Source organism: Hemibagrus wyckioides, linkage group LG15 (genome assembly GCF_019097595.1).
Source record: "Hemibagrus wyckioides isolate EC202008001 linkage group LG15, SWU_Hwy_1.0, whole genome shotgun sequence".
Classification (NCBI taxonomy): Eukaryota; Metazoa; Chordata; class Actinopteri; order Siluriformes; family Bagridae; genus Hemibagrus; species Hemibagrus wyckioides.
The window spans coordinates 9,440,017-9,584,195 of record NC_080724.1 but is presented as its reverse complement, the minus strand read 5'-3'; the positions used below and the strand labels follow the sequence as shown (position 1 = coordinate 9,584,195).

Here is a 144,179-nt window from a genome sequence, read left to right as displayed (position 1 = left end):
GCCTGGGATGATTTGCTGTCCATTACTACGCTTTATGACATGTCCCTGTGACCTGGTGCGGTGGTTTTCGAGAAGCATCTTAAAGGTCCACAAAAGGGTCACCAGGTCATTTCAAGGCTGCTCGAGCCAGCGGAGGGCGAGTCGCTACTTAGTGAAGTCATGTCTATATCTCTGGCAATGCTGACGGTAATAAGGGAAGATTCTTGATACTAATCACTGAAGCAATTAAGTCTTTGGCTCAGTTGGCTCGACTTAATGTCCTGTTGGAGCATCAACATTGACGTTCAGTACAGACGGTAGTTAATGAGGTGTACAGTACCGACATGATGGCTGGAAAGCTGGATAAATGAATGTACTGTAATGAGTGGCCTGGCTTTGGGATTGTAGAGAGCTTTATGGATCCTTTCTCTCTCTGATTTACAGTGTGTGTGGATGGGGAGCAATTACTGCAGTGTCTTCTTTATGATGAGTACAGTGACAGGACAGAAAGAACAGGGGGGCTGGGAAGGTTCTTACACACAACCTGACCAATTATCTAATGCAGCCGTGTGTCTGATGCGTACCTCAGCACTGTACAGTTTAACGTAACCTTATCCGAACCTGTTACGTTCTAATGTGTTCGTCACGTTTCTGTCTCCTAACTAATAGGAGGTATAGAGCCTCTTAGAGCTGGTTTGATGGACTGAATAGCCTAGGTCAGGGATGTCCCATTCTTCTACTGAGCAATACCTTTAGCTCAGTTCAGTTCTTTATTGTCCACCTGGGAAATTTGGCTTGAAGCACAGTTCAACAAGAACGGACGGTAGACAAGGGACTAAATAGAAGACAAACATTATAGACAAGTTGAAAACTTTTAAAAGTGTTCTAAGAAAACCAGGCCAACAGAATAGTTAACATTTTTTAAAGAACACTGCTTCTAAATGCTCGATTCTGATTGGTCACAAGGTTTATATATATTACGTGATGGCTATTATGTTTTATCATTTTTCTAGCAACAACTAACACAGGGATTTGTATAGTAGACACTCCACATAAACACACTTGAAGAAAATGTGTAAACGTTGCTATGGTGACAGTTTCTTTGAGGAGATGAATTTGATGATTATCAAATTTAACATTTAGGGAAGGAGTCTCCAGTGTCAAGATGGTGTAATTTCTTTCATTTTCACAACTCAGAGGGCTTTCCCATTTCTTGGTAAGTGGCATGTTGAAGTCTTTCAAACTTCATGAAAGAGAAAAACGAAGCAGTTGGTGAAGAAACTAATGTTTACGGCTGCTATAACTAAAGCAATGACGGGAACAGATTTGTTTTATGGATGTTTCACAACATTAAATGTAACTAGAAGCAAATGAAACGTTGCTCTTTCAATATTAAAATAATGTAATAGTTAGCAAATTGCTGTGGAATGTCATGAGGAATCAAATATTTTCAAGACAAACAACTACCATAGTAGTTAACAATAATTTCTATAGTTTTGACAATAGAAGGTTGAAAGTGATTTTGTGCTTCTTTCTGAAAATAAAAAAAAGACCTCAGACTCAGCACCTGGTCTTCTATTTTGTTCCTTAAAAAACTTACATTTCTTTTTTTGTAGCTATTAGTTAGACCTTGAATGTCCTAAGCCACGTGTAACTAATGTACAGCATGGCGCGTGCTCCAGCTAGCTAACCGGAAGTGAGTACATTTACCACGGTAGGAAGTGAAGGATGAGGTGATTGAGGAACAGTAAAACATAAACAAAGCTTTAATGGCTTCCTTCCCTGTCAGTTTTCCCACATACAGTACTTTAGTTTGTACTTGCTACTTTCGCATTCTCGCCATGAACAGGAACATTGGGTACGAATCTAGCCGCGTCGACAGACTGCGCGCGACCATCTGTCACTTTCCCGCCAGCGCGCGCTCGTGTTAATTATCGGAGGTGTTGCGCGCGCCAGCTATCCTCATTAAGATTTCACTCCCGCCCTCGCGTCTCAGGACACAGCTGCACACCAAGTACTAACGCAGTCGGGATCCACAATGATGAAAATGAAATATTAATAAAGCGTCTGCTTTTTCCTTCTGAATGCTCCGGGCTCGGCGTAACAAGTAAGCCGGTTCCATTTTTGGAGACGCTTCAAATTCATATTCCAATTAGCGGTGAATGTGTATGTCCACCCAAATTTCTCACTGTAGTAATTACACGAGAAAGGCAAAGGTTTTGCTTTGTTTCATGAATGAAAACTTTCTTAACTATCAGTTAAATTAATCAAAGTCATGCAGCCTGCTCCCAGGGAGGCCTCCAATTTCTTTATGAGTTCTCAGTCCTGGTCCAGGAAGCATATATTAAACGAAAAAGCTGCATTGATTTTGGTGCTTGGGATTTGATTTTTTTTTTTATGTCACTCAGATAGAAAACAATAAATACAGCAGAAGATTAATTAGCTGGCCCCAATTCTCTCTTGACCTGAATGAGTCCTGTCAACAACACAACATGGTACGCTGGGGAATGAAAAACAGATCCTGCAACCCACACGGAAGCTTATCCAAATAATTCATACATATTCATGCAAAATAAACAATTAAAACGCCTCAGTTTGCATCTGCACCGTTTTTTCCACTGACTGAGCCCTCACACGATGTAAAAAATAAACCTCTGAGATGATGAATGACACCCTCATTCTGTCATTTGTTAAAACATTTCCTGGTCTCCTTGCAAGAAATTTGATTGATTCAGCTAATATAAACGGTTCTTTGTGTTAATGTAACAACACATTTAGGCCATGAAATGAAACATATCTACATAAGCAGTGAGAATTTACATGGCTGGCTTAACACCGTGTTCGCTCGGCAGATTGTTTACATCATGCTCGAAATCTTCTCATAGAAACTTTTCCAGAAGGCCTTCTTGTTTCAAATCTTGTCCATCTGGATGGTTGTCTCGAGCTGTCTTTGGCCTCTCGGAGGTGGAAACCCGAAGCGTCAGGCTGACTCAAGCTGACCAGCGTCACATGGAAAAAGATTTATCTCACTCATGAGCCATCCACATTCTCTGTGACAGGACAAACACCCCGGCGCTCTGCCAACAGCGTAAAAATCACTTTCCGAAAGAGGCATTTAGCCTCGACAGATACATTAAAAGGCGGCAGTCCCGTGTCACCTCATCAATCTGCAGCTCGTTGGGGACCCGATGCAATACCAGGGCCGCACGAAGAACGCTGCACCCAGGCAGGCCCATTTCTCCCATGGGTTGTGTCCCAGTTTCTGCTCCGCTCCTTTCTACTAGGTCATGACATCTCATGTAAGCTGAAAGGGGGTCTTTGGATGTAATTTCCAAGGCCTTGCAGCAGACCACTCTAAGGACACCATGAAAAAGGTCATGACATGGTGTCGTGTGTGGGTGCAATGTCTTAAATGGAGAGGCATCATAAACATTTATGAGATTTATCAATCAACACTCAAATGGTGAATGAGAACTGATCCAGTGTTGGCGTTATTGTGTCTCATAGTCCAGCGTGTAACAGAAGGACCACAAAAAACTATGGAACACTTAATCGGTGTAAGAATGTATGGAAATCTCAAGCCTTTTTCAGGATCAGGTTTATGTTTTGACAAGTAAGAAGAATGTTAAGATGGAGTTTAATGGCAGCAAGTCATGAGAAACTGAAAGCACAATATATCACAGCGTTTCCTGTAACATTTCCTATCCTCTTTAGGACCTTTGAGATCACTGTAAAATTAAATTTATAGAGCTTTTTATTCCAGAACTTTACACTTAAGAAACACATTTTTTCCCCTTAAAATCCATTACTGACATGATTTATTGACTACTAGAGTTATTGAGGTTTGGATTTAACCCATTCAATTCAAGTGAGCAGTCAAACAAGTTACTAACCAGAAAATATATATGGTAAATAGAATAAGTTTGATAATTATTAGTTGTGATTTCCACCACTGCAACAAAATTTGGATCCCATGTGAGAAGTCAGTTATAGAGTATTTCATATGCCCATGCTTTTCCCAAACCTTCTGATACAAACAACAATGCAGTTTTCCCCCAAACATGTAAGTCTTGATAGTAATGAATATTACAGCACTTGCTTGACTAATTACTTTTCTTCTAAATTAAACACCATCCAAATTATACACTGGGCATTTTGTCTAAAATTGGGTGTGTGTCATGGGTTTAACAACATTATTAACCCAAGAATGATTTCAGGTCCCAAATTGTGAGCTGCTTATACGGTTGTTTTTCCTGGGACAGAGCCTAACTAATGAAACTAATTAAAGCAACAACAATTGAGGCCTCCCCAACCTTCTATAAGCACCTGGTGAGCAACAAATGCGCTCGTCGGTCTGCAGATTGTTTCCACAAAGCCTGATTTGTTTGGAAGAATGCGGCTCAGCGCGAGAGCAACGGCGCAATCTACCGCCGACGGAGAGAGACGCAGGGGCAGGGAGGTTCATGCGGTGACCTGGATCCTGATGCGTGTCTCTAGACGCTGTACAATTATTATTTTGACAAGGGGAAGGGCTTGGTATGACTTTTCCCCTTCTTTTTGACTCGCCTCTTTCGAACAGCAATTTTCCAGATGAGCAGGTCGAAGTGGAGAGCGTGCTGTGAATCCTTGGGGTTTGATGAAGAGCAGCGGCCTTGCTGTTTAGCCCGAGTCGTTTTGATGGGTCACAGCTGTGACAAGGGTTCACGCAGGTTGCCCGATGAGCTCTTGAGCGATGAGCTGTCAGCCGCGTGTGCTGATGGACAGATAAGAGCCCAGAGCAGGTAGGCTCCACCAGGCCCCACATGGACCCTAGGCCAAAGTGACTTTGGCAGTTTGCCTCTGCTGATCAGCTCAGCGATACGCTGATTTATAAGCAGCTGTTTGGATCGCTTTGAAGAGATATGAGGCATATGGTAGGGGCAATGCAAGGGCAAGAGGGATAAACAGCGGTTCTGGATCTGTGTTCATAAAAAAAAAAAAAAAAAAAAAAAAAGGAAAAAAAATCTCTCAGTAGGGGCACTAATCTGGGGATCAGGTTCTTCCTCAGTTTTATCTGGGATCTGAGGCACGTAAAGAGCTTCCAGATCGGCGCAGCTTCTCAAATGCTTTATGAATTCCAGGCCTGATGTATTTCGAAGATATGTTTTAGGATCACTTAATTTAAGGCTTCAGGGCTTTATCCCACACATCATGGATGCCTAGTGAACATCTAAGAGATGATAATAGATGAGAAAGAAATGGACTGGTGAGGCTCAACGTTTTGCTTAATTTTCAAAGATTCTGTCGAAAACGGTCATATTTCAAGTTAAATTGCGGTGCACTTACACACACACACACACACAAACTCCACTCTCTCTTCTCATACACACACACACACACACAGATAGAGAGCTCCAGTGAAGATTTATGTGACAGTCAACTAATTGCAGTTACAGTATGAACATGGCTTTACGAAAGGTTACAAATCTAGTTTAGGTGCTTTAGGTATTAGAAATGAAGGATAGTTGAACATATTGGCATTGAAAGCTGTAGTGTGTCGTTTGAGTGTTGGAATATCCCAATTATTATTTTTTCCGAATCAGCTAAATAGGCGTAAGTGAAAAAAAAAAAAAAAAAGTGCTTGGGGGGAAAAGATGATGATGGGGCAAAATAAGGTGTGTGTGATAAATGACATTCCTGTATCAAAGCATCATGGTATCAATCATAGTAAAGTACAACTAGAGTTGTGTCACCTGAGTCTTTTTATTAACATCTAGTGAACATTTATTGTTTTTTTTGTTTTTTTTTTATCTTTATGCTTTACCTATCTTTTTTTGTCACTGGCCTACTAGTGCCTTAAAAAACAATCACCATGCCGAGAAGAGAAGTCTGGACCGTCCCTCTATTTTATTTCTTTAGAAAATACTTCATACTTTATTATGTAGCTTCTATCACTTGCATTTTATGTTACTTTACTGTGTAGGGTAACGATCATATATTTGTTTCTTTTTTTTTTTTTTTTAGTAATATTGATTTGTGTTGTGTAGAAATACTGTAGCCTGACATAGTCTCAGTAAGTAACAATCACAGTGCATGAGAAAAGCTTTCTTTCTTTTAAATGCACTACAGCATTTGTACAAGTGACTTTTTATTTCATTTTGGTCCATGATCTCAGCAATCTACAACAGTTAACGTTTTTTATTTGTATCTATCACCTAACCATCATTAGCACAGCCCTGCTAGTGCATTAGGGAGGAATGATCGAGCAGGCAGGGGCAATAAACATTTAGCAGGGGGTTAAAAATGATTTTCTTGCTTGTCTTGCATTTTGTGTTGTGTAACTCTTCAGGCATAAATATATGTGGTTCTTATTATTATTAATAATATGATGTAGGTATATGGTTGTGTATCGTTTGCCAAAGGCAAATTTCCACTCTGCTGGACAGTAAACCCCTAAAGGCAGACATTTTGTGAACTTGCGTCAGCATGTCCACAGCATCCCGACATAAATCACACACGTGTATGCGTATGCCTATGTGTGGAGATGTGTTACGTTACGAACGGGGTGTACACCCAACCCTGAGCAGGACCTGAACTGGGAAGTCATTTTTCTGACCCTGACTGAACGTCTCGTGAAGACTGAACACATCCAGAGGTCTTTCCTGACCATTTTCCAAGAAGACAGGGAGTCCTGCATGATGTTTTCTTTGTTGGAAATAAGGGATGTTTTTTTCCAAAAGTAAATGTGCAAAAGTGCAGAGAAGCAAGAATGACTCCTGGTTTAAATCATCCAGCCACTCTCTTTTCTTTCTCCCCCACTAACTCCCCCTCCCTCCCTCCTTTGCCTCTCTCATTGCTTCTCTCATGAGATCAGGAATGTAGTGCACGCCCTGCACCTTCCCTCAGGGAGAAGGCTTTTTAACGATTGAAACCTGACACCATTTCTGCGTCCCATAAGCAACTGTGCTGTAACTCACATCAAAGGCACCCGCCGTCAAATCGCAGCGCAGCTGTAAATTCACCTGTCACTCGCCGACCAATCAGGAGCCAGCATTAAATCAGCCCTGTCACGCTGGCGGCCAATGGCAGAGCGACGGCAGTAAATCTGTCAGGCCAGGGTCTGTTAACGGGCACCGTGGTGCAGACGGGGGAATCCGCAGGGAGGAGGGGTAGCAGGAGTGAGAGAATATGAAAGAGAGAGAGAGAGAGAGGGAGGAAGGAGGGATGGGGGATGGGGAGAGAGAAAGATGGAGGAAGGTAGAAGGACAGAAAGAGGCTGTGAGGTGTGCCACCAGAATGCAACAGACTTCTTCTTTTCTCTGTACCTTTTAACCAACATGCATCTAAATCATAAGAAAAGCATGCACATGGGAAAAGGAGCACATGTCCGCCTCGGGCCACATTCTGAATAAATAGCAGCCTGTAAAAAAAAAAAGAGAAAAAAGTCATAAAGCTTTATTGCTACCACTGCTATCTGGTGTCGTATGTCTGCCATTATGGGAATGCTTCACATTAGACTTTCATCACTAAATTTGATCTGCATTCAGAGCTCGATATAGAGTAACTCACTAAGCTACTTGTTGCAAGAGCTGTTAATTCGATAGCAGTATGAATGATATGATAATTCCCATCTTTATTGGTTCTAAGGTCCTGGGCCAACAGCTTGCTGTTTAAAACTTGGAAACCAATCTGCACCCTGAACTCGCATGCTCAGAGCAAAGAGTGGCAACCAGATGTTCTCACACAAACAAGCAGACGCGGCTGAGGACAGCAGCATGTCTATGTAGCGCAGCAGGATAGTCTCTGGGATCTGAGGAGATCTCTGTTTCATCCTAAATCATACCAGCCATTTTTTTTTTTTTTTAAATAGGAGACTGCTTTCATCAGTGGTTAGCAGTTGGGAGCTCAACTTTGCGCCGCTGCCTGTTTTCAATACGGACGCAGTGCCAAAAAGCTGGCGACTAATAGTGCAAGCAGATTTGAAAAATAGAAATATCCAAACACACTTTTGGACATGTGCACCAGCCCGGCTGATGGATGTGGCATACCTTTGTTTTGGATTTATGTGTTTTTTTTCCCCCAAAAAAATCCCATTCTGTACATTCTCATGCTGAAATCCAGCCAGAGGAATAACATCTTATTCTTTTTTGGGGGGGATGATCTCAAAACCAACCGTTACGTGCTGTGGAGAAATATTGTGGAAGTAAAAAGCGGTTATAATGAAAAGTCTCCTGGAACATCATTTCTGATCCCTTATTTATTTTTTTTGTCAAATAGCAGAAAGGCATTTTCACAATTGAATTTCTGTCTGTCAGTTGTATAACTTTGTACAGTTTTGAATGTGTTAATCCACACACACACACACACAAAAAGTCTTCTATTGATTTTAATTGCCATCGGTATAAAAATGAAATAAAAATGAAGGTCGTTGTGTAGAGCGGAAAATGGCTTTGTGAGTTATAGGTGAGGCAGAGAAACGCAGCAGCACTGCTTGTTGTTTTTGGTCTCCTCAGCCTCCGAGCGAAATGATTTTTTTATTCGATAGGAATCCGTAAATGGGCCCAGTGAGGGTGTGTGCTGCCGTAAAGCATGTCAGGTTGTGCAAGGCCCGGCATCTGTGCATTTGTGTGTGTGTGTGTGTGTGTGTGGAGCTCAGCAGTGGGACTAGTGAAACAGCCTCTGGCATCTTATCTCATTCAGGCCTTGTGCACGTCCACAGCCTGACTTCCCTTTCAATCCAAGCCGTTCCTCATTATGACTTCTGATCTATTTCCTTGCACTAAATTTGCTTATAGCAAAGGCAGAATGCAATCTGCTGCCGTTTATCGCGGCAATGGTGTTTGCACAGCTTCTCCCACAGAATATATATATATATATATATATATATATATATATATATATATATATATATATGTGTGTGTGTGTGTGTGTGTGTGTGTGTGTGGCCTTGATTAGTCTGATCCATTGCAATTATGGTGATCTCTCATACAGCTTTACTTATGAGGTTCAGGATGTTCTCTGGCTTTGGCATACACACCTAAACACTGCTTTAAGCGTGCTCATAATTGTAATCTATTGACCATTACTCACTTATGTAGCCACTGGAAACACAACATGGGCAAACACACACACGCTCTGCGCATCTATCAATTTCAGGCCACGGGCCTACGTGTCCTTGACAACTTTATGGCGTGTTATGTATAATGTGTCAAGCTGCTGTGTTTTATTCTATTATGCCCGTTACTGTAGAATTAATCTAAATTGGCTTTTTGGCTTTTTTTTTATGGCACTGCCACTGTAATTAGGGGCTGAAAGCAAGTAGCTGAATGCCTGCAGGTGCCATCAGGTGCAACAACTAATCCTGCTGCTTGTTTCTCAACCAAGAATCAGCCTCTCTTCCCTAATTGTTGAGGCTCTATGCTGGGCTTTTATTTGGACAGACATGAATTCATTTGAGGCTACAAAACAAGAGGGAAATCAGTGCTTATTTAATAACTGGACAAAATTTGAATTAAACAAAAAAGCAGGGCTGGAGCTACTCTTATTATTTGAATAAACCTCAAATAAAATTACTGAGCGTTCTGTTATGCCTATGCAAATCATCAGATGTAATGAATCATATCCACCTCATAGTGACTCAAATCATAGTAATGATGTTATTTTAACCAAATCATTAAAAGATTCGAAACCACAGAGAACCGTTAAGCCGATTTCATTAGATAACCACGGAATAAATTCACCAAGGAATAAATCACCACATGTGCAAAATCTAACCTAGCTTTATACAGTTATTTAGGCCAACTCCTTCGTGTGCTCTTCCTCCCTCTAACTATAATAATCCTGGAATACTAGTATATCATATCATTATACCGCAGATGATGATTAATGCTCTGGAACAGCAGCTCTGACGGTAGTTCCAGCTGTAATTCAAAGCACATGCTTATATTAATGCAACTCTGTTGTAGGATCGTTTCTATAGCAACAAGGCGGACACGGGGACAAGGCGTACGGCTTATGTCATCTAATAAAGGCTAAAACTGAGTCTAGGAAACATGCATAATTATTGATATGCTGCTGCATGCTCTGTCTCTCTGTCTGTCTCTCTCTTTCTTTCTCTTAAATGTCTATGGAAGGAGTCTCCAGTGTCGGTGCTTTCTATTAAGTGACAGGTGTTTAATTTAATACTGCAGTGCTTTTAAATGAATTAAAAGTTCTAAACATTGTAGCAGTATAAGAGGAATAAACCATTTAACATGTGCCCTTATAGAAAAAGAATGACCTTCAGGGTGGGACTATTAACTCCACTTCACTTCTGCCTCCATCCCAGCCCCCTGTCATTGATTATTATTATTGATTAACCTTGTATTTCTTATGTATTATAGATTTGTTACAAAACTATATGATGGTCAGTGTTCGCACACCCAATACTCCAAGCTTGGCTTCAGCGTCCTGCTCATATCTGCAGCGACGGTGGCAGCGACTCACTCCAATCCAGCCGTAAATCACCTGCCTGTGAAGGAGCTACTCCACTTAATCGGTGGAGGAAATTCAGTGCTGAAGGCTCCATCCCGTTTGAAATAAAGCTCCATTTCCTCTGCAAAAACCTCACCATGCCTCAGGACTTCACTTCACCACCAGCCAAGATAAAGGTGTTCTGCACCTCTTTGATATGAATAGCAGGTAATTATTAATGAGAGGATGAGTGAAAGTGAAAGCAGGGGCCAAGAACAGAGACAGCATGTGCAAACATGCTTGGGACTAAAGATTTTCTCAGAAAAATCATCTAATAATCTGCTGTTTCCAGATCAGGCTGAACGCTCAAGGTTTCTGTATGAACAAGAGCTGGTCTGAGTGCACATGCTACAGATCGTCCCCCGGGCCGTTGTTTTAGGTATGTGCATGAGACCAGGCTGTTAATGGGGTTGAGTACATCAGCATGAGTGGTCTTATGTCACCTCCAATCCCCAGGTATACATCATCGCTGCATATCCCCGTCTTTGGCATTACTCCAGGGACAAGGTCTCATTTGCATAAGAAAAAAAAAAGGAAGAAGGGAGGGATGTGAAATTTTCAACCTTCACAGCTGGTGTTCAGTGACACTAACATGTAGAATGGATACCCACAAGGTTTCAACACAGAAGAAATAAATTAAACCGTCGCAGTGTGTGGGTTTTTTCCCCCTTCAAATCCTTAAATGCAAATATGTTCATATAGTCACATACATTTTACACCACATAACAGGAATTAAGAACAGAATTTCTGTTTAAACTAAAACTTAAAACGCATCTTATAGAAAAGGCTTTTAACATACAAGTCATCCTGAGCTTGTTTTTTCCTTTGTATGTACTATTGTTGCTGTCTCGGTTGGTGTTTTATTATTTTGATCTTTGAATTTTTGAACAGCACGATGGTCAACGATTGTTGTTTTATTGTGCTATATAAATAAACTAAACTAAACTAAACTAAACTAAGAAAACAGGCTACGTGATGATTTAAAGTACCTGTGAAAAGTCAAGCCTTAAAAAAACACTAGCACTATTAATAAATATTCTAAATATAACATGCCTTTGTTTTTGGGCTTAGTTTTCTCGGTGTCACTTCTAATGCTAAATATGTCTACAGCATTTGGCAGACAAACTATATATAGTTAAATAGATATATATAATTTATACAGCTGAGCAGTTTAGGGTTAAGGGCCTTGCTAAAGGGCCCAGCAGTGGCATCTGGGTGGTCCTGGGGTTTGAACTCACAACACCTTAACCACTGAAGGCATTGAATTGAAAAGATCCTGACTAGTCAAATTAAATCTAGTATTTCCTAATATAAAATCAATAAGCCAAATATATGATTACTAAATCAAAATGGGATTTTTTTTCTTCCTCTTTCTTTTACTAATGCCAAGCCTGTATTAAAATTTGAAGCGAACACTTCCAGAAAGAATGACCTGACAATAGAATGGAATCTTGGAAATGTGTAAATAACATTATATTTGATTTGTAGTAATCCCATAAGAAGACATATTACATCATTTTGTCCTCAAATCCGGCACATTTTTTTTGCAGCGTGATGAAACTAAAACCTAAAGATGTGCCTCTGACCTTTCACCAGAAGATGGAGCTCTTATCCAACTTGTGAGGTCTGCGTGTGTGAGGAGTAGTTTCAAATACATTAAGACTTAAGGGCAATGACATGAACAATATATTGTGAAAAATATATATATATTTTAACACAATACAAGGAATACAGTCCTGATGGTGGAACAGTCCTTTTTATTTAAATCATAACATGGATGTGAAAACAGCAAGAAGTCTTAATCACTGGAATGTACTTAAATCACACTTGTTTTTCACACACACACACACACACACACGCGCGCGCACACACACTGGAAACCACTCAATCGCTCTTGGTCTGGATCACTGAAAAAAGAAATGGTTTCTATATTCACGCTGTATCTGCATCACTGTCCAGAAGTCATCATAAATGGACCAGAGTTCATATTATAAAACTTTAGACCTCTGTTTGTTGCTCAGTCTTCTCTTAAGGTGTATACTGAGTATACATGTTTATACTATGTTTATAGTATGTTTAGAAGGTCCAAAAATTCACAGCAAAGAAAAACTGAAGGGAGAAAAAAAAAATGGAAAAAGGCAACAGTGATGAGAGGAGTGATGATGAATATATCGTTATCTTGGTGGAAGAGAAGGACGGCTGAGCTCTATCGTAGAAGAGACCATTTGATCTGCTCTTTGGCCGACTGCAACACCTAGAGAAAGAAAGGAAATCAAATCATTAAAAAAAAGCTGTTTAAATTCACAAAAAAGCAGCCACAGATAAGTCCATGTGTAAAAGAAAGTGTGACATCAGACCTTGGTCTAGTTCTAACATTCACGCTGCCCATTACAGGGGTCAGTGTGGGTACTCACAATGCAGCTCTGCAGCTACACAGCCTCATACACAACAAGCTGTGATGCGCTGTGTGTTCTGACACCTTTCTATCATAGCCTGCATGAAGTGTTGCAGTAATTTGTGCTACAGGAGCTCTTCTGTGTGTTCGGACCAGGTGGTCTAGCCTTCACTCCTCACAGGCATCAACAAGCCTCGTGCGCCCATGACACTGACGCTGGTTCTCCAGTTGTCCTCTACTTTCAGTAGGTAGCAACCATTGCACCACACAAAACCTGCTGTACTGGAGATGCTCTGACCCGGCCGTTTAGCCATCGCAATTTGGCCTTTGTCAAAGTTACTCAATTCCTTACTCTTGCCCATTTTTCCTGATTCAAACACATGAACTTGAGAAATGCCTCAATGTTATTCTTCAATTCACATGTAAGTGGTTTCAAGAGACACACACACACCTTAAGTAAGGTACAGCTACAATATATTTGTATATGTGTGTGTTTTTTATTTATGGTTATAGCTGCTGAATCACTTAATCCAAGCAATAAAAAGAAAACTATAACTTTAGAGCATGTGGAAAACACTACTACTGTAAGGCGAGGATGGGGAAAGGGGCGGGGCATGCCGACAGAGCAGTTCAAAGAGCATATCTATTGGCCGCCTTGTAGCGATGTAGCAGTGTAATCTGACATGATCTGAGGTTCAACAACTCGCTAATACGCTTCCAAAAGAAGCTAACTAGATTTGAAGCACAAATCTAAAATCAGCAGAATCAAGAAATCATCAATTATATAATATTAAGTGTGTCACATCCTCGCTGATAAAATCAGATCTCGGCCTTTCCTCTCTGGTGCCAGACTTAAATTACTAATTGATTCTCAACACCGCTGATTAAATATTGTGCAATTAAAACACTCTTTATATTTACAGAGTCATTATGTAATCATTCATCACCACCCTGGAGAGGGAAAAAAAAAAACATTCATGTGTGTCGTTAACACCTTTCTATGTCACCTCTGACCAAAACCTAAGCAGTTACTAAGTATAGAGCAGCCATTAAACACAAAGCTTGTAAAACACATCCTGCAGAAAGCAGACACTGTCTTGCACACGCCCACCACGAATTTAAGGGAAACCTGACTCCTGAGTAATGCGTGCGCAGGGAAATATCCAGGAATTAATTAATCATTTTAATTTGAGGAAAGGCGAGGCATAGCGTAACCATAAAGCAAAAGGATGAGGAGCTGCATTAATCAGAGGCGCGTGAGGGATGCTGGCAGTCTGTCACAGGCCTCTTAAATGAGACCATCAATCAGGCCACGGGAAGCCGCCGCTGCCAGACAGCCGCCAATAATTAGCCATCATGCTTTACATGTGGCAGAAGCGAGGGGAGCTCGAATGTTCCGAAGCCTCAGAGCGGCTAAACGGACCACCGCAGACCGATGTTATAAACGAGACACGTGTGGAGAGATTCAGAGCCATGGCAAATAACAGTTAGTCTAGGTTACAACTAGACAACAGGAGAGCAGAGATATCGAGAGAGAGAGAGAGAGAGAGAGAGAGAGAGAGAGAGAGAGAGAGAGTACAGGAGAGTGATGGACACAGAGATGCAGCGAGAGAGAGATGCACAAAAATAGAGATACTGGGGAGATACAGCAAAAGAGAAAGATACAGTGAGAAATACAGGGAGTGAGAGATACACATGAGAGATACAGGGGGGAGAGATACAGAAAAAGAGAGAGATACAGGGAGAAATACAGTGAATGATAGGTACAAATAAAGAGAGATACAGGGGGGGTTACAGAGAGTGAGAGAGAGATAAGGAGAAATAACAGATTCAGATGGGAAGAGAGAGAGAGAGATACAGTGAGAGATATGGGGGGGATATAGCGAGAGAGATACACAGAGAGAGAGAGAGATACAGGGGGAGATGCAGCAAGAGAGAGATACAGCGAGAGAAATTGGGGAGGGTATAGCGAGAGAGATACACAGAAAGAGAGAGATACAGCGAGAGATATGGGGGGGATATAGCGAGAGAGATACACAGAAAGAGAGATGCAGCAAGAGAGAGATACAGCGAGAGAAAGGGGGGGGGTATAGCGAGAGAGATACACAGAAAGAGAGAGATACAGGGGGAAATGCAGCGAGCGAGAGAGAGACAGCGAGAGATGGGGGGGATATAGCGAGAGAGATAGACAGAAAGAGAGAGAGATACAGGAGGAGATGCAGCAAGAGAGAGATACAGCGAGAGAGATGGCAAGAGATAGCACAAGAAAAATGAGATTCAGAGAGCAAGTGAAAGAGAGAGAGAGAGAGAGCATCACGGCTGAAGAGTCTCTTTACCTGAGTGACTGTCTGTTCTGTCAGAGGCACGTCTTCACCCTGGAGGTGGGGATAGAAAAACGAGTGATGATAAGCAGCATTCTTCAACACATCATCTATTTATCTATTTAATCTCTCATTACTGGACCTCAGTGCGCTAATAAGTCAGGTGCACCATCATAAGTGGGGTTTTTTTGCTCCAATTTAGTCACCTGCCATTTCTTAGCCAGCAAAGTGATCATATACAACGCATGTCCAGTATTACTAAAAACCTTTTACCATAAAATCAGCTAAATATGTGTATGGGTACCTGAATTTGATAATGAATTAATTAAGCAAGCACTAATTAATAAATAAAGCACTGAGGATTAATAAAGCTCTTCAGCTGCTATGGATGTCGCTAGTAACTAGATGCGTTTCGATGATATGATCCGGCATGATGATTTTTTTTTTGGCAAGATCTAGCAAATCTACACTGTAAAGGTGTGTGAGTGATGAATTATGAAGGTTTACCCTCAGGGCCACTCGGTGTACAACCTGCTGGGGGTCACTCTCCAGGATAACGCTGTGGAAACACAGTCGAGTTACAGCGCTCACAGGAACAGAACAGCAACCTGATCAAATACTCTTCTATTTCTATCTGTGCTATTAATACCCGAGAACTACTTGTACACTAGTTATAATCTATTTCCTAACACATCTATTAACACTTTTTATTTGAAAAAATCTAAATAAAGCACTTCCATAAAAGTATTTCAATGATTTCTTTTTAAATAAATGATTTCCTAACACACTGATGCTTCATAAACCTATATTATAAATGTTTTACATTTAAACAGCACGTTTATAATACTTAAAAAATGTAATATCATACTTTCCTTCTATTTAAAAAATATTTGCTAACAAAATACTTTAATACTGTTTATAAGACGCGTGCTAAAATAAAGCACTTCCGTAATAAAATAAATATTTGCTAAAGATATTTAATTTTTAGAGGACATTTACTAATAAAGCTATTCATATTTATCATATTTTAGTTTTCTTCTTTTTAATTTCTCCTTTTTTATTACAAATATTAAATGATAATATTAATGATAATATTAGTATTCAAAAAATAATAAAAAAAATAATAATAACATTAATAATAATAATTAAACATGGCCATGTAAAAAAAATTATATATATATATATATAATCATGTACTCTGTTAGTGATGATTCAATGTCATAGTTGGAGTTTTGAGAACCTGTGAGTGTGTTCAGCCCTTTGTGTACCTGTCTTTTTTTATTTTATAATTTAACAAACATAACATTTCTATCATAATCTCATCTATGGTACATATAATAAACCTGGTATTAAATTCAAATATTTACTTTTACTCCATCTGTCAGAGCATATCAGCTTTCAGCGTTTACCTATCACCGTAAACAATCACGTCACCCAACATGTTTAAGGGTTTAGCTTCCAAGTATTTTATTCTCTCTTTCTAATATTTCTCTTTCCTTTTTCTTAGTTGGCACGTACCCTCCATCTACAATCTCATCCACGGCTAAGAAAAGCCCCTCCATATTTTCAAGTAAGGCTCTCTTCTCCACATTTTTCCTAAAACCACAAGAAAAATAAAGCATTAAATGTAAGATACGTCAGGTTAATTTTCAAAAATGTGCTGAGAGCAGCTGGAGCTCATCATGACGTACCTGAGCATCTGACTGAGAGAGTCAAACAGACAGTTCAGTACGGACATAAGCATTAACTGCAAAGGAATAAACACAATTTAGTGGATGAATAGAGAAGTGGACAGAGAGGTGAGAGAATGGGAGAATCGACTTTCAGGACTTACCTCATTTTCATGTGAGCTGCCGATGACATAGAAATACAGATCTATGTTGCTCTTGTAAACAACAGTAAGACCTTCAAGCAAGGCGATTTCACCTGTTAAAGAACGGGAAACGTTACAGGGGAAGGCAAACAGAACAGAGAGCCTGGCACTGCATTATAGTCAGAAGTGATCCGCTGCTGAAGAACTCTTATCAAATCACTTACTGTCTGTTCTGTGTGTCTTGTTAAAGATGTTCTTCTCGAAAGCTTTCTGCTCTTTGACAGTAGGGTACGTGTCATCATAATACTGAAAAAGAGATCGACCAATCAGGTTAATAGACGACACACACATTTCTGAGATCAGATTCAGATCCTTCACAACCGTATCATATCATCAGTTCATAAATGTACAAGAAGGAAGAAAGCACCATTACTGGCCACTAAGTCTGTATTGTGAAGAAGTGCTGTACCGAGAAGAGCAAATGCTCTATGCTTGCAGTACACAACTGAGCACAGGCTAAGACTCCAACTTTTAGCTGGAAGAATTTTGGATGTGCTTCAGTGAAAAAAAGAAAAAGGGAAAAATAATCCCATCATCTCATGGAAATGAGTGTGAAGGTTGCTGAAAAGCAACGAGTGACACTCAAAAGAAAGAAAGAAAGAAAGAAAGAAAAATAGTGAACGTAATTCCTTGTTGCTCAGCATGTCACTTCCATCACTGTGTTGCAGTCGTGCCACACTGAATCGCAAGTATAGAATCACAGCCATAAGTCAAACTCAGGTTTGTTTGGGATTCTAAAGCATCATTTCCATGCTGCATGGTCGTTATGGTTCTGTTTATTTTTTTTTTAATACAGAACTGACCTGAGACTGATAGAATAAAGTATACGTACTGTCTCACTGGGGCTTATGTTACTGAATTTCTCACCTTGGCATAGAGTCTTTCTCCGTCGTTGTCCATAATCAAGACAGCTTTTACGGTGTACAGCGAGGGTTCCTATAACAGCAGCAGCAGGACACAGGTGTAAGAGTTAATCATTGAGTGTGTATATGATTAGAGCTACACTTACAGGGGAAAGGTTGAACTAATCACAAACACAGATGCCAACTCTCATTCTCTCACACTGAAAAGATGGAAGAAGACAAATTTAAATTTCTCTGGAACTGGATCAGACCACACGGGCCAGCCTTTGCTCCCCACGTGCATCAGTGAGCCTTGGCCACCCATGACCCTGTCCCTGGTTCACTACTGTTCCTTCCTTGGACCACTTTTGATAGATACTGACCACTGCAGACCGGGAACACCCCACAAGAGCTGCAGTTTTGGAGATGCTCTGATCCAGTGGTCTAGCCATCACAATTTGGCCCTTGTCAAACTCACTCAAAGCCTAACGCTTGTCCATTTTTCCTGCTTCTAACACATCAACTTTGAGGACAAAATGTTCACTTGATGATGAAATAATCAGTGTTATTCACTTCACCTGTCAGTGCTCATAATGTTATTCCTGATCAGTGTATCTATCTATCTATCTATCTATCTATACATCGAGGGTTCCTATAAGAGCAGCAGAAGGACACAGGTGTAAGAGTTAATCATAGAGTGTGTCTATAATATGAGCTAGAGCTACACTTACAGGGGAAAGCAAACCAAAAGGCAAAGGTTGAACAAATCACAAACATAGATGCCAAGTCTCATTCTCTCACACTGAAAAGCTGGGAGAAGAAGAACTAAAATTTCTCTGGAACTGACAAGATAAATGATTATATCCTGCATCGTCCTCATAGATGGAGGTACAGTACAAGTGGATTTCAGTCATCAGAAACACAGAATTAACAACAACAGGCCTTTTTCATCTAATCAATTTCACTTGATCTGTAATATGAACCATTTTGATCATTTGAAGGCTGATTATTTTACACTGAATTATTGATTTACACAAAAATGATACTTTAGAACACATTGCAATTCCCTCAATACTTTTATTAAAGAACTAAATATCAGGGAGAAGTTGTTTTTTTTTCCTTAATCAGTGTCCAGGCCAATTCCTGAAGGAGTGCCACAACATTAAAATGTCACTTTAGTAATCAAAAAATATCTAACAAACTCTAGTTAGATGGTGAAATGTATTATCTAGTTAGTTTTCGAAGCCGTGTAAATCTCCTAATTCATCAAAAACAGTTGTGCATTGTAGAACTGCTCGTTAGAAGTAAAGGCTGTATCCCAAAAGCGGCTCCTCGTATCTGTAGTGCACTAAATACAGCACGAGACCCATTATTCCCAGCTCTACGTAGTGCACCTAAACAGTGAGAACAGGGTCGATTGACATACGCCCATAGAAAACGAGCCAGCCAGCTGCTAGCACCGGATCTGAAACATCAAGCTAGCTAGCTAACTAGTCTTCATTTTGAGTCGATCGTTGCAAACTATACGTGTTACATCGAAGTGCTGTCACTCTCCAACCGCGATCCTGTAAATAACTGTCAATAAGATTAAGAAATATGCGTTACCAAAATTAGAGTGTCCATTCTTCCAGCAGTGGCTAACCGTCCTCCCGATGTTAGTTAGGGATTTACACTTCCGCCTGCATCATAGGGTGTAAGGTCAAATCGTAAGTGGGCGGTACTACCTGAACGTTCTTCATGACGTCAAAGCATTCCTCAGACTAGGATTAAAGTCACAGTAAACATGGCAAGTACAATATTCACAAAGAAAATGTACAGCAAAATGTCATTCTTCTTTACTAGAAATTGAGTCACGAAAATATCTATATAAACTTATTATTAACAAAAAAAAAGGAAACTCTATTAAATTGTATTTGAGAAAACGGAACATTTATTTATTTGTTTGTTTGTTTGTTTATTTATTTATATACACCGATCAGGCATAACATTATGACCACCTGCCTAATATTGTGTTGGTCCCCCTTTTGCTGCCAAAACAGCCCTGACCCGTCATGTACTGTGTATTCTGACACCTTTCTATCAGAATCAGCATTAACTTCTTCAGCAATTTGAGCAACAGTAGCTCGTCTGTTGGATCGGATCACACGGGCCAGCCTTCACTCCCCACATGCACCAATGAGCCTTGGCCCCCCATGACCCCGTCTCTGGTTCACCACTGTTCCTTCCTTGGACCACTTTTGATAGATACTCACCACAGCAGACCGGGAACACCCCACAAGAGCTGCAGTTTTGGAGATGCTCTGATCCAGTCGTCTAGCCATCATAATTTGGCTCTTTGTCAAACTTGCTCAGATCCTTACATTTGCCCATCTATCTATTCATCCCCAATATATTTAGTATGTTTCACTGTTCAAACATTAGCTTCAATATAAAATGTAATTTTAATAATAATAATAATAATAATAATTAAAAAAAAGTCACAATTACCTATAATGGTGTTGTTTATTTTTCTCTAAAAGCAGTTCTGACAATAGTTCTGTCTGTGGGGCACATTACAGGTTCACACTAAAGCACTCCTTATATGTTATTATGGTTGTATAGTAACAATTCTTTCATAAGGACTTGTATAGTGGATGCTTCACACAATCTATATCTATTAAGAAAAACAGATTTCAAAAAACAAACAAACACAAAAGCATGCAACTCAGCATAGACAAATGGCTAATACTTGATCTTTTAAAGTTGTTTGTAAGAAGAAGGAGTTTCTAGTAACAGCAGATTGTAACAGTCAGTATGTTTTCAGATGTCAGGGCAGGGCAGTGTCATTTTTGTCTTTTCAATTTAAACAAAGAGACAAAACAGGACAATATGAACTAACTTATCTTGTAGATTTTCCAAATCTGGATGTGCTGCTTTTAGAAAACCTCAGGGTAAAAGAAACTCTGATTCATGTCATACCACCTTCACCATTGATTATACGTTTCATTCGTCACTTGTTTAATCTGTGTGTCACTGTTTCTACAATTTCCTCTGACAATAATGCTATCTAATCTCCACACCACTGAATTCATATTTACCAAATCAAACCTACTGATATATAGCTTTAAATTTTAATAATTACTATTGTGCTTCCAGTTCTTGTAATGTGGTTTACCTTTCGGCATCATAAAAGACAACCCATACCTCACATTCCTCATAAATGTTTATCTAATTTCTGTTCACCTTATAAATTTTCTCCAAAGCTATCCCTAAAACCTGTGTGTGCTTATCTAGACCAGAGTTTCTGAAACTTTTTCCCAGCCATTAACTGTACAGAAAATCCTTCAGGACAGATGTACTGTATTTCATATCCTGTATTTTCTGAAAATGCCTCTTTCTGTTTAACCTGAGATCCTGATAATAAGCTGGTGAGCTTAAACAAGTGTTTAATATGAAGCTTCACTACAAAGTGTTTCTGTAAAATTGGACAGGTTGAGATGATTCCAAGGGTCCTGAGCAGACAGACAGTGAGTCTAGGACAGGCCCAAAATTTTACTGTCACCCCCTGGGCTTTAGGAATGGATCTGGTCATTTCCTGCTATATCCATAAAACAAATCCTTAGTTTAAAATGCAAAATAATTCAAGGCTGTCATTCTCAGAAGCACACATATCTGTGTCAGTCATGCTGATCTACAAATCTATAACAGATTTAGTTGCTTGCACATTGTGGACTGCTCATGTCCTGGGACCTTCCTGTCCCACTGTGTGGACAACTTAACCAGAGCTATTTGCTCATTCTATGCTGTCTTACCCCTATTGTATTTTTTCCATTGTGTCATTTTGGACTTAAAAACCAACAGGCCATGACAGAAATAACCCTACAGCCCTAAGTAAAGAACCAAACCACTTAGTTTTTACTGGAAGGTTTTTGCACAGACATTGGCACATGCGCTGAGGTCGGTAATGTAGACAAAATGATTTTTTGTGACTTGCCAGTTTTTAATTTGGACGCTGTCTCTTCTTGTCTTCACTCAACATATCTCCCAGTTGTAAAATTTGTAATAGTTGTCAGGGGTTAAATCAGGGCACTCAGAGAACTGGAGTTCCCCCACATTTAGTATGGAAATGGTGAGAAATCTATAATATCAGTCATGTTCACATTTTCCTCTAACGTAAATCTCAAGTTAACCAAAAAGATGAAAGTTTGTTCATGTCCTGTATCATCACACGTTCCTGTTTACTTTAAGAAATGTGGAAAGAACTTACAACTAAATATAAATACCCTTTGCATTAATGATTATACCTTAATGCTGTCTGAGTTTGACTTCTAGCTTTTGCCAGACTCTTATTACTTCAGAGTAATAAAGTGTCAAGAAAAATCATCACATGTTCCCCAAAATGGCATCATCCAATGTTCAAGGCAAGCCAAACAGCTTTTATTGACATTTCAACTATATACAGCTGGTGCAGTACACAGTGAATCCTCCAGGATTCTGGAGCTACATAAAACAACACAAAAATAAGTTGTCACTAAGTACATTAATACAGTTCAATATAAAGTACATGTGTACAAACGTGTACAAGACAGAAGAAAATACAGTGCAAAGCAATACAATACAATACAATACAATATAATAGTAGCACGGACCAGTACACAGCTGTAGTTGCGTAAAGAGCAGATAATGATGATACAGGTTTACATATCATTTAGCAGCCTTTTGTAGCAGCACTGAATAAAAGGAATGCGCAAATGAATGTCAATCATGTCTGTTTATTTTGGGATTGATTAAACACCAAGCATAGAACTGTATTAAATTGTATTACTACAAGACAGTAAAGTAGTTCCTGTTGTAATTCAAATGGCAGGTTTATATCATTCTTCTTCTTCTTCTTCTTAGTTATTAATAATAATAACTTGCACAGGGACCTGAAAGGCAGATGCTCCACACAGTTGGGTAAGAAGGAGTCTCCAGTGTCAGCATTCTGTGACAGACAATCACGTTGTATCCTGTATTGTATGAACATTTCTTTCACATTAATATTAAATTGTTCACCCTTTGCTGCTTCCATTCTTCCATTCCACGTCCAGATAGATAGATAGATAGATAGAATAGACAGACAGTAAGTCGATATCACCCCACCACACTGTTGATTCATTACTATAATTGTCATGTCTTGCTGACATGACAAATAAACCCACCGCAGGTCTGTAAACAGATCATGAGTGTAGTGTTTGTAACCCAAGCGTGAGTGTGAGAGCTAAAAGTGGGAGTGAAAGTGTGTCTTGTTGGTATTTGGTGTCTTAATAACAACAGCAGTACGCATGATGTAATTACAACAAATGTAACAGAATTTAGTTTGTAGGCCAAACTCTTTTAACAGCTCTCATGAGCTGTTAAAAGATTTCTAATTTCAAGTCATCATTAAGTGATTTGTGTGTGTGTGTGTGTGTGTGTGTTTTTTACCAATGATTCACAGGCCTCAATGACAAGGGTCCCATCCAGAATTACACATAATCTCATCTGTTTTTCTCCCATTTTAATTTAACACATCCTCCTACAGGCAGCTCTCATAATCGGGCTGGTCACGTCTTCTGGGAAGCACCACTGTGAAAACCAATCTCCAAAGGGATTTTCCCTGCATGCACTTCACATCTATTTACTACTCCAGCTCCACTGACATCAGAGCTCTTTCACTCTATGCTCAGCCCTTTTGGTTACAAACACCACACACAAGATCTGTTTACAGACCTGCGGTGGGTTTATTTCTCATATCAAGCAATCGCTGTTGAATCGTTCTTATGTGCTGGTTTGTTTTATCCATGTTTAAAAGAACTATACAGCAAAGCATTTGCAGGAACTTCATTTCCTATGCTATAAAGCCTCTTTTAACTCTTTAGGCTTTTGTATAGATTTTCTTCATGAAATTTTACTGGCAGCAGAAGAGTGGAAAGCCAAAACGTTTCGCAATATAGAGCTGGGTTTTCACAAGTTGACCGCAAAGTGTATTTCGAAATGATCCTTTGTGTTGGAGAGACTATAATATGAAATGCCATGATGTGTCTAGTGAAAAGATAAACTATATTTCATTAAAGGTCAGAGGGTCAAAAGCCAAAATGTTTGATTACTGTTTTTTTTTTTTTTTTTTGCGGCTTTGTGCCTCGATGCACGTTTATTCCAAAACGATTCTCTGCGTACGGAGTAAACAGAATCTCAGGCTAGAATAAACTGCAATTTGGAAATTCTTAATTGTACCTTGATATAAGTCAATTATAGATGTTAAAAAAAGAAAAAAAAAAAGAAATAAAACATTTTGCTGCAACTCATTAACTCATCATGGTTTTTTTCCCACATGAAAAGACTTTGCTGCTGCTACCACAGTGCTTTACAAACACTAACATTTTTTAATGAGTAAGAATGATGCTTGCTACTGAATGTGACTCTTATCACTGCTTTCTCGATGCTGAGCTGAATCCACATCTGCTAATGTTTTATTTATAAATCAATACATGGCCATTTTCTATACCTGCTTTATTCCTAATTAGGGTTACAGGCATCTGCTGGAGCCTATCCCAGCATACATTGGGCAAAAGGCAGGGGTACACCCTGGACAGGTCACCAGTCCATCACAGGGCCACATATAGACAGACAACCACACACACTCCTATGGGCAATATAGAATTATGAATCAACCTAATGTACTGTGGGTGGAAACCAGAGTAAACCCACACAGGCACAACATGCAAACTCCACATAGACAGGCCCCTGCCAGGATTCAAACCCAGGACCTTCTTGCTGTGAGGCAATAGTGGTAACCACTAAGCCACCATGCTGCCCATTTGTCACCCAGTATTTTTGTAAATTCCGAACATTACAATTATGTTCAAAGGATATTATTCGACATGTTCCACATGTGAGGGAAAGCGGCCTTGTCAGCTTATAGGAAAACTTACTGTGCTCCCTTTGCCTGTATATTACTACATATTTTTATTTATGTTTTGAAAATAAATACTTTTTAAGATGTAAATCGTCGTTGTGACTTTTGCTGATTTAATTTGCCAGATTTAATTTGAAACTCAATGAGTTTTTGTTGTCAGAACACATTCCTGTTATCGCTTGCGTTAGAGCAGCTATAAACTGTAATTCCATCTCTCTTTTCTTTCCTCTCTTGACATAAATAATTTACAGACAAACCAAAAACCGCTCCATCCAGACTATTCTTCCCTTCTATACAGCTTTACCTCTGAATGCTACAAAGCTCAGACACTGACGACACCTTCCACAAACACTACATAAACATCTCCTCATAGGGAAACGCACCATGTGGACAGTAATTTGTTTATGTGGCTTGTCCCTGTGTTTTTACTACAGAAATGATCGAGTGAAACCTGCGATACGCCTCGCCTTGCAGCTGCTTCTGGAGCTACTTCTGTTAACACCTTTTGACCAATCAGCTTCCAGAACTCAAGGGCTCTGCGGTATATAGTGTTCGTTATCACTCTGTGGCATGACCTATATGAAGTTTGTGAGTAATTAAGACAGTGACACATTTCTGTTCTCGAGCACAACAGATTCAAACTGAAACAATGACAGCGAGTTAAAGGGCACATTGGAGGTTTCAGTTTGAAGTCACGCAGTGTTCCTTATTAATGTTTCTTTCTAAAAAAATCTTTCGAAAGAATTTTTCTATGTTCACCTATTAATGTAAAAACGAATAACATAAGTATATACACCCTGTTTCTTTAACACACTGCGGTTGTTGCAGGTATCCGAGTTTCGCGATGCAGCTACATTTAATGAACGATGACTAAAATCTTGATGACAGGATTATGACATGACTAAAATGCAGAAAACAGTGAGAACAAAATACAGCATGGGATGACATTTTTTTAAAAATTGTGTAATATTCATATATTAATAAAATATAAATTATATATAATCTAAAAAAATAAAATAGGTTGATTTGAATTGAATTGAATAAAATTTTTTAATTGCATATGGCCTCAATTTTTTATTTGTGTTTATACACACATTATTGTCTAGGTTTTATATTTCAGGGCCTGTATAGTATTTGAAAGATTAAAAACAACAACAACAACAAATAGTCCAAATGGATTAGTTTTTGCTGTTTAAACCACATAAATGGTTCACTGATAAAAATAAAAAAAATCTGTTATTTTTATGTGATGTATTGTTTTCATTACTAAAAACTAAATAGTTGATTATGGCATTATGAGACTGAAACCTTTTTCTTTCTTTTTTTTTTTAGCTCTTCAAAAAACCTTCCACGCTGTGTTGTAAACATTAAATTCTTAGTTGATTTATTTTTGAAAGAAATACAATTCACTGCTCTTGCTTCACAACGTCGCAAAGACGCCGTTGGGATTCTGAGAAAGCTGCAGTTAAGTGAAATACATTTTCATAAGAATGGTTCTCACTGTAAAAATGTTGAACCTGCTAAGCCAAAGGAGGAACCTGCAGCCACAGATGCATTGCGTACAGTAGTGATGTCTCAATAAAAATGAAGATAAAATGAAGTGATAGTCGAAGACCTTTCGAAATGCCTCATCTTTATCTCTTCGTGCAGACCAGTGTGTGTCCAGTGAGACTTCTTCATACTATGGTGAAGTTATGAAGCTGCGGGCACTTGTACTGTGTGTGTGTGTGTGTGTGTGTTTAGCAGTAAAAGAACAGAACACAGAGGAAAGGGGGATGTTGGGTGGCGGAAGCTCTGTCGAGTGCTGATAAGAGCTTTACTAGGTGCTCTAGCTAACTGCTGTGGTTTCTGGCTTGAGAAGGGGGGGGGGAGCTGCCCATACTATCACTCGGCCACTCCGTCCATCCTAGCATGCACTGCTGTTGCACACTGATGTACACAATTCCATACAGTGTGTACGCAAACCCAAAGGCCCAGAGGCCCAAAGGTGGTAAGTAACCCAGTAAAATTACTGTACTGAAGTAAACTTACATTTCAGTAGAAATACAAAAAAAAATCATTTTTTATCATTCAACCTCAGCTGGTGGACAGCAGTCCAAACCAGTGACCGGCTCCAGTAGCAGATCCTCTGTAAGGTCTTAGACAATCACATGCATTTATAAATATGATTTAAATAAAGGCAGCTAATCATTTCAGAGGCTAGCTACAGGGTTAGTGGCATTCAACACTTCAAAAGCAGTGAGTTTTATATGTCTTGTCTGTCCATGAAGTGCCACTATGAAACAAATTTTAATTGACTTATTTTTCATCCATATGACTGAGGCATTAAAAGATCTTTTATTTAGTTCCAGTCATATTAGTTTCTTATCTGGACCTTCATGAGGAGCAAGGAACATTATATAGCTGGACAATTTTTTGCTGAGTATTCGTACACTGGACTGTCAGTTAGTGAGTAAGGATTTTTACAAATTATTGCTATTTTTTCAGATACAGCATTTGATTTTATCCCCTTTCAAGATGTTCTAGGGCAATCATGTGGCACTATAATAGGAAATAATAGGAATTGCACCAAGAGGCCCAAAGGGGACGGAATCACTGTCCCATGCTTGATTTAAGAACAGTTTCATTAGACAGAATGATTCATTACAAGGTTCCCAGACTGGGTTTGTTTAAAGGTCTATGATCTACACTATGATCTCTTTTTACAGGAAATAATTTTAGAATTTAATCTAATACATTTCTGCAAATAAAGGCAGGGCAATGTGATTGAGTCCATGAGGTAAAAAAAAAAACCCTTTATACTGTAAAATATATTGTAAGGATTGAGAGATGGAAAGAGGGATTAGGATAATGTTCATATACATCAGAAATGTATACACATCTAAGTGAAAAAAAAAAAGTCTTTGTAGTTGGGGTGGATATTTTGTTAAAACCTGGCAACCTCAGCTGAACAAAGGTACATCTAAAATTGGCTCAACATGAGCTGCTAGACTGTAGGCCAGATTTACTCTCAACTGCCTGTTATGGGATTACTTTATAAAAATTTCACTGGATATCTCCATTGACTCAACATTTTATTCGAGGCTGTTATGTTGTCATTAATGTCTTCCTGCCACATTGAAAAATGCACTAATTTACTGTTGGTAACGAAAATCAGCATGTGCTTTGAGGCATGTTTCCTTTTATTTATCTTTCATGTACTTTTATTTTCATAATTTCATCAAATTGATGAAATAATTTCAATGATTTTTCTTGACCTCTGCTCAAACCTAAACTGTACGTGGTTAGAGAATCACGGTAAAAACACAACATAGGCACAACTCATGCATGCTTTTCCATGAGAAATAAAGTACAGTAAGGATTAAAAAGGCAAGCCATGAAATATGGGTGATTGAATGTCAGTGGAAACGTCTTCGTATTGCACGTATTATCTTACACTCTGAATTATTATTGCCTAGGAAATAAATGAAATAAACTTGAACACACATGCACATATTTTCCATTTTTCCCAGCAGAAGGCTAAGATGAACTTTCCCAACATGACCACAAACCAAGGAAACAAATGCTCTCATTGTAATTAGCTCAGACGTTTTTTTCCATGCGTTCGAAAAAGCAGCACGTTCAATCACATCTATTTGTGAAATTCTCTCTCAGGCCGCACATATTTAGGTGCACACATTACAAACACCATTACACAACATACATAAAAATGTGGGATTGTTAATGCGAGTTGCACGGAGCGATGAGGAATGGTTTGGCGGGGTCACTGCGAGGGTGTGTGAATTCCCGTGGTCAGCGCTGGGTCGAGCAATATGATGGATAAGTGAAGCATGAGGCCACAGGGGTTCAGCAGGAGATGGCCATTTGCTGAGGAGAATCTAAACATACATATGGTACAATACATAAGTAAAAACTGTAGATGAGTGAAAAAAAAAGCCAGAGGCAGGATACCCTGTGACCTAAAGTAAGCCCGAGTGGGTGTTTAGCTTGGAATGAGCCGAATCCCAAACCACTGTGGTCGCTGTAATAGCGAGCTGGCTTTATGTGTGTGTTTGTAGGTGGGTGAATAGGGTGGGTGGGTGCTAGGAATCGGGCCTCGGGAAGTCCCATCTCTCTGATTACTGGCAGGCGCACTCCTGTGAACGATGTCAGCCACCTACAGCCATCAATGCGGTGCACTAAGGCCACAATAAGAGATTTGTAAAAGCTATTTCTGGTCTCAGATTTATGGTATCACATTTATACTCCCACCAATTCTCCAAGCTTACACATTTTAGAAACCTCATTTTCCAAAATAGTGGAGAATTTATTTGCAAACAGTGAAACCTACAGTTTATCCTTGCTTTATTATTATTTATTTTGTATTTATTCTTGTACCTTGATGTTGCCTTATGAAAACCGGCAAGAAATTCTGAAAGAAATGTCCTCTCATTACAATACTTGGGTACAAAATGCTTCTTTTATAGTAGAATTAGATAATTCAGAATTTTATAAAATGGGTGACATTTATTTTTGATCACCCTGACAAAAGACAATATGTACAAATTTTGAATTAATCCAATTTCCTTATTTGCAAATAGAGCAGTTTCCTGAGAAAAACCTTTAGGTGCCAAACTGCCTAGCAGCAATGTCTGAGACAGCGAAGACAGATGAGCAGCCCTGGTCTTATTAATCAGGTGTCATCAGTTTTAGGTACTTCAAAAGGAACAGGCTGTAAATCATCAGCAAACAATATGATCTAAAACCTGCGGAGAAATTAGCCTTTACCAGGTCAATGTCAAACATTTACAGATTAGCTAGCTGAGAGAGTTAGACGAGATAGCTAGATATTTTGATATTTTACAGCATGAAAGCTGTTTATTAAAAATAATAGTATCATTTAGCAAAGCACTAACATTTGGATAACACTCAGGAAATTGTGTTAAGAGCCTCTGTGATTGATAACTAGATTGATAATATAGCTATAGAGACATGTATAAAAAATATAAGCTAGCTAACAAACATATCAAGCTACTGGAACCTCACAGAATTAGGCTATGTGAGCTAGCCAGCTAATATTAGACTTCTTTATATATTACTGTTTTTTTTAGATGAGTGTCATTTGTAAAGTAGTCAAGTATTTTTCCACCAAATGACATTTATTTTTGAGTATTTTTGTGTTTTACCTCCTGGTTCATTACAGCATTAGCTCAGGGATAAGACTACAGATCTTTCTGCAACACTTTTCTCCATCTGTTTGTCTACACATTAACATGCTAAAGTCTAGACAGAATTGTTTTTGATGGTTTCTTCCTTTCAGTAGTGTCTTACTCCATATACAGTGTTTACTGTGTACTGTCCTGTGTATCTATCGTATATTTTTGCACTCATCTTGTACCGTGTACCTTGCTACAACATTTTACTCCAGTTATATAGAGGAATGGCAATAAGACCTCCTTTTTTGACTCCTGTTCCTCATGTAGTGACTTTAGTGTTTTAAACATTCTCAGCTGTGTTCTAAAGCATTAAATGTAATTATAAGTGAATAAAAGGTTTCAGGGTCACAGATAACCTGGAGCTTATAGCAGGGAGCACAAGGTGTGGGACACCCTGGATAATGTGCCAACCCATTGCATCACAATCTCACACCTATGCAGAATTCAGAGATGCCTTTCAGCCTACAATGTATGTCTTTTGACTCGGGGAGGAAACCGAAGTACCCAGAGGAAACCCCCGAAGAACGGGGAGAACAGGCTCACAATGGGTAGAGGCGGGAATCGAACCCCCAAACATGTAGGTGTGATGCAAACGTGTTAACCACCGTGCACCAGAATATGTTGTTTTATTGTAATGTAACATAAAAAGAAATCAGATGAGTCAAGAAATTGCTGTGATGTAAGGGGAATAAAAAAAAAACAACCGAAACACCGAGATGGGCTGTTGTAAGAAAATATTGATGTTATCAATAATCTTCCTGTAATAGCACAACCCCGGCGTGTTTTATTCCTCACTTCGTGACATGTCCTATACAACACCCATGAGTAATTAGCCAGTGAAACTAGCAGCACTCAGGATTCAAAATGAAACACCGAAGTTAAAAGTGAGTTAAAACACCGTTAAAGCTGTCAGTTTCAGTTTGAGGTCACGTAATGTCGTTTATTAGCATTTTTAATTATTAACAACTTTGTGTAGTTCTTCTTTTGAACATTTTATACTTTTCAGTCTCACAGCTTCCATGTTGATGTACTAAAAAAAAAACCCTGAGTGTAGAATTACATTTGAAGTCATTCTTTCTAAGACTTATTACAAGAATTTTGTTCTAAGAAGTCTTAATATTAATATCATAGACCCACTGTGAACTTGGACAGAGTTCCTGTTCAGAGCTTAGCGATCTCTAATGGCAGTGCAATGGCAGTGTTAGATGAAGTAACAAACCAATTGGCTGCTGCCTTTCTTACCCTATTTAAGTTCCACTTCAGCTACATGAGCAGTCTTTGGCATAAACAGACACCTTTGTGTGTAGCTAATGATTGCGGATGGCAGCACACCTGAATGCTCTTAAGTGGTGTAATACAGCTGTCTCTGTCCACAGTGTTATTGAGAGGTCTGTAACACGATAAGGCAAGCGGCTCAGTGGCACTGGTCAAATGAAATTTAGCCTTTCAGAAGAACGATCGCGAATCTCAAATCTCAGATCGCATACTAATCTACCGAGCTGTGATTTTTTTTTTTTTTTTTAGCGATACAATTAGTTCAAACTTGCGTACTTGGCACTGCGAGAAGAGGCCAAGGACTCAGACGGTCACCAGCTATGTAAAGACATGCTCCCCGTCCCTCCACCTCCGCTTTCTCTCCATCGTGGCTGCCAGATATAGGAACAATGTGGCCTTTCTTACCTGTCAGAGGTGTACATTCCATCCGTACTAAACCAAGTCAGAAAGCTGCCCCCCCACCCGCCTTTCCACCATCCCCTCCTTCTTCCTCCTCGCCTCCACTCCATCTTACCCCGTCTTCACACAGGTCCTCAAAGCAGCGCCAGATTTAGTTCCAGGTGCTTCAGCATGTGTTCTCCGTTCCATAACCACATCCCCACTTGGTGGCTTGGTGGCTTTTCTTCACAGCATTACTTTAGGTAAGCTTCATTTTTGATCCCCCTCCCTCTCCCCTCACCTCACCTCCAAGCACATGTAATATAGCTAAATATTTGGTGATCACATCAATTAATCATCATCATAAGGCATTTGATGCCCCAGAGTCTTTATTTTGGATAGGAAAATGTGATTGGGGGTGTGTGTGGGGGGGTGTAGGTTGGATGGGGGATGTTGGGATGCAGGGTGGCTAGCGAAGGGCTCTTGCATTCATGACATAACTGTTTGTGGTTGTTTTGTGGGAAACATAAATTTAGGAGGTCAAAGTGTTAGAGTTGCACTAAGGACACGAAGAGGGCAAAACTGTGTGGGAGCTTTACAGGAAAGCTGCTTACATCACCCACAGACCCATCCCATTTATGCAAGTAACAGCCAAAGCAGAAGAGAGAGAAAGAGAGTGAGAGTGAAACAGAGAGAGAGAGATAGAGAGAGAGAGAGAGAGAGAGAGAGAGAGAGAGAGAGAGAGAGAAAAGAGAGTAAGATAGAGAAAGAAAGAGACAGACAGACAGACACAGATCCCTCACACATCCTTCAGAGCTATCAGTTAAAAAATGAATACCAAACTATTAATGACCGATTTGTGAAGCTCTGAACTTCAGCTGAACTCCAGGTTCAACTTTTTGGCTCGCAGGATAATATGATAGCTCGAGATATTTTACCTGAACTCATGGGTCCAAAGAAATGCTACTAAGGTATGTTACCTCTTCACTCCAGTTTTAAATGATGTGCATACAGGCACCGTATTCTGTAGTGATGTATATGTTTTAATGAACTCTCTAAAGCACAGACACTTTTTAACCAGTGTGTGTTATGTCAAGTCTTACTGCTTTAAATTTCCCTTGCAAATAGCCATGTTCATCTTCTTAATCTGTACATATACCGTGCTCTACATTTACTTTGCTTGTGGGGATTTTTTTTTTTAGATGATTAATAGCACTTTACGTGTTATGTTACACTTTACAAACAATACTTAACAGTACGTTTTGGACAAAGTGAAATTGTGGGATTTTTGAACGCAATATGAACACAATTTGTGCCTAGGACTACGCTGGAAAATATTTGGAACGGAGATGTTCATCATACAGACGATATAATTTGCCCAAAAGGCGTATAATCTAGAAAATTGAATGAATTTGAATTAGAGATGGGGTTTTTTTTGGCGACCATAACCAAGATCATGACTTATAATGTACAATTTCGTCTGCTGAGACTTTTTTGAGGTTTATTAGGCAGTTTGTAGAGTTCAGTATGAGCTATTGTGTGTCACACCTGATGTAGAAACAGGGCTACTCTGTGACAGATGTACTCTCAAACTTAGGCGAACCAGCCAAAGGAAATGCTACAGACAAGGTGCTAAATGCAGGATGTAACACTTTCAGTTTTACTATACTCAACATTAAAGATTAAAGATCGTTGCATTTTGCTGAAACACCATCAGATACATCCCACAACAGTTTTTACAGTTAAGAGTATTACAGCGTGCTTTTGACGCTTCATTTTAAATTCTGACTTGATATTTGACCCCCCCCAAAAAATTTCAAAGATCTTCTGGAAACTCAGATATAATAATATTCCAAATTTCCATCAACATGCTTTGAAATAATTTTCCTGTAACTCTGTGGTTAGGCCCCATTGTAGCGTTTCTGTACAGCAGCCTGGTTCCCAAAAGATTGTCTTATCAGGTTTTGACATTAGTCCTCGAAAGCTCAGCTGATAGGCTGAATACAACCCAACGGAACTCTGCACGTTTTGACATTTAGAGAATGTGGGAAGAACCACTGACATATTCCTAATTTTGGAACTGAAATTAAATTTCCTATGTTTTGCAATAAAGTTGCTTTAGATTCGTCCCTGTTTCTGAGGTACAACATATTGATTACTGCATCCTGTCTTTTTCCCTAAAATTGTCTCAAACAAATGCTTTTTAATTAAATACTTCTTCAAAATGCTACACAGGGGGGAAACTGTTCTCTGTTATGTAATTTCCCTGAATTTTACTGCAAAACTTCTGAAACTTTATAATGAAGCTACCAATAAACACAATAATAATAAGCACTGAGTGAATGAAGCTTATAGTTACAGTAGTCACAAAAATAACTAAGCTTAAGTAATAATAATAATAATAATAATAATAATAACAACAACAACTAATACTTAAGCATTCATTGTTAAATATTTTTTTATTTAGAAAATCCAAAAAATAAAAAATGAGCCATGTATATACATATTAAAAATAATTTTAAATACATTTCAGTCAGTTTATTTTTTCATTTATTTTTTTAACAAATGCTCTAATGTTAGAGACAAAGTAGGAAAAAAATCTGCTGCCATTTCACAGCACACAGTTCCAAATGGTCAGAATACGGTTTAATGACAGCATGTAATCAGCCTTGACCACTAGGAAAGAAGTGTTTATCTAAAACTTTAAAGATTTCCTCAAGCATTTCTGTCACAAGGTTTATCATTCAGGGGGAAATGTGAAAAGTTTTAAGTAGAAGAAGAGAAGTTAAGATTCAAAAGATCCTTAAAAAGCTAAAAGGTTCTTATTATTGCGACATGCATTAATAAAAATATGTGTTGTTATTTTCCTGTACTCTTTGTATAGCTGAAACAGTTTGGGAACTTCTCTGAAAGAATTATACGCTGTGTAATGTTCTGCATGTGATATAAAGAAATCAGATCTAAAACATTAAGTATAGTAAGAAATTTGTAATGAATTTGGCAAAATGTTTATATTTTTTTTATCATATGTAGATTACATCTCTCAGGATTCTGAAAAAGGTTCCTTAATCAGTTGATAGTCAGCATCCAAAGAAAGCAGTGAAAGTTTCTTTTACTGTAATAATGTATGAGAAGTGTCTTTGATATGGTCCTTCGTCACACAGCATATATACAGCACTGAACACATTATATTATTACCCAGTTTCCTAGCTAATATTGTAGAACTATCTAATAATTGTTTTTTTTTTTTTGAAAGAGTGCATAAGCTTTAGATCGCTAGGTTCCTATTGCTTACTGGTACAGCATATACTTTGTGAAGACTGGGCTGAATATCATGCAGAATGAAGCAGAATATAAATAATATTTGTGATGTGCTTGAAGGAAAAATGGCTTCAAATAATGAGCCTAGAGATGCAACCAAGACTGCATTATTGTGCAAATAATACTGCATTTACCATTTACTTGTTTATTTTTTTGTGCTGCAGGACTTACTCTTAACAAAATTTAAAAAAAAAAAAAGAAAACCAATGAAATGTCATTGTTGGTTTTTGATGAATATACAATATTTTAAAATAGTATATACACTGTATGCTTATACAATAAATGAATATATAGCAATTTATTGCCAGGTTTCATATCTTTGTGTTAATCTCATTGCTTTGCACTCAGTTGACCTGTTACATGCTGGTTATATATTCCAGAGGACGACACAGCAGCTAGGGCCTTACCTGAATGTGTTCAACCATAAACAACACTCTTCCCTTTAGTTTCAGTTGTGAGGTGAGTCCATCTAATAATCAATCAGCCCTTAAATGGCAATAATATTTTGGAAAACAATTATCATGCTTATCACATTCACTGTTCAATGTAAATGTTGTAAGAGACCATGTTAAAACTCTTAGTGTGATGAAGTTTGAATGATCATGTGGTTTTTTTTTTTTTTTGTCCTTAGGGACCAGTAAACTCTAACAGACTTCATGGGGGAGTGTCGATGTCTAGCACTCACAGATTCAGTGCGAGTGGCAGGGTCTGGGCCAATTATTCTCCTCAACAATCAGAGATGGACTGGACCTGGCAGGAACTAATGGCAATCACAGACCTGCAGGTCAGTCTGAGGCATTAAATTTCTGTTTGGGTTTCATTTATTGGTTTTGAGAGAAAGGTCAAGGGGGGGGGGTACCAGGGACTGTTCACATCGATTGAAATGACGATTTTGTACCATTTCATGATAAAAGAACACTTCTTAATCCCATTAAAAAAAAAGATCTATCTTAATGAAAAATCAAGCCCTGTAACATTTAGCTAAAGCTGAATTCCTCCTAAATGCAGCGATTCCGTTAAGATGGGCAACAATAGGCCAATTGAGTGACGCAAGGATAAAGACAGATAGAACGAGGGTGAGTGCAGTAGGTTGCCAGCAGCCCCCTGCGCAGCACAATGGCCATCTGTTCCTATCTGAAACCTGAGCAGACCTAAGCGAGCCCTGCATAAGCTACGGGTGGCACGTTCATGCAGGTGGGCTGATGTGATCTGTAACCTGCAGGCGACTTCTGAAAAGGCCTCTTCGGTCTAAGCTGTCCTCAGTCTCGTCCACAGCGAAAAGCGGAATGACAACGATTTTTAAATGCAAATATAAATACAAGATACGATCAGAAGAATAAAGCTAATTGGGTCAAACTAAGGTTTAATGAGATTAAAAACTGTATTTTTAATTATTTTGTAGGAATTTGAGGTCCCCAATGAGAATCCATTTGAGGCTGGTCCGTATCACTCGATGGAGCCAATGGTGCATTATGGGAATTGTGGGATGAACCTGGTAGAACCTAACCCACCCACCTGTCAGCCAAGCCCTGCTGCTGCTTTTGAAGCCGGGTATGCTGATGCAATGTCCCCATATCAACGCTTGAACCCAAACATGGAGATGCACTATGGACACAGTGGGTGCCAGGTTGCCAGGTTGCCACCAAATGCACCGCCTCTTCAGCCCCCATTAATGAGCCTCTTGGATCCCATGAACATGGCAAATGCCAATCAGGGACAAGGAAAACACTGCAACGGAAACCCAGACGATCTAGAGTCAGACTCTGGGCTTTCTTTGGGCTCAAGCCCACCGCTTGCCTCACCTGAGAACGAAGTCCATGGGCCGATTACGTATCTACCCCGAGACGGCTATACCGATGGTGACGTAGACTCATGTCGCATGAGAGCAAACATAAACACCCCTGTGGATTATTCACAAACGTATGGCTCCTACTCTGGACATTCCTACTTCCCAGTCACAGCAAACCCACAACATGCCCCGCAGCATGTGCCTCATTTGCATCAGCATACAACATCCATGAAACCGCATCTTTTTCCTGCGACTCTGCACGAACCACTTGCAAACACACAGAGAGCAGTCTCATTCCAGTCACCGAACCCCAAAACAAAAGAGGGCACGTCTGGCCCTCTCACCAGGGACGAGCGGAGAGCAGTCGCACTTCAAATCCCTTTTCCTCTTGACAAGATAGTCAATCTGCCTGTAGATGACTTCAATGAGCTACTGAGCAGACATGCACTAAGTGATGCCCAGCTCACACTCGTGCGAGACATCCGCCGCCGTGGCAAGAATAAGGTGGCGGCACAGAACTGCCGCAAGAGGAAGCTGGAAAACATTGTGCACCTGGAGCATGAGCTGGGTCAGCTGAAGTCCCGCAGAGAACATCTAGCACGAGAGAGGCTAGAGTTCCAACAAAATCTCACCATGCTGAAGTGTCGTCTCTCTGAGCTTTACGCTAAACTATTCTCCCAGGTACGGGATGAGGAAGGACACCCATATTCTCTGGAGGACTATTCGCTCCAACAAAGTAATGATGGTAACCTTTACCTTCTGCAACGAAACAGTTCATTGGAAGGGGAATAAATGAGGGTCTTACCATGATTAAAAAACATTAGATGTGTGTCGATGTAGCAAACCCAAAACTCATCCTCAGGGCCACAGCCAAAGACTACACAGCATGTTGGCTACGTTCCTTAACAAAAACAATGTGGTCCAACCCTCATGATACTATGTACATAAAGCATTAACTCACAGGAATTATGCATTTCATCACTTTAAAAGCTTTATTTACATAGTAAAAACCAGTTAAAAGAGTTCATTCTCCACATCTCTTTGGTCCTAAAACAAAGACAAAAAAAAAAGAAGTCAGCAAGAAATTACCTACATCACCACAATTGAGGAAATGATAATTACCTTTAAGGTGCCTGAAGAAAACAGGCAAAAAGCATCCGTTTGGGATCATAAAAAGTTTTCCATCAAATTCCTAGAAGCAGAAAACAAAATTGGCAGTCAATCCACAGACAAGTCCACTGCATGCATTAATCTGAAGGGACAGACTCGAGTTACACTGTTAAGCAGTGTAGGTTTGTACCAGTTCGTTCTTCTCTCTGTAGTTACTTTCCTGTTTTTTTTTTTTTTTAATTAGGACACTGAATGCAAAGTTCAGAATACTGTACTGCATCTACAATGAATAAAATGAGTTGTGTCCAGTGGTAATGGAGAAGTCTGTTCTTACCTACTGGTGGCAAAAAAGCCATTCTGTTGCTCTCTCCTAGTCTTTCAGAGACGACCTGTACTCAAACGCTCCCTGATTCTTCTGATGGCGAAGGTCTTCCTACTCCTCCCTCAGCTTGCTTCCATGGCTAGTCATGGTAGTCATACAAGCTAACCTGCTCAGTCTTTGCCAATCTAACCAGCAGGTCGCCAGTGTTTGGCTTGGCAGAGATCTTGCATGTCAACACTGCAGCAAAACATTTCCCTTTTCAAATAGTCTTCCGCCTGGACTGTGTGTCAGAAGAATTCTGGCATGATGGCACAAGCACCACTTGAGATGTATAGCCAGCAAGTCTTCTCCACAATACTATGCCTGACTATACAACTCAAGCCCCCAATAATCCCAAGTAACTACAACAGCACACTTTAAAAAAAAAAACTGGATGTTGCTTTATTTCTGGATTTTGTGGATGTTACACATAATTAGACCCTGGGTTAAAGTAATTCTACACAAAGCTTCATATGGAATTCATTCCATTTCATAAAGAAAAATATAAAAAGCCTGACATCACAACCATTAAAAAACAAAAGACAAAAATCCCTCTCGTGAGAGCGCTACTGTACATCTCTTCTGAATGGCTGAGCAGATCTAGGTTGTAAACCTGCCGCTGCCCTGTCAGCCCTCTCGCTCTCCTGTCTCCTCTCCTAAGTACTGAGCCCTGTTGAATATGAACAACAATGTTAAGCTACACACTGCCTGTTAGGCTTCCACAGATTTTTGTACAAACATTTGTCATCCAGTAGAAGATACTTTACCTAAAAGGACATGTTAATATACAGTTACAATTTTAAAAACACTGAAAACACAAACCTTTACAGGACTTAATATCGTCTTCCACCATAGCCTCCGCCTCCTCCGGAGCTACCCCCATACCCACCTGAGCAATAGAAAACTGTTAACTCTACGCTGAGAACTTTGAAGACATTTCTCACATTTAGTTTCATACAAAACTCACCACCATATGGGCCGCTATTCCTGCCGCTGCTACTGCCGCCACCGCCGCCACCACCACCACCAAAGTGTCCTTTCATGGGGCCAAAATTTGACTGCTGGCTGTTATAATTTCCAAAGTCGTTGTAGTTGCCGCTACCACCGCCGTCTCCACCGAAATTACCTGTGCATAGGACAGGAAAATACAAATCAGTGAAACAGGACAGAACTGGATATTGTAATCAGGTTTTTTTTAAAAAAAAAAAAAAATAATAATTCCACCACACACACAACGTAAATACTGACCACCTCCAAAGTTTCCACCGCCATTGTTGTAGTTGTCATAGTTGCTACCACTGCCACCGTATCCACCACTGCCATATCCTCCACCACCACCATATCCTCCACTGCCGTTGTTACAGTAGCCAGGTCCTCCGCCACCATATCCTCCACCACGGTTGCCTCCGTAGCCAGGACCACCACCTCCATAGCCACCTGTGTAACAGATTTTGATTAACATTAAATATTCCTATAAATTAAAGTAGATTTTTCATGACCAGTAACCAATAAAATATTTGCAATTATTGTAATAAGTTTTGCTGGAACCTTTTTCAGATTACACTACTAATCAGTCACTTTGATGCTTCAATATATGTATTTGTACACACACCTTCCCCCCAGTGGCCAGGAAACAAACAAACAAACAAAAGTCACATACCATCTCCTCCAAATCCATTGTTGTACCCATCTCCATATCCTCCACTGCCACCTCTGCCTCCTGATTACACAGTAAAAGTATTTGGATTGGTCTAAATTGGGTTTACAGCCCATCACCAATATAGTATATGTAAATATGTTTACAAATATTGGTTTTCTCCCACAGACCTACAATTCAAGTAGGTCTGATAAGGTTTCATTTGCTTGTGCCAGGGTAAAATCATGCACCTCACTTTACAATGCAGCAAACACTGTGCAAAAATTAAATGAAGCACAATCACATTCTACAGTCAAGCACCAAAATAAACCGAAAGTACTGGTTGTATTTCTTTAGTTGTAACCTGTACCTCTGAATCCATCTCTGAAACCATCTCTGCCTCCTCCAAAGTCATCGTTGTCATACCGACCACCGAAGTTTCCACCACCACGTCCTATACAAATCCAAATAGAAAATTATTTCCTTTATTTAAATATGTGAATTGTGTATATAAAACAGAACCGAAGGCCAAGTCTTACCTCTCATGTTCATCGATGCATTCTGCATCTCTTGTTTAGACAGGGCCTTTCTTACTTCTGAATTATGGCCATTTATTGTGTGGTACTTTTGTACTAGGAAGGAAAACGCAAAATATCGCATTAAGCCAAAGCCTCAGCTACTCAGACCTGCAACAAACTAGGCTGTACACGAGACACTTACTGACAATACGATCCACAGCGTCGTGGTCATCGAACGTAACGAATGCAAAACCCCTTTTGTTGCCAGTCTTATGATCGATCATTATTTCAACCGCTTCAATCTTTCCAAATTCCTCGAAGTAGTCCCGTAGATGGCTCTCTTCAGTGTCTTCCTTAATGCCACCCACAAAGATCTTTTTCACTGTGGTGTGTGCAAAGGGTTTGTTGGAATCCTGGAACACAAGAGCAGATATGTTTAGAAATGGATCAAGCCACTATTTTCAATACAAACCACTTTTTGATTTTACTCTTGCAAGGAAAGTTCGGCATGCAAATGTATACCTCTCTTGACACGGCACGTTTGGGCTCTACGAGACGACCATCGACTTTGTGAGGACGTGCCTTCATGGCAGCATCGACTTCTTCCACACAGGAGTATGTGACGAAACCGAAGCCTCTGGAGCGCTTGGAGTTCGGGTCTCTCATAACCTTTATTAAAAAAAAACCCAAATAAGATAATGAGCACATGCACTCACACTGAAATATATAAACTGCAACATACATGGAGACTCACCACACAGTCTGTTAACGTGCCCCATTGCTCAAAATAAGAGCGCAGGCTGTCATCTGTGGTCTCGAAGCTGAGGCCTCCAATGAACAACTTCCGGAGCTGCTCCGGTTCTCGCGGCTGATCCTAGAAAACATTTGGGTTAGATTAGTAATATAAACGAAAGACACATCATGAAATAATCTGTTATTTTATTCTGGAAGCGAAGGTCAACAAACAAGGGACGCGTGAAAGAGCATTGAGACATAGACGTTAAACAACATGGCGGCCATGATGGCTACCGACGCGAGCGCTGGCTAACAAAAGAAGGCTAACAACCGAGATATCAAAACATTCTTAGATACAACCGGCTCAAATCCACAGCCATAAATGTGTTGCATAAAAAGCGTACAAAAATCTACTTCAATTATTTAGCTAGATACCCTTTCCTCGTGCTCCTGTGGCATAATAAATAACCACAAGATGGCCGTGAACTCGTAACTGAACAGATAGTCAAGAACGCTACATAAAGCATTACGGATTAAAACGCCACGCATATAAGACCATGTGAAACATACATTTGCCCTTGATCTAAGCATTAGCTTGTTGTGTATTTACCTCCTTCGGCATTCTGTGATTTTATTCTGTCTGCTATGTGTAACACAAGCGACTGAAACGTAAAAATTAGATTGCGACTGTACTTTAAACCACACACACACACAGAAAAACGCCTCCTGTAACGTTGGATTGGATATCGCTTTGCGCCATGGCTACTAGATGATTGGCTTATACCCCTGCCAATCACTAGGACGTCATATGCAATGCAAGCACACTTGGCCCCATCCCCACTCTATCGTAATACCTCAGTGACATAACTTAGCTGCTAAATTAATAGTTTTATGCGAAATCTATTTTCCTGTGATTAAATTTAGTTAATTTGCCACAGAATATGCAGCACCATGGTGGTGATACCTCGTTGGGCACCATAGAAGAGCATATATAGGATTAATGGGGGAAATCAGCTGAATACAGTCAATGTCCTCTCATGAACAAATTGACAAGGAGCCTACGAACCAGAAATAAAGCAAGCTGAAACCTGGATTTTGAGCTTTTGTTGTACACCTTCCACAATATTAGAGAAAGCCAAATTCATTGCCCGGTGTAGTCAGCAAAGATGACAGATTCTTTTGCCATTTGCAAGATCCACGTGTTGGTTTAGAGCAGGAATGTTCAATCTTATCCTCAACGGACCAGTGTGGGTGCAGATTTTCATACCCATAAAACTGAAGCTACACATGAGTCCATCAACTGATTACACAGGTGGAATCAGATGTGGCTTTGGTTTTATGGGCATGGAAACCTGCACCCACACCAGCCAATTGAGGGTAATGTTGGACACTCCTGCTCTAAACCAACACCCATAACAGCCCTTTCAAGATTGGACACCCCTGCTTTAGAGGAAGCAGTGGTCCTCATCTTTAGTCCCAATGAACTCCAGGGTTAATCTCTGGAGCATGGTACAGACTTTAATAAAAACAAAGCTGCATTTTACCCACTAGCTAGCAAGTAGTTAGGCCAGCTAACACTACATTCAAAAATGAACCTCTCCCAATTAAAAATTATGAATGAGATGCTCAGACAGTAAAAGCCCCATCTAAAACCATATTACTTTCACAGTTACTGAAAAACATATAGCAGTCACTGAATACAGTGCTTTAAGAAAAATAACTGAATAAAGGGTTATGCGAGATTAACACTAAAAACACCACTTGCCATCACCATGTTACTAGTGATTTGCTTAAACAATCATGAGCCTGATGCAGCTTAAAAAGCAAGTGGAGGTTAACGTTGAATTAATTATAAGAGTTACCTTAGACTGTAAGCATGCTGAACAGCTCCCTCTTTCAACTTCATTTTAATAAAACCACTTAAACGAACAATGGCATAATGACCACTTGAATGATTATATCTAGATTTTTTTTTTCTTCTAAGCAAAACACACCTATCATTTAGTCTCAGTGCTCAGATTGCTTTTAAGCAATCAACACCACAAGTTACAATACAAACAGATGTTTTTTTAAATGAATAAGGCACAAGACTCATTAAAAAAATAAAGCTTTTATTTTAGGCAGTAAAAACATTGTTTAAAAGTCCGCCACAACAGGTCTTTGGTCCTATAACAAATAAAAGGCATTTAAAAAAAAAAAAAAAAAAAAAAGGTATTCGAAGCATCAATGGAGCAAAAGTAACATTTATTACCTTTACACTGCCCATAAAACTGGCAAAAAATCTCCATTCTGGACGATTATATCCCATATATTCCTGAGGAGGAAAAAAAGCATCCAGTCAACAAAAGTAAAGCCATACAGGTTTCATGGTTATGTTAAAATGGCAAGTGAGCGATCAAGCAACATTGGTCTTAATGTTGTTTATACCAGTTCAAACTGCATCAATTACAGAAACATGACTGCAAAGTTCAGAATACTGTACTACATCTACAGAGAAAAATTAAGACTCAAAGGAATGAGTTGTGTCTGGTGGTAATGGAGAATTCTGTTCTTACCTACTAGTGGCAATAAAGCCATTCTGTTGCCCTCTCCTAGTCTTTCAGAGATGACCTGTACTCAAACGCTCCCTGATTCTTCTGATGGTGAAGGTCTTCCTACTCCTCCCTCAGCTTGCTTCCATGCCTATTCTTGGCAGTCATACAAGCTAAACTGCTTCATCTTAACCAGCAGGTTGCCAATCTTTAATCTACAAATGTTTCAGAAGATATTCCCCATAAAACCTCTGCAATTCTTTTAACTGTCTGGGATAGACCACCCCTCCCAAAAAAAAAAAAAAAAAACCTCCCCATCGATAACCCCAATGACTGAAAGAACAATTTTTTATTAAAAAACTGGAAGTCGCTTTATTTCAACTTGATTCCTTAGAGTTACACATAATTAGTATAGCGGAATAAAGTATTTCTACAAAACCTCATATGGAATGCATCCCATAAAAGAAAATAAAAATATAAAAAAACGACATCACAACCACACACGAAAACAAAAGTCCCGCTTGTGACAGCACTACTGTACAGCTCTTCTGAATGGCTGAGCAGATCTAGGTTGTAAACCTGCTGCTGCCCTGTCAGCCCTCTCGCTCTCCTGTCTCCTCTCCTAAGTACTGAGTCCTGTTGAATATGAACAACAATGTTAAGCTACACACTGCCTGTTAGGCTTTTATAGATTTTTGTAAAACACATCAGGGTTTAGTGTACTTTAATTAGGACTAACTAAATTAGGACTCAATTAAAAGGGGGGGGGGGAGATCAAACGCAAGATACAAACCTTAATAGGAATCAATATCGCCTGCCTCCAGAGTTTCCACCATATCCTCCACCTGAACTTCCACCTCCATAGCCTCCACCTCCCCCAGAGCTGCCCCCATAGCCACCTAAGGATACGGAATGTGGTTAAGTTATGGTCAACAATCGGGGGGGGGGGGGGGGGGTTTGTAGTTTGGCACAAGACTCACCACCATATGGGCCGCTATTCCTGCCACCTCTTCCAAAGCTTCCCTTCATGGGGCCAAAACCAGACTGCTGGCTGTTGTAGTCTCCAAAGTCATTGTAGCTGCTGCTCCCACCACCGCCACCAAAGTTTCCTGTGAATAGGACAACTCAATCAAGTAATCTGACTTTCTCAAAAGATTCACAAATTTCAGTAGAACTCAAAATATAAACTCACCACCCCCGAAGTTTCCATTGCCGTTGTTATAGCCATCATATCCACTGCCACTGCTGTATCCTCCACCACCATATCCTCCACCGCCATTTCCGTAGCCTTGTCCACCTCCACCATATCCCCCACCACGGCTGCCACCATAACCAGAGCCGCCGCCGCCGCCACCATAGCCACCTGTGTAACATTGTTATATTAGTGATAACATTTTTATAACTTAATGTATCCCATATAATCATCTCTCAGTATAAACATTAAACTTAGAACATTAAACTAAAGCAGTTTTTTCTGGGGGGCGGGGGGGGAACCCATCATCTAACAAACATATGAAAATGTCACGTACCATCACCTCCAAAGCCATTGTTGTAGCCATCTCCACCACCATATCCTCCACCTCTGCCTCCTGATTACACACATTAAATCTATATAAACAACTCATACAAGCAGCACATGGTGAGGACTAATATAGTGTTAGCTGTATGTATGGCTAGAATTGCAATAGCTACCTCTAAATCCATCTCTGAATCCATCTCTGTCCCCTCCAAAGTCATTGTTGCCGTATCGACCACCAAAGTTTCCGCCTCCACGTCCTGTAAAGAACACACGGCTTGCTTAATGCAAATAAAAAGCATGACACATACTTACAAGATGTGAAAGGAGTGTTCTTACCTCTCATGTTCATTGATGAACTCTGCATCTCTTGTTTAGACACTGCCTTTCTTACTTCTGAATTATGGCCATTTATTGTGTGGTACTTTTGAACTATGGAGGACAAAACACCCATTAAGCCACAATTTCTTAAAGCATTGAAAAACCAAGCCAAAAAACAAAAACAAAGAAAAACCCCACTTACTGACAATACGATCCACAGCGTCGTGGTCATCAAATGTAACGAATGCAAAGCCCCTTTTGTTGCCTGTCTTATGATCGATCATTATTTCAACCGCTTCGATCTTTCCAAATTCCTCAAAGTAGTCCCGTAGATGGCTCTCTTCAGTGTCTTCCTTAATGCCACCCACAAAGATCTTTTTCACTGTGGTGTGTGCAAAGGGTTTGTTGGAATCCTAGAACACGAGAGCAGATATGTTTAGAAATGGATCAAACATTTTGAGCAATGTTGTTGCTTAACAGCACTTACCTCTCTTGACACGGCACGTTTGGGCTCTACAAGACGACCATCGACTTTGTGAGGACGTGCCTTCATGGCAGCATCGACTTCTTCCACACAGGAGTATGTGACGAAACCGAAGCCTCTGGAGCGCTTGGAGTTCGGGTCTCTCATAACCTTTTTTTTTTTTAAAAAGAAAATATGAGCACATGCACTTACACTGAAATGTACCCTTTATCCATAAAAATTATAGATACACTTACAAACTGGAACATACATGAACCAAGAATACATCTGAGGGTTATTACATAAATGCATACATCATTTGAAATACATGGAGACTCACCACACAGTCTGTTAACGTGCCCCATTGCTCAAAATAAGAGCGCAGGCTGTCGTCTGTGGTCTCGAAGCTGAGGCCTCCAATGAACAACTTCCGGAGTTGCTCCGGTTCTCGTGGCTGACCCTAAAATGCAGCACGTTAAATTATATTTTATCTTAAATAACAAACATTTACAAATCATTCAACAACAGATTTAAGGCTAAGCTTTCCGGGCAGCGTGCTTAACCAACGCGTTGAAAACACATCCGCCATGTTGAATACCGGCACCCATAATAGCTAGCTAGCTAGCTACACACGATCAAGCATAAAAGACAGCAGTAAAACGGTAACATACCGACCGTAAAACATTTACAAACATAAACTGTGCAATTTACTCGACTTTACGAAGACGCTTCAACTAAACTATCAGAAATAATATTACCACTTTTACTCGGCTAGTCTGCTGGAGCCCATGCGGCCTAAGAAAACCAAGATGGCGGTCCTGCTAGCATCTGGCTAAGTATGTAAATAGCATCTCACAAACAATTGAACTTATCACTAATGTTTAGTGTAAATTGGAATCTTTATGCTTAAACCTATACAAAGCTGCAAGTCTAACACAGTCGTTATAAGCATAAGCCATATTAAGCTTTTGCTTGTGATTAAACTCACCTCTTTCGACATGGCGAACTGCACAAACCACTTAGTCGATAAAATCGCAAAAAAACGAAACGCGCGTGTACATTAAATGAACAACCTTAGCTCCACCTTCCACAGCCTTCGATTGGTACACAATTCGCGCTAAAACGCTACGTCAACGTTCCTTAGCATATGATTGGTCTACATTAACGTCATTCACTAGATTACAGGACATAGGCAGCACATGCAACCAAACTTTACTCTTTAACCCATCTGCAAAGGATCTGTATTGAATAAAGATATTTAATGTTCATTGCGTTTTTGTCGGAAATGCTCTCTGTCAAAGCATCTACATAATAATAATAACAGCAATAAAATACGTGTTGTGGTTTAAATAGGGTTACTATAATATGAAGACATAATCCCCTACGGAGCACATAAATCCAGTTATTATAAACATGTGCTTTTAAAGGTCTGATGAGATGTGCTTAATGTGTAAGGTTTAATCGAGGAATGCAAGTCAGAAAAAAAAGATTGCATCCCAAACTGCTTCATTTTGGGAAATTTGGTACACTACATGAATCGTATGAAGCGGTTTTTTTTTTCGATGTAGTGGACCTGTTCAGGAAACAGGGTGGGATTTGGCATGCAGCCTGAGTGCCTTGTGTGTCATTGTGTGTTTTTGGCGCGCTGAGGCCGGCAGTGTGTGTGTGTGTATGTGTGTATGTGTGTATGTGCTTGTGCGCATGTGTGTGTAGAGGGACTTGTGTGGAGGGTTGTTGCCTTTAAGAACGTCGAAGAAGACCTCTGTGTGAGTTAATTCTTATTTTTTTTATCCAACCAATTAAGCATTTTGCATGCAATGCAAGTTACGTGGACTGCAGCTGACTTGGGGATTGTTTACAGCTGGCTTTAGGTGATGCATCCGCCGTTACAGCGTGCATTTCGAAGCCGCTACTTAAAAGTGTTCAATGCTTAGGCCTATATTTTTTTATCAACAACTAGGAAAACCACTGTGTATTAGGAGTGAGATGGGACATGACTAGTGCATACAGTCTGACACCAGCTGTGAGATTTTTGGGGTCTGTAATACAAAAAAATCCAATACGTAGCATGAACGAGGCTGCACTTAGCATAGATATTTGCTATCACGCTAACTAATCAAGCTTAAATCACAGTTCCCTTAAGACGCATTGTGTTTACTCCATTACAGTAGCTTCAAAACATTATGCTCTGCAGATCACACAAGAATTCCCGAGTCAAGTCAAGTTTATTTGTTGATGTCTGTCCTTTTTATTGCTTACCAGTTGCTGGTTAGGGCAGAACTAGCTAACGCATCTACCATACCCTTACGGCGTGTTTCCAAGACGAATGTCTTAACATTTAGCTTGTTATAACGAACAGTATGTTACTCCAGTGTAAGTTACAACATTCAGTACGACACTACCTTAAAAAAATCACACACTTTTTAAAAACTAATACACGAACTAGTCCAGCTTGCTAGCTATGCTCCGACGCTATTGAAATCATGGCGGTTTCTATCAGCCTGCGCTAGCATGGCCATGCTAAGCCAGCACTTGAGCTGCAAGTTATGCTAGCCGACTAGCCAAATTTACACCACATGTGCTTTCTAAGTGAATATACTTGCAATTTCCCCCCTATCCAGACAGACCTTATTAAGAAAGTATTTAAAAAGAAACTTCTAGTCATTACTATTTTACTAAACGACACTGAATTGTGTAGCATCAAATAAAATACGAACACTAGCTAAGTTAGCTCCTTGCGGCCCAGCTGTATACTATGCTATAAAGTCGTATTTTCTTTCACTGAATAATAAACAAATTCTGATAAATATTGATATATATTTTTTGCTTGGATAACCTGAACTGAATATCTACTATCGTTCCACGATGGTTATAATTGAATAGCTTCGAGCTTGTGGTCATATGTAAACATATTTTATTTAATTGTCTGTAAGTTTTGTGTGAAATGTCTTTCTAATGAACAGTTTTCTTATTAACAGCCATGTGAGGCAGGGTTTTTGTGACAAAGTTTGGTCTAAATCACTTAAAATGCTCTAATGTAGCTGTAGGATATTGTTTGTTTAGGTGTTAAAGGTAGAAATCCAGCTGTTTTATTAGGTAAAAGATAAACAAGCATTCCTCACAAAGATAAAGCTGTTAAAGGAGCCTAAGGTGATAAAGTTTCTGTAATCCTTCTGTGTTCAACAACTATTGCGATTTAGAAATTGTACAAGAATTTTGGAGGGAAAATAGATGTTCACAACTGTAAACACACAAACAGAGCCATCATGGATCACAAAGCAAAATGAACATTGTTCAGCTCTAAATCATAAAGTAGGCTCATTAACATGTATTTTTTTCCTTTTCAGGGGTGACGTTTGTGCCACAGGTTTAAACATCAGTGATAACATCAGACCCAGTTGGCTTGCTTTGAAATAGGACCACAGGTAAGCACCGAAGGACATGATGCACTTCTCTGTTTAACAGTGAAGCTCAAACTCTAAAGCAGATTATCCATGTCCACGCTGAGCGTTGTCTCACTTTCCCTTTACCTACATCTGCTCATTGATGAAAGTTTCTCTGGAGGGCAGTGTTTACTTTATAGGCTTGAAATATTACTCTTATTTCCTTTAGAAAGTGAAAATGCTCATTTGATGTTAAAAGGTTTCTCTCATGTAGCAAAACAACTGAGCAAGCTTGAGCTTGTTGATGGCAACACACACACACACCCAAACACAGGTGTAAAAGGATTGAACGTTCTAAAAATACAAGAGTTTGTGGGAAAACATTATGCTTTATTTACTGAACCATTACTGAGGGCAGTGGGAAGGGTGTTGTAGTCTATTGTGTTATATGCTGTGTAGGGCAGAAAGGAAGTGAATTTGAGATTTACCTCCACTGGATTTTGGGTTGTTTTTTTTTAACACGGGGAAGGAATTTTGTTAAGAAAATAGGGGTAAGCAACTGGACAGAAATGATGCACCACTCCTAAACACAACTAGGATATACCACATGTATCTATATAGATTAAAAAAGCCAAATGTGCATACGTTTCATTTTTTACATATAAAAAAAAAACTTTTCAAAGTTGGTAATTATAAAAATGGTGTATAAAAGGTACCATGATATCTCATAATAGCATATTACGACACAATTTATCATAATGTTGAGTTGAATATCATCATATCTTATACATATTTTATAAATTGCTGTGCTTTTCAATCTGCCAGAAATTTAACATTTTGAAGAAAGAGAAAAAAAAAAGGTCAGTTAATACTGCTCCCAGAGATTTTTGTGCTGGTAAAGAAGCAATTCCAGTCAGAGATGTTAATCAGTTTAGTTCTGTGATGAGTGGGATTGGTGGTTTTGATCACTTCTCATGGTACTCGGGTGAGCTTGTGAAGTAATTTCAGCCAAGCTTCACACACAGTTTTCTGATAAGGAAGTGAATGTCCTTGTCTGGGAACATTGATACAAAAACAAGGTAATGGAATGAAGGTTGCTTTATATTTTGATGGTTTAGTATTTTCACAGTGAGTGGTTTCTAGTATGTGAAAATAGTTGAAAATGATTGATCTATTAATTAAAGTAGTTAATCTATCTATCTATATATAACGTACACACACTCACACATACCAATAATAGATTCTGGCTGTCATTGTTAATACTAATTAAGTGTAATTAAGTGGCTTGCCTTTAAACGCTTGTTTCTAAATATGCTCCCTTTGTATTGCAGAGGGATCCTTTCCCTTCCTCTCTCAGTCTTTGTTACTTGCGGGTGGAAAAGAAGGCGCGTTAAGAAGACATGGGAAAGAAGAATCAGAACCGTGAGGATGACGAGTCTGCGTCCACAGGCGAAGAAGAATATGTGGTGGAGAAGGTCTTGGACAGGAGGGTTGTAAAAGGCAGAGTGGAGTACTATCTTAAATGGAAAGGTTTTTCAGAGTAAGTCATTGTCTGTTTTCATTTTTAATCTGTATGCTCCCCACTGAGAGTATTGTGCTGGTATGTTTACATTTTATCTTTTATTTACAGAGATATGCGCTAATATTTGTTATTATAATGATTTTTTGTTCCTAGCAAACACAACACGTGGGAACCAGAGAAAAATCTTGACTGTCCAGATCTCATCTCTGAGTTTATGAAGACGTACAAAAAGGGCGGCAGCGGTACGAGCACTCCAAGTAGTGGGACCAAACCATCCAGTGCAACTCCCTCTCGCACCAAAGACCCTGGCAGCAAGAGGAGAAACTCGGACGAAGAAGAGGAGGGTGGCAGCAAGCAGAAGCGGAAAAAAGAGGTGACAGGGCATTTCATTTTGTTTAGCATACTTGCTGCTGTTTTGGGCCAGGGTGAGATTTTCAGAATGGTATGTCAAGGACAGTGGTCACAGAAGGAACAGTATAGAACTGCAACAAAATACAACAGCCAGTTTCTCATGAACTTTTTGTTTTGCCCCAATTAATGTTCTCTGCTCTGTTCAGGATGAGATCCTCGTCGCTAGAGGCTTCGAGAGAGGCCTGGAGCCAGAGAAGATCATTGGCGCGACTGACTCTTGTGGGGACCTTATGTTCTTAATGAAGTGGTGAGTGCCAGACAGTTTCATGAAGAAAGCACATCACACCTACAGAACCATCACATGACAATACAGAGTCAGTGTTTCCTCAGCAGGTCCCGGGAAGGACATTATCACCTTTTATTGAGTTAAATAGGTCACCAATTTACCTCTTATTGTGTTGCCTTTAGTGCAGTTTCTTTAAAGATTTCACTGGTCACCTGCTGATCCTTCACAGTAGTTAGAGGTGAAAATTACTCCTAGGTGTGGTGTTAAACACATTGTTGAACTGTACATTTATATTTATTTAGCTTAGATGCAGACCTACATATAGGAATAAGTTACTTGACCATAGTGTGCCTGTTCTTTTTATTTCCCAAATGTAATAAACAGCGGTATCAGACTCATTTGAAATAAATATGTTACCCGGTCACAGTATTAAAAAGCAACCAGTAGATAGTCATATTTTGGTCATGCTAAATTTAAAAGCCAAAAAAAAAAAAAACCATTGCCATGACCCATGCCAGGGTTTGGCATAATATTTACATAAACTCATTGTATTGTATATTTGTTGAATTTAATAACAGCGATTTGTTCTGCACTCTTACCCTGGCTTTTTTTTATTTTGGTTAAGAGACAGTAAATAAATACATGTGTGTGTGTATATATAAAATAGTAACTAGTGATGCGTGTTTCGGTCAATTAACTTTTCTGAGTTGTCACAGTATTATTTGAATATGCAAACTCCAAAATCAAATCCAGACAATTTTGTGTCTAAACCTGTTCACTGCGGTGTGTGCTGTGATGTGCAGTATACTAGGCAGTGTTCAGTACGGTCTAAATTCTCTAGCTGGCATGCCCCTTCCATGTTTAAACTTATTATTGTTATTATTATTTTCCACATTCACATTCCTCACAAAGCAGCAAGCTTAAACTAGCTAACTGTCTCTCACTGTAGCACAACATAGCTTGGTTTCTACATGTGACATGCAACAAACACAGATAAGCCATTTCCTTGCTCAATAAGGCACCACAGTGTAAGCTGGGACAAGAAGCATACACTTCAAGATAAAATCTTTGTTTTTCTGAACTGAAATAATTTCACTTCGGGCTAAAAAAAAAAAAAATACTGCATGACCGCATGTCTTAACGTTGTCTATTTAATTTAAAATAAAAGAGACAAAAGAGCAGCCAGAAAACTGAACTTCCTGTTTAATGGCTTTTCTCTTAATACCACATTCAACCGCCACCTGAATTTAAATGTATCTGTGGTGTGAAAATGACACATAATACATAACATAGCATCTTTCTACAGGTGAATGTAATGTATGCACTTGGAATAAGACTGGACTTGTGTCTAAAATAAATCTCGGTCTGTCTCCACAGGAAAGATTCGGACGAGGCAGACCTTGTGCTCGCGAAGGAGGCCAATCACAAGTGTCCCCAGATCGTCATCGCTTTCTATGAGGAGCGTCTCACTTGGCATGAGGATGGAGAGAAGAAGGAGAAGGGTGCTGCAGCTGTGTAAGCGTACAATCCCCTCCTAGAGACAGACACGAGTGCACTCACAATCCGTCCTTTGTTCTGGACCATTTTCAAACCACCACTGGCCTCCTGGCATTAGAGGTCTCTTCCCACCTTCTTTAGTCTCCTTTCATCTCCCATATAAATGGCAACTCTTTATCAAACAATGTCTCAAGTATTGAGGGATGAGCGAGTAATTGAGAACTATGCCAAGAGCTTGGGGAATGGAGATGTTAGACTGATGGAATCACATGGATAGTGTTTTTACCCTGTTATTCTTGCAGAACACTCTTGTTTTCATGATTTTAAGTATTTGTGTCCTTTTTTTTTTGTCTTTCTCTCCCCTCTGTGTGTATGTCTGTTGACTTGATAGTATAGATTCCTTTCAGCAGTTGGTAAAATGTATTGAGACAGCTGATATTTTTCAAGTGTTTTATCAGAGATTGTTGTTAAGTATCTGCAGTGCTGGATTAGTCACACCATTTTTTTGTTTTTCTTTTTCTTTTTCCCTCCGAAATTTGATGTCCTTTCTGGTGTATTTCTCACATCCACAATCGGTCTCTCTCTCTCTCTCTCTCTCCCTCCCTCCCTCAAAGCATGTCTGGAGACTTTAGGACTACCTTGACTATAAATTTCAAAAATCTCAAGCTTATTACCTAGACACAATGCATTGAGTCCATTTTTTTTTTCTCCACAAATCAAATTTCTTCCCAAATAGTTATAGATAGAAATCTGAACATGCCCAGGTTTTAAAAATCATCCTTATCACAACTGCTCGTTCTCAGAACAGCGTATGGGATCTTGTTTGTTGATGCTGGTTTTCCGCATTGACTTTGCTAGGACCTGCATCCAAAACGTTCATAACTAAGTGCTCCACCTTGTGGTCATTTGTTGAGTATTTACTTTTATTTTTTTTTACCAGGCCACCAGTTTTAATTCCAGATAGATAGAAGTCACAGCTAGTGGTCACTTAAAGACCAAGTGAAATCATGTCTCTGTGGTCTGTTTGATGTGAAAAACCTGCAGCCACAGCAGGCTTTTGTAGATAAAATTGAAAGATTCCCCTAACCTAAGCTGTGACCAGGTCAGTGTTTGACACTTCTGTCCCCATCATTGTTCAGGTCTCAGATTTTAAACAGGAAGTGAATCAAAGCTGAACCTGTGTTTAACAGGGTTATGAGCTCAGGTGTGGAATTCTGTGTTTGTAGAGCCACTGGACAAATAAATTGAACCCAATAAAATGTCCTGACTTTCATTGACACGACAGAGCTACTGATTCTGCTTTAAAGAAAAAAGTTGAGCCATATGCCATGGCGAATGTAGTCAGAAGAAAAGAACTGACACTTGATTTTGTTTTCAATTTTTTTTTTCCCCTTAACTTTTGTCTCTTTTGTCTCTCTTTAAACCTCACTCACAGGTTATGTTTAGACAGAAAGGTGAAATGTTGTGAACAGACTTCCATCAGATGTGCTCTGGACTGCTATGATTTAGATACTGTAATGAATGTGTGTGTGTGTGGTTTCAATCCCAGTTAGAGGTCTTTTTCTTCGGTTTTCTGGAGGGAAATAACTGTTTCCACCTTGTCATTTCATTTGTCTGTATATCTCACTATCAAATGTACGGCCTGACTCTTTTTGTTGTCTCATGTTAGAAGTTTTCTCCCATTTCTGATCATTTCATCAGATACTCATGTTTTCAAAGTAAGATTTTGATGTCTTTTACCTATAGATTTTTTTAAATGTCTTGTATCAAATTGTAGTAAACCTAGTTTTCCACACGAATTTGATAGTTTTTCATTTGAAATCCACAATACTGCCATGTTTTGATTTGATAGTTTAAAGACAGACGTTAAAAAGTGAAACGTTTGCATCAATACAGGTGAATTTCAGTTTCAGAACACAGGATTAACCTTTCCAGCAGATGGTGCTATTCGGCTACACGCTTATGTACAGACCAAATCTCAATGCAGTCCATAGTATCATACCAAACTGTGCTGGTGTTGGATGTTATATGTTGAATTGATTACTTGTCTTGGTGAAGAGAACTGTAAATTTTCCTATAAAAACTAAAATCACTGAACAGAATAAAAAACACTTTTAGAGTATGTACATGCAAGGACCAAAAAAGGAAGCTTGGAAGTTTTTTATTTTCTGTTTTAATTTTTTAATATATTTTTTTTTAAGTATTACTTTTGTGGAGTTCCATGAATGCTTTGCTTTGAATTGTTTTAGACGCTCTTCACACTAGCGATACACCATGACCTAGCAGTACACCGTTTGATTTTGGTCTTAATATATTCCTCATGGTGGCGATCATTGATCTTTTTTGGAGAGGCATTTTATAAATTAGCCCACACACTCTGCTTACATGTGAAATATCTTTCTCCCAGCTGTGTTTGTAAGTGTAGAATGTTGCTGCGGACATTCAGTCAAAACTGTCAAATCAAAATAAAGAAATTATAAATAAGACCGATTTGCTGTTACAAACAGATTTGAGATTCAGAATAATGGACCTCATCCTTAATTTCAGGCAGAACAAATGCATTTGTTTTATTTGTTGAATTTCTATATTACATGATTAATTCAATTTTATTATTTTTTTTAAATTAAAATGATTAATTTATTTCAAAATACATTTTAATTATTTATTTGTTCATATATAAAATGTACTTAAACATGAACTGATTTTTTACTATACTAATTATTGTATAATTATTTCTTTTAGTTTAAAATCAATATATTTTTATATTTATTGTTTTTTTTATTTTGCATTTTATTTTTTTATTTTGGAATTTTTGTTTTGAATTTTATATTTTGAGTTTTCATGTTTTGTGAGTTTTATTTGTACATTCTAAAATTTATTTGTGTTTTGAATTGCTATTTATTTATTTATTTATTTGCTTTCCTAAAAGATTGAACCACGTGGAAATAGGAGTCAAAAATCGGTAATGAAAAATGCTCATGAATTTATTTTGAAGCACAGCCAAAGAAATATGAACTAAAAAACAATATGAACTAAAACGTATCATAAAGTGAGCTATGTAATACAGGTTTCGGCTAAGACGTGAGTTGGAGCTGTCCTAATATGGAATGACTCTATCAGCTTAACATGTGTTTGGGAGGCCTGTTGCTCCTCTCACCTCTGCACAGCTCAGAGCACTAAAGACAAGCAATCTTTCAGTCTACCCATTTTTCCCTCCAGCTCTTATGCATAGATGGTTGCCTTTCTGCCTACCTCAGTGGCAGTGGAATTTTCCAAAGTGAAAGGAGGGGGAAGGAGAGAGAGAGAGAGAGAGAAGCTGGATCGCTCCAAATGGAATGCAAAGGTCACCAGTAAATTTGCAGCCATGGGGAGCGGAGGGAGTGCAAGGCAGCATGCTTTATGGAGAGCTGGGCCTCTTCGGACGCACCGACATCTCCACCTGGAGGAGAAGCTCTCAGGCAGGCTGGATCTGCAGAAAGAGAGAGAGAAACAAGGGTGGAGAGCCAACCGATTTGGAGTTTGGAAAGAAAAGCAGACATAATGGAGAGAGAGTGTGTGTGTGTTTCCATGGACCAAATGTTCCCACATGATTGAAAACCAAAAATGCATTAGGAATGAAAAGAGAAATTAAGTTTTGATTTAACTGTAGATATATAAAGCATTTATCTACACTGCACTATTACATGGTACAAATCCATGCAAAATATTTGGTGAATATGATTAGGTTTATTTCATTATGAAAACTTCTGTGCAGCTGGATTTGACCTAGCACACTGTGATGAAAAACTGAACTCAACCTGAATTTTCATGTGCTTATTTACTACGGTCTTAATAGCCTCACACGACAGCATAAAGCAAGACTGAGTGTTTGGATTTCAGGATGTTTATCGTCAAATTAGTTTGAGCTCCTCTACAAATCCACCCGGCTAAAATGGGAGCACGGATTACTAGGTGTTTATGAGCATTTCGTCAAGAGCCAGCACGAGTCAAAGCGGGGATGCACAAGGAAACGGTTTGTCTCTGCAACCTTTCGACCAAATGAGCTCCTTTGGGTTTTGCTGGGCTTCGGTGCCACAGCACATTAGCCAAATGGATGAGTGTCGAGGGGGCTGGCAAGCAGCTGTGGCGGGGGGCTCGAGTCCAGCGAAAGGGCTGCTGCAGAGGGCCGCATTAACACTGCAGCTCTTTATTTCTACACACACCCCCTCTCCACACAGTGCTTGGGTTCCAGTACTTCACTGTTTACTGATGTGAGAAGCAAAAAAAAATCTGTTTCCTCTCAGATCCCTTAAATATAATGTATCGTCTTTTTGACCTTGAAGGTAACTTTTTACTGTGAGCACAATTTGCACTCTTTGCTCGGTGCTACGATGCTGTCTCTTGCTAGTACGAGGTCGTCCATCCATGCTGCTGCTTCTTCTTCTTGCACCTCGTTCTTGCTCGCTCCCTGATCCGTGCACAATGGTGCAGCGCCGCTGCAATTTGGGTGCCAGCCGTGTTCAAAGTGCAGCAAAGCATCGAGACAAAAGCCCTCGTGCTCACACAAACCCCTCCCCGCCAGCCCTTCTTCTCCTCCTGCGGCTGAGGGAGCAGGAGAGTTATGGCAGTCATAAAAGGCAGATAATGCATTGTTAACTAATTCTGTCTGCTCCAAGCTGATGTATCAAGCACTCTAAATCTCCACGGCTCCAATAAAATGCAAATGCTAATGCCTGCCGTGCGTGAGCTGATACGGTTTGGGGTGCAAATGCTGCGAGAGGGATGGCGTAGAGGGGCCCAAGCACTGGTAGCACAACCTGCTTGATAGGCTGAACTGGTATCGAATGCATAGGAAGGCAGTGTAGCTTGAATAATACTGTGTGTGTGAGAGAGAGAGAGTATGTGAGCAAGCACCACTTTACCGCTAGTACATATCCGCAAGTACTAGTAAAAAAAAATTTCTGGTAGTCTAAACTATGAAGAAATGTGTAGGAAGGCTGTATAGCTTAATTAATTAAGTCTCTGTGTGTGATATTATCTACTCCTGGATTGGGGAATACTACAAAACAGACATCAGAGAGTGGCACAACATAGCCTGATCGCTAGGCTGATCTGGGACCGAATGCATAGAAAGACACTATTGCTAAAGACAGGTGTCTTCAATCTTCTCCACAAAGGGCCAGCGTGCTGCAGGCTTTTATTCCAGCCAAATTGCAGGCACACTTCAGAGTTGATTGGAGACTAAGATGAACATTTAAACAAGTGAAATCAGGTGTGGATTCTGCTTGTTTGGAATGAACACCTGCAGACACACAGGTCCTTTGTGGGGAAGATTGAAGACTCCTGGCTTAAATAATAGTGTGTGCGCAAGTGTGTGAAAGAGAACTCTACTTTAGGTATGTGTGTGTGAGAGAGAGAAAGAGAGAGAACACTACTTTAGGTTTGTATGTGTGTGAGTGAGAGAGAAAACGCTACTTATTTTCTCTCACTAATTACATATTCCTGGTTCAGTGTGTAAAAGCTGCGAGAAGAAGTGCACAGCCTGAGCTGGAATGTGTAGGGAGGCTGTGTAGCTTAAATAACTGTGTGTGTGTGTGTGTGTGAGAGAGAGAGAGAGAGAGAGAGAGAAAGAAATTACCCACCCAGTAAATTCTACAAACAGGGATATCATAGATGTCACAGTTAGCACAGGGCCTGTTTGGTACATTGAGCTGGGACTGAATGGGTAGGAAGGTGTTCTAGCTTAGTAATACTGTCTATGTGTGTGTGTGTGTGTGTGTGAGAGAGAGAGAGAGAGAGAAAGAGAAACCACTGTTTCACTGCCCATGTTCCAAGTAGTAAATACTGGAAAAGGGCATCACAGCAGAGTCCAAGCCCTGCACACCAGTTCACTAGGCTGAGCCTGGACTGAACACATCGAAAGTCTCATCAGCTTAAAAAACAGTGTGTGAGTGTGTTCTACTTCAGCGGTGTTACATACCCACGCTTCTGAGCCCACACCTCATGCTGCCTCCATGGACAATGGAATGATGGGAGAATAAATGTCAGCGTGTAATGCCCTGCCCACTGATTCATGGGCTGTTTCAAACAAGCTCAGGGCAAATCATTGCACTGCTTTCTATGTATTATTTACAACATTTCGCACAAGGGGTTTCAATGTAGAAATATTAATCGTGTTTGCCTCCAGGTCAGTGTAATTATCAAAATGTTGAGTGCTAAATTGCAATCGTTCATCTCAAGGGTTCAGGCGAGCTTTACTGGAAATGATAAGACATCACACGGGTTAGATTTGTAAATATATCCATTCAATTACAGTAAGAGATATATTAATGATTTCTTAATAACTTCTGTCTAATTTGTATTCCCCAACATTGATTTGATGGAAAATGGCAGATCTTGTTTGTTTTTTTTCTGTTTTGTATATGACAAGGTGAGTATAAAAAAGCATTTTCTTGTAACACCTCCTGTAACATGCTGAGGTCTCTAACGTCCGTTCAGATCTATATTTTAATTAAGAAGCAATCCTGAACCATCACGTAATGATGATTTGTGCTAATTCAAACGCAGGGCTGTAAAAGCTAAATTAATTTATAGATGTGTTTGTGAGAGAAAACAAAAGAAAAAAATGAAATGTATATTGACCATGACAGCTGGAATTGTGTAATGCATGTATGTTAATGCTTATTCTGAAAGCATCTGAGAGGCATGTGATGACCTTGTGATGTTTTGGTCTGTAAGCACAATTTTCTAGATTCCACTGCCTACATACAGCTCACTAGAGCAAACTGCATTAAGGCTAAATAGACTTGAGTTGAGAGGAACACTAGAGTGGCATGGCATACATGGGTTGTTTTTAAGAATCCAGGAAATCAAAGAATTTTAGGTGGAGGTTAGATGATCGATAGTTTCTTTGCGCCTTTTGCTAATCACACACACATACACAAGTGTATCCACAAAGTGTTTTTTTTTTCTTCTCATCCCCAAGTGAAAAACTGCTGGGTTGTTTTGGTCAGCATGGCTTACTAAATTTATGATGTCGACTTTTCGGCGCCCGTTCCTGTGTTAAAAATCTTCTCGAGTTTCCCGACTCGTGGCTGAGAAGTGCATTAATTCTGCTCATAGCAGACACTTCCGGTCTTAGGTCAGAGCCTCATGGGGCTTGAGACATGGCTTAAGACAGCTTTGAGTTTCTCAAGGCTATACCGACCCTTCTTTTTTTAAAAAATAAATTTCGTAAGGTTTACCCTTGATCGTTTCCATTTCCTTTTCCTTGTTTACTTCTATTGACTTCACTAGTTCACACATAGAATGCTATTTACTTTATAATTGGCATTAAAGAGACTAAATGTAGTTAGTGTTGTGTTTTTTTTCCCCTCTCGCAAAAATCCTAGCTCCCTCCTTTTTCCATGGTGCTAGCCTACTATTTTTTTATGCTAACGGTCTGCGTGGGCATCCGCCAAAGCAAATTTCTCATGTGTGAAAATGTGTTTAGCTAATAGAAGTTTCTGATTCTTTTGATTCTCAGGCAGAGCCGATGGCACATCTGTCTAATGGAAAACCCGGCGGCCCGTCACATGCGTCTCGTAAAAGTGTCAGAAAATGACTGATATTACTTTCAAGCAGAGATGCACCATGAATGGGGGATTATTCTATCGAGTGTCCGTGAAATCCCTTGGCTTATCGATGCAGGCATGAGCTGTGATTGAAATTCCCGTGCTTGAAAAGTTGTCACTGAAAAAAAGTACCATGCATATGCAACACGTGGGAAAGGGTCCATTTCAGATGCATGAAAAGGTTTTTTTTTTCTTTTATTTAATATACACCTCAAAAATGTTTCATTTCAAAGCACTCCTTTGCAAAACTATATCATGCCGTTAAACTGGTTTGCAATAAATATAATGCGATTTACCCACAGACATTGTTCAATGGTGTGGATATATTAGGATATCGTATGGTGCTGATATGTGCCAAGCCCACAGGATCAGAGGGCGAACCACACAGTAATAGCACATGATATGCCTCATGGTTACGATCATCTTCATCATCCTCAGACTTCATCAAAGCTGTCACACTCTCAGTGGGGTGAAATACAGGCAGGGCAGCCTCGCAGGAATCCTGAAACGTGAGAGAATTTGGAAAGGAAACAGATGGCACTTTCCAGCAGACACATACCCGTTTAAGTCTGCGGTTCTCTTTGGTTCCTTTTTCCCTCCCTCTCCTTTTTTTCTCACTTCTCTTATTGCTCTCTTTCGATTTGATCACTTTTTTTTGTCTCCATTCCCACTCTGGAGCTCTCATCGTCCCATTCCCTTGCTTCCCATTTCCTCCTGAAACTCCCTCCTCTAATATTTGGGCTCCGAAGTGTTCCGTAGCATTTTCCAGACATTTAAATCTATCCACATGTAGCACAGTGATGGGAGTTAAATAGCTGCATCGCTAATTCCCTAAACTGCCATGTTTTTTTTAATTTTTTTATTTTTTGCTTGATAGTCCAATAGCAGCACAACGAGCCCTATATACTAAACTACAAATGCATCCTTCCACTTCTGCTCTTTTGACCATTAACCAAATTTCCATACGTTCTATAATAGATCCATAAGCGGATACACGTTTTTGTGGACGGTTTGTGGTTCGAGATGAACAGAAAACCTACTTTTCTCTGCAACTCATTTCAGGCTGACATAACGTTTTGGTTGCACATCAGTTGACTCAAGTCAGCCATTTGGGCAGCCCCTAATAATGAAGCCCTTAGTGTGGTGAACGACATCATATTTTGAGAATGTCTGTTCTGATTTAGACCAAAAATTGTACTTTGGGAGCACTCAAAAAGCATCTATTTTTTTTAAAAAAGACTATGATCCAGGAGCTTACTCTGGCTGCCTTTAAAAGTCACAGCAAACTATGTGAAAATGTATGGCAGATGTGTTGCTGTGGTGACGGCAAGGTTGCCAGAGGCCATGGCGTAAAGACTTCGAGCTCATCTGGTTCCTATAGTAGGCGCCTGCTGTGGTGTCGTTGAAAGCTGCCCTGTTACACTGATCTCAGACCTGTAGTGTCAATACCTCCTGTAAAGGTTAATAGACGTGAGTAGGAGGCAGCTTGTCTTGGACCTGCATCAAGGTGCAGCTGCGGCCAGACATGGATGAGGAGGATAAAACGGAGGTAGGAAATGATTGTGCTACCACCCGGGTCCACTTACTACCCACTGCCAAACCGCGGCTTCTGAAAATTCCAGCACCTGCTGTGTATGGGTTCTCCAGTTTCTAAAGTCAATGCTCGGATCAGAACCGTACAGTGTATCAGCAGACATACATTGCGTGGGATCAGGCCTGGCTCACTGTACCCACAGAAATCACGCTGGGCACTGAACTAATTAACAACTTGTCCACTTGTTTTCTTAAGACGGATTCTTCAACAAAATAAAAAAAACATTTTCTCATTTTATTCAAGAGCAGGCTTTAAATTAAGAAGACTTCTCATTTTGTTTTGTCAATCACGGTAACTGACGAAAGAATCAATCACAATCCAAATGATTCATGATAATGTGATGTGAACACTAGACCAGAGCTTATTCAAGCACTTTGTTAGCCTTGGTTGCAACACTGCCAGGTCGATAGAATTCACGCCAACTACAACTGTCTCTGTTTTTACAATCTGCCATTGAAAAATGGCTCCTGCTTGTTTAGGAGGTGGGGCCCAACCTGACCGTTCCTTCTGCCTGTACTGCTTCCTGCTGGTGCACACTGGAAAAGCAGCTTTGTTTCAATGACAGTGGCATCGCAGAGATTGTTCAAAGCATTTTAGTATATTTCATTCGTTCGTCCATTCCTTCATTTGTTCATCTCCAGGATCTGCTTTGTCCTGGTCAGGGTTGCGCTGGATCTGCTGGGCAAACTCTACAGAAGTTATTTTGTAGCTATAAAGTGGTTGAAAGTATGGGTTATTGCTATGCATCAGTTGTCCCTCACTGGACCACCAGATATGATTTGGGTAGTGGACGTTCTCATCACAGCAGTGACACTGATGTGGAAGCAGTACGAGCCCCAATAACACTGCTGGTTTGAGCATCATGATCATGTGGTGTGAAACTTGTACTAATAAAGTGCAGAGAACGATGAACATGAATTATGCTTGAAAAAAAAGATAAGCTACAGTCTCTAAGTGAACATCTACATCTCCAGCAACGAGCTAGTTGTGTCTAAAAATGCAGACAGGAAGTGTAGACAGTGTTCAAAACCTCCAACGTGCTGGGCTGTATGTTAGTGTAACTGCTGTTCTGAGAATTATCCACCACCCAAATAATATTAGTGATGGTCCTAGGGTGCTCCCTTTCCGTTATTAGTCAGCAGAGAGGGAGACGGTACATTGTGCAACAGTAATTGAATATTCTTACAAAAATAGTATAGATATGAGTAATGACTGTGTAATAATATAATAGAGACTTGTACATGCTTCCCCCATGTCTGTGTGGGTTTCTCCTGGGTTTCCTTTTACTGCCAAGAACATGCAGGTAGGTGAACTATTCTAAATTACCCATAAGTGTGAATATGTGTGTGTCTGTGCATGTGTGTGACTGAATTCTGAAAAAATATAATATAATATAATATAATATAATATAATATAATATAATATAATATAATATAATATAATATAATATAATATAATATAATATAATATAATATAATATAATGTACTGTTTTGGCCTTTTGCAGACATGCAATGCATTAATAATAATAATAATAATAATAATAATTAATAATAATAATTATTATTATTATTAATTTAATGTTATACAAAATATATAATTATCATTATTTGTTTTACTGACATTTTATTGTAGTAACTATATGTAACTATATAACAATAGTATAATACTTAAAAAATATTATTATTATTATTATTATTATTATTATTATTATTATTATTGTTGTTGTTGTTGTTGTTGTTGTTTATATTATTATGAATCTACTAAAATGTTAACAATAACAACAAAAATTTGTATTATTCTTGTTACTATTAACGTTTTTTAGAAGTCATTATGAAAGATGTAAGAATCGGTAAAAGTTTAACTAAAACATTATTTATTATTATTATTATTATTATTATTATTATTATTATTATTATTATTATTGCAAAAGTACATGAGCATACGTCAATTAAATATCTGCTCATTCCCTCGGTCTTGAAGAAAAAGAAAAACGCTGGACTTGTCTCCACTCCTCACTGCTGCATCGCGCGCTGCTGTAAAGGGCAGCAGCACACGGGAGGGCGCGCGCGCGACTCCACACCGACTCACGAGCTCCCGGTGAAGACAAACGAGCCGCTACGCTGTAAAGAATTCCCACAAGGATAAATATGGAATATATCCGGATATTCGGGAGCGTTTGGCTTCACATTTATTTGGGAGGTTTATTTTTTATTTTTTTACCCAGGCGCACTTTATTGTTGAGAAAATGAGCTCTCTGGGAGTATGAGCTTCTCAACTGGTATTAATAAACTACACTCAGCTTGGATTATTATGTAGGCTGTAAGTATAAAAAAATTAAATGGGGCTATATACTAATCCAGTACGATATTTATTCTGGTAGTAAGAAACCTATATCGCTAACAGTTGGTTAGATTAAAAATAAATGAATAAAATAAACAATAATAATAACAATGATAACGCGGACACTTTTGTCGCAGTTTTCGGCCGCCAGATGGCGCTCCCAACGAAATCACAGTTAAGACAGTTAACAAAAAAAGAAAGAAAGAAAGAAAGAAAGAAAGAAAGAAAGAAAGAAAGAAAAAGAAAACACAAATTCAGAAAACGTCGGCGTGTTTTAAAAGGCAAGCAGATCACATTCCCCTTGAAGATATTTCAAGCCAACATACCAAATGAAAACCTAAATTATCTATTTATTATCGCAGATTTCTAAAAAAGCAATATACAAATTATAGAGGTACTTAAAAAACCCGCAATTATGTCAGACACACACACATGCGCGCGCGCACACACACACACACACACACACCCAGAGTGAGTGAGTGAGAGAGAGAGTGAGAGAGAGAGAGAGAGCGCATTTCCTCTCATCCTTCAACTCATCAGTCTGGAACTTGAGTAGCTGTCGTAACGTGCTACATGAGATTTTATGATCATCCTCTCCCACACCAAATCAACACCCCATCATTTAACAATGAATCACATTTTTCAAATTCCTCTAGCTCTACACCTACTGCACTGGACCTATACACGCGCCATTTTTATTTATTACACCAGCAACCTGGATGAAATTCTGTAAAATATTATTGCACTATATAACATTTATATTTGTAAAAAATACATTTATTTCGGATCCTAAAAATATTTATATGTGTTTTTAATATTTATATGTGAAATCTATCAAAGGTATCATATAGTATACTGACCACCAGATGGCGCTCCAGTGCACTAGATTTTCTATGTAAAGTGTGTGTGGCGCAGTAAATCTTGATTCTTTCCTTATCCCCATGTTCTGTTTTTTTCCATAATTCAACAGACTAACATATTTTCAAATCGAAACGTGTAAAACTGTAAGAATCCAAAATAAATGCACAGAGCTATAAAGCTCACGAACTCTAAGCGGAAGTGACGACATAAATCTGGTTGTTGAGTTGTGGGCTGCGTCCCAGCAGTTCTGCAGGATAAGTTAGCATTGATACAGCAGGTGGAGGTGTTGTATTATTATTAACTGCTCTCGCCTAGGCGACAACAGCCATTAAAAATAAATAAATAAATGATGAGTCGTAAAAGAGATCGTAAATCCCGTAAATCTTTAATGGATCAGTGCATTCAGGAAGTAAATAGCCGTTTGGAGTTCAGCCTTTGTTATTTTTTTGTTAGGGTGTTTTTTTTATTTCTTTTTAAAATAAATGAATTTTTCATATTTATATACATTTATTAAGCAGTGTTTTTTTATGTTAATATTTATTTCTTTAGGAATCTTTAGGTCTAAACATAAATCAGCTGTTATATCATAATAAAAACATGTGAAAATGGTCCACAGGACAGGTCTGGGTCACTGGCAGTGCAGCTGATGAAAGATCTTCGATGGCACAAGTTATTTTATGTCCAGTGATGCTGGATCAAGTCTCTCCTTCTGACTCGGAACTTAATCTTGGGAAACATTTTAGTTCTGCGTTGGCTTCCACAATGATAAAATGGGCATTTGGCAAAGCAAAGCTCCCGGCTCATGTTACTGAAGGTTTAAATCTGTATAGAAAGCTATGTTATTTGTGGAACTTGCCCAAATGTTTCTGGGCGTAATCCTCCAACATATCCTGCTGTGATTCAGACGGGAGAGATTTTGGATGGAACTGGTCGGTTATCTGGCTCGTGTCGCAATTTCTTAGACTTGAGACCTCACTGATGAGGCCTAATGTTTTCTTATGTGCTAATGAGGATATTTAGTCGAGCGAATAGCCGTGTGGTTCAATCTCGGTAGAGCTGCTCTGATCTTACTGGCTTTGTTATGGTGTGTATGCTGGTAATGCAGCAGGTTCAAGGACTGTTGGTAAGTTTTGTTTTATTTCTCTCGAAACTCAAGATTTCAAATGACTGAGGCCTTTTAAGAAACAAATCCCCAGCTGCATATGCATAATTTGCGTAGGATTTAGCTTGAGAACATGTGTTGATACTTCTGTATAATCCAAAATAAGTGTTCAGTGGTCTCCCTTAACAGATTGTTTTTTTGTTTTTTTTATTCTAAAATTTTAAAGTATTCTGGACCATGTGTGCATGTGTCTCAAAGCCACTATTAGATAATTCACAAGTCTAATTAATATGAATTATTATCTAATTATTAATTATTATATAATACTATATTATAACTTTATTAAGGTCAGTGGTATGTCTGTGGGGTCTGTGCAATTATTTGTGTAACAGTTCTTGTTCCATATTACACAAAGTTTATTAGTCCATGTGCATCCATTTTTCTAAATGTTTAGCTTTTCAAAACATATGCGCATGGATTATTTTAAAATAGAAAGTCTGACTATTCTTCTTCTTATTCTTCTTCTTCTTCTTCTTCTTCTTCTTCTTCTTCTTCTTCTTCTTCTTCTTCTTCCTCTTCCTCTTCTTGGCTCATTGTAGATTCTGCTGAAAACAGATCTGTTTCGAGTCTTTCCACTTATCACGCCTAAACAACACAAAAGTGGCTGAACCAGTGATGATTAAATATAATTAATTATGACATATAATGAATAACATGTTGGCAGTGAGGACACTAATTACATATATTTATTTCCTTTATTTAACAGCAGCTGTTGTTCACTGCAATTTTCCTCAAAATAAACACATTATTATTATTTATCATTATTATTACTATTATTATTATTATCATCATCATCATCCCAGGTGTTTCATTACATCATATTATTTTCTGAACCGTGTGTGTGTGTGTGTGTGTCTAAGCTTTGTTTTCATAGTTCATTTTGGCAGGATATGTCAGTTAGAAGTGGAGCTCCAGTTGAAGCACACATTTGTTATGTCTTGTTTAGGAAATCTCAGACCTTAAAAGGATCCGTCCCAAATCGAATGTGTTGGTATAGTGTTCTGTCAAGCTTTGATAAACTAAGTGTGAGGAGTCAGAGTGTATTGTGTGTTGTTTGAAATGATACAAACACAGACATTTGACCTGATGTGTTTCTGATAGTACTGGGTACGATGTGTAAGAGATATTTGAATGAGGTGTGTATTGTTTAAGGTTCTACGTTGTGAGTACATTTCCTAGACATTGGCAGTGGAGCTTAACCCTGGATCTTTAGTTCTAAACCATAAAACCCTCAAACCTTGTGCTTGCATTATATTTTCCATCTTGTACATTGCTGTAAATGACACTATAGCGCTGCATTATGCGCTGTATTCTGTAATACTACCTTTGGCCACTAGAGGGATCATTGATCTCAATTGATGATTCCTTACACCATGGATTCTTCAGGTCATGTGCCTGATTTGATGTATTTCGATGCACGTTTTAAGCACTGTAGTAGGTGTAATTTCGTTTTTGCTCTTTTTCAAGGTCTAAATACTTTAGTTTAAAGTCACCGGTAAAACTCAGTCCCAGACAATCCCGTCTCCTTAAATCTGAATCCTAGTGCTATCGCCCCCATGACTGAAGTGAGTATCCTTGTTCTCAGTATTGGATTAGCCAATCCTTTCAATGGCCTCTAAATAAATCACGGTTATGGGACAAAAATGTGTTTTTGAGAATGAGAGTGAAAAAGCAATGAGCCCTAGAGGATTTATGATGGGAGATGTGAAGCCTTGATGTTTCACTGATGCGGGCTGTGGCCATGGCTCAGGCCCGAGGGCTCTGCCACACTGAGGTAAGATAAGCCTTCTGTGGATCTGTTTGGAGCCGGCCAGGCCGTTCCCCTCTGAAGCACGTCCGCTCTTCAGCTTTTGAAGTCCATTCGAGTCTTCTCTTTCTTAGCCTGACATGCATGCTCAACAGCCGTCCCGCTCGTTCATCTTTCCAGGGCTCGGGCTCAGGCTGTGGTGATGAAATATAGTGCCGAGACCTGTTACATGTTAGTTTAAGAGATAGTGCAGGTGTAAATTACGCAGGAGATGCAAGCTGGTCTTATTTATGAGAGCCCTGTCAGGTGTTTAGGTGTTGGAGCGAAGTGGTGTAAATCAGAGTATGCTGGATGTGTGTGTATACACATGGAATTGGCTGTGTTTGGCTGAATGTTATGCTTTAAAGAAAGTTTACGATTGGCTGTGTTGAAAAAATAAAAAATCTAAGCACACAAGGCCACCAGCATAGACGAGCCCATGCAGTTGACCCGCTCACATTGTCACCAGCACGTTGGTTATTTTAATGTAGTCATTTGCCTGAAATATATCCCTCGCAAAGTGTTCTTACTACTGTATTAAATATACACATTATTGTCACATTAAAATGTTATTGCTGCTTTATAGTGTGCTGGGCTAAATCATAACACGCTGTAATTCAGCCTTGCGGTCCTGCAAGCTGATCCAGTGCAGCCTGCAGTATTATGAGGAATGTTCCATGAATACTTGATGAAAAATAAAATAAAATAAAATAAAATAAAAAAAAGTATAACTGATGCTGAAGAATGTGGAGAACGTTCCCCTGGCCTCGACCGAGCAACACCTGCCGAGCAGCCTTTCAATAGAGCAGCTCGAGTGATCGAGTGATGAATGGACGCGAGATGGCGAATAGGATGTCCGAACACATTGTAAATGGGTCATTGAAACAGTAAACCCCGCTGGAGCACTTTGCTTGGTCCAGAGGGGACCGGTGCTGTGAACAGTGTTGATTTTATACCTGTGGGCGTTTACGAGCCTCCCTCTATTCTTTCCCAGAGTGCTCAGGAAGTCGAGCTGGGAGGGAGAAAGCCTTTTGGCGTGCGCTCGGATATGTTACGATACGACACGACAAGACTCACTCTCTTTCTGCACTATGATTGATTCATGGGGTTTGTTGGACGGTAATCTAAATCATCTAGTCCCAGACCGCGTCGCCTCGTATTCCTTTTCAGCGTATAAACTCTAAGATGTATGCAATCATTCACTGTCTGATGTTTTTATTTAAAATTCTTTAAATGTTCCTGGAACATCTTTATACACTCATTTCATTGCTCATGTACATTCTGCAACTATTTAAATCAGCCAACCAGTGCAGTGCAAACAGTCATACAGATACAGGTCAAGTGTTTGAGATCATCAGAAATCAGAAAGGAAAAAAATCTAAGAGACTTTGACCCTGATTGGAGGTGGAGAATTTCAGAAAGTGACAATCTCCTGGGATTCTCCTGGGATTTTCACTAAATAAATAAATAAAAATAAACTGAGCAGCAGTTTGGTGGGAGGAAACGCCTGGCTGATCAAAGAGATAAGACAAGAAAAGCCATATTGGTTCAGAAATGCTGCAGTGACTCAAATCAGCACTCGCTACAACCGTAACCGATGAGCAGAAAAGCATCTCAGAATACACACAACATCAAAACTCCAGGTGGATTAGCTACAGCGGCAGACGAGCTCATCAAGTTACTCTTCTGTCAGCCAAGAATGGGAGTATGAGGCTACGGTGGGCAAAAACAGTTGAAAATTGGACCTGGTCTGATGAATGTCATTCTCTGGTGTGATACACACATAGGATAGTTAGAGTATAGCAGCAACAGCATAGACATCTAAATATGATGTTCCTAATAAAATAGCCATCTGTGTGTGTGCATTTACTTTCAGTAAAATGTCTTTATCTGTTAATATGAAAAAAAAAAATCAGTTAAATAAAAGTCCCCCCCCAAATTATTACTTATTACTTACTTATTACTTATTTCTTATTTTCCCACATTAATACATTTAAAAATAATATTTATTTATTTATTTATGTATGTATGTATGTATGTATGTATTCATTCATTCATTCATTCGTCCATTCACTCAATTATTTTTTACTATGAGATATATGAGACCCTACATTATTCACATGCTGTCATGATTACTTTGGGGTACTACATTGTAAAACTCACACTCCTGTGTTTTTATGGTAGTAAGTTTATGGGTCACAGACAGGCTAATATAGTTACTAAAATTGCCTGCTGATAGTTAACTGTTGGCATTTAGGCCCGAGTGTGATTCTAATATACGAGTTTTGAATTGTTTACCATTTATTGATCAGTATCACACCTGAGAAAGAAAAGGCACCATATTTTAGTGTTTTCTGCCTACTCTTGTCTAAGATAAGGCACCATTGCAATGAAATCTGTATAGAATTTATTTAGCATTTAGTAACTCAAGCAGTGTTCCAACAGTGTTTATATTTTAGCATAATCATTCTGGGATGCTTCACTTCCTTGTTAGAAACCATCGATCGGCAGACATGGCAAACAATATATATATATATTAGAATATATTAGAAATATATTACTTTGTGTTCAAATATAAATGCATGAAAGGAAATAGGGATGTTAATTTCACTGGAAGCACCTTTAACAGAAATATAAAAATCATTTTGAGTTAGGTAGCCAAAGTGCTACAAACAAGCGTATCTATTTCCGTTAGCGGAGCAAAATTAAACAACAATTGGCTATATTGTGTTCAAAATGTCACCTCATGTTCTTTCATACAACACAATCCCTGTGGGAATCATTCCCTGTGGGAATCACAACTATTTAGTAGCACTGCTTTTGATTTTGGTTAAATAACTAGCATTAGCTTAGCAGTTTGTGAGCTAGCTTGTGAGCAATTTGTGAGCTATCTTAACATGCATGTACTGTGGCTAATTTCCAGGTAGCTCAATAGCCTCTAAGAATTTGCAGGTTGAATGTGACAGGATCGTTAAACTTTTTTGTTTTGTGATATAGTTTATGCTCAGTGGAGCAGATTTAATTTTAATGAACATTATGTACATTTCAAGCAAATATTTTATGGTCCTATATAATCAGGTAGATGATCAAAATTATGATTTTGAGTTTTTTAAATAATGTTTAATTAAATAAAACGTTCTGTCTGTCCTGCTGTAGTTGGTACTGAAAATCTGCGTCCTTGCACACAAGCTGATTTATGGCAGTGTGTGTTTGTGTGTGCATGCCTTAGTAACCCCCCTTCTCTTTTTTCTGAATCTTTCTGTTTTCTTTCTTTCTTTTTTTCTCTTTTTCCGATTTTGGTGTTCTCTGCCTACTCTTGTCTCTCAGACTTTCTTCTTCAACAAGCGCTTTCTTTGTCACACTGCTTTCTGCTCTGGGCTATAAAGCATTCTAGAGGGGGGCAAGGATGTAAATAACAGCCCTGTCTCTCTTTTTTTGGCCGAGTTCCTGGGGCCCTGCACACCAGACTCAACAAAGCCCAAGCCAGAGAGAGAAAAGAGAAAAAGGTTGCGTGTGAAAGGGGACAGAATGAGGCAGAGAGCTGTGAAAGCAGAGACAAAATCTAGACTCATGTTCGATCCTTCCAGAGACTTGAAGTACGAGGTCTGAGCAACTGGCTGCACTGAGCAAAAACACACTCGCGTCTGTGTTTTTGTTGCAATTGTTTTTCCCTGTCTGTGTGTACCATCGTTAGCTTCGCTGTTTGGGTCCAAGAGGGCACTGACCCCCCTGCCCTCTGTTCACTCTTAAGTAGCTGTCCAGACGTGTTTTGCCAACCTCTCTCCCCTCCACCTACACTCTTCCTCTCCCCTGCTTTTCCTGCTGTCTGCTTTATTGCACTTGATTCTAAGAGCGCTCATTCCTGAGATGGCTTAGAGAGCAGCTGCAACTGAATTGCCCGCCATAAAGCATGTGCAGTCCAGTCGAGGGTCTGGCACTGATGGTGGAGGCGGTGGTGGTGGTGGTAGTGGATGTGGGGGGTGAAAAGTTCTCCCGTGATCACCTCCACAGCAAACCCAACACACTTACACACTCATTAACACACTTAAACTTTCACAAGTTACACCTTTATCTGCTATGATGCTGTTTCAGGACCTCTACATTTGTTTATGATTCAATAGATGTGTAAAGATTTGTAAAAAGATATTGTAAAGTTATTTTGCATTTTTATAAATTGAGGTTCCACCTTCTCAGATGGAATTTGGCTAAAGTAGCTGCATTATTATTATTATTATTATTATTATTATTATTATTATTATTATTATTATTATTATATGTTTTTTTATTTAAAATAATATTTTAAAATGTACTTAATACTGGTACTGGTCCATATATAATTAATAATATTTAAAAAAAAAAAATATATATATATATATAAATAATTTTTAATTGTATTAATGTATTTTTACTGCTCACTCGAATTAACTAAAAAATAATGAGTACATTTCATACATTCATCCTAGACCAATAATGTGGTGGAAATGCCTGCACTAAAAACCCTTCAGGTTACAATAAACAACAAAATATGATTGTACGCATTTAAATAATGAGCCTTTTTTTTCAATATGTGGAAATGAAGATCACATATATAATCCATGGACATTATAACTTTGTTTAGGTGTTGTATAAGCATGATCCTAAGGACCTGTAATTATTATCCGGTTCACAGTGTTTTGAGTGTCCACTTCTCCCGATACCCCCACCTTTCCTTTCTGGAGCTGTAAAATGTTCCATTTGTTGTAGATTATTGACCACCACCACCTTTAAGGGTGCCAACATTTTGTTACATGTTTTTGCCAGCTGTCAAGAACTTTATAGCTCCAAGATCGTTTACACGATTGGCTTTACTTTTTAAAATATTTATTCAATACAAAATATGAAACTCATTGTTTTGACATCACATATGCGTGAAAAAGGGATGGGTGAGTGAACAAGATCAACATAACAAGGTGTGGTCAGTTATTATTATTATTATTATTATAGGACACTGCCTCCGACATGGGTGGTCATTGGCATGTGAGGCAGCAGTACAGCTGAGCAGCTGCAGGGGGCAGTGTTTGTCAAAGGAGAACTTTGACAGCTCCATGACGTGTCCCACAAGACACAGGAATGAATGTGGAAGTGGTGTGAAGCGATGATGCAAGACTAGGTGTGGAGTGTGAGGTCTGTGTGTCATCAGAGGGCGGAGAGAGCATGCTGCCTTGCAGGGACAACCGACTTTGTGACAGATGAACCCGGTGACAGTGGGATGCAACACCCTGCAATTGCACCAGCTCGTGCGATCCGTCAAAGTCCTCCGCTGCTGCTGCCTGCACACGCAAACCACACTGACCTGTGCCGGCATGCATGTGAAATGAGAACTTTTATGCACTGGCATACAACAATATCACACACGCATGCACACAACCGTTCACATGCACACAGGAATTAGCTGTAGGACAAACCTAATTGAAGCTTGCTCACCTCACACGAAGAGGGTGTACTAGGAATGTCATAAACACAATCATATTGAAATACCAGCCATGAGCTTTTTTAAATACTTGTGAGAATTCCTCAGTTTGTTTTTGACTTTCAGAACTATTTCCAAGCTTGGTGGCTCGAATCCACTTTACTCTAGATATCATCTGCTGTAAATGTCACATATGTCGTTCTCTGACTGGTCACTAGGTGGCGCCTTGGCCTCAACATGCAACACTGAAGTTCAGTTCCAGGCCAGTGTGAGCAGGCCTGATGTATCATGGCCCAATGAAAAGGAGGAAATGAGAAAGGGCCATAAATGTGTTTGGTGCATGCAGAGCCTAATGGAGTCTGCCTTTGCCAGTACATTAGCAGGAGAATGGAGGCCCGCGGACGCGCACCTCCACCACGCATCACAAGAGAAAGGAAATGGAGATGGGAGGGAAATACCCAAGTTGGTGCACTTTAATTGCAGGGTGATGAATTTATTCTCACTTAAATTACTCTGGATTTTTTTCCCCCCAACACTGTATTTATTGCCCTTTCATAACATGATACATTGTGCATACAATAATGTACTTGGGGGGGGGGGAATTGTTTAAAGAAAGAATAAATAAGTCTTCTAGTAATAAACGGAACAGTAGGAAGGAATAACTATAATGTAAGACAGTGAAAGAAACAAACAAACAAGTAAAAAAATAATGCAACAATGATAAAACTGTTTATTGTGACACTGGCATGTTTATTGAGCTTTTATGGAGAATAATGGAGGAGATCTACTTTCAAGGCAAGTGAGTCCGACACAGCTTGGTGAACTTTTTCCGTGTTCAATTTTTCCTCATCAGGAAATGACCACGGTTTAGTAGGAAAATCTACAATTTGTCTTTGCCTTATTATAGTCAGGGACTCCTTTAACTGTAAAATAAATTCCATTGACACTTTCAGTACAGAATGATTTCACGAATATTATTCAAATGTGAACAAGATTATTTATAGAGCTTTTTAGACCTGAACACTTGAACACTTATTTTTAATATTGTTATTGAGATTCCTGTTCAGTTCAAGTGAGCTGTCAAGAACACTCATATCTATAAAAATTTATAAGGATTTATAACGATTCTACGATACACAATGTATATCTTAATATACAGTGTTGCTAAGAAACTGTTTTTTTTAAATCAATACAACTTTTAATTAATATACACAAATAAAACATAATTCTGTAAGATGACTCATGATGAACCGTGTTATAATTTAACACCATATCGCCAAGTTCCTGTCATATCACCCAGCCCTAATGCCTGGTCGTGAGTGACAGCTTAAGTAACACCACGAATGTCCAGCACTTGGTCTGCGTAATTCAGAAAGCAATGTGCAATTTCAACTAATGTGATTTTGAATAGGATAGTCTAAATTTGACCCCAAAATATCACCATTAAACCAGTGCAACAAAATCGATTTATTCCTTGTCATGCAACTTTCAATTATCCACAGAAGAAATATGTCATGGAAGAACTAACATTAATCATTCCTTCTTTGAGGTCTCACTATTCTGTTTTTTTTTATATAATAATCCCATATTAGGAGCTATCTGGGAGATATCTGATATGTAATAATATCTAATAATCCTCTACTAGTAGCTTGATGTCTTGATGTTAGTGTGATGGTGACTTCATCTCTCTAAAGAGCAGCAGCAGCATTCATACCGGTTCATAACCTCCTGAAACTGTCTCATGTGACCACCCGGCTGCGGTCACTCCTTTGACACTGTGTCACAGCAAGAATCAAATTCAAGCTGCTTGTCCTGGCATTTCAAGCCTCAAAGGGCTCAGAACCAGATTATCTACATTATCTCAGGCCTTCAAAGTCACAGCTCCTCAGCAGTGCAATGAGTTTCTTCAAACAATAACTAGGATAATACTTTCTTTTCTATTGCTCTTCCTTTTATACGGCGTGGAGTTCTACAGAGTGAGTAAACATTCATGCAACTCTATATCTGGTTTTGTTAAAGCAGTTTGCCTCAGTGTGTTTCTACACATGGCTGAAAAAGGATTTTATTTAAAGAGGACACTTTTGCGTATTGCTAATTGGCCCAGCTTTCGACTTGGCGGGGTTTTGTTTGCCAGTTAAATATTTATCTAATATTTAAATATTAGTTTTTGCTATATGTGTCCTCAAACATATTGTTGTGATTTCCAAGCTTTTATTTTTGCCAGACGCTCTGGCTGTGCTCTTGGCCATGTGCATTTTTTCCGCCTTCTTCCTCCTTTTATAGGCCAAAAGAATGCGACTGATTTATGATCTATGCTTGTGCTGAACCCACATATTTTGCGTATGTGCACACACACACATACACACACACTGCTAATACGGAAGATTCCACAGGGTCGAGGCCATGAAATGTAATCACGCATTCATTTAGAGCCTTACAGCCTGGTGTCCCTGTAATATTCATTTATACACATGCATGTTCAGAAATGGTAACCCCTAGGAATGCTGACAGTACATACTAGCACACACAAACATGCACACACACACACACAAAAACACACACATGCATGCAGCCAAGAGCAGCAGCTTGTTGTTTCCATGTTGCCTCTGTGCTTTGGCTTGTGGGGCTGTCGGCGACGCTGATCGATGCGCCTTTATTGCTTCCCCTGGATTATCAGTCGAGTTCAACGGGAGGGGAAGGTGATTCATCAGCACAGGAGAGAGAGAGAGAGAGTGTTTGTGTGTGTGTGAGAGAGAGAGAGAGAGAGAGAGAGAGAGAGAGCAGGCAAAACAGGGAGAAGGAAAGCGAGGGAAAGAGTGAAGCAGAAGAAGAGAATTAGAAATGGAGATTTGAGATAAAAGGGAGAGAGAGAGAAAGAGAGAGAGAGAGAGAGAGAGAGAGAGAGAGAGAAAGAGAGAGAGATAGAGAGAGAGAGAGAGAGAGAGATGGACCAGCTAAAAATGAATTTAAGTGGGTGGGATATGAAGAAGATGGTATGCAGATGTAGCACAAAAAGTGCCAAATATATGCAGAAGGGAAACGAAAAAACCTGAAATGTGTGTTCTGTGTGTGTGAGAGAGAAAAGATTCAACACATCCTTATTGCAGACAAATTACAGCTACTGATCCCCAAGACGCCGCTTCCTAATTAAAACAGATAGCGATAGAAAGACAGAGAAGCAGGAGAGGAGGCGGGGAAGACAAAGAGTGGCAGCACAACCCAGGTATGACCCAGACTCTGTGACATGCCCTGCATATCAGAGTGTTTCCTATCACGCCCCATTTTCTTAACCATACTGGACATACAGCTAAGACTTAATAACCCAAACAAGATACAGAGAGAGGATGAGAGAGCGAAAGAGGCAGAGAAACACGACAACGGACACTGAGATGGAGGACGAGAGACAGACGGTGAGAGAGCCACAGAGACACTAGCACACCTGTTTCATCTCTACTCCATCCATCAGATGGTCCATCGCTGCTGCACGCTCTCCCCGGACTCCTCTCGGCGTATGTGTTCCCAATTTACCACAGGTGCTTTTCACGCCAGCCGTGACCCGCTCGACACACTGTGCCAGCCTGCGAGGCTAGGCCTGCAATATGTTAGTGTGTTCTGGCACGACGTGAAGGCAGGTTTGTTTGCTCTGGCTCGGCCTCGTGACTTTGCCGCATCAACGTTGTCATCATTGGCTCAGTGATTCTCCTTCTATTTGCTGCTCTTCTCAATGCCTCCATTGTCTATTGTAGTGTCTAATTGAGTATAAGATGAAGGCGTGTGCAGTCCCCAAAGCCCAAAAACATGAACCGAATACAAATACAGCAATAAATGCAGTGGATAAATGTGACACAACATCTGGTCATGTAGAGAAGTTTCAAACTTTGGTTCAGCGGAGATGTTCTTCTTCGAAGCAAAAATACCATTAGCCACATTCAGTCAGATGATTACACAGAAAGTAGACACACATCAGCTAGTAGCTCATGTCATGTTGTCAAGATGTTATTGGGAAAAAAATTCTTACACATACAAAATGCATACACAGTCTAATTATGTAAGGAACAAAACAACTGGGTGGTGTGATGCAGCATAGAGATTTGCCAAGACTAGTGATTTAAGACTTATAATAAATCTTACTTCGTACTTTTTATCCAGCTATGGTTACATTTAATGCTGTAAAATGTCCAATCAACATGGTAATTCCTGTTACGGTAGCTAGAAAAGCCTATTTTTTTCTCTCTTGTAGTAAATAAGACAAAAAAAACCCCAAAACACTGGTTGTTGTGTTATTAGGAAAGGCTTTTTAACCATTTATAGTTACATTTAATGTTGAGGAATGTCTGTTGCGACAAGAGTTACGTTACAACAGCAATAAACAGACATATTCCACACCAGCCTCGCTTATTTGTCTCTTGAAATTAATAAGACAAAAAAGCAAAAACAAACTAACAAACAAAAATTTCACTTGTCATGCTGCCAAGAAACTATAAAGTGCAAAATCTGTTGGGAAAACTTACTGACTGATACAAAGCACTAACCTACAAACAAAATTGTATTCATGTTATTATTAGCCTTAGATTATGTGGCGCTTCTGATATCCAAGAATGAGATGTTACTATAGTACAGACTCATTAATATAAACCTGTGATTTGATTGACAGGAGGCATTAAGTCAGAATTAAGACTTCAACATTCAACATCAACACAAGGAGTCTGCTCCTAAATGATGACACATATCTGGCACATGTCTGGATTAAATAAATACATCTATACTAATAAATAAAAGGTTGTACAAACAAAAAAAATCCATAATTTTGTAATAAGTAATAATGGGGTTCATGTTGCAAGTCATGGCCTGCTACAGAGCTGAGTGTGGGATGTGCAAAAATGGTGCTCTTCGCTGATACGCTGCAAGCTACCTGCAATGCAAAGTAAGCTATTATAGCTCATATAATGTGCAAATACGCTGTTATGGAAAGCTAATTCATCTTCCTGGTCTTTTAATTCAACTCCCTGCAGATGATTTGGGCTTTATAATTGTGTTATTTCTTCCTAACAACAAAATTACCAGGAGAAAAAAAGACATGCTAATGGTTTTAGCTGATTATGTTATAATGTAAACTTTTGCAGCTTAGCATTTCTCTTACATGACTTCATAAGAGCAGCGTTTAGTTTAGTCGGTGATGAATACAGCTAATCCAGTTTTGTGCCAAGCCCCTGTTTGCTAAGAGGTACCTGCAGCGAAGGACTCTGCACACGTGTCTTCCCAAAGTACCTGCATGCCTGACTCCTTAAATGTCTCGCATAGCCGTTTACCTTCGCCGCTGCCTACATTACTTTGTCTTCATATCCCATGTAATCTTTTGCTGCCTCTCTCTGGAGATTTGTGCCTGTGTCTGTCCCTGAGATTGTCTTTGCCTTCACCTTTCTTTATGCCACTTTGCTTTTCACTTTTCGTGCCCCCTGTCTTCCCTCCGTGCACCCCCTCCCCATCACCCCCACCCCCCACCCCCCACCTCTCAGATGATGGATGGACAGCTTGCGTATTTCCAATCTGCCATCTCTCCTGATGCGGTTAGGGGCTTGGATGCTGCTGCAGGCGGGAGAGCGAGAAGAGGGATGAAGGGAGGGGTGGAGAGAGAGGAGAGGAGAGGAGTGGAGAGGAACGAGGCGAGGACGGGGTGATGCAGAGGACACGGTATCTGGAAAACAAGCAAATGAAAAAGAATGCGACAACGGTGGCGGTGTTGCGAGGGCTCCAGAGCACGTGCTGCAGAATCCAACATGTACGTGTACACGTGCTGGTGCAGCTGGTGTGGATCATACCATCTTGGCTGTAACGTGAAAGTCAGGTGTTTTTTTGGGGGGTTGGTGGTGGTGGTGTTTGTGTCATTATGGATGCCAAAAGTTTTGCATTTAATCTTCTGGAAGTGATGGGTAGCTTTTAGAAGCAGGCTTCAGTACAGTATGATTTGGATTCACAAGGCAATGATTTGATATTTAACAGTACAGCAATACAATACCTGATATGATATCATACTAAATGATACGATTTGATTTTGATTCATAAGGCAACAATATTTCGATATTTCATGATACCACTGGATCCGATCAGATCCAATACCATATGATACGATCTGATTTTGAATCATAAGACAACAATCCAATATTTGATGACACCCCTCAATCTGATCCGATAAAATACAATAGAGTCTGATTTTGATTTATAAAACAACAATTCGATATTGGACAATGCTGATTCTGACATGGTACAGTACAATACCATATGATACAATTCAATTTTGATTCCCAAGACAACGATTCAGTATATATGACAATACCACTGAAACTGCAAAGATATGATGTGATAAAATACTGATTCATAATCCAATGATTCAATATTTGCCAATACATCTGAATCTGTTATATATAATATGATACGATTTTGATTCATAAGGCAGTGATTCGATATTTACTGATACCAGCATGAGTGAATCTGCTTAGAAACAATAAAATCTAAACAAAATGGGACCAGCTTTGTTCAGAATCTGAGGTTGGTCTACCATTCATCTGAATGATGATGAATGCAATGATGGTAAATCAGACCTAAATTGTTTTTTTACACTTCAGTTGTTTGTCCCCCCTTTTTTAATAATGATCTATTTCTAATCAATTATAATCTATAATAATTAATTTATGGTTGCTTCATAGATTCATTTCAGTCATTGCCTTTTTTAAATTGATGCATTGATACAAATTGTTGTATAGTGACACACCTAGTGATCTAGCGCTCATAAATACTTGATTTTGATTTGCCAGAAGATGATAAATTACCTGTAACAACAGCCAAATTAGGGGTTTATTTTAATGCTCTTGTCCTAACATGTTATAGTTTCTTACACAAGACATTGCTCAACATAAACCGATATAAATTGTTCATAAATACTAATATGGTGAACCTATATGTTTATTTTGCAATTATGGAAGGAGTCTCTTGTGTCAGAGTCTCTGAAGCTGTAAGGGTTTCAGATATGTGAGTCTTCAGCAGAAAAAAAGAGGATGATGAAGAAACTGCTTTTAGGAACTGTTTACAGTTGTTTCAAAGTGATAATGTACCACAGCGTTAAATGCAACTGTGAATTAAAATGATTCATGGTAATAAATAATAAAATAAAACAAAATAAAAGAAATATTAAATAAAATAAATGAACTGTAATTTGTAAATAAATAATTTATTTATCTGTTTCGTAGTCAATAAAAAAACAAACATCATACAGATAGATAGAGCCCATCATGCTGTTATGTTACAGTGTTTATTTATTTATTTGTTTATTTGCTCCTCCTCTGCTTGTGATCAGTGCCAGTTTCTGATCACAGCACTGCTTTTCTTGGATGTTTTTGTTTGGAGGTCTGACCTTAACCCTGTAGCAAATATAATTAGCACCAGTAGATGGAGCCAGTTTGACCTGAGTCTCTGGATTGACCTGAGCAACTGAGTGTCCATTAGACCCAATGAGGTATTAACTGACTGGTGTGTTTAATATTCCATCAACTGGGAGGACAATATATGCTGTGGAAAATTAGAGTATTTTGCTGTCCGATTCGATATACTGCTATTTATCAGGACTGCAGCGCCTACAGTACTGTTTTGCACCATTCCTTTGATTTCTCAGGTGAGAAGATGATGTGCGATGCTACATGTATGACACTGACCTTATCTGTTTTGACCCCTGAAAGGGCCACTGAAAGGTCAAGCTGCTTGACCTCTATGTTCATATCTTTGCCAACAAAAACTTTTGAAGAAAGACAGACAAAAACTTTCACACACACATCACACGTGTGTGTATGTGTGTGTGTGTGTGTGAGACATGATCAATATCAAGTACAGACATCAATTGACGCATGGGAGTAATCTTTCCTTCACAGCTTCAGGCAAGACAGCGTTTTTAATTTGGCCAGTAGGATACGATTCAGAGTTATATTCATTTTGCTTTAATTCCACACAGGCTGCAGTCCATTGTTTTGGTCTTTTTCCTCTTTTTCTGTGGTGAAGACCCCTTCATTGATTGTAATTAAATTTGCTCTTGTCTCTTGTTTTTTTCCTGCTCTCTCTTCTTCCCATCTGTGTGGTGCGACTGGCTCTTTCTCATTCTGAGCCGGTGTCATCCCTCACTGTCACTCTTTCGCTCTGAGGCATCGACCTCTGCCTCGAGCCCCGGTTCAGCGGCAGGTCACTCGAGGGAGGGGGGTCGCCTGTTATTGGGGGGTGCCAGCTTCCTTCCCTTGCCACGGATATACTGCTGCCATGGCAACTGTGCAAGACTGTCGAGTGGCCCTGACTTTTTGTGGGGATCATCTGAACCCAACATGATCCATATTTTCTTTTAGATCATGCTGCAGATAGGAGTAACTCTTCTCTAAGATCAGACTGCTATTCCATTTTCTCTATAAAGCCTATGTTTTAGATTACAGCTAATAATCTGATCTCTCATACAGCGCTTGTAGATTGTACAGATGCAAACTGACCAGATCAGACTCAACAACTAAGATCTTTAATAACCAACCACAAATGCATCTGTTTCTTTAGATCATACATCATATCCAGTCTCAGTTTACAGCTAGATTAATTTCAGAGGACACCACAGATGCAGTCTTTTCTCATTTCCCAGATGAAATTTTTCTTCCACATCAGACCAACCATCAGTGTTTATTTCGATCACATCATGATGCACCTATACACTGGAAGCCCTTATACCAGTTGGCTACGTTCGATTCATATCACTGTTGTCGAAAAACCTGGAGTTGAAATTAAAAGTGAAAAAACCTACATCTTTATTAAATACTGCCAAAACCAGTTTTCAAATCCAGGAATTGAATAAGAGCCCAAATATTGACACTGGGTGGTGTAATAATTCAGGGGAAATCCTGAAAGGAAATCCAACAGCAATTTGCCAGTCCTGTAGCTGGCTTTGTTCTTTATTATGTTGTATTTATACAAGGGACGTTTTCATATATCAAAATTTGATGAATGATTTTTAACGGTGACACTAGAAAACTGGGGTGGAAAAAAAGGTCGAATGAAGGAGACAGAGAAAGCGCTGCGAGCTCTTCTGCCATTTTCTCTGCGTGTTTTGGTACTGAACAGACTTGCCGAGTGCCTCAGGCCACCACGTTCAAACCAGGTGGAGTTTCTAAAAAAATGCAACTCACTATTAATTATGTCTTACAGAACCCACTTTGTTTCTTTGTTTTTTTTTTCTTTCTCTCTTTTTATCTTCTTCTATCTTGTCAAACAGATATGATGGATTGGGTTATCAGTGTCCTACAGAAGCATGAGCTCCTGTCAGGTGCCTTTTGATGTTCGACAGCTCGAATCTCCTTCGCCGTGCTTTGATGATCCACTCTAAATCCAGATGAATCAACATGGCACGGTGCGTCACACTGTATGCAGCACAGGAGGCCATTAAACACACTCCACTTAAGATTAAATGTACCCTTTCTTCCTTTGATAGAAAGTTAAGATTCACTTTCACCATTTTTATAGCTCACAATTCCCTCCCCTCCCCCACACAGACAATGCATATGTATTGAAAGTATTGTTCTCTTTTTCTACCAGTCCATAAAGTGACATAGTGCTTCCCTACCCTTATAAAAACACACGATCCTCATATCAGGATATCCCATTTTCTCCCAACTACTTTGCTTATTTATCCTTGTAAGACGCTCATATGAAGGCAGCTGGGTATTACTTCCCGCCCCCCCCAAACTTCTTCCTGTTTAGAGCCATTGATCAATTCTCATAGATGTCGGTTGCTAATAAACAGAAATAGTGCAGCAATTACAAGACACACAATTATACTTTGGGTCTCTAGAGGTTATACAAGCACCCAGTCTGTTCTACACTTCCAAATAATGAGCTGTCAGGAATTTCACTTGCTGTGTCACCAAGACCCAGTAGGTGGAGCTGTGTACACAAAACACGCAAGATCTACATCTCAAACTAAACATTGCTTTAAAGTAATACCCAAACAGATCAGACCCACTATTTAGTGTGGTAGAATGTGGTTTAGGACGTTGCCATAGAGAAAGGTGGCAGAATGACAGAAAGCTGGGTAGGGATGATTGGTGGCACAGCAGGTGCCAAGTGAAAACAAATAGGCTTGTCTTATTTTCCAGTTCCATGTAGCACAGCTTTTTTAATGTTTAATTTTGAATGTAGTTCCTAGATAACTACTATTGTTAGAGAAACAGGTGTCCCATTTATAGTTGTGAATAATGAGGCCTGTGGCTTGTGGAATAATTTCTGTTGCCGTTTTAGTGTAAATAGTCCAATAATTCTCATGTTGCTCTCTTCAGAAGGTCCTTTTCAGTTGTGATAAAGAAACATTTTGCAGTGAGTCATTTGTTTATCTGAAATTTAGGTCTTGGATTTTTTATCATCAAGCTTAGTGTTTTTAGGTTAATAGATGTGACTAATAATATAATGCAAAACAGAATAGAATAATACAATATAATAATATACATCTGCTGTGGTCAGATATCCTTGCCTGTTTAAGACTGATGACTTATCCTCGATCGGTCTAGATGAGACAGATGTTATCTGATTTGAACTGCATCAGCTTCGGTCTCAATTGTTCATCTGGAGGACGCTGTACAGGTAAAATTGACTTATTTGACCAAATGCTTTTTGAAATATTTAAAGAATTAATTATCTGATATTTACTGATCATTTAGCAAATACAAATTCAGGGTAGTGTAGTGGTGCAAGGTTGTTTCCTGCTCTGTTAATGATTATGTGTGATTAAACTCCTCCTGTACTGTGAGGTGGTCTTAAACAAACAATTTCCTTCGTTTTTAATCAGGGAAGTGGGAGTGCTGCATGCTGAAATTAAAGAGTGTGTTTAAGATAATGAGGAGCACTTAACGCCCCGCTACTGTTCTCCACGTCCTTCAAAGTGAGGTGACTTTAAGTGCCTCGGAGCTGTTCCTGATTAGCTTGTCCACTGCGAGACCTAGTAACTGTTAACACCATTGAGAGTGAGGGTGAACATGGCTGACAAAATAAATCCAGCCTCTTTCACTCAACTGCTCAAGGCTGGAGGAGACCTCGACATCAGGAAGCAGAAACTCACCCAAAAGGAGCATGTGACAAGAGACAGGAAGTCATTAGCACAATACAAATGTTACTCTGGTTAGGGTCGTGGATCAAAGGCCTGGAACACTCCACGGCATGCTGAACTGGGGAAGCTTAAAGCACTTTTGGAGTCTTTCAGAGTTCAGGGTTGGGGTTGTCTCAGAAGCTAATGCTGTTTTAGGATCAGGGGCCGCATTTGTCTCTTTTGAGTTCGCCAGTGCAATAAACTTTCAGTTTACAGAATCTAAAAAAATTTACTCCATTGGAGCGAAGCTGCAACTCTGAGGCGGTTAGTAAATGCATTTCCAATGAGGCTTTGCAGCTTGCCAGGCTGTCTGTTGCCAGGAGCTTCTAGTAAATGAAGCTTTTTGTTAACTGCAGCCTGCTCCTTCTTGCACTGGGTCTGTCTGTCTCTTTTCCTTATTCTCATGTCTGATATTGTCCCAATCTTTCTGTATTTGCTTTTTTTTTTTGTCTCTGTCTCTCGTTTTAAAGCATATGATGCAAAGTATAGTGCAGCTGGGTTCCAAACAAAGTCAGATGTGGGAAGTTCCTACTTGATATTCCCGTGCTCAGATCACAAAGCGTTCCAGTGCTCAGAGCTCAAAAGGATGATGTATAAACAATGAAAATGGCTTGCCTCAGCCAAAAACCAGATTTATCTCCCCATCTGTGTAGACTGCAAACTGGAGCGAATAACAATTACACCACATTCAGTCTAAATTGATATGCACAGTTGAAAGGTCTATACATTATTAGAGAATCACAAAGCAATATTGTTGTATGTTGAACAGCTAACTAAGCATATGCTTGGTGGTGTCTCTGCAAGCGTAGCAGCTTATAATATCAGTAGCGTTCACTCAAATATGCATTTTAATACCTTAAAATTGTCTTAAAAAGAAGATCATTTTATCATTAACTCTGTAACTCTGCCTGTATGCTTCCATGTGAAGATGAGTAGGTGAAATACAACATCATCCTATTCCTGCCATTTGTACACAAAATCACGCCTCCTGGATCTACTCCCACTGGCGGAGTTCAATTACATGCATGATGGTGTTAGATTTTTACCCTGACTCGTGTCTCTGCCTAATCAGCTGCTAAATAGCGAAGTTATAACACTATAAACACATACGAAGCAGCACATACCGAGCCTTCTCTATCATGTTTTACTGTGTAATGTAAGTTGTTGAGCAGCGGGTTCATCCAATGTGTCCATCCAAAGCAGTACATTATCTCAGTTTCTAAAAATTTATTTCTTATGTAAAGCTGGCTATTCAAATATTTACCGCATATACACCTTTTTTCTTTCTTTATTTGAGTCTTACTACATTTATTGTTATTACGTTTTTCGGAAGCATGGCATGCTTTTTTCTCCCTGTGTAAGTATCTGGCTGTCTTGGGCATCATGCTTGTTTTGTTTTCAACAGACTGAGATGGAGGCGGAGTAAATGGGTGTTGGTGAACGTCTGTAAAAAGATTGACAGGAAATCACAAACAAACGAGTGGAAACACAAACCTGTTTTCCAAAATGTACTCTCAGCCACACAATATTTAATTTGACAATATGACAATTATTTCTTAGGTTATTTGTATCATTGGACCTCTCCCACCTTTTTTATTTTTGCTCCTTTAATTCATGTTTGCATTTTGAAAATCTGACAAATCTGTGGCTTTCCTAGTTTCCTTTGAACTTAGTAAGAAGTTCCCACTTTCCGACTTGAAATGAAATGCAGCACAACAAATCACCATCATTAGAGCTGTTTCCAAAATGAATAGCATGTCAAAACAGTGTGCTGCAGTTTCCTTCACAGAGCGAATGTACTGTATAGTGTGCTGGTAGGTGGTATGGGACACTGAGTCAGTTTTTCACCAAATTATACAGAACAGCAATCTTGACTGTTAAAGTTTGATAACGTTTTTATGGAGTACAGAGGATTAACCAGAAAGCTCATTTTATTTCACTCAAAATCAAATGTTGAGTAGAAAGATAAATCTGACACTGAAGCTCTCATTTTTTTCTCCTGTTGCAAGTTAGTGTTTACTGTTAACATTTGCGGTGTTCGGAGAATGACATCCTCTGTAGAACTCCTTGTACTTTATGAGCACTGTTATGTAAGCGGAAAAAAAAAAACAACAGCCAGGGTACAAATAGTTCTGGATTACAATTATTAACTGTATCATACCATGCTGCAGTGTCATAAAAAATCTCTCAGAGTAAAGTCTGCATTACATCAACATTGCAAAACTGCACATTCCACACAATGGTGTCATGTCATGTCATCTCACAGGACATGGCCTAATGTGAAATAAACCAAGTGCACACTAACTTATCACTCACTTTCGCTTCAGATAGAGGTTCAGAGGTGGTTAGATCAGCAAAACAAATAAGTCGATGCCGAGGATCAGGAATCCTCCCCAGAGAGGCATCCATCTGAGCAGTGACTGACAGCTCTGTCAATGAGCGAGAGGGTCGTAATGCACTGGCATTTGGAGAGTAAGAGGAAGTGTTTGTGTGTATGTGTGTGTATGAGTCTTATAGTTGCTAATGGAAATTGCGCTAGACCTGCTAATGATTTCCTCATCACTATTAATGAAAGTTGAGAGGAAAGGCTGTCTGTTTCCCATACTAACTGCAAAGGGAGAACACTATTTGCACAAGTTTCAAAGAACCACACAGAACGATTCCATGTGTGGCAAAAAATGCCTGAGCCATTACAACCACCCTATCGTCTCCTTGTATTGGATCAGGTCCCGGTTTCTCCATAGCCTGGTGCTGAGGACATCAATTAGGGAGAGTAATATTATTCATAGTGCTTCTCTTGTTTTTTTTTTTTGTTTTTTTTTGAAAGCTCATCCCGGACCGTCTTTATGACAGGATGAGGATGTTGTAAGTGTATGATTATTATCTCAGGGGCTCGGGGTCATATTGAGGTAATATAACGATTACTCAGTTTGCCTTGATATAGAATTGTGCAAGTTTTATTTGTATGCGTGCATGCATGTGTGTGGGTTGGTGGGTGTAAATGTGATCCCAGATCCACATCTGTAACCACGTATCAGAATTGATTCCAGATCCAGTGTGTGTATTTGTGTATCTGTAAGTATCCACGTCCATCTATTTGATACATCAGAGCATAGAAGTTGCTGTCTTTCTCAGTGCTTTGGCCACACTTCACTCCATAGCCTTGCTGGTGTTGTGCTGGTCCCTAGGGTGGTGGCGCCGATTGGTGAATAATCTGCCCGCTAGCTTGCCTGTGTTCCATCGATTCTGTCTCAGTTCCCAGTTATTCCAATTAGTTTCACTGCTGCCTGTTAGTAGCCCGGCTGTCAGGGGAGAGAGAGCAGATCTGGCCTGTCCTCTCACAGTGCTTTGTTTACACTACTAATTGCTGCTCTTGTTTCCTTTCATTAGCAAGAGCTGCCTATTACACTAAGTGCTTGCTCGCTCTGTACGTTCGTCTCGCTCACTCTCTTTTTCACTCTCTCTCTCTGGCTATCAGTCTCTGTGTCTGTCTGTCTGCCTCTCAGACTGCCCATTTTTCTCTGTCTGTCTTCTATCATGTCTGGCTTGTTTTTCTGTCTATATTCCTGCATAAATAATGTGATAGAATCAACTCAAGCTAGAATGAGTCAAGCATTTTTAATCTTGCTGTTGTAGTCTTAGAGGACCAGAGTTTGATGATTTACCTGCTTAAAGAAAAATCAACCCCTAATGACTTGCATATTAATCAAGCGTGCATATGACATCCTGGATTTATTTTGTAAATGAAATTCTTAGTTGACTCTTTTCATATTCTGGCTTTGGTTCATGTATCCACGTTACCCACAAGGTTGTTTGTCTGCTGATAGTGGTGCTGTGGGATTTAGCCTTCCTTTAATCTCTACCTAGTGAGTGATGCAGCAGGGCTTTAGTTTTTAGTCTGTTCTGCTTTGTTGCACTCGTCATTTCTAACTAGATAACTATGATTTTGTTGTATTCAGGAATTTTGAAATATTACTTAAGCCAACACTTATGTTAGAGGTCATTAAAAATTTTACTCCTATAAAGGAGTAAAATTTTTAAAAATGCAACCAAAAGCCCTCATATGTGATGTATCAAAGATTTGCCTTGCTAGTTACAATGGAAGAGCAGCTAATAATGATTTGCAGGTCTCAATACCCAGAGCTATTTAACCTGATGTAACCCTAAAGATACACCATGACCATTCAGAGAAAAACTGCAGTGGAGAAACAAGAACACCAGATGTGTGATATGTCAGAGGCATGCTAGTATTTCATCAACATCGCGTTAATAATATGAAATCCTTTGTACATTTTTACTATTTGTGATCGTGAATAGAAGTCTGTAAATTACTAAAACTACTTAGGGGTACTAATAGCCAGTTACGGCCATGACAACTACCCAACCAAGGTATGGAAAGCTTTTGATTAGGATTAAATAATGCTGTGAGTGTTTAAACCAAGGCCAATGGCATAATAACACACCTTTTAATACCCCTGCAAGGACCTTGAGTACTTGTACTCCAAATTGTGACACTAACGGTTTCCAATCTGCTAACAAGGACAGCCATTAAAAAAAAAAATTAAAATTCACCCTTTAACGCATGTATACATCTTGGTTGGATCGCTGAGCACGTGCGCTTCATGTTTGTGTTGCGAGTTGTATTTTTTTTCCCCCTCACTTGTAGTGAATTATGCCTTAGAGGCTTGTGTGCTGAAGCAAAACTCTGCATCTGCAGTCTTTTCCCCCCACCTTCCCCCAGAAGCCCCGGTGTAGGCTGTAGGAGGAAAAGAGAGAAGAGGAGGGAGTGGAGTAGAGTGCAGCCGCGCCTTCTTAATGACTCCCATCCCTCTCTGTGCCACGTTATTAATTAGCTCAATGATCCTTGCCGATGGGACTTGGGCGGCGGATTAAAGACCTCGGCGGGTGTAGGAGTGTCTGCCTCAGTCGGAGAGGTGAGGCGGGACAGCACCGTGCTCTCTGGAGGTCCGCAGGAACAGCAGCTAGTATCTCTCTAAGCCCTGGGGGAGTGTATGTGTGTTGTGTGTGCGTGTTTGTTTATATATATATATATATATATACATATATATATATATATATATATAATATATATATATATATATATATAACTGAGAGAGAGAGAGAGAGAGAGCGTATTATGCTATGATTATTGCTTAAAAAATCTAATAATCTAGTACCTGAAAGAGTGTCTATTAGATTTCTGTGATAGTAGAATTTGCGACGCAGGATGCAATTCTGTATGACTGGATTTTAAAAGACCAATCATATACAACTGCTTGTCTTTGTTGGTAAAGGTATAAAAGCAAAGCTCTACAACCCTGGCTTTTAATATAAAAGAGCAACATCACTGATACCACTATTTTACCATTAACAGTCCAAAGAAGAGGACATAAGACTCCCGAGGCAGGAAACAGAAATAGCCATGAGAGGTCAGTGGGTTGAGAACAAAGTACTTCTAGTAAAGTCTGTCCACTTGGCGGCCATCTTGGCAATGCTCCCGGGCAGTTAATTCAGTCATACCAAGACCAGGTTTCTATGTGCTTGAATGGGGAGAGACCCATATACCAGAAATGGATTGACAAAAATGACTTTTGAAAAAGCTGCAGCAATAAAAATAACATATTTTTTCCCAGGGTGCTCCAGCTAATACACATGCACATTTCTTCATAACTGACAGAGCAAAGTGCCCTAAATCTGTGCAGGTGCAGTTGAGTGTACAGCATGTACTGTGGGGTAAAAGCTTGTTAGGTTGCTATTAAATTTCTGCAAATTTCAACTAGAGGCATATGATACTGTATGTAAGGAAAAAAACACACACAACACCATATCACAGACTGTTTTATTTCTCTTTCAAAACATCACAATGTTCTTTTTAATGATTTAGAGTTACATTTATGTCGATATCCATGAGTTTCTGTTTTTTTCCACATTATAAAGCAGCTATAAACAATCATTCCATCAGAAGCCTTATTTATTTATTTATTTATTTATTGCTTTTTTCCTTTCTTTTTGAAGTTAATTAAGCAAAAAAAAAAAACACAAGCTGTCATGTTAAAGAGAAACTGCAAAGCACAACATCCTGAAGATTTTCCAGAGTCTTAGGAACTTCCCAGAAAAGCATATTGTGTTCATATTTTTGAGACTGAGATTGATATCATATTGTGATAAGCAATTAATCTTGTTTCTTGCCTTCAAGCTGGAGTTTGCTCATGTTGTCTTGTCAGCATAGGTGTATCTTATACTTATATGGCCAAAAGTATTGGGACACCTGACCAAAGAGTCTGCTTTACCTTCCCAGATATTGGAATGTGGCTGTCGGGATTTTCCCATTCAGCCATGAGAGCATTAGTGATATCAGTGTTCCAGTTCATCCCAAAGGTGTTCAGTAGCGATAAGGTCAGGGCTCTGTGCAGGACACTTGAATTTTGTCTACACCATCATTGGCATACTATGTCTTCATGGAGCTTGCTTTGTGTACAAGAGCATTGTCATGCTGGAACAGGTTTGGGCCCCGTATTTCCACTTATGGGAAATTGTTATGCTACAGTATACAAGGAAACTCTAGCCAATTGTGTGCTTCCAAATTTGTGGCAACAGTTTGGTAGAAGAACCACATATGGGTGTGATAGTCAGGTGTCACTTAATTTATTTTTTATTTTTAAATATGCATGCTTGGGTTCAAATAGTTTTGAAAGTATGGTCTTTTAAAAAAAATCCAGTATAATCTGTATAATATAAATGGGTTTAGGGCTTCATGTTGTCAGTGTGGCCTCTGTAATAAAAATTTCTCATCCCTGATAAAGCTTTCACATCCAAAAGCTATAAATTTGTACAGCACCAGCATATTTGGACTATCTGGACAGTTGTATCCTACATGGCACTGAATTGTGGACTTATTTACAGAAAACTACTGTACACTCCTAATATTGTATCATTTCCAGATATAGAATCTGAGGCTTTATATTGGCTGTAGCTGTAAATTTCTTTTTGTTTTGCCTTCAGTGAATGACTATATGGTTTTCAGTATATTACCCACATTGTGTGTGGGTGTTTAAGTTTATAAGACTTGCAGAGCATTTGTCATTCTGTGATTGCTGACTCTTTTTTATGAGACAGGCTTAATACAGATACGTTTCTAATTGGTCATGCAAGGTTTTCTGATTTTTGCCCCGCGGTTATTCTGTCCCAAGCACTTTTCAAAAGCCATACTTGTCAAATTTGAAACCATATACAAATGCAGCTTCAATTCAATTGGGGAAGTTAGATTTCATGAATTTTTGCCATTCAGAGTACAGAAAATCTTTCTTGCTTAAATGTGACATGCTGAAAAATCAGATTTGAGCTTGTCTGAACACAGTGGAAGAACCATTTTTTGTAGTAGATTAGGTCAGTGGCCTAACAATTTCACTCACAACCTCTCATCTGACAAAGCTTCCTTGGGCTTCTGCTGCACATGGGACCATAGAGGCGAGCGTCACTTTATCCTCCCGTCCATTCTGTTTGTTTGTCTAAAGCCCAGTCCCCTTGGCATGTCCATTTGCATCAGTGTGATTGTCACACTAGAGAAATAATAGAACAAGAGGGGGGATCCAGCCTCTCCAGATGCCTGACGATGGCATGGAGCAAATGAACATAAATGTCACTGTCAGGACAGGAATGAGGAAAAAGCATTACACATGAGCAGGCTGCATAACTGTCTGAAGACAAGGGAACTCATCAAGCCTGTGAAAGACAATCAAAGGACATTACAGTACAATGATTGGGCTTCAGGTTATGGAGGTGTGGTCAAGCATAAAGCTATTGTTATTCACATGGATGTTATTGAATATTCTCTTCTATTGTTTTTTTAGACTGCTTCAAAATCAAGGTGCTCTGCCATCTAGACTTGTGTACAGAGATATAAAGGCAAAAGATGTGACTCACATAAGTGATAAATGTGGAACATCCACAAGACAAGTAAGTTCCTGTTCACATTTATGTTTTAGCAGCTATTAACAGCCATCCTACACCAACTATCTATTTTTTTCTCTTAAAACAAAAAATATACCTTGTTATGTTACTGGAGAACCAGAAAGCATACACTCATCTATTCTGTAAACATTCCTGAGAAGGAAAACATCACCGACACTGTAGACTCCGTCCATAAATGTTAAATAAACATTTAGCCCAACCACATCAATGTTTAACCATTTTTCTTTTTAGAAAAAAAAAGTTTTTTTTTAAAAATCTGTTTATTATAAGCCTTAAATTATGTAGCATGCCTTCCTGTGAATGAGTGGTTGCTATAGAAACGCAAACCTGTGATTCGTCCTACTGTCAGACCTGCTGCTATAGAAACTTAATCAACAACCCTATGACCAATCAGTATCGATTATTCAACAGTACTGTGGTACAACTGATATTAGTAGACAGTCTCAGGTTTGAAAATAATTAAGAGCAAAAGCATCAGATCAAATGTAAGCATATCTCAGGAGTAGGATAAGAAGTATCGCTGCTGCCATGTACACCCACACATATACGCTGATCTCTCTTAGGTTTTGATATTGGCATTTAGGCTCACCCATGAACCTTAGGCTTTGTGATGATACTGACATCTTTGTGTTAGTGCTTGCTCAGACATTTCATGTCCTTACATATCGTACATCTCTATACAGGTCTGCGCAACTTCGAAGTGTGTGACCCATGTGATTATTGACTACGTGACCTCTGGATGACCCCACTGGTGCACGAGTAAAGGGCAGGGTGTTAGCGCATGCCGCACTGTCTGTCACGCATGTCAATAAGGTGATGAATGGGGCTGGTGGTTATTAAAGCAGAATTAGAGCAGGGAAAGGGAGGGGGGGGCAACGATAAATGATGGCGCAAATGGCTCTGCAGTTGAGGGCTTGGGAGCCGGATGGCACAGCATCAGTGTCATCAGTCTTTATTATCCTCCAGGGATAGGACTGAGGAGTGAGGGAGAGAGTGAAGAGAAAGAGAAAGAGAGAATAAGGTGGTGAAATGGTCAGAGCTCATTACAGAGCATCTCCATGAGTGCCTTAAATCCACCTGATGGACAGTCACTACCTGCCTTTTTTTTAAAACCTGTCTCACTAATCAAGCCTGTCTGTCTCTATCTTTCAGTCTCTCTCTGTCTTTGTCTTTCTCTCATGCATGCTCTCCTGTATCTCTCTTGCTTTTCTTTCTTTAACTTCCTTCTCATTCTCTCTTTGCATGTGTAGCTGGCTTCTCTCTCTGAGGCATCGTTTTTTCCATTTCTGCCTCATTCTCCTTCTCCCCTCCATTTTCTCCAGCACAGAGGGAGGGGAAGACCCCCAACTGCTATTAATCATGGTGAAGTCTCAAAGCCTGGCGGCATACACACACACATATATATACACACACACACACTCAGGCGACGAGGCAGTACTGGGTTCACTGCACAGTCACAGAGCGGAGGCAGGGCAGCTGATTGGTGGAGCCTCGGTTAGCCCGGCCCCTCAGCCACATGTCGTCATGACTGCAGATGGGAGTGCATGATGCTGCCATTGGTATTCTGTCCCCGCACGGCACCAAACCGCTGATCCTTTTTTTTAATTAGTACTTTATTTATTGATACCCACGTTAATGTCTCTCCTAATTTTGGGATGCTTCTGTCTAAATTACGCACAGCGTCATTCACTGCTGTGACTCGAGAGGATAGACAGAGCAGACGTCGAGTTCACCTTGCTCCCTTTTTCACTGGCAGATAACAGATCTTAGAAATCAAGTTACCGCTTTCCCTCTTCATACAAGCCTAATATTTCTAACATCAATGAGGATACTCAATTATAACTATAAATATATAAATATACCTTGGATTAGGGCAACATACTTAATCATATACTAATTGAACCATGGTTTTGGCCTCTGCTATGACAGTGATGTATTCATTCATCATTGCCAATGTTTACCCAGTAAACACAATTATAGATGCAGGACCTTGATCCTAGAGTTACAGCACTATTAAACCAAAGGGTTACATGATTTTTTTTTTTTTGTTGTTGCAAGTGTTGCAAGTGAATAGCCCTGTCTAAATTTCATTCCTGTGAGCAGCACTATCATAAATCACAGACATTCTGGCAGGGATTCATAATGATTGAATATTAAATGCTATAAAAATGCTCTAATTGCAATTAGTAATCTCATTTATAATCTCAGTCAATAACGATCTCAGTTGTATTTTTTATTTTTGTAATCATTTAACCTTACCTACAGTCTTTTTTTTTGTGAGTCTGAGATTATCATTAAAAGATGAACCACCCAGACGCAGGTCCATATCTATTTATATTCACTTCTTGTGAAAAAAAAATGTTCCACAACTCAGCTGGTTTTGCTCAGTTATTCCTTTCTCATAACCTCAAATTTTGCTTGCTCAACCCTTCTTGAAAAATTACCGCTGTATCTGAAGGGAGTGACAGAAAACATTACTGTATTGACTTTATTTCATTATCTCTGGATGTTGTAAACCGCTATTTACATCTGCTACAGTACCAAACTGCTATTTCAAACCTTTGAACAGGAAGCTTTTCCTCTCCTTCCAGAACATAACAATTCACAGCACTCTAATATGCCATATACCTTTCAGCACATGCTCCCTTGTATAAAGATCCAAGTTCTTCCTTTTTAGCTTTATCTATATTTGGCAACTACATGAATCTGTAAATGATGCCCAAATTAACATCGCTAGTTTGTTCTAAAAAAGATGATCATCCAAACGGGTCAAATGAGCCCTGGCTTGAGAGTGGACGACGGAAGCAATGGGTTAAATAATTACTACATTAGTAGCTGCTCAGTGCAGGTGATCTGTCAGTGCTAAGATATTTCAGTCCCATCACCCTAAACGCTATCTCTTACAAACACCTGCAGCTGTGCAGCCCGTTGACTCTCTTCTCCTCTCTTTCTCCTTGTCCCTCCTCTTCATACTCCTTTCCTCCTCTCTTCTCTTCTCTCCTCTCCTCTTTCTTTTTTCCAGGCCCAACAGAACAGGCTTCACCCACCGCATCAATCTGAGCTCCATGTTTATATTTATGTATGGTGGAAAGGCGAGAGAAGCGACGGCACTCTGCGCTTTATTGACTAAGCATTAAGGGGACATTATCAGGCGATAGCAGAGTTATTTATGAGGATGGGGGAGAGGTGCGCCGTCTGAGTTATGTGAGAACCAGCGCACGGATGAAAGCTGCTCATACAGTCAGAGCTGATAGCAGACCCTCAGTGCACCGATCCAAAAAAGAGCCTCAGATTTATGTTGAGCGAGTTTATGCTGCTGTGTAGGTCAGCCACAACCTGCTTATCTGGTCCTCACTGGCACGACCGTGGCTGCAGAGCTTTGACAGTATGCAGAGCAGTTGCAAATGTTGCTGAACAAACATGGCAAGTGTTAGAGTTGAGAAATGATGTATAATGTAGGTTCAGGCGCAGACGGTGAGGAAGATTTGTTTGGACCCCTGACCTTTATGCTAAGCTAGCGGACATTAGTAGAGGAGCACTTGAGAGGGATGGACATGAAAGGCCTGCTGATGAATTATGCATCTTTAAATGTATATTGTGTAAATTTGCAATTTTATGCATTTGATGTGAGAAGGGAAGAAGATTTCCTTCCTGAACCAGAACTCTAATCAATTGTTATGGATTTGAAGATCAGAATGTTACTGAGACCCCGCCAAATGACATGGGCGTAGTTCAAAACTCCTAATACATCTGTGCAACCTAATTATGCTACGATGCACCGCCTGTGAGAATGTAAACAAAGCTTGAAGATTCGGCTTATCGTCGACTGATTCATGTGCAACCAAATTCACTATTTGTTTAGAGCAGTGTAAATAGCCAAAGTGCTTCCTGACGAAAAATAAAAGCCTGTTCTAAGATAAATGTATGATCGAAGTGGAGAGGAGCCTTATTTGTTGAAATCTGTTTATTTCACATTACTTATTACAATCACATCTGCTCATTCAGAAACTTTATTCTAGATTTATTCACATCCCCAGGTTTACATCTCAGTTGCCAGTGAATCACATAAAAATGAGGAATGATCAAAAGCACTTTGCAAACGAAAATAAAATTCCTCCCCACACACAGTAAGAAAACGTCTCTCTGGCTTTAAAGGTTCAAGAATGCTCAGTTTTCCCTCTGCAGGATTGTATGAGTGGTCAGATAGATCAGCAGATGCACAAGCATGCCCTCACTCACCTTAACCCTGTGGCACTTTCACTTGAAAACACACATATTCATGCACTTCACCTAGCCAAAGCTATTCCTTTTCCACAGCAAACCAGGTCAACAAACAAAAAGCAATTATGTTGGGCAGCTGCCGCCTGGGAGTGGGTAATTACAGTGTGGTGTGGACAGCTTCATTCTAAACAGGTACTAAAAGCATCATCAATCATCTGCATGGTGACGCCTCGTGACTCACGTGACTGCTCGCCGCAGGGAGATGCTTATATCTGATTGGCCAGCAGAAGAAGTACTCACAGAGGTCAGTCAGTCAGCTGAGCTGACCTGCCAATGACCTTGTATCACTTGACCTCTGCAGGCCTAGAGGTCAGGACTTGATATCAGTTGGAGAGTGGGTCACAGAGAGAGGGAGGGAGAAGACAAATGATACGGAGTACAATTGCAGAGGAATGAATAAGAGGAAAAAGAGAGAGAGAGGGGGAAAAAAATGAAGGGGAACGAAGATGAAAAATAAAACCCTGCCTTGGTGGAACACCTGGGTCCTCCCTTACACGCTGCCTGTCCAGTGGAAATGAAGAATATTATTAGCCGAGCTGTCCTGCATACACACTTAGAAAAAGAAGTATTAAACTGTTCCATTCCTTCTTGCCCTCATAGGAAGTGTTTTAACACATTTCTTTCCTTAAATTGTTTTTAAAGGTACACTCTATCCAGGTGAAAGACACATATTAAAAGCACCAAAGGGTGTATATAGGCGCATGTAGGGCCAGAAATGTCTCACAGGCGACAATTTTTCATTCCTCCTGTGATGTCAGTCAGAGAACTGCTTTAGTACGGTGTGAGAGTTTACTAAATGATTTCATTTGCTATCGTATTCAGTGATCACTATGCGATATTTTCAGAGTATGGTTGGTAAAGTAAAACAAAAGGGCATGTTTTTTGGTAACCTTTTTGTAACAATTACAATCCAACTTTATTAAACTGTATTACAGTTTCACATTTACATTATTGAGTTCTTGCAGTTATTAGCCCATTTAAACCAACCCCATCAGAAAATCCAAAGCTTGTAATAAATGAAATGAAATTTACATGCTCAGAAAAACAGGGTAATTTTCTAGTCACTGGGTTAGTATTTCCAAAGATATACCTTTTATGATTATATTAAAGGTACAACATGTACAGCACCACAGAAATAAATAAAATAAAAAATAAAAAAATATATAAAAAAATATAAAATAAAAACTAATGTGTATATTAAATTTAAGTAATAGAAACAGGGTCATCTTGCGCCTTTAAAGATACTGGAGAAGTGGTGACTCAATGGGTTACTAATTAGAAGATCAGGGGTTCAAGCCTCAATGCTACCGAAGTGCTGCTGTTTGGAGCTTGATCCTCTCAGCTCCAGGGGTGCTGTACCATCTCTGACCCTAGATTCCTAACAAGCTGGGATATGGGATATTTCTGTAATGTGTATATGACAAATAAAGATTTCTTCATCTTCTTCTTATAAAATAAGAGTCCATAGAATTTTCCAGCTTGTAGAACCTTAGAGAAAAACTGCTCTGCTACGTGAGTGGTTTAGGAGCTCAGGTTTGAAATGATTGATGATTTTGGTGTATTTAGAAAAAAACAGCATAGATCAGCTTTTAAAAATCCCAGAAAAAATAGTTTATAGTTATTTCGTATAGGCTTTCAGACATTCCATTGCCCGTAAGAACTGCCCATTTTAAGCCATAACATGAGCATTTCTAAGCCAGTTTGTACGCTGAGGTTGGAAATGATGATGGTGTGGGTGCAGCCGTCTTCTCCGCAGTGGGAAAGATGGAAGATGTGTTCGCACTAATGGCTGTGCAGAGACATGTTTCGATTAGAGAAAGTTCATGAACTGGGTTTCCATTGAGAACAGAGGCAAGATAGACGAACAGAGCACAATGGCTTATCTGAAAAGACAGAGGAGAATCTTGACACACCACCTGCCTGTTCCTCTCCCCTCCCTTCTTCTCCTTCTCTGTCATTCCCTCTCCTCTCTTCTCTTCTCCTCTCCGCTCCTCTCCTCTCCACCCTTCTCTCGTCTCCCCTCTCCATATGTCTGTGAACGCATTGCTATGGCAACGACACCCAGGGCAGCTTGGGTGGAGATCGGGGGATCGCAGCGATGACTTCAGACAAATAAGCTCAGTTGCTCAGACTTTCAGTGGAAACCCGAAGCCGAAAAACCGTCAGTGTGTGCTTGTTTGTGCTTGTTTATGCTTGTTTACACTCCTTTATTTCCAGTACTCATGCATGCCATGTCTAAGGAAAAGAAAAAAAAGCACAAATGCCACAAAAATGTGTTGAATCAGCCTGAAAAGCAACCCAATAGACAGAATTTTCACGCTATGCCAAGAAACATCATTTTGTGTGGGCTCTGTCATTCCTGACTAAATTAGCATTGTATAGTTCAGTTAATGCTTTATGTTTCAGAGAGACGCTGAGGAAGAAAAGGCAAAATGTGCTTGTGTGTGCTTATTCGCAGTCTTTTATTTACAGTATTTAGACATATCATATCAAAGCAAAAAATAAATAAATAAATAAATAAATAAAAACACGTAGTAAAACACACCCCTGGGAAAAAAAGCAGAGAGCTGCAAAAATGTGTTGCCAGAAAGAATCTAAATATACAGACATCTTCCACTGTAAAATTCAAACAATATTTTGGATGGGCTTTATCACTCTGTATTTTTTTGCTCACAGTTGCTAATGAAGGATGACCAAATTTATATTCTCAATATTTTCTCTTGATGCTTTTTATAACAAAGGCACTATCATACACACTGAAGTGAAACTTAAGGACAGGCTGATGATTCTGCTTATAAAGATTTGCTAACAGTAAACAATCATAAGTAAAAAAGACTTGACAAATGACTACAAAATCATGGGATGAATATGTAGTAAGCATACCATAACCCTCACAATCACTAATTATTTTAACAGAAGGGATGGTGTACAATTTTGTGAAAGTGTTCCTTTCATCAGATCATGCAATATTTTTGTGAGATATTTTTGTGTTCATTATAGTGAAGTGCATATTTGCAAATATTGTATTGTAGTGCCTGTAATGTATTTTAATTTTTCTGACATATGATCTGTGTGTCCCTCTGTGTGTGTGTGTTTCTGAGGACTGCATATGAAGTGTTTGTGTAATTTTTTTCTTGTTTTTATAGTAGCACTGACTTTGCAGATATGATGCTTTTTGCTACTAATTTTATGATCTGGTGTGTAGTTCTAATGATTCGGTGCATGCAATTGGTGCTTCAAATTGACCTTTCTCATATTTCAGGATTAATGTTTTTTCCCCCATTAGCCACATTTTGCTTGGGTACAACTTTCCAGAGGACAGTTTAAACCGCAAGAGTCGGCAGAAGTGTGCCGTGGAGGTCAGTGCTGCTTCCTGAATCCAACAGAAGGCCGTCTTCAGTTTGGGCTGTGATGGAGAACAATAAACGAGCTCACCACAGACAGCGTAGTACACACTAACCCAATATCTTTAGTCCCTCATTTGAATGGTAGAACCTCATATATTGTAACCTTGACACAGTTTCTACCTCTCTGACACAGTTTCCCCTCCATAATAATCTCCTTCTCCTTTCTTGCCTCCTTCCCTCCTCCCAAACGTCCACATTCCCAGAGCCCAGAAGTGCTGAGTGCTGTTGTTTGCTCTACACACAGATTTTTTTTTTTTGCTGAGCGTGTAAGCTGTCCCCAAACATCTGTTCCCGAGAGTCATGTAAAGCAGAGGAGAAACAAGGGCTCTGAGACACACATGTACATGCTCATCCCATCATGGGTGTTGCATCTACTTCTTTGTGCAGCCATTGACAACAAACAAGTGAGTCTTTATTTTAGAATGCAGAGAAAGAGATAAAGCATCAGGATGAAAACAAGAGTGATAAAGAGATAGCGAGAGTGTTGGGGAACACTGTGCCGCTTAGCAATAAGCCTTTATTTGGGGAAGCATCCATTACATTTAGGTACTGCAGTGAAATACGGAAAGGCTGTTATAGAAGCAGTGGCATATCCCTAGCTCATGTTGATATTACTTTTAATTTACATGAAAACATCTTATCTAATGCTACCAGATACAATTTTGTTCAAGAAGAAAACAGACAGAAATGTTTGATTTGGGAAACTTCCCTCCTCACAAGTGCACTGAAAGGTTTGACACTAAAACAAAATACATAAATAGAAAATATCTAAATACAATTTTATATATATATATATATATATATATATATATATATATATATATATATATATATATATATATGCAGTATTACACATTCATATATATATGAATGTGAACTATTTAAAAGATTAGACCTTATGTATAAAAACAACCTCAAACCAAAGCTCTAATAAATATGCATCTGCACTTGTTGTGTTTTATTGTAGTTCTGACATACTGTAGTACCTAGGTTCATATAGGTTTCATTTATTTGCTTTTTTTATAGTAATTTATAGTATTTACAGTAGTTTTAGGAACATAGACTGTAGTATTAATTGCTCTGCCCTTTGTTTATTGCTGGAGTTTGACAATGTATATTTTATGCAGGCAAAATTTAACCACATTAATCCACTCTGTACTGTTTTATGTGTACACAGGCTCAAAGTTCTGGACAGTGACCTTAATCTTAATTGCTCCAGCTGGATAATGAACTTTCCTTTCCTTCTTGGTGAAAAATTATATGCATATTCCTTAAATATATAAAGATATGAACAAGGCATATTAGATTATAGTGAATTGAGAATTGACTAAGAATTAGTGCACCTATAATCTTTTATATGCATAATAATATTGATGTAGTAGGCGATGGTGAAATTGAGACATTTTTTATAGGAAATGACATTACAAAGTTGTGAATGGCTTTAATATTGTACTTCTAATCTTTTAACATAGATTTGGATTGAGCTGGATTGCAAACTTAAAAAAACTAAACGATTAAACAATATTGTGTATTCTGTTATTAAGCTGCTTAATAACAATGAGCTATTATTATTATTATTATTATTATTATTATTATTATTATTATTATTATTATTATTGTTGTTGTTGTTTTTGTATTGTTGTTGGTGTTGCTACTTTTTATTATCATCACAATTGTTTGTGTGTGTGTTTGGATAAAATTAAATATATTATGATTGGTGATTAGTGTATTTTTATATAATAATATATAAACCACATATTATTATTATTATTATTATTAGTAGTAGTAGTAGTAGTAGTAGTAGTATCAGCATTATAAAGTTTTATTACTATTAGGTTTTATTAAGTTACATTCAAAATTTACTTTCTTTATTACTTAATTACTTAATAAAGATAATAATAAATGAAGTTCACAACTTCTGCATTATAATGAGAAGTGTGTGTGTGTGTGTGTGGCGGGGGTGAGTGTGTTCCCGAGTACAGTGTAGCAGTGCGGTGAGGTTGCACGAGGCACGACGCTGTCACGTGATCCATTCAAAAAACGCGCCTATGTAAAGAAAATAACCTTCATTTACACATATTTTTATTGTTTTTACGTCACACGTGCTTAAATAATCACACACACATAGGTAAAGAACAGAAGCCGTCTCTACTGAGCTTACTATCTTCAATTTATATATATTCTGACATGCAGAAAGTACTATATTGTGAAATTTTGCGCCTAGTCCATATCTTTTATGTACGAAATATATTCATATTTAGGCTGTTTTTCAGCGAGCAGAGGAGTAAAATAGTAACGTTTATCGACTGAAATACAAACTTACCATGCTAATGCTACTGTTTGTATAGGCCTCTCTGGGCATAAGTACTGTACACAAATACAAACAGCGGCCATTATTTTGGTAATTTTGTATTTACCTTTAAAAATACAACTGAATATTTCATACAAACTTGCTACTTGCCCGTAAAAAAATACATTTGAAATTTCATGCTGGTCCCTGATGTTTTGTCCTGGCAAATGCTTGTCTGCTGTTTATTCGTAAATTGGACTTATTTGTTATTTTGCACCAGCATCCATTTTCATGCATTTTGAAAAAAGTTTACATTAAAAAAAGTATATTTTATATATTTATAGTGATATCTATCTATCTATCTATCTATCTATCTATCTATCTATCTATCTATCTATCTATCTATAATAATAATAATAATAATAATAATAATAATAATAATCATCATTTAATACCTTTAACTTTAATTTGGCAATTTTAAAAACCAATTCAATAAATTATTATTATTATTATTAGTAGTAGTAGTAGTAGTAGTAGTAGTAGTATTATTACGTATAAGAGTTTTATCAGGTAGTTTGTCTTGTGTCGCAGAGTGGACTACTCCAAGGATACGGAAATTTGCAAAACTGAATAACACACGGGCTTCAATAAGTTAGCCACTGACCGGGTCACTGCTGTCCTGAAGCCAAACAGGGGTCAAGAGGTGAAAGGTTGACTAGAGAGTAAGTGCATACATTAGCAGCCGGGGCGGTCGAGTTGAGCTTTAGTTGGACTAATATGACAAAAAAGAGCCAAAAACAAAGGCGTCTCGATACTACCGAACAAAAACGAATTTGTCTGAAATTTGTTTGAAAGGGATAAAATTATACAAATGAATTATGCAGCGAAATTTTAGCCTTGTATTTATTCGCATGTTCGCATGTAAAGTCTTGATTATTTGCTCTCAAATCTTTTTTAAACTTGATTTATCCAAACAATTCTAAACATCACGCATTGACCGTTCGGTTGTTTGTATTTATTTAGAAATATTTTATCATATTTAAATAGCCAATTTTCTATCAACATTTCTTATTTAACTGAGAAAGATTTTTGTTTTTTCAAAAAAGAAATACTATCCCCTATAAAGTGTTAATAGGCTATAAGAATCTTTAATATTATTTTTATATATCCGTGTAAAGCTGAGTAACGTTTAAGGAAAAAGATTTATAGTCTCATAAAACGAACAGACAATACAAAAAAAGCTTTTAATGTCAGACGCATCACCAAACATAAACGGTCGTTTCCTTTCTTAAAATATTTATGATCAATCTTGTTTCAGTCTTCTGTTTTCAACTTCTCGTGTTTTATTACAAAGGCAAGCATCCTGTCCGATCAATGTCAAATCAATTAAAAGCCAATAAACCCAGTGGTCAATAAATCTATCAGCAATAATGATCTCTAAGCCACATGTAGCTAGACTTGAATATAATCCAAGCGATAATTTGAAGCTTAAAATCTCGTTGAAAAATAAACAAAGAGAGAATGTAGAGCGAAGCTCAAAGTGTAATATTTTACAATATGGACATTGTTTATAGTGTGTGGTGTTTTTTGAAGGACTAATGTGGAAGGCTTAAAGTAGCCTTTAACTCTTCTCTCTTTTCTGAAAGTGCACAGACATGCTCCATGTCATCTAGATGAAAAGTTAGTATGGGGCGGTTCAGTTCAGCTTATGGCCCTCGATTTAACCCATTCTCTGAATAAATGGCTGGAAATACGCGACTTTAAGTGGAGGCACTTGGTACGTTGACAGCGTTTAGCCATTATTTAGAAAGACGAGGAGCACTGACTTGCAGCGCTCTTTATTTTGCAGATAAAAGCACTGGCACCATGAACATGACACGTACAGCGTGTAGGCCTACAGGCGAAGACAGTACAGGAAATAACCTGGTGTGGACTCTGTGTGTGTGTGTGTGTGTGTGTGTGTGTGTGACTTTAGCGTTAAAAGTCTCTCCATCGACATAAAAGTTTAGTTTACTTATAAATGTAAGATATTTGAGTTGTTATATAAACCTTCTAGGATTTTTTTTATTTGCTAAGAAGCCATTTTATTGCATTATTATTATTATTATTATTATTATTATTATTATTATTATTATTTTACATGTATCTTTAAAAGTTTTATTGCATTCTAACCTAACATCGAAGATAAAACCAAGAACGATACATTTTCTTGTCACCCTTTAATATGTAGCCTGTAAATATGAACATTATATATATATATATATATATATATATATATATATATATATATATATATATATATATATATATATCATATATATATAATTTCCATTATTATATATATATATATATATATATATATATATATATATATATATATATATATATTATCATCATCGTCATTATTAGTGATGGTGTTATTGTTATTATTATAATTAGTAGTAGTAGTAGTAGTAGTAGTAAATGTCGTATTTAAAATAATAAAGTGCAGTTGTGAGGGAAGACTTCAACAGGTGAGGGAGGTAAGCAGACATGCTCGCTGGGTTGGAGAATACTTACAGTGGATTTTCATTTTCATAACCATAATCTTATCTAAAATGTTCCTTTTTTCCCCCAACTTAGCGATCCTTTATCCATCATTTGCCCTTTCATAATGTCGGCGCTTAATGCGCGCAGGAGGGGGCAAGGCGTATAGCTCCCGAATATTGCTAACAGCAATGAAATGAATACTAACTCTTCTCTGAAAGCGCACACGTGTCCGCTGTGCTCGAGTGTAATTCCAGACAGCTTCCTAGTCCTGGAGGTGTGTGCAGGAGCCGCTGCGTTTTCTTCTGTTTCATTCGCCTGTTTTGGAACCACACTTTGACCTGAGCCTCACGGAGTTGAAGCGCGTTCGCGATCTCCACCCGCCGCGCGCGCGTAAGGTACCTGCTGTAGTGGAACTCCTTCTCCAGCTCAGTGAGCTGCTTTGTGTTAAAGCTGCTCCGGGACACTGGATGTGGACTGTCCTCGCTTTCATTCCGTCCAATGTCCGCTTTCATAGATTGGAGGAAATTCTGTGCTCCGGTTAGATGGGCTTTCCCTGCAGTATAAAATAAGAGACATTTTATTTGTTTGTTTGTTTGTTTGTTTATTTATTTTTGGCGTCAGGAATTTTCGATGTCCATAATCATGCAGCCAAATATTCCACTGAGAAAATACTGATGTTAGAGTTACTCAGAACTTGAACTCCGAGTCCTCTGTATGGACTTGGCGTGCATCGTGTACGAATGTTCTGTCTAGGCGTGAAGGCGATACATTTAAGAAAATGGTCACAAAATAATCATCCTAATTTATAGTACATCTGAATAATTTATTTGGGATTTGGCTTGTTTACAAAATGATCAGGGTAGGACTTGGCTAGCTCGAACAGATGGCAGGAGAATTAAAGCAGGTCTCTAATTGAAGATCAGGTCATCATCCTGCCTTATGGTGAGGATCAACCACACATATTCAAACCATCATGTACATCCACAATTTTCTGTTATTGTTTAGAACTACTCATATATGCCACACTCAAAATGCAAAAAACATACGGACAAACATTTCACCAACAAATGCAACAGATATAATGAATTAAATTATTGGAACATTTAACTTTGAATGTATGAGACACACCAACTGTCCTGCTTCTGTAACAAAATGAACTAAGAACTAATGGAGTGAACCCTCTATGACTTGTTTCTACATTTATTTTATCAATAGACAACATAGCTTTTATTATTTTTCTTTATTAACCTTTATAAAATCATCCAAATTAATGATGTCATTTGATGATCCATTTACTGATTAGTTTCCTTACTTAAATCCTGAAATAAAACATGATCTTATTTAAGTAAAATATAGCTCATTTTTCCAGGCTAAAAATGCCATGCTAATTCTTTGTAAGCCAATTGCAGTATACGTAATTTGCATCACATTTTTTCTTTTGCATCTGTAGCTTACATATTGAGGCCAGGTTTTAAAAAGAACCACAGTTCATTGTGAGACATTTTGCCATATTAGCCACTTGCCATAGACTTGTTATTTTCAAATACTGCATTTATGACTGTTACTGTTGGTATGAGATTTTTTTTATTTGACCAGTCAACTGTATTTATGAACTATTCAATTTTGTCATTTGAAGCCTAGTCATTTTCATATTCAGGGAGTCTGTAGGTACTGTATGACTTAAGACACATGGTGTCTTAAGATTCATGGTGTTTTTCCCCTAAGTGTTCCAATTACTGTGAAAAAAAATATTGGTGTACGTATACACAGAGACGAAGTAATGCTACTGATTTTGACCTCTTCAAGAAGAAAGGTCAGAGCCACGTGTTCATCAGCATTCTGTTTGGTGGGTCTTTTGGGTGTAACTACCTCAAAGAAACTTACCTTGAATAGGGATTCAAAGCTTTATTGTCAGAAGATTTAAGCAAATTTGGCTTGCACTTAGGGCCCTTTATGGTTTTTTAGTTTATCCAGTTTCAACCTGTTAACAATTTGTGACTCTACAAAATAAGCAACATAATAAAAAAAGTTATTTGATTTTTCCCCTGTTATTTTGGTGGCTGTTAAAACTATAAGCAACAGAGAAAATAAATGCTGATTCTGTACCCGAGAGTGATTTCATCAGTTCTTATAGCCAAATGAGTGCATTTGCATACACTATTGCAATAACCCATGGGCTTGAATCAACATATAAAGCAAGTGACATCAGTTCTGGTGAAGTTAAAACAGTTTTCTTGTCTAACTAGCAAGCCAAATACAAAGCTTAAAAAATAGCTGAAAAGAACCTCTCCATAACAATGGATTAGCTTAATCAATTACTGAAGTTCACTAAACTTTTTTATCAGCCAAAATTTAGACTAATAAGCAATATCCAGCTGAAATGTAGAATAATTTATGTTGCTAACAAATATTCACCAGATAGCACAAAAGACCTCAGGTATATAGGTAGACAGTCTGTTACATCAGCTAGTCTGTTACATTTACTTAATGTGAAACATATGTATTGAGTTATAAGTATAAATTGTATATAAGCTAAGCTTTAATTTTCTTGGACTGCTAAAGCCACACTTTAGCCTGTGGTTTGATCTGTGTCTACAGCTGGATTTTCCTCAGAAGACTAAACATCTTCTCCCTGTCCAGCTATGTAGCAGTTCAAACAAGCTAACAACTGATCAACTAACAACTATAGATAACAGAAAGACTAATTATACATTTAAAATAATTTTCTTTCTTTGTTGTTTTAAACTTGTACCCCAAAGGATAGTCTATATTACTTATGACAGTTGTAGCCATTAAGGTTTTGACCGCTAGTTAATATATTTAGCTAGTGCATTATAATTGAGCTTTTGGTGGCTACCATCGAATTTGATGCAGGATATTTGGATAATCATGTTGGATATGACTTTTTTTAAAATATAGGATACTGTAAATATACCAGTTAGAAACAAATTTGTATGTAGATAATTTACATTGTAGCCGATGACTAGTTAACTGAATGGGTTGATGACACCTGAATAGCCACAAAATATGTAAGCATGCACAAACTAGGCAGTAAAACAAAGCCATTTTGTGGAATCATTTTAGGAATGTAGCAAGTGATGAAATAACAGTTAATTATAATTCTGTTATTATTGCTTATGTAGACTAGGTGCAAATCCAGGCAGCTAATATGCTGCTGAACACTCATTCCAGTCTGACATCTTTTGGGTCGAATTTTCAGTTCACAGTCATTTAAAGTGTGCATCACCTTTTAAGACCCATCTTCAACTGTGCCAGAATGTAGACATTAAAAGTGTAGATTAATTAGATTAAAACCCTGCTTGTGGAATTTTGTGTCAAAGCTTAGATCTAGAAAATAGAGCTTGAGAAAGGTTTTGATTAAACCTCTGAGGTCATTTGATTTGTTTGTTGAGTCATTAGAAAAATGATCACGATACCACTTAACTGGCAGCTGATGGTAGAATTAAATAAGGTTTTTCCTCAAATACCTTCAGGCAACCTTTACAGCTGCAAAAAAAAAAACATGCCTGCCCCCCCAACAAACACATACAGACACACACAGACACACACTACACACACACTCACTCTCTCTCTCTCTCTCTCTCTCTCTAACACAAACACACACTTGGCCCTTTCTGAAACAGCACTGTAGTGAAATATGGATTGTCTATGACAGCTCTTGGCACTGTTGAAGGGTCTTTGTCATTTCAGCTAAAACAACTAAAATCAAACTGTGTAAATAAATAATTTATGAACAAAGATGGGATTAAGGTCACCTCTAACTGTCAGGAACACTGAAACATTCGCTTTTGTTAAAAAGGGTTCTTTTAAAAGTTGCTTGTATAGTTTAAAAAATAAAAAAAGAATTTGTCTGTAACTAATTACAACAGAAAAATGTAAAACCCTTAAGAAGGAGCCCTTAATGGTTCAATTTCTATCTGCTGAAATCTAAAAAAAAAACATTTCACATTTAAATATTAAGAATTTCCTTCTGAAAGGAAAAGCTTAAAGAAATCAAACTAGGATTGATTTGGAGAGGCTCATTTGGAGATGTGGGATAGTGATGCCGACTAACCCCGGGTGACCGGAGAAGAGAAAGCAGCAGAGATCGATCCAGATTGCCTTAGTCATCTGGACATCCAACCCACTGTAATTCAGGTGCTGTCAGACCGTAATTGAAGGATGGTGTTGTGGGAATATGTACAAAATGCTGAAGGATTCTGTTACACAGTGTTGAGGCAGGCTTTTTGCTGATCCACAGAAATAATTTCTATGCACACACACTTATTAGCCACTTTAATAGAAACACCCTATACCCCTGCTCATTCATCAATTATCCAATCGTAAGGAAAATACATAAAATCATGCAAATACTCTTCAAGAGCTTCAGTAAAACTTTACATTAAACAACAGAATGAGAGAAAATGTTAACTCAGTGATTTTACTGTGACATGGTTGGTGGTACAGATAAGCTGGTTTGAGTATTTCAGAAACTGCTGATCTGGGATTTTCACGCACCAATTTTTACATACAGTCTCAAGAGTTTACAGAGAATGGTGCAGAAAACAAAAACAACATCCATTTAGTGGAAAATCGACAAGTGGAAATACTTACTAATAAGAAAGTTCATAATCATTAGAGTTGACAATAATGTTATAGTAACTTAAAAAACAACAACCACCAAACACCACGGCAAGCAGAAAAAAATCCCAGAACACACAACATGCCAACCCCTGAGGCGGATGAGCTACAACAACACAACAAATCTGTCAGCCAAAAACCTCACAAAAAATGGACAGTCAAACTTTGGAAAACCATTACTACATCACTATATATAAGCGTACAAAAGTTTCCAATATATTTTGGTTTAAAATATGGTGCTGCAAGACAATAGTCATCAGGAATTGCTCCCTATCATGTAATGTGCTTATGAGGCATTGTGTTTCTTTAAAAACACTGAGCATTTTTTTGGCCTAGCATGCAGACAATTTGTAAAACAAATATATACAATTTAGTACAAGATATAGTACCATTTATATTGCTTTGGTTCAACAAAGAATGTGCCGTATTTTTAAATAGGGCAAAAAAATCAACTGCAAATGAAAGGGCTACTCAGGGAATGGCAACAGGACATTTATTATACCAATTTCTATAAGCTCTAATGCATTAGATACTTAAATATTTCACCCCAGTAAGTATGTGTTGACAGAGTTGCAATCATACAACTAGACATAAACCACATTCTTTCTCTCTCTCTCTCTCTCTCTCTCTCTCTCTCTCCCTGTGAGGAATGCAGTTACAGACAAAACATACCTGGAATTCTCACCACTTTTGCGGTTTTCGTAAGGTAGATCAAAATGACAAGTACCAGATGTTCCTGCACATCAAGCTAATCACAGGCTTTTGGCCTTGCCTCCCATCCCAATTTCCCTGCCCATTTTCCTGACCATAATCTCGGGGCCACACAGCTGCACAAGACCTTTGGTCTGATAGATCTGTCTGTGAGCTAGTTAACATCATCTGGGTGGCCTAGGAGAGCATACTTCATCTTGGGATATGGAGATCACGTACATTGTATAATTACTAATAAATGTAAAATACATTTGACAGATCATGTGTCATTGCATGGGACATTTCACAGAGGGAAAAGAAAACAAAGGTAACTCAAACCACAATGCAGGTGGATGTATTTAATATTTCTCTACAGTAAAGGCTAGGGTTGCATTTTGGAAAGAGATCTTTGAGAATGATGTCCTTTTGGAGTTTTTAGAACAGAAAATTGATTGTTAACAGTGGTTTTGTATTAAGCACTGGGATTAGGAAAGTTCCTCTGGACTTTGTTTGGCCCTTAACAGACATGGAGCTAGGGGGAGCTGGACTCCCTTAAATAGGCTCTTAGCAATTTAAAGGGATATACTATGAAATGTAGTTGAGGGGAAGCAGACCCACTAGAGGGTATGAGTGCATTATAGATCATAATGTCTTTTTTTCCTTAAACTTTCCAATAAAGGTTTTCATCACTTGTTTTTGTTGATGCGACATCTAATCTGGAAAGTAATGACTCAAACATTGCCAAGTGTGTAGATCTCGAGTTTGGCCTTAGGTAGTCTAGCACTCACCACTTCCTCTTGTTGGATCAGTAGAGTTGTAGTTCACTCTAGGTTTTAATCTTTGTATATGTGGCAAAGCCATTCCATGTGGGGAAAAAACTGTTTATGTCTATATTACTGATACTGATTCATTTCCACATAGAACTATATACTTATTATTCAGGTTTTTCAACTTGACTGATTCAGAACTTTTTCTTTTTAAATCAAATAACATGCTAAAAGTTTTTAAGGGTGCTGAGTTAGAATTCAAGATAAAGATGTGGTACATACACTGAATCACAGGCCTAAAGTTTTTTTTACACTCCAACTTAAACTCACAATCTCTGTATAGGTTTCTTGTTAGGGAATTAGAGAGGTCTGCACTGAATGTCTGCAGTGTTGCAGGTTATGGTGTACAACCAACAATTTTATCCATTCTTACAGTTCACAAAAACTTACCAGTGATTGCTTGGTTGCGCTTCACCTTCATCCATTCGAAGATTTTTTCTGTCAGCCTGGCCTCGTGAAAGTTGGTAGAACCAGCATGTTTGGTGTTACTGGTATCCATTAAAGTGAGATGATTTCTTGGGTCATCACAAGAGTTCATGTTAAATACGCGCGCGTTGATTGGGTCGAGCTCGCAACACTCTCTTGTGAAAGTGTGTAAAGAGGGAGAGAACACTGCTCCGGAATCGGCCCATTCAGTCCGTAAGGGTGGATCAGAGCTGGAATAGTTTTGATCTAGAGGTCTCATGTCCGGAGACTAGAGCGAGCGTTTCGCGCACGCACCAGTGCCAGTTTCTGACTGGAACGCCGACAGGAAATGTTCTTTTAGCTTGATTTGAGTTTGCTTGTGTCCGATTCCTGACGCGCTGTCTTGTTTGCCCAGTTGCCTTTGGTGAACCCTGTGTCTCTATCACATGTAAACTCTTGGTAAGTAGTCATGACTGCATTCCCCTTGCACATGCTTCCTTCGACCGCCGAGCCTAAATCCGATAGTAACCCTATCTACTTTGGAAACACGCGCCGCGTGCACCGAGCCCACACACACACACACATACACACACACACGTTCGATCAGTGATTGATGGGTATGACGTGCCCTCTAACTCGTGGCCAATAGACGGACATCTCCTTCGTCTGAATATTTACTAGCCGAAGCAAGCAAGTTTCGACCACCTGGGAAGGTCATTTCCGAATCAGAATTCAGAAGTTGATCGAGTTAACCTTTTTTTGAAATAACCATGCTTAAACTTTTCAAGGGTCATGAGTTAGGATTTAACTAAAAGTTTTGGAAGGTGTACAACCAGTAAAATTTACAGGCCCAAAAGCATCAACTGTTATCAACTTTCACTCCTCATGTATCACCACATGTTGTTTACTGGAAGAAATGTAACGTTTCTTGGAAAAACTTGAAGGATTTTACATGTCTGAAGAGAATACAAACTTTAACAGAATACAAATTTATGTTGTTAAGATTCTTCATTATGTACACATTAACTTGAGAAAAGCTCAAGAATATGCTCTTGTGATTTTCCGTTAAAATATTTTAAACCATACACACACACACACACCACACACATGCAAAAGTTAGTAAAAGTTAAGCAAAGTACAGAAAATTACTACAGAAACAGGGTGTGTTTATGTATTAATAAGCATACCATTTTAAGGCCCTCACAAGGATAATAAGGTGTGTGTTTGTGTGTGTGTGTCATTTATTAAGCAAAGTGATATGTATATGTGTACATACTTTTGTCCATTAGTACTTAGTAAGGCTTGTAATCCAAATAAAAACAGATGTTTGCTTTGAGATGTCAAATAATTTAAAGTCAAGGATTAAAGTCTTTAGCCTAGGTCAAACTCATGAAATAAATATCAGTAGTCACAGATTTGGTTCTTATTTATGATAATTCTGTTTTTTATAGCCCATATGAGTTAGATTTCTGTTCATGATAATAATTTATAATTGAGTAATTGAAGCCAGGTAGCTACACTATGCAGCCATAACCGATCATCAAACTCTATATTACATCTTCTCAGAAGTATATATTAGAGATTTTTATCTGAAATAAAAGTGTAAAATCACAAATGACCTTCACTTTAACTGACTGATTTTAAGGTTCAAGGTTGCTCATCATTTTTTATTTTTCCCTTTCTGTCTTTTAAATAAGCTAAACATGTTGCCCACTTGATTATGGTGTGTGATGCTGTGAGCCATAAGCAGCTGCTGCTCGGAGGTCATGTACCGGTCAAATGATAATTAGCAGCTGCCTCCCATATCAGAAGGAAGAGCTGCTTTTCTTATTAAATAAAAAAAAATGAAGAGTTGACAGATGATAAAGAAGGCATTTTGTGCTTTGTTTAAATTTATACAAGTACGTTGAATTGAACACTTTACTTGAAGAAAGTTACATTAAATGAAAGTCACAATGGGAAAGAAGTGCAGAAAGCATTGCTGTAGGGATCTTATAAAAAGAATTTAGTTTTTACTGAATATAAATGACTACACCTATTGTCCAATCTTACAGATAAAGAAAGAGCCATCAGTGATTTTTTAATCCAGAGAAAAGTCAATTTCTATAATACAATATTTTTTATATATAGTGATTTTAATCTATGATGTACATGATGTACTATGACTTTTTATGTAAAAATCTAACTAAAATAAGACAATGACAAATAAATATAATTTAGTGCTGGAAAACAAACTTGAAAAGAAAAGAAAAACAGATAACAGTGCTCACTGTGGCTATGCAAGTTCAAGTGCAAGGTTTTTTTTTTTGTTTGTTTTTTTAAAAAATTTTTTTTTATTATTGTTAGTACTATAATTCATGAATGTAACTCCATTAGTTATCTGTATCAGTTTACAATTACATTATCCCATAATTTATGCATATTCTTGTAATTTGCAAATGTGTAGATTATGAAATTATTCTTTTTGCAACTCTCATTAGTCATTATCCCATTATAGCAAATATCGCAAATGATGCAATATTATAAAACTTTCAACAATCTTATCATCTCCCCCTTGTATTGATGGCAAAAACTTTATTAGTACAGACACAAATCAGAGAACTGCAAAGATGATTTTCTCTCCGGCATAAATCTTTGTCCATATATTAACACTGAAATGGGAAGCCGTAATCCTATTTTAATAAACTCTGCTTTGACTCACTCTAGAATAGCCTGCTAGTCTCTACAAGAGCTGGCTATCAGCTTAATAATGTATGCAGCCCTTCAGCAAATTAAAGGGGGGGATGAAAATCACACACATACATGGACACTCACAGTAATATCTAATATCTATTTGCAAATACACATACCTTCAGCAATATGCAAACAAGAAAACCTGTTTAGGGTTCCCTTTTATTTTGCATTTTGTATATCTGCTTCATTTGCTCACCATAGAAGATGTATTTTGGTAATTGTCAATAACAGTTATAGTGCACAATTTAATTAATAAATAAATTAATTAATTAAAAACCAAATATATTTCAATAATTAAATTAATTTTCATTTATAGATTAGCATCATTTATGATTTATACAGTACACCATCTATATGAACTGCTTTATTGAGCACAAGAGGAAACATCCACTTATATATTTAAAAAAAAAAAAAAACCTTACTATTGCCAGGCAGTGATTAAAAAACTATTGAAAATAATCATCAGTGTATAGCAGTGCTCGTACAAGCCCAGAGATATGGTCGCAGCTGGAGGAGTTAATGGAATTCTACAGGCAGCTGAATGACTGAGTGCAATATATCCCTTCCCTCCGTACATTTGCATGGTATACTTATCCATCTTTATGTCAGCTCTGGGGTTACCCAAGGTTCACGCGCTAGCTTGTTTCTCTCCTCTCCGCTCAATAAATAAATCTCTGCAGCTCTCTGTTTACGAGCTGAATATAAATTTGTTTGCAGTCGATTGCAGACCTGTGTGAAGGCATTAGAAATTGTATTTCTGTAATGGCTTTCAGCAGACAGTGTGTGTGTGTGTGTGTGCGTGGGATGGGTGTGTGTGTGTGTGTGTGCTGAGCTGTGCTGGGGAGGCAGAAGTGCTTTGCTGGAGGATGAGAAAAAAACAGGTGTGCATATGCTAGTCTGTTTTTCTTTTGTGGCAAGAAAGTGAGAAATTCCCTTGTTGCTCATTTAAATTATTCTATTAGTATAGTGAAAAGACACAGAATTCATTGTGGTAGAATTAGAATGTGCCTCATCATGGGAGAGTCATGAAATGTGCACTGTGTGATTTCTTGGTGACTTGTCGATATGTCATAGATAACGTCCCATCACTGTGACCTGAAGCATCATATCCAGATCATTTCACTACCTACTTTTGGCACCTGATCTCTAAGGACTGAGTCAACCAGCATAGCCCTGTACTGACCTCGTCACTCTAATTATTTCTCCTCTTGGGGCAGCAGAGAAGGCCAATAGAGAGGCGCTGCTGACAGATGACTGTCAGCGCAGGCAAAAAGGTCACCGCCGTTAATGTAGTGTGGGCTTGTCGCAGATGATTGGTTAATGCTGGGCAATTTTAGGCGCCTGCACCCTCCTCCTCAACAGAGACAGAGGCTTAGGGAATATCACTGTTCCGTACAGGGAGGGAAAAGGGAAGAGACTGAGGGAAGCCTCCAATGCATTCTGATAGCATCAATAGCGCTAAGTAATGAGAGTCATCATAAAACCGGATCTTTGTTTCTGTGTGATTTAGCCTGATGCCAATTAAGACTGATGTCTCTGACAACACAAAGTAAATGATTTCAGGATTGGTGGTCACATCCAGAAACTTAATCAGGATGTGTTGTGAATAATGTACTGTATATTTAGCAATGTATTATCTGTTTCACTGTAGCTCTGTCTTTTCCCACACAATACACAATACATTGTTATGAATGTAAGGTTGATTTTATTGTGTCTAAAAAATAAAAATGAAAACCTTTCATTGCCTTGTCTGTTAAATTTTGTGCTTTTTATATGTATCTCTTACCTGGAAATGTAAATAGTATAGTATAATATAAAAGTACATTCTATGCACGTTAAACACACCGATGGTATAGGTGTACGCTTGTGGGATCACTTCAGCAACAAGGAATAGTACTGCTTAGCACTGTCTTTTTTCTCAGAGTGTATACCTCACATATTATGACTCTTCTAAGGATATGAATGCTTGGATTTCTTACTTCCTGCTTGAGCTCAGCAGGTCGTAACCCAAACACAGTGACAATAGGCCATCCGTCATATCAGCACACTCTGCGCTGTGTTTCCGGAGATCCTAACCATAGGATATTAACAGGGTTAAACATGTGCTGGGAAGCAAAGATCTTGTCCTCACACAGCCATATGCTTCTCCGGCATATTTGAAAGCAAACTGTGAGGCATTTTTTCCATTTGTGTGAGCAGTAATTTTATTAACTGTCTCTTTCTTTACAGTGGTGATTTGGTTGTGCAGTGCTTACGGTGCACAATGTAGTTCATTTAAAATATTTTTTGTATTATGTTCATTATGAAAGGAATGATCTGCTCAATTAGTGTAATAAAATAAATGTTATTGTATCCCTCACTGTAGAAATCATGGGCTATATTAGGGACAACTGAGCAACAGTCATCAGTATGGCTCGTAGTTCATCACCGGCAATCACCTTTAACTGAAGCACTTTTAAAAACTCATTGATCTTTATAATGCGGCGCTTTAATATGACAGTAACAGTTGTACGTGATGCAGGAAGTCAAATTGTCGAGATTGATGAGTGCTAGCAGGTGAGTTATAACCCATCTACCTGAGTGATGCTTGTGCCGCGTTCCACACCAGCAAGCAGACAAATAAATAAAAGCCATAAAGGTGACACTGGGAATTGATACTTAACAGTCCCTCTGAGCAACAAGCACTGAAAGCTGTTTGGCGAGTGGTAGAGTGAGAGTGAGAGAGACGAGGAAGACAGAAAAAATGAAACGGGGTTAACGGAAATGAATTGAATGGATTGGCCTACACTCACCTTGTTTATTATAATTCAAAGGGTCATGTGCAATGTTTGTTATGTCTGATTGCTTTTGATTACACAATGCAGACACACTGTAAGTCTTTTCCTGTACAGTTAATAGTGCAGGTATTAAGAGACCTACTAGATGAACCTTAATAGCAATTTAAACAAGAATAGCTCAGCCACATGGGTTGATCTCCACTTCTTCTAATTGGTACCTCGAAAGGTATTTCATTATAATTCATTCCATTTTATACTCCAATTTTCAAAAGTGTAGTCAGCCAGGAGATATCTGAGGACAAAATGTGAATTTTAATGCCTGGTGGACCATCTGTTATGCTAATTGACTGTAGAATGAATTGATTAGATCTAATTTCCAGATCCTTAACTAGATTGTGGGATTACTAACTAAATCTGGATTGTGATGTATTGGTGATGTCTTATTGGTCCTATGGTGCAGGCCACGATGAAGTTGTTGCTCCAATTACTCAAAAAAAAAAAAAAAAAAAAAAATTCCACTGAGACCTTATAAAGAGAGTGCTCTGTAATTTCATTTCATTCTTGGTCCAGTAAGTCCCAGAAGTTCCTTTATGTGGAATGGAATCGTTTTTTGGGGTCTCTTCAGGGGCTGGGATGCTCAAAATGTAGTCTTCCAATCTCTGTAGCTGTGGGTATTAGCTCAGTCTGTGACATTTATTGCTTCTAAAATAACATAGTAATAAAACAGTCTAGGAGTTCACATCATTAGCTGAGAAAAAGTGAAAACCTAAATACATAAAAGGAAGTGGCATAAGATATGGCTGGAAAGAAACTATTAACCAATTAGTTATCTAAAATGAATAGGTGAATGTAAGTAATTGCTTTATGTCAATAAATATTGTATATAGCAAATAGAAACTGATTATCCCTTTCACAAAATTGCTTCTGATATTCTACTGTAGCTGTTTATTGGAGCTGGGGATTATTGTGCGTCTCTCTCTCTCTCTCTCTCTCACTCTCTCTCTCTCTTTGTGTGTTTATGCATGTGACACACACACACACACACACACACCAAAAAGACACACACAAATTTCCATGTGGTTGTGTGCCTCTCTGCAGAATTTTTTTCTAATATGCAGATATTGTTAGTACATTACTGTGCATACTAAGTGAAAAATCTCTTTGCAGCTGCTTTTAGAATAACATGAGTTATTATGTGCAATGAATTCATAGATCATAGTAATCAAAAAACAATATTTTAAGAGAACATTGTACATTGATTGCTCTCAGGGCCATTAATATATTTTAAAGAATTGTGCAGGCTTGTGGCGTGCTATAATTCGGTTTTCCCACATGTATTGCAGTGTGAAGAAATAAGCTGCATAACATAATGCAGGCCTGCTGTAGCTGTGTGCACTGCAGAGATCTAGTGGAGTTTATGCTTTGTAGATCTGAATGTCCAAAAGTAGGACTGTTATATTGGGTAAGCAGCCATCATGATATCCTTTCTGATCTTTGTCCAGAGATCATGTAATGCCATTTAATGCATCTATAAATCAACTGCGATCAGTCATCGTGCACAAGAATGTAAAGGATTCAATGTGGCTTCCATATGTTTTAGCCCTTTTGTTCAAAGATCTAGTTTGTAGTTAAGCATTGTCCCTGGATACTTTTTGATACTCTCTCTCTCTCTCTCTCTCTCTCTCTCTCTTTCTCTCTCTCACTCCAGCTGATTCTCTTAGAATTTATTATCCTGGATTGAACGATTGATTTAGGCATGCAGTGGCCCTATTATGCTGCTCTCCTATCTGAAACACCTAATTGATGCCGTGATATATCCGAATTAGGCCTCCAGTTCCTAACAGTCAGACTTCCCAAATACTGTGATTAAACAGAATGTCAGATAAAACCTCCAGGCTTGTTGTTGGTCAGTTGCTGGCTGTGAAGTTAGAGATGGCGCCCTGGGATTCTGCCCAGATGTGTATTAAATACATAAACCCACAGTTCTAATATGCAATGTGAGTCAGTGTGGTGTTTTTCTGAATTCAGAATCGCATAAATTCAGTGCAAAAAAGCTGTACATTTATATGTACCTATGTTTCCAATCCATCTAAACATTCTATAAAGTGTTCACTCCTTTTAGTCACGCAAAGAGGCCACCGGGAGGCCAGCTCCTGTTTTGCATAAGGAACACTGCTGTGTGGTGATGGATGGTAGGGATACGATACAGCAGGGACGTGCACACTCTACCCTCTATTCTCTAGCAGGCATCAGACCAGAGATGTAATTAATGCTTATTTTTAACGCAAGCATTAAATAAACCTAAACAGTGAAGTACAGGATTTAATCAAGTGCTATTATTTACCAAACCTTTGAAGTAAATTAACTGCAAATTACCCATAAAAGTGAGAATCCTCATCATCTATGTGAAAAAATCGAATATCATATGTTGACCAGGCTGATTCAAATCACTGAGGTCAATTAAGCTCGAATCAGAAAATGATTTATGGCCGAGCATAAAAGAGGACTAAAGGTAATATTTCGAATGAGTAGATGTTTTTGCTATTCCTTGATTAGTTTTATAAAAATGACTCACGATGACACCTTAATTAAACACAATTAATCAAAATGAGCTATGGCCCACGCAAACCCCAGTGCAGCGCCCACTAGCGTGTCCCTCTTAACACTAATGTTGAAATGTATGTGAGAGAGTATATTGGAAAAAACTGAATATAAATTTCTTCTTCTTCTTTTTAATCTGGTAGTGTGTCACTTCACTTATTGAAGAAGAGCTGGATTGGAATTGGGATTGGGAGGGGAGAGAGGGGAGGGTGCAAAAGGGGAGGGGGTAAGCTGGCAGCGATGATGCCCAGCGGGTTCGCCACTTGGGCGGCTGCAGCAGTGGAGAGGGAATGAGAAGCCTTGTCTGGATGATTAATGTTAGTAGAGTGAGAGGTGGGGGCGGGGGAGGGCACGCTTATGTAGATTGTTTTACAGAATACAAAAAGCACTGCTGCTGGATGCTGAAAAACTTGAAAGTTCACTTTGGGCAAATACACAACCCTGTGTGCACCATATGATGTCACTCAATCTCATCAAGATCATTTAAAGGATGTCTCCATATTTATGTGCAGCACAACCACAACGTCTATAGATTTTGTATACATGCATTTTTTCAGTTTATTAAAGTGCAATTATCACAAAACAAACAATAAACACAGAATAAAAAATGCATGATTAAAATCTACAAGGGCAAAAAACAACAACTGAAAGAACACATTCCTTCCATTCTGACCTGTACTGCATGCTCGAGGGAATTCCTTTTTAGATATTTCATCATGATTTTTATAAAATATGTTTAATGGCTACTGATAACGAGACTAACTTTGTAATTACCAAGTTATTACAGCACATAGAATAGAAAAAACAGGAATAAACACAGAATGTTTCACTGTATCTAGATGTGTGCCTTCGTCATCAAATGTCTATTTAGCATGGTTTGACCTGCTGATATTTCACATTAAAGTTTAAAACAGCAAATGTTCTTGTTAATGTTTGGAGGATCCTTGTGCCCCCCCCCAACCTATTTGAGCTTGGTAGATAAATTCTCAGAAGTGGGCTCATGTCCATGTTTAATAAATCTCTTTACTTTCCACAGAGCCTGCTACAACTTATCCACAGAGGAAACCCTCCCAGCTTTACTGCATACTGGCTGATAACGTAATGTAATTCTCCCCTGGCTTTTTGCCCATGAGAGTAAACTTGGCTCTCCAGCTCTTTTAAGTCAATGATCTGCCTGTAAGTCAGCTTCTGAGGGCAACAAATCCTGCCTCTTCTCAAAGTGATAGCAGCTGTGAGTGATGTGCCAGAGTATGGCATGACAATCCAATCTCATGTGAAATCTGTACATATTTTAGAAAGTAACAGTGATTTGATTGGATTCTGTATGTATAAAGTTTTCAAAAATGTAACTGCTTTAACCCACTTTACCTTTTCTTGATTTGCTTAGTAGACTTTCTTGTAATTACAAATGGTGTATAAATATGGGTAAGGAACTAAACAGAAGCATTGAAGCAATGGCTAATTGTAGATAGGAGCAGTCACATGTATGAGAGTCCAGAAGGTGCTAGGGTATAGCCTTCATCTTGCTGGTGCAAACCGAAGTCATGCCCTGAGGCCAAATTTGAAGTATCATGTCTGGGCACAGGCTGAGGTGCATTGCTGAGGTCTAACACAGTGTCTTTAACAGGTGTAGCTGACTTTGTAAGCAGGAACCAGTCTCTGTAAAAAGTGTCTCCATAACCGCTTTGAGTGCAGTTCATGATCGGCTGATTGAAGTACTGGAGGTTGTTTGAGGCTGTAGCTGTAATGTCCATTGCACCACTACTACATTCTCCTGAAGATTGGACACTTAAAAAGGATGGCCAAACCATTGCTTTTCCCTTGTGGTCCTTCTTGTACTTCATACGGCGGTTTTGAAACCAGATTTTAATCTGTCGGTCAGTGAGCTTGAGCAGTGACGCCATCTCAAGGCGCCGTGGGCGACACAAGTACGCACTGAAGTGGAACTCTTTCTCAAGCTCCAGCAGCTGGGAAGAGGTAAAAGCTGTGCGTATACGCTTCCTACTGGAGCTGCTGTCATTCCTTATTGCTGGCTCTGGAGAATCCAGATCACCACTGTCATACGGTGATGCCCCTGGGAAAACACAGAGTAGTGAAGATCGAAATTACATCCTATCATGGAATTACTGTTTAAACCCCCTTAAAATTCTCTTTCATTTATTTGAATAGTCTCATTTTTTTCTGAATTTAGTTCCTTATGTGATATGATGTATTTGAAAACAAAAGTGCAATGCATTCATCCATAATCAGTAACCGCTGTATCACGGTCAGGTTCACAGTGAATCCATAACCTATATCCCAGGAATACGGGCACAATGTGGGTGAAGACACCCTAGTTGGGATGCCAGTCCATTACATGGTACCATGCACACACACATGCACACCTGGTCTGCTTTTGTGCAGGCACACTCTAGAATAACCCACATACCAGCATGATTTTGGGAGGTGGGAGTAAACCGGGAAGCCAGAAGAATGTGACACAAACAGGAGGAGAACAAGCAGAACTCCAGACAGACAGTAACCTGAGCTCGGGGTTGAACTCGTGGGCTCTGGAGATCTGCTACCTGCTGTGCCACTATTCCCCCCTTTGCAACACACAGTTTATGAATTTCTTAACCATGAGAATTAATTACACACTGAAAATCATTTAGTCGAAAAGCCATGTTTTGGTACATATTTATATATCTGTAGCTTGGTTTTCCCATTAGTCTAAATTACCTTCATGCACTAACTCCACAATATTATAATGTCTAATCTAATCCTGTAACTTGCAGGACTATTAATATTATAAATGTAATAAGCTAGCTGATTCCAGGACGTGGAAAAACAATGAGCCAGAAAAGTCTTGTGTTTTTTTTCCCCTTTACCACTCTTTATTATTCATCTTCAGGGGTAGAGCTTATTAAGTTAAGTTTTCTACTCTGAACTGGAGGAGAAGCGTTATGTTCTGCTTTAACATCAAACAGCAAGCCGTGTCATATCTTTTCCCATATTAGTCATACTGAAGACTTCTGGCACAGTCTTGCTCTAAATGCTGCAAACTAATGACATCACCAGGCTCTTAGACAACTTGTGTATATCTGAGAAGACCTGACCTGTGTTTTTTTACTGTGCAGTGAAGAATTTGTGCTGATAATTCATGTTGAAACAGGCTGAACAGCCTGCAAACTTACCAGGCCTGTGTGCAATTCCCACTATGCAAGTTAAAGGTAGTAATTTCCATAAAATATTAATTCCCGTGAAAGTTCTTGCATTGTTTTCCCCCTTAAAGTTAAGCAAATCCAATATATTCATTACTATAACATGCACAAAGAAAAAACTAATCTTTAGAAGGGGAGCAATACTACAAATCAAAATCTTCGTGCATTTCAGAGATGTTTAATAATTGTGTTTTTAATTATCCCAGGGAGTAAAAACACTTAAGCATTCCATCGTTTCTTAATTACCGCTCTCATATACCCTGCTTTAGACATATATTCAAACAGTTTTTTTTTTCCAAGGAATAAATCTCCAAGTTTCTGAGTTTCCTGAACAATAACTTAAACTAGTTAGTGGAACTTATTCCCCTTGTTGGTTCCTTATGAATATAAACATGTTGACTATAAAATGTAAATTACCACAGCTTTTGCTGTTGTTTTTTTATGCACTGGTTTTATAGCCCAAGTGATATTTTTCTCCATCTTGAGTACTTAACTTTGCACAAGCTAAAATTCTAACTTCATGTAAATTATTATTGATTGATGACTAAGTATGATTAGAAATTTAGTATGTAATTAGCTTAATTGCATGTTGTCAGTTAAGTAATGCCAGAGGTTAATTGGAATATCATACTGTCAAACTAAACCTGTTCTATTTTCATTAAAATGGTTCATATATTATTTACATATACTTCAGGAAAACATCTATTCCTCAGCAAAAAAAGTTTTCAAACCTGATTGGCAAGAGCTGGGTCTATCAAGACTTGCAGTGGCAGACTGCGTCTCTCTCATCCAAGGGTACACATTCTTGAAGAAGAAGCCTTTAGTGCTTGTTCCATTTATTTTCACTGACACGTCATTGCCCTCATTTTGGTCCACCTGGCTCATACAGTGAGGTCGAATCCCGCTCGTGATTCGGCTGCCACTAGCACACGTCGCGTGCGGTTTCTGAAGAAAACTATAGTCTTGCAAATCCCACGTGTGGCCTACAGCGTGACCTGCTCCGAGCGCGTGAAGGTCGAGTGCAGAACTGCCCTCCTGTATAACACATGGATAACATTGTTGGTCCACAGAGCGGAGATACTGATGCTTAAAAAGTGTTTGGGGCACGTAACTATTATTATCAGAGTGATATAATATCGCTTCCATTTTGGAACGCCTCTTGTCTAATTCTAATCATTAATCTCGAAACGACATGTAAAAAGTAGTCTACACTCACTCGGCATTTAATTGCCTAGGCGATGCGGGTGAAGCCTGGAGTCACGTGATGCCCCAACAGCCAATAGCGCGGCGTCTTGGATGAACCCCGAGTTGCAAAGTGTCTGCGAGCAACTTCTTGCCGGAGGAAGACACCGTCGCCGTCTCCATAATGCTCTCTTGTTAGTATTATCAGCACTGATTAACCTGAAAATAATGACAAAGAACGGGAAAATTTGAGACAATCCGGTGCTTAGAAAAGGTAGGGAGGCAGAAGCAAAGGGGGAAAGCAAAGTGCAAGAAGTGGATGGAGAAAAATGGAGTGCGTGAATCACTGGGAGCTTTTTTTATTCATCCATGGATTCGCATAATACCCCACAAACCCGTCGTGAAATTAAGCTTGGTACAAATTAATTTTTACAATTTTTTATACTGTTGGTAGGTATATTGAATACGTGTATATATATACTACTAATATATTTTTAAATATCATTGCTGGGATATGAAAATCCTATACTTTTATGTATTTGTTTTGAAATAGACTTTCGATAATAAGATATTTTAACAAATACGTAGAATTTAAAATGCTTTGTTTTATTAAAAGCTGCTTTTACCAACCACTCCAACTTTTTTTGTATCGTTGTTGTCGTCGCTGACATTTGGGATATAGGCTGGCAAGCACAATGTAAACAAATGAAGGCTGTTCGTATAATAAATAATGCGTATTGTTAAATGTTAAAGAACATTTGGTGAAGTTTTTGATTGCATTTTTGATTCCAAGTCCACCAAGTGACTTGCTATTACACTTCTTGTTAGTATTATTATTACCTGAAGTTAAACACGTCTGGCGAAATTTGGGTGTGGTCGAACAAAGGCAATTTGACTATCACTGTCACAGCACAAAAGACTAAGCCATGAATTATTATTCTGTACTTTACCAGAATTTATAGTAACACAGTGAAAACTTTCTCTTCAGCTGCCAAAGCAATAAAGTTTTGCTACGGCATTCAGATTCTTTAGTTTCCCTGGCTCGATGACATTTTCCTACGACGATTTTTAATCAAAGTAGTTTTTTAGGAAATAACAATGCCCAGAACAAAGAGCGTGTGATGGTACTACCAATGGATAAGTCAGTATAGATATTAGCAAGAAATATCATATATTGACGAAACCTGTTGTACTCTGGTGGCGACAATTCTCACCGAGGTGTTTTAGATTATCGCAAAATAACGTTTTAAAGAAAGCAGATGAATATTAATTGAGTAAGAATTATGCCCTCTGACGTCACCTAGCTCTCCGTTAATGGAGCATAACGGCCTTACTTAGACTAATTGTGGCTCTGTCGCTGTGCACATCTTACATACGCATTCGCACGTGCATTAATGTTTACATTCATACACTCCAATATGAGAGTTAATTGTAATATTTATTGACATTTAAATCATTTTATTTGCCATTGTAGAACTGTCGGTTTATTAAAAGTGTAAAGTATCATCACCCTCCTTCAGCCAAACTGAACGCTCCAGGCTCTTCTCATCGTCTCATATTGTTGCCCATTCTGTTTCTCCATGCGCGCTTTAAAAGCTTAGCTGAAAGCTGCGCACAGTTGCTTCTCTAACTTGTGATTAATGGAGGCTCTAATTCCACCCTCCTCGGTGTCTTGTTTGTGGTGTTAACGCTGGCTCACGTGTGCTAGAACTCATTTATTCATTCATTCTAGAGCCCAGTACACTTAAAATATTACAAAAACATTTGTTCCTCTCATTGGGCCTGCTCAGGGACACGAGTGGATTAAAAAAAACTCTGTTAAACACTATAATCCTTAATGCATAAACTAGAGTAGCCAATTAAAAAAAACGAGATCTATTTTAATTGAGATTAGCTATGCCTCATTTCATGACACTCTTTTCATGCAGTCTTGTGTTAGCTGTTGTGGTGGTTGTCCTAATTGCATTTACAAGATAAGAATCGTACAAAATATCTATATAGCCTACCTGATTCATAATTTTACTATTCTTACTCCATCTAAATAATGCAAGCCTCATAATCAGAGCATAACAGATCATTCATAAAGCCTTTATTAAGGAAAACATCAAAAGGGAGTTGTCTATCCCTTTTTCAGTTGTAACTGTAAAATCGATCTTGTTTTAGGAGCGATTTGTTATTTAGAGTTCAGTGAATTGCTGTCACAAGGCTTGTCAAATAGAAGCATTCACTATGCATATTACAAGTCCGACTGCTGCCGAACTGCAGCGCCATTAACATGAAATATTACTGCGCTCAAGTGTGCAGTGAATGCGAGCGTAGGCCAGCTCGATCCATGACCGCAAATGAATTAACGACCCAATAAGATTCAGTTCTACTAACAGACAGGCTTATTATTATTATTATTATTATTATTATTATTATTATTTTTATTATTATTATTACATAGTCTTCGTTGAGTGTACACCTGCAGTCCAGCTAGACTAAACAAATAAATAGCTACTTACCGACATGCCTGCACACATACATACATACATATGTACGTACCTACATACATTCAGACATACAAACATTCAGACAGACAAATAGGCATATTTGCAGGCAAAACATAAGTTCACCACTAGGTATCAAATGCACATCTTTGTCTTTGTTTTGTTCCAAATCAGGTTGTGGTGGGAATTTCTTAATTAAGGTAACTTTGTTCCCGTGCATCACGCCGCTTCAGTGATTCTGAAAAAGGATCTTTGATGTACTGGCTCAGTAAGACCATAAGTCAGCGCCTGCGTCAGTGTACTACAATTCTCCGTGAACTCTGTATGAACTGCGGTGCCTGCAATAAATCATTTTTTTCTTTCTCTCGCAAAAGCGCGCCGGTCGCTCCGGGTGTCAACCCCTTTTATAAGTCCTCCTTAGCTTCTGCGCTCTTGTGGTTGCTGACACAACCAGCTGCATAAAACATCGATAAAACCTTGACGCTTTAGTCATTTCTTGCAAAGATAAAGCTCTGTGTAAAAGGCCTAAAATGAGAATATGGCAAAGGTTGGCAACGGTAACAAAATCAGAACGGAGGAGTCGAGTGTGAGCGTGTGGGTGGTATGGGGTTTTCTGCTGCCATGTCCTATTCTGTATATTGTGTCCATATTTTCTGTCTGTATTTCAATTAACTGGCGTTTACATCCAAGAGTCCCTTTAACCGTAACAATGAAAATATCGTCGTTTTTAATTCTCTTTTGCCTTTTAAAATCACTGTCTCTCTTGTTGCTGGTTGCGTAGCTTGTGGATTCTTCAATAATATAAAGCGATAATCTAATATCTTTCAATGGACCAGACTAGAACTAATATGAGAGAGAGAGAGAGAGAGAGAGGTTCCACTGAAGAACGAAAGTATGTAAATGAGCAGAGGATTCGGTCGATTATAACGGTACAAAATGACATGCCACAGAGAACTGAGGCAGGATTTATGGCATCACTAACTTGCACTGCAGTAAAACACCGAGTAATGAAGTTTGCATATGACATTTATATTTTACAAAATAAAGTTATTTACCAAATTGAATTTCTCACGAACATCTAACGATAAAGTTCTAAAACTTACGGTCCATGGATCAACACGCAGGTGTGTGTAAATGTGTGGATGAGTGGGTGAGTTGGGTGTATGTGTGGGCAGGTTTTTATATCTTCTTACGGGCCAAATGTCCCCACAAGCATAAGGAATAACTAAACATTGTAACCTTGAGGGAACATTTGACTGTTTATTTAATTATCTATTAATTGATTTGTTAATTGATTTCATGTTAAACTACTTAAAAGTGTGTGTGTGTGTGTGTTTCCAGTGAACTTTAACTTTCCAAAAATCAAGGCTGTCATTTAAAAATCAATATTTTATGGATTATAAGAACAATGAGAAGCATTTTAGATCCATTATATTATATTATATTATATTATATTATATTATATTATATTATATTATATTATATTATATTATATTATATTATATTATATTATATTATTATGTACCCGAGAGCCACCAGGCGAGTTACAAGGCGAACAGAAAGGTTTACGAGGTAAAATGAAAATGCAGCGACAACAGCTGTGTCAAATATACATAATTTATACGTGATATACTTTATTAAGTAGCATATTAAGCGCTGTAATATATTGCAAAAAAAATTGTACAAATACTTAATTGAACGTTTTATCGTTGTATCGAAGCGCCTGGACTTTATTAATTTCGTAAACATTTCCTTCACAACTGTAGTTATTTTGTGGGATTCCCAATTACTGCGTATGTTGCAAACATGTTCATAGAGTCCACGTGTCCTTGGGTTGTGCTTAACATGTTGATCTAAGAATGCCACTCACATGTTGGGCTGCTGAAAGGATGACATTAATCACCTCGCACAGCAGCACGTCTCGTGACCTCCTCGTGACCGAGTGTGTTTAGACACATCATAGACACCCCAGCGGACTGGACAAAGGCCTCAATACCCACTCATTATTGCCTACTTAATGTTAAATGCATAAAGTCTAAATAAAACTAGAGACACTAACTGTCATTTTATTAAATTCGTGTTTAAACAGACTCTTTTATTTCATTTGAAGCTGGTGTGTCCAATAGATAAATGGGATCCCCTGTTAGTCAGAACAAAATATAGATTTTGATTGTGATTATAATAATTTTGAATACCTGTATACCACTTAGTGATTTAAGGCAAGAAGACACAGACCTCCACTTAAAGACATGCTACATGATACCGATGAGTTCAGTAGTAGGAGGTTGTTTATAATGTATTTAATCATATTTGCTTATCATGATTAAAAACGCCTGTCCATGCAATGAAAATCTCCACTAAAAATGTAAAAAAGCTGAGTTTTCATATTAGGAATTCTATTATATAGAGCATTTAATTATTCTAACTTTATAATTTATAATTATTCTAACTTAATAATTTTTATTGTACATAACCCTGGTTCCTAGATTTTGTATATATAAAAACTTTCTAGAATATGCAGTTATGCAGTATATACGTTGCTCTTTACATACCAGATATACATGTATATATGTACATCACAATGCTTAATCTGTATTTTTCTGAGAGTGTGTGTGTGTGTGTGTGTGTGTGTGAGAGAGAGAGAGAGAGAGAGAGAGAGTCCTATTTCCTGTTTCCTATTTCCAACTCTAGGTTGGTACCTTGTCCATACGTTAGGCCATACTCAAACACTTAAGATAAATAGAATAACTTTGGAAGGACTAGACCCTAACGGAGAAAACACACTGTCTTTTTGAGGTTTGAAATAGATTACATTTATTTATATGATAAATTATATTTAATTATCAATAGAGATACTTAAAAATTAATAAATCGTGCCACTGCACATGCTATAGTTTTTAACTGCTTTTGGTTTTGTTCTTGACATCGCTAAGGAACTATACACAGCATAACGTTTTAAATTAAAATCACATATACACCTCACGACTTCATTAAATCACGTTACATAACTCATACTTTCCATCACAATACTCTTTCACTAAAAGATATAGGTGGACGAGGTGAGTAAATGTGTCAGAACGTACTATCGTACGATTTCATTACTTTAAATAATATCATTTTAGAGAGTACATAAGCTTTATTAACTTTCTTGAAGAATATGTCTGGGTGTCAAGTTTTTTTAGACAAACAAAGAAAATTGAAATATAACAGTAAATTAATGTTCTAAATAACAGGCGCAATTTAGAAAAATAATGAATTTCACTTTTTAAAAAAATGCAGGTCGCGCTGCTTTTTTAAGTAGTTTCAATTTCACTGCAATAATGCAAAATAATTTTAATTAATAAACGGGATTAATAAATTTTTATCTTATCTTATCTTAATGGACTATGAATTAACAGCATGAATTTCTTTAAAGTTTAAATTCTAAACTTGCAATATTGAAATGTAGAGGAATATAATGTCACCGTCAATTGTGAACCCTGGTTACAAAGCAAACAAGTTATTCGAGGAATCTGATTTCAAACCTGGAATTTGATTTATTCGCTTAGTATTGTTTGCAGTCTTATAAATGGTTATACTTTGTAAGTTCAAAACTGACTGTATTGCTGTATTGATTATCAGCGTTAAATTGCTGACCCGGTGTGCAGGTTAGATTTAAAATTCAAGCCAAATCTTCAATTTAATACTGTGTGTGTAGAAAAAAAAGAATTGCATGCGTCTCAGCAGTTATGAGAGGATCGAAAGGTTATTGAATTAATAAGTTTGTTGATCCTTGATATACATTTTTACGTGTCAACCTCAAATATTCTAGTTGGAAACTCTAAATTTGTCTAATGCAAAATGATTTAAAAAAGAATTACTCCACTTATGTTCTATTCAAGCTGTTTAAACGCATTATTAATACAAATGAAATAAATATATATGCTGATTTTTGACGTTTTGTTCATAATTTAAACATCTAAATATTTGTAATACGTCAAATCCCTCGTCTAAGCAGTGATCGACAATTTAAGAAAATTATTTCACTCTTCTTCATTCTTCCTGTCATAATTTCGTCATTTGCGTTGAATTAATAATAATAATAATAATAATAATAATAATAATAATAATAATAATAATAATAATAATAATAAACGTTTGTGTTATCCTCCGCGCAACCTACATTTGCTGTTACTGCCTTGGTCTGCATTTCCTCTGTTTCTCTTTACAGAAGGTTGTTAGTCTCAGCACTTGAGGTCATGGCAAGTGTAAGGGTTAAGGGGCAAGACCTCCTAACAAAGATTATGGAGATTGTGTTAGCCAGTGCCCCTGGTTGATGTGCAAACATTGCTCATTCTCCTTAAACTACTGAATATATATATATATATATATATATATATATATATATATATATATATATAGATAGATAGATAGATAGATAGATAGATAGATAGATAGATAGATAGATAGATAGATATAGATATATATATAGATATATATATATATACATATAGAAATACAACAACAGAAAATCAACCTTAAAGACAATTTCAGACCAAGACAAGTGATATCTATATTTGGGGAAAATGGACTGGGAATTTATGGTTTATTTTAGATGCGCTGGTCGACGTGAGAAAGGCTCCGGCTCTGGAAAATAGCACGCTGACCTCCGCTTCAACTTTATGCTTTCTTTGTGTAGCTGCCATGGCTTCGTTTACATAGACCACCTCTTAACAATACGAAGCACTGGGATCTTTCAACACGAACTAAATTGTGTTTAAGAAGACTTAAATACAACAAAAAGAAACACAATTTTATATTATAGTCGTGAACGGATGCAGGAGGCTGAATTTTCGTTTTAATATATTTTTCTGAGTATGCACGTCGAAAGAAAAAGTTTGGATTACTATAGACTAATCTAAATTATATTGTCGAACATTTTTTTATTGTAATAAAGCATGGCTTTGTTCTGTTTTCTTTCTTTCTTTCTTTCTTTCTTTCTTTCTTTCTTTCTTTCTTTCTTTTATTTTTTATTTGCTTGTAAGCTGTCCGGACACATATTAGTTTATATGTGCTATTATTACTATGTGATTAAACTAAACATTTGTTACACTTTGTCTCACTAATAATCTAATTTATATATACCCGTAAAGCTGGTTAGGGTCAATAAAAAAACCCTACAAAATGAAATTGAATTGAAACAGTGCGTCTATTTATTCAGTAACTTGTATTTCTAAAAGTACTCTGCATCTAGGACATTGCCTAAAGAATGCATGACTAAATATGTTATACATGATGCACATCGTTTGTTCTTTGGGTTGATTAAACGTTTATTTAAACATCTTTATTTATATATTTTGATATGAAGTGTTCCACATAGTCTACTATTGTCTGGTCCATTTATTATTATTTTTTTAGCTTTGATAGTTGAACTAGTACTTAAATTAATTATTCTTGGGGAATAAATAAATAAATAAATAAATAAATAAATAAATAAATCAATCAATCAATCAATCAATCAATCAATCAATCAATCAATCAATCACAGTACCAAACACAGTAAAGTTCAGTCATATCTAAATGTCAAACTACTTAGGCAGGTAGAGTATACTGGCATCTCAGTTATTTAAGCAAGTACACGTATACGTTACAGACAGAGCTGAATAGAGCTGCAACTGCGTGCTTATTTGCATTGGATTTAAAAACGTTGTTTAAGCTGGTTTTATAAGGTTTACATGTTCTCATTTAGATTTCCGTAATTTCAAATACTTTCATGTGGCCCAAATTGTGTGGGGGTTTTTTCAGTCAAAGTGGAAAAAAAAAAGTTTTGATAAAAGGTTTTAACAGTTTAACATCTGGGATGTAATCTGATCATGTCATGCATCAACCTGGTTGTGAAGACAGCGTGCTTCTAATTGTAAATACGTTTTGTTCTATAATGTGAAATGTATTTCATTCGTACATCCATCATCAGTAACTGATTTATCCTGGTCAGTGTCACAGTGAATCTCAAGAACAGGAATACACCCTGGATGGCAACACACACTCCAGTTGGAGGAAACCAGAGAACCCAGAAAAAAACCTAAAAGTTCACACAGACACTAACACAGACCTAGCTAAGGATGGAACAAAGAACCCTGGAGCTGTAAGGCACACAGTAGGTCCATGCATTTATTTATGGACAACATTTAGGCGCCTATTCATGTCAATTGTCAATAATTTATTAGCTGACGGTTATAAGTTGGCAAAGGAATTGTCATTAATTCATTCGTTTTAATCAAATGCAAAATAAACCGAATTACGCACGTGTGTCGCTGCTTAATCAGATTTTTCAAAATAATTACCTCCCTGATGGCTATATATATATATATATATATATATATATATATATATATATATATATATATATATATATATATAAGCAAAGGTATTTATTGTCATTGTATACAATACAATGAAATTTAGTTGGCAAATGGTTAAGACTTAATAGTTAATAAACATAAATTTTGATTGCACTTAAGTGAAACATATATGTATGTATATAGATTGCACTTAAGTGAAATGCCTTGATTATTTGAATGTGTTTTGAGATGTATCATTAGAAGAAAATAGACGTATTGCACATTTTGTAGTGTACTGTGGTGCATGTAGCAGCAAAGGACAGTTTAAGTGTAAATTATATACCAGAAAACAACCACGTTATTAATTATTAATCAATCTTACTTACAAGTCAACGCAGAAGTTACGATTTTCATAAGTCCCCCAAACCAGTCCTATGCGGGAGAGCTTGAGTTTACTGCTACTTTGGTAAGTAAGGCCAACTCATTCATGTGCCTTCTCTGCTGGTACTTCGATGTAGCTAACTTGCTAATTCTGAGGAAGCATATGAAGGCGCACACAGAGGGTACACTTTCAGAAAAAGAGAGAGTTAGGTCATAGGGTGGGAAAGGTTGGCCAACTTGGTTGAAACGAAACTAATGGGACAGAAAATGTGTCCCCAACGTGAACTCGACTACTAAGAGTTGCCCCAAACTTCAATAAAGTAGCCTTTCAGCCTCCCGCCATGGAGGCGACAGCCTCTCGAAAGAGCTTGTTGGGATGCTGCGAGCTGGGCACATTCATTTCTCTCCGCTGTCCACGCACATAATGGCCACTGAATACGTTACAGAGCTTATGCTTTTTAGTGCTTTCTCAAAGTCGCGGCCATGTCAGGACAGGTTAATCAAAAGTCAGGACTTTTCCTGCTAATTTTGCATTCATACACTTCCACAAAATCATATTTTAATTTTGTCTGGAATTTCTAGTAGGTCTACCTATGTGCAACCACACTGCATCACAAATGACTATTGGTGTAGCAGATGATCGATGGTCTAGAATACCTCTCTCCTTTGTGCCTCACAGCCCCCCACCTAGCAAGCCGTTGTATAATCTTCATTCAAGTGAGAGCGATTTACTATTAATCAACCCCGTTTCTTATTTCTGTGGATCTTTTCTGTCAGATTTGTCACTGAAGGGGCCAGCGTATGGCGTTTTTAACGTTTTAGTCCTAACGGCTCAGGTGCAACTGTTCATTATTAAAAAAAAAGAGGCTAAAGTCCTCATCGCCCTTTGACTGTCCCTCCATCTTTTGTAAAACACTGTGTGTGTGTGTGTGTGTGTTTGTTTGTGTTTCCCCTCTGACCAGCCCTTAGGCTCTGAGCAGGTGATGACGTTTCCTCGGACGGTACCATGTGCCGCTTAAAAAAACGACTAAGGGCTAGGAAAGTATTAATAATAATTCTGAGCAACCTATGAGAATATTGAGTTCTTCAAGCGTGCATAATTGTTTGTTGACATTGTAGTGTAAACAGAAGCAGAACAACACAGTAACAAAGCATTGTTCTAAGGCGCCTCAGCGCGCTTTTGTCATACCTGTAAAATAAATAGCATTGTTGCAGAAGACTCCGGGTTTTTTTTTAATACATTTTAAATCTCACACAAGTTCTAAGTGTGGTTGCAGCGTGCCACAGTTCATAACATTGTTTTTAAAAGTCATTATTGCAATTTTCGACGCACCCCCACCAGGCACCACAGATACTAATTAAAACCTAAGGATTATGGCTAATGAGTTCAAGTACATTTATAATTCCATTTGTTTAAGTTTCGTTTTTAGTTATATCCTTTTCAGTCATATTTAGCATTGCTTTTATTATTTAAAAACAATTTCACGTTTATTTATTACCTTATTTATGTTTGAGCAAAGGGAAGCACCCAAATAGCCATACAGTAATCTATGCCTTTGTCTGCTCTAATAGTACAGTGAAGTAATATCAATGCCTCACTGAAAGAGTGGGGCTGTAGTTCATTTCTTGACTAGTGCCACTGATTATCAGAGGCATGTGTAGCTAGGCTCCAACCAGTAATAAGCAGGAAAGTGAAGAGCCTCACTTAAAAATCCCCAATTATATGCCAAGCTAATCGAATGCATGTAAGCGTGATTCATTTTGCCCGCTCACACAACCCATTGTACAATGGGGAACGGGGGACCATTTACAATTTAAGAAGTTGTTTATTTTTCTTGCGCTGCATGCGATGCTAACAAGCATTTAACGTCCTTGTCAGAGCATTGGAAAACCAAGAGCTTTTCTTAATTTATATGATATATAAATGTTATATAATTTTTATAGGCCTACCTCATAACATAGAGTTATATGATTATATTAAACCTCGGTTGAATTAAATGTTATTTATGTTTTTGTACTAAACCCTTTGATTCTATGGCCCTTTAAATACAGGCGCGAAAACCAAGCTTACAATAGGCTAAACATTAATAAAATTCACCCACCAAACCTATGTAAAACTAACAGACACTTACTTTTATTGACCAATATTATCACAAATACACTAAAGTCGATTTATTGCATCTCACAATAATCTGGTTTAATAGCCTAAACACAACGCCATCACAACAAAAGTAAAAGATAATTTAAGATTTTAACCTTTTCATACGACATTTAAGTCACAGCATGTTGTTCTCAGATCAACAAAGACGTTCAAGGTCAGTTTTATGTCGGAATTGTCGATATTATTTTTTTCATGTACAGTATAAAAGCAACTTCCTTCAGTCTCATGTGTGAAATAAATAGAACATTTGTGCACTTCACCTTGGCAGCTGGGCATAGAGAGGCCCTCAATAACATGAATATAGTGTCCATAAACTGCCTTGTCCAAAAACCCTTTTATCTGGAGCTAAAAACATCCTGTGTCAGTAGATAAATTAAACCCTGTTTCGCGTAAAAGTAATAGGTATTTGCAATAATCCATGCTATATAACATGCACTTTATATAACTGTGGACTTAAAGCAAACCCTTCGGGCGCACAAAATACCTACCAAAAAATAAAAGAAAATAAAATATAATAAAGTGAAAAAACAAAAGCAAAAATATATATCCTGTTATATAAATAAATCAGTCATTTTGAGCTGTTCCCTTCCTTCTCTCCGAGGAATAGTTCTCTCATAACCTCGTAATATCCTCTCGCTCGGATCCGGAGAGCTCATCGTTGGCTGCCATGGTGTTACTGGTCGAGGCGGCCGCTACAACGCTTGCCGACGAGCCTGTGTTGGAGCCGGAGGACATGCCGGAGGAAGAGGATCTGACTTTGGTGTTTGGTAGCCTGTGATCTTTTTTCCACTTCATCCGGCGGTTCTGAAACCAAATTTTGATCTGCCTCTCGGAGAGAACCAGGGAATGAGCGATCTCGATACGTCTTCGTCGTGTTAAGTAGCGATTATAGTGGAATTCCTTCTCCAGTTCTAACACTTGCTGACGGGTGTAAGCAGTTCTAGACCGCTTGGGCTCCCCTCCATTGTAATTAGAGTTCACTGGAAAGAGGAAAAGCAGAGGGGAATGGAAGAAAGAAAGAAAAGAAAAGGCAGCGAGGGAAGGAGTAGGTAAACAAGCGTGTTTGGAAAGAAATTGTGACGGTAGAGCAGGATTGGTGGGGAAGATATATATCTAAAAAGTTAAGCAGCTGTTAGTAATGAGGCTAACATTCGCACCAAATTCAGTCTGAATTATTAATGCAACACAATAAACCTTAGTTTTTTCCCCTCTCTCTACAGTCCCAACTCTCCCTCCCTCTCGCACACATACACAGCGCGAGGAGCCACATGGCGATACGACTGCCTAGAGTATACCTCGGCTATAAAATTTATGGCGGGTGTAATTACCAATGCCGAGTCGTAAATCCGCCTCAATTGTGCCATTTCAAAGGCTTCTATCCTATCATGGCAGGGGCCGGTCAGGCGAATGAGGGTAAAAAAGAGGAGTGAGGCAGACGCAGAGAGAGAGAGTGTGTAAGAGAGTTAGGAAGAAGGGGAAAGCTTTGGGCGCTACACAAGTTACATACCGGTGCTGACGTGAATTTTCTTCATCCATGGGTAAACAACTGGCTGCTTGGCCGAGGCTGTGCTGTTAGGATGTTCCGGAGTGGCTTGATTGCAGGCTGAGGAGGCTGCCGGTGGAGTGGCCGGGGACATGGGCAACTGGGGGAGCTCACATGAGACAGGCTGCCCTTTCCCGAGCAGGTGGCCCGAATGAGGTAGTCCATGTCCTCTCTGGGCATCGGGCTCAGGGATGCTGGCGCAGTTGTACTGGCGCTCCTGGTAGTTTGCCCGCGGTGGGTACAACTCTTGGTGGTGATGCTGGTAGCTGGCGTCCCTGGCGCGGCCGTAATATTCGGGACTGTGCTCTGGGATGTAGTTATTTTGCGAATATTCCTCGCAAGGAGGAAATTTCGGATCGATGTAGTTAGAGTCCATCAAATACGAGCTCATGATCATTAATTTCTGGAGTGGGAAATAATTTTTCTAGCTTTGGCGTTTTTCTGCTCCATAAAGCCCTCCTACTAGCGAGCAACCCTGTAAAGTTACTTTGACCACGTGACGTGCCGGCCCAATGGTAGCGGGAGAAGCAGTCCCCGGATAAGGAACCAAAGCTTTTCGCAGACATACCTTTAATTTTCCGCCATTGTGTAGGATAGCTCTCTCTCTCTCTCTCTCTCTCTCTCTCTCTCTCGTGCATATGCGTGCGCGCGAGGCCCGTTCTTTTTGCCACACGTGCACAATCAGTTGCCATTTGGTTGCCAACGGCTCCCAAACAAATTGTATTAAAATAGTTACTTTTGTCTTGCTTTAAATTAACTGAAACTTACATTTGGATGAGTGTTTACGATACCTGCTGTATCTTTACCTTTTAAGGGGTCGGGTAACTTACTGCCAGTAGTTATACTAGTGAAAGAAGGGAACAATATTATTATTATTATTATTATTATTATTATTATTATTATTATTATTATTATTATTATTATTATTATTATTATTATTATTATTGGTTGGTCTATAGTGTATGCTGGACTATAAAAACTCTAAATCATTCCTCTAGAAAATTGAAAATACAGCCCACATGTTCAGGCTGCAGGTTTAGTTTTTCCACGTGATATAATCCAACACTATCTTTAGTCACCCTATTCTGATCTTTGCTTTGCAATAGTGAATGTAAACACATAACTGTAGTAAGCGTCCATTAATTATGAATAGTGCCTGCGCTGTTCTGAGAGAACAAAACTAACCTTGTTCCGTGGCTTTCAAGTCGCCCATGTATTCCTGTAGAGACGTATTTGTGGTTTTTATTTTTAGACACAAATTCGGTTCTACAGGGTACATATAGACAACTACTGAGATACGTCTTCCGTTATGGCTGCAAAAGGTCACATAAAGAAATACCGAAATACAGGCTTGATCAGGCTAACATTCAGCATCCCCACCCCCTTTGCCCTTTTCATAAAGTGTCATCTTTCTCCAAAGAAAAGAAAGTCTGTTACTAAGGATTTTATGAAAAAGGTGTATTGAAGAACAAACTAGTGTTTCCTTTGCAACAAACGCATAAATTTCCCTTTGTTAAAACAACAAAATCTATTCTGTCTATTTCTGTCTCATTTAAGATGTGGCCTGCTTTTCACAACATGGATATGAAATTACAAAAGTATCCTGGAAACTGCACTTTCGAAAATAAAATCATGACCTATCACAACTCGTAAATCCACGATTGTACGATTGTACTCTAAAACGTCCTCGTTTCAAAAAATGATGCTATTTGAAACACTTTCACGTTAAATTACGAATTACTGTACGAACTACTGTTTAAGAACACTATTATAAGTAAAGGTTTTTGTAGGTTATCTCTATTGTAACGTTTTGAGGGGCGTAATCCAAAAAGATGGTCTGAGGGGGCGGGGCTGAACAAAAAGTTTTACGGTCTGAGGACTATGAAAAGTCTGCACATAAATGGTAATGCCGGAAAATACGATATTAATACATGAATTCTTGATATTATTGTATGAATATATAAGCGTGTTTACAGATTTGGTCATGATTGAATTTACAGATTTAATTTACTGTGTAATAAAATGATGATTTCTGTGTTGCATGAGTTTTAAACAGTAAATTAACCCCAGGTAGACCGTGAACACAAATTAGCTGAATAGGAAAAAGTGCTTGAATGTCAACATTGGTTAAAATGCTTTTCATGCTCGTTTTATGCACATAAATACAGACAAATACAGGCACACACATACGTGTATGCAACAAAGAGCCAAAGAGACCTGAGGGGGGAGAGATTTTCTATCCAGAGTCATTTTCTATCAAACTGCAAATTCCTAGGTGCACCCCACATGAATATTCAGGCAGAAACACGCCGTGCACAAAGCGCGCGCATGACAGCACTGGTGAAAAATAAGTTTCTGTTGTTCCCCGGGGTTTTATTGTGCGCGTTATTACCATATGACCGCTTGGTAACCTGCACGTCCATGCCTTGCATTTTCCCCTCCAGTTTATAAACAGGTTTAGAGGTAGATAACATATCACCTTCTATGTGTACACCTTCTTCTATAGGTCATGGCCTAGTTGAAGCTGTATCAAATAATTCACGCCTAATCATGTCAAATAAAGTTCAACTTTGTTAAGGGCAAACAGATTTCAAAACGCTATATGCACATCAAAATGCACTACTAAAACACAAAATTCTAGCTTCATCTACTTCATCTAGGTTTAGATAGGCTAACCATTTGAATCTACGGTAGGTGTTTTTTTCACAGTCCATCCCCTCCAGGCTGAAAACGCCCTCATCCACCCACTTGAGCCAGCTCCTGTGCCGCGGACGCATTTTAATATTAGTTAGACAGCCTGACCCGCGATTCACCTCACGCGTTTGACTCGTTCCAATAGTTCACTGCCAAGCTGTTATTGATGAGCGAACAGCGATGAATTCCTTCTGCACACAAATGGCCTTAGATACCGCACAAGCTCAATAACTAGTTATTGAGAGACTTGGGGTAAAAAACGAGTCCCGCGGGCTTACTTGATGTTTCATTTGTATGTCTGTAATTGTTCTCTTTTGCTATTTTTGTGATAGATAGATAGATAGATAGATAGATAGATAGATAGATAGATAGATAGATAGATAGATAGATAGATAGATAGATAGATAGATAGATAGATCAATTATTTTGAACCAATAGGTATGGCCTTAAATTTGTATCTTTATAATTGTCGAATTCCATCCTTTTTTTTCTAGAAAAAGCTTAACATGGGATATCTTTCTTTCCTTAAAAAGTATCAGCATGGCTTAATTTCTCTAAAATATTACCAAAATATAGATTTTAATCTAAAATCTATAATCTAAAATTTGACTCCAATGCTAACATGTGGGCTCGGATTTTAAAGCTCATTCCGCTTTTAAATAGCTTGTACAGCCATCTGTTCCTCTTTTCTGTAGCAAACAATAAAGAAGGTGCAAGTATATAAAACAGGGTCAGAATAGCAAAAAAAAAAAAAAAAGAAAAGAAAAGAAAAAGAAAGAAAGAAAGAAAGAAAGAAAGAAAGAAAGAAAGAAAGAAAGAAAGAAAGAAAGAAAGAAAGAAAGAAAGAAAGAAAGAAGAAAGAGAAAAAATATTTATCATACGAATATAACTCTGCTTTCTGTCATTCATGCATTTCTTTCTTTTATTTCCCTCATTTGCTAACAGAAAGCGGGAGAACACGAGAAGAACAGAAACGCTGAATGTAAAAAAAAAAAGGGAAACAAAAATCATCTGGAATCATAGTAGCCTGTTATTCTGCAAAATAGTATATTAAGCACGTTAGGTGAAATAAGTGAACTCTCCTAAGGCATTATTTTCTTAACTAGGACAATGATATGCATTTAGCTCGGGCTATCAGAATTATTTCCTTGATGGATTAGTTTATTTCTGGCACTAATTGACCTACGACTGCAAAACCCCTCTTTCGGGACAGTACAGAAATGTATATAGATAGTACATAATTTTTTGTAACAATATCACATTTCGTTTTGGACTATGCCTTATTTATACACTACAGATCTTTATAGGTACATACGAATATAATAGCAGCTAAATAGTCAACCAGTTTCAGACAGTGAAATTGTCTCTACAAAGGTCAAATAACTCAATTTGATCAAATTTAAAAGTACCCATATTAATGGCGTAAGTTATATTTTCATTTCTCATTTTACTGGTTGTTAACTATGTGGAATATAATTCCTAAAACCAAACTAGGAGACAATTGACTTGAAATAGATAAGCGAAATAGATGTATTGCCGAGACATACACTGTTCCAGTGAGCCAAATGGCATTCTCCAACTCATTAATTACAATCACATAATGCATTAAACAAACCAAGTGTTTCTTATCAGTGGATTTACCAAACATTAGTGTGCTTTGTGATTTACACATGACTCGCTGAAGCATGTATGCTCCTGTCAAAACAGGAACTTATTCATGAACAGAATGTGGGGAGTTCTGAAAGGCATATCTGAAATGTAACTTTGTTTCTTGTCATTCCTTTGCATGCTATCAAAATGCACTGGGTGATTTTCCATTCTTCTTGAAGGGTGTGCCTCTATTATAGTGCACCAAAGGTTATTTCGTCTTAAAACCGAAAAATGAGGACTGCAAATTGACCCTGAATGCAGGACAAAAACAACAGAAGGGTATATAACAGCACCCCCTAATGGCCGTTTATGTTTTATATTCTGTTCAGAGAGTTACAATGCACATGTAAAAAGATTGGAAAGGATGTAAGACGGGACACTACATCTACTAGCTCAAATTCATATCTTTTACTGAAATAAAAAAAAAATCTCTGAACTGATTTTCTACTTTCATTTTGTTGTCTTCTGCATAACGTGCTTTTAATAGAATTTCGTGTAAATGCTGTAGGACCTGAAATATTGTATGCGCATTAGAAAATGAATATATTTTTATTTAATTGATAGTGAATTAAAATGTTCCGACTTTACATTAAATGTTTTTAAACTGTTTTTAAACTAAGGTTTTTAAACTAAGGTTAATTAATTCAATCAGTCATTTTTCTACCTGGTGGTGGTCACAGTGCCAGCAGGTTGAGAGAGTCCACTCAGACTGTCCCCAGCCATAGATTCCATTTCCTCCTCCTGGTACCCAAAACCAATTGTAAGATATAATTTCTTCAGTAGGTCTGGGATATATATCCAGTGGGGTCTCAATCAAGTAATTTGTCTCTACCAGATTCCTGAGCTCTTTACCAAAATTTAAATTAAGAGTTAAACGATATGTTGCCTTATAGCATGTTGGAATGAAATTTTGAAAATAAATGAATGCAAGTACAATATTCATGCACTCATGTATTCATCACATAGGCCTACGTGGAATGGATTAGTGGAGTAAACATCAGTGTTATTCATTAAACTAAAGTCATTTAAAAACTTTAAAATGGACATTTCCCTTAACAAATCTGCCTATAATTAGAACAAACATATATGTTATGCAAATTTTAAAATAAATAATACATGCATAAAAAGACACCAATCTCTTTTATATTAACTTTTATCAAGTATTTTAGTCATCACAATCTGTGGATTATAAGTTAACAGACTAAACTTTATGTTGACATGTGAAACATGGCCCCCATGTTACCTTTGTCACTCTCAGGGCAGCACCCATAAAGGTATGAAACAAACACAATGATTTCAACATCTGTTACTGTAATAATAATAATAATAATAATAATAATAATAATAATAATAATAATAATAATAATAATAATAATAATAATAATTATAATATAATGTAGGCCACAGTGACCTTCAGGTAGTTTGTTCCATAATTTTACATTTACTCTGACCTTCACTTCGACTTTAGGCCTGTAAAAACAGCTAAGGTTAAAATGTGAGGTTAAATGCTAGAATGTGCTAATAGAGCAATTCATTTATGACATATGTTAATACACTTATGCAGTAAGCTGACTATATACTGACATTCTTATATTAACTGTAACCTTCACTAAAAAAGCTGTAGGAAATAAACAACCTGATGCCTAATTTGCCCTCTTTTGCCATAAAAAAGAAAAATCTCTTGCAATGAAATTCCATCTGCTGAAAGTGTGACAATAAACAGTTAAGTTTAACACATGTCACTATACACTTTTTACAGAATGAAATAAACAGACAAACTACTGACCTGCCCAAACATACAAACAATTACCTTTACATTTCTGAAATATTGCAGTAATGATTGAGGTAAGGAAACTTCTTTTGTAATGATTTCTTTTGTTAATCAAAAGGGCAGCTGGTAGTCCAAACCTTACAGTTAAATTATTTATAAACCAAAAATGTTGAATAAACATTTTACATTTATTTGACTGAACCAATATCTAATGTAATGCATGTCCATTTTACTGCCCTGAGAAATGCCTTCTGACAGGCCATGGTATTTACAACTTTGTGGCATTTACAGCTATAAGCATAGACAGAATGGGCCCCCCCCCTTATATATATATATATATATATATATATATATATATATATATATATATATATATATATATATATATATATATATATATATATATACATATGTATTGTCTAAAAAAGAGGAAAGAACCATTATTATTATTATTATTATTATTATTAGTAGTAGTAGTTGTAATAGTAGTAGTCGTAGTAGTAGTAGTGGTGGTAGTTGCAGTAGTACTCAGTTTATGAACTGTAGCCTAGAGTTTGCCAGAACGTACAATATTATCTTTTTCACAACTTATTAATCATCATCCAAGATCACTCTGACTACTGCCACTATCATGTAACACTGCTTAGTGTATGTTTATTTATTAATTCATGTTTGAGACCTATTTTCTTAATAA

The 144,179-nt window shown here is 38.3% G+C and overlaps 8 protein-coding genes and 1 long non-coding RNA gene across 21 annotated transcripts; 3 read left to right on the top strand and 6 right to left on the bottom strand.

Moving 5' to 3' along the window:
* Positions 1-12,309: 12,309 nt before the first annotated feature.
* Positions 12,310-19,638, bottom strand: copz1 (COPI coat complex subunit zeta 1). The gene is made up of 9 exons (XM_058410867.1): positions 19,507-19,638; positions 17,927-17,995; positions 17,224-17,305; positions 17,021-17,112; positions 16,878-16,933; positions 16,705-16,782; positions 15,694-15,745; positions 15,202-15,240; positions 12,310-12,724 (listed from the first exon to the last, which is right to left on the bottom strand). The coding sequence occupies exons 1-9, from the start codon at positions 19,522-19,524 to the stop codon at positions 12,677-12,679; spliced, it is 534 nt and encodes a 177-aa protein (XP_058266850.1). The 5' UTR covers positions 19,525-19,638; the 3' UTR covers positions 12,310-12,676.
* Positions 19,639-32,364: 12,726 nt separating this feature from the next.
* On the top strand, positions 32,365-37,595 carry nfe2 (nuclear factor, erythroid 2). 2 transcript variants are annotated; one of them, XM_058410743.1, is made up of 4 exons: positions 32,365-32,636; positions 35,367-35,445; positions 35,618-35,770; positions 36,389-37,595. In XM_058410743.1, exons 2-4 carry the CDS (start codon positions 35,398-35,400, stop codon positions 37,565-37,567), a joined length of 1,380 nt encoding a protein of 459 aa, XP_058266726.1. In that variant the 5' UTR covers positions 32,365-32,636; positions 35,367-35,397; the 3' UTR covers positions 37,568-37,595. The 2 variants fall into 2 exon arrangements, with proteins under 2 accessions (XP_058266726.1, XP_058266727.1); XM_058410744.1 differs by lacking the exon at positions 32,365-32,636 and having other exon boundaries at positions 35,333-35,445.
* A 153-nt stretch (positions 37,596-37,748) lies between these two features.
* Positions 37,749-43,416, bottom strand: LOC131366345 (heterogeneous nuclear ribonucleoprotein A1-like). 6 transcript variants are annotated; one of them, XR_009206797.1, is made up of 12 exons: positions 43,387-43,416; positions 41,155-41,274; positions 40,923-41,069; positions 40,603-40,813; positions 40,422-40,514; positions 40,253-40,336; positions 39,907-39,966; positions 39,495-39,683; positions 39,214-39,372; positions 39,069-39,135; positions 37,898-38,916; positions 37,749-37,822 (listed from the first exon to the last, which is right to left on the bottom strand). XR_009206797.1 is itself a non-coding variant. In XM_058410745.1 (11 exons), exons 1-10 carry the CDS (start codon positions 43,399-43,401, stop codon positions 39,080-39,082), a joined length of 1,134 nt encoding a protein of 377 aa, XP_058266728.1. In that variant the 5' UTR covers positions 43,402-43,416; the 3' UTR covers positions 37,749-38,916; positions 39,069-39,079. The 6 variants fall into 6 exon arrangements, 4 of the variants coding, with proteins under 4 accessions (XP_058266728.1, XP_058266729.1, XP_058266730.1 ...); XR_009206798.1 differs by having other exon boundaries at positions 37,898-37,967; XM_058410745.1 differs by having other exon boundaries at positions 37,749-38,916.
* Positions 43,409-47,107, bottom strand: LOC131366347 (heterogeneous nuclear ribonucleoprotein A1-like). 3 transcript variants are annotated; one of them, XM_058410751.1, is made up of 11 exons: positions 46,955-47,107; positions 46,307-46,426; positions 45,991-46,137; positions 45,706-45,916; positions 45,522-45,614; positions 45,359-45,442; positions 45,196-45,255; positions 44,859-45,029; positions 44,647-44,775; positions 44,460-44,565; positions 43,409-43,449 (listed from the first exon to the last, which is right to left on the bottom strand). In XM_058410751.1, exons 1-10 carry the CDS (start codon positions 46,964-46,966, stop codon positions 44,471-44,473), a joined length of 1,122 nt encoding a protein of 373 aa, XP_058266734.1. In that variant the 5' UTR covers positions 46,967-47,107; the 3' UTR covers positions 43,409-43,449; positions 44,460-44,470. The 3 variants fall into 3 exon arrangements, with proteins under 3 accessions (XP_058266734.1, XP_058266732.1, XP_058266735.1); XM_058410749.1 differs by lacking the exon at positions 43,409-43,449 and adding an exon at positions 43,824-44,302; XM_058410752.1 differs by lacking the exon at positions 43,409-43,449 and having other exon boundaries at positions 44,459-44,565.
* A 478-nt stretch (positions 47,108-47,585) lies between these two features.
* cbx5 (chromobox homolog 5 (HP1 alpha homolog, Drosophila)) lies at positions 47,586-55,491 on the top strand. Of its 2 annotated transcripts, none has more exons than XM_058410753.1 (6): positions 47,586-47,732; positions 49,314-49,391; positions 50,681-50,889; positions 51,025-51,244; positions 51,429-51,529; positions 52,886-55,491. In XM_058410753.1, the coding sequence occupies exons 3-6, from the start codon at positions 50,750-50,752 to the stop codon at positions 53,025-53,027; spliced, it is 603 nt and encodes a 200-aa protein (XP_058266736.1). In that variant the 5' UTR covers positions 47,586-47,732; positions 49,314-49,391; positions 50,681-50,749; the 3' UTR covers positions 53,028-55,491. The 2 variants fall into 2 exon arrangements, with proteins under 2 accessions (XP_058266736.1, XP_058266737.1); XM_058410754.1 differs by lacking the exon at positions 47,586-47,732 and adding an exon at positions 47,819-47,837.
* Positions 55,492-65,995: 10,504 nt separating this feature from the next.
* LOC131366299 (uncharacterized) lies at positions 65,996-102,315 on the top strand. Of its 4 annotated transcripts, none has more exons than XR_009206788.1 (5): positions 65,996-66,516; positions 83,080-83,214; positions 84,321-84,440; positions 92,793-92,898; positions 100,481-102,315. It is a non-coding gene; the product is annotated as an uncharacterized LOC131366299 (long non-coding RNA). The 4 variants fall into 4 exon arrangements; XR_009206786.1 differs by having other exon boundaries at positions 66,000-66,516; positions 84,368-84,440; XR_009206789.1 differs by lacking the exon at positions 92,793-92,898 and having other exon boundaries at positions 66,005-66,516; positions 84,368-84,440.
* A 2,978-nt stretch (positions 102,316-105,293) lies between these two features.
* Positions 105,294-117,939, bottom strand: hoxc1a (homeobox C1a). Its single transcript, XM_058410497.1, is given in 3 exon segments — positions 105,294-105,973; positions 111,969-112,355; positions 112,358-117,939. Coding segments are annotated over 3 exon segments (858 nt in total). The 5' UTR covers positions 112,476-117,939; the 3' UTR covers positions 105,294-105,620.
* Positions 117,940-120,627: 2,688 nt separating this feature from the next.
* hoxc3a (homeobox C3a) lies at positions 120,628-124,674 on the bottom strand. The gene is given in 4 exon segments (XM_058409735.1): positions 120,628-122,168; positions 124,026-124,329; positions 124,556-124,564; positions 124,567-124,674. Coding segments are annotated over 4 exon segments (1,002 nt in total). The 5' UTR covers positions 124,660-124,674; the 3' UTR covers positions 120,628-121,572.
* Positions 124,675-136,386: 11,712 nt separating this feature from the next.
* Positions 136,387-138,187, bottom strand: hoxc4a (homeobox C4a). Its single transcript, XM_058410498.1, has 2 exons — positions 137,335-138,187; positions 136,387-136,807 (listed from the first exon to the last, which is right to left on the bottom strand). Exons 1-2 carry the CDS (start codon positions 137,765-137,767, stop codon positions 136,440-136,442), a joined length of 801 nt encoding a protein of 266 aa, XP_058266481.1. The 5' UTR covers positions 137,768-138,187; the 3' UTR covers positions 136,387-136,439.
* Positions 138,188-144,179: the final 5,992 nt, after the last annotated feature.

Coding starts and splice junctions, on each gene's coding strand:
- copz1 (XM_058410867.1), bottom strand. Junction 17,306..17,926: donor GAGAAAGACTCTATGCCAAG/GTGAGAAATTCA, acceptor TCTCTTTTTCAG/TATTATGATGACACGTACCC. Junction 16,934..17,020: donor GCAGCTCACATGAAAATGAG/GTAAGTCCTGAA, acceptor ATTCCTTTGCAG/TTAATGCTTATGTCCGTACT.
- nfe2 (XM_058410743.1), top strand. CDS start 35,398: ATGTGTTCAACCATAAACAACACTCTTCCCTTTAGTTTCAGTTGTGAG. Junction 35,446..35,617: donor CCTTTAGTTTCAGTTGTGAG/GTGAGTCCATCT, acceptor TTTTGTCCTTAG/GGACCAGTAAACTCTAACAG. Junction 35,771..36,388: donor TGGCAATCACAGACCTGCAG/GTCAGTCTGAGG, acceptor ATTATTTTGTAG/GAATTTGAGGTCCCCAATGA.
- LOC131366345 (XM_058410745.1), bottom strand. Junction 41,070..41,154: donor GCACGTTAACAGACTGTGTG/GTGAGTCTCCAT, acceptor TTTTTAATAAAG/GTTATGAGAGACCCGAACTC. Junction 40,515..40,602: donor CGCTGTGGATCGTATTGTCA/GTAAGTGTCTCG, acceptor TTTCCTTCCTAG/TACAAAAGTACCACACAATA.
- LOC131366347 (XM_058410751.1), bottom strand. Junction 45,917..45,990: donor AACGTGCCGTGTCAAGAGAG/GTAAGTGCTGTT, acceptor CTCGTGTTCTAG/GATTCCAACAAACCCTTTGC. Junction 44,776..44,858: donor CAATGGAAACTTCGGGGGTG/GTGAGTTTATAT, acceptor TCCTATTCACAG/GAAACTTTGGTGGCGGTGGT.
- cbx5 (XM_058410753.1), top strand. CDS start 50,750: ATGGGAAAGAAGAATCAGAACCGTGAGGATGACGAGTCTGCGTCCACA. Junction 50,890..51,024: donor AAATGGAAAGGTTTTTCAGA/GTAAGTCATTGT, acceptor TTTTGTTCCTAG/CAAACACAACACGTGGGAAC. Junction 51,530..52,885: donor CTTATGTTCTTAATGAAGTG/GTGAGTGCCAGA, acceptor CTGTCTCCACAG/GAAAGATTCGGACGAGGCAG.
- hoxc4a (XM_058410498.1), bottom strand. CDS start 137,767: ATGATCATGAGCTCGTATTTGATGGACTCTAACTACATCGATCCGAAA. Junction 136,808..137,334: donor GAAAATTCACGTCAGCACCG/GTATGTAACTTG, acceptor TCCTCTTTCCAG/TGAACTCTAATTACAATGGA.